The sequence below is a fragment of the Tasmannia lanceolata genome, unplaced genomic scaffold (genome assembly GCF_043159265.1).
Source record: "Tasmannia lanceolata isolate RefF3 unplaced genomic scaffold, GAP_Taslan_0.1 ptg000019l, whole genome shotgun sequence".
Taxonomy (NCBI): Eukaryota; Viridiplantae; Streptophyta; class Magnoliopsida; order Canellales; family Winteraceae; genus Tasmannia; species Tasmannia lanceolata.
In genome coordinates, this window is record NW_027518696.1 from 6771209 (window position 1) to 6907078 (window position 135870).

General features: G+C 38.3%; 7 protein-coding genes and 1 non-coding gene across 10 annotated transcripts; 3 read left to right on the forward strand and 5 right to left on the reverse strand.

Moving 5' to 3' along the window:
* Window positions 1-3243: 3243 nt before the first annotated feature.
* LOC143853262 (protein SRC2-like) lies at window positions 3244-4450 on the forward strand. The gene has a single exon (XM_077362987.1). It carries the CDS (start codon window positions 3424-3426, stop codon window positions 4264-4266), a length of 843 nt encoding a protein of 280 aa, XP_077219102.1. The 5' UTR covers window positions 3244-3423; the 3' UTR covers window positions 4267-4450.
* A 5937-nt stretch (window positions 4451-10387) lies between these two features.
* On the reverse strand, window positions 10388-25644 carry LOC143852532 (PWWP domain-containing protein 1-like). The gene is made up of 2 exons (XM_077361944.1): window positions 23645-25644; window positions 10388-13358 (listed from the first exon to the last, which is right to left on the reverse strand). The coding sequence occupies exons 1-2, from the start codon at window positions 25350-25352 to the stop codon at window positions 10702-10704; spliced, it is 4365 nt and encodes a 1454-aa protein (XP_077218059.1). The 5' UTR covers window positions 25353-25644; the 3' UTR covers window positions 10388-10701.
* A 10656-nt stretch (window positions 25645-36300) lies between these two features.
* On the forward strand, window positions 36301-53763 carry LOC143853429 (mitochondrial thiamine diphosphate carrier 2-like). 2 transcript variants are annotated; one of them, XM_077363188.1, is made up of 7 exons: window positions 36301-36545; window positions 37051-37167; window positions 39755-39866; window positions 45330-45457; window positions 46733-46885; window positions 53032-53181; window positions 53413-53763. In XM_077363188.1, the coding sequence occupies exons 1-7, from the start codon at window positions 36429-36431 to the stop codon at window positions 53635-53637; spliced, it is 1002 nt and encodes a 333-aa protein (XP_077219303.1). In that variant the 5' UTR covers window positions 36301-36428; the 3' UTR covers window positions 53638-53763. The 2 variants fall into 2 exon arrangements, with proteins under 2 accessions (XP_077219303.1, XP_077219304.1); XM_077363189.1 differs by lacking the exon at window positions 37051-37167.
* Window positions 53764-54672: 909 nt separating this feature from the next.
* Window positions 54673-83936, reverse strand: ACBP4 (acyl-CoA binding protein 4). Of its 2 annotated transcripts, XR_013236788.1 has the most exons (19): window positions 83624-83936; window positions 83031-83101; window positions 76140-76203; window positions 75988-76059; window positions 68011-68202; window positions 67829-67906; window positions 66190-66300; window positions 65968-66034; window positions 65807-65868; window positions 64206-64345; window positions 63575-63701; window positions 63366-63480; window positions 61231-61319; window positions 60270-60353; window positions 59999-60184; window positions 58832-58987; window positions 56789-56848; window positions 55022-55262; window positions 54673-54926 (listed from the first exon to the last, which is right to left on the reverse strand). XR_013236788.1 is itself a non-coding variant. In XM_077361940.1 (18 exons), the coding sequence occupies exons 1-18, from the start codon at window positions 83783-83785 to the stop codon at window positions 55077-55079; spliced, it is 2022 nt and encodes a 673-aa protein (XP_077218055.1). In that variant the 5' UTR covers window positions 83786-83936; the 3' UTR covers window positions 54673-55076. The 2 variants fall into 2 exon arrangements, 1 of the variants encoding a protein (XP_077218055.1); XM_077361940.1 differs by having other exon boundaries at window positions 54673-55262.
* A 1729-nt stretch (window positions 83937-85665) lies between these two features.
* Window positions 85666-95244, reverse strand: LOC143852713 (uncharacterized). The gene is made up of 8 exons (XM_077362275.1): window positions 95125-95244; window positions 93444-93522; window positions 87194-87247; window positions 86971-87062; window positions 86771-86884; window positions 86301-86368; window positions 86113-86224; window positions 85666-86022 (listed from the first exon to the last, which is right to left on the reverse strand). Exons 1-8 carry the CDS (start codon window positions 95179-95181, stop codon window positions 85927-85929), a joined length of 672 nt encoding a protein of 223 aa, XP_077218390.1. The 5' UTR covers window positions 95182-95244; the 3' UTR covers window positions 85666-85926.
* Window positions 95245-97240: 1996 nt separating this feature from the next.
* Window positions 97241-100500, reverse strand: LOC143853250 (Photosystem II reaction center PsbP family protein). The gene is made up of 3 exons (XM_077362977.1): window positions 100173-100500; window positions 98293-98515; window positions 97241-97637 (listed from the first exon to the last, which is right to left on the reverse strand). The coding sequence occupies exons 1-3, from the start codon at window positions 100498-100500 to the stop codon at window positions 97322-97324; spliced, it is 867 nt and encodes a 288-aa protein (XP_077219092.1). The 3' UTR covers window positions 97241-97321.
* Window positions 100501-102964: 2464 nt separating this feature from the next.
* On the reverse strand, window positions 102965-108326 carry LOC143853339 (protein indeterminate-domain 7-like). Its single transcript, XM_077363076.1, has 3 exons — window positions 107978-108326; window positions 106456-106852; window positions 102965-104349 (listed from the first exon to the last, which is right to left on the reverse strand). Exons 1-3 carry the CDS (start codon window positions 108156-108158, stop codon window positions 103245-103247), a joined length of 1683 nt encoding a protein of 560 aa, XP_077219191.1. The 5' UTR covers window positions 108159-108326; the 3' UTR covers window positions 102965-103244.
* On the forward strand, window positions 104873-104945 carry TRNAA-AGC (transfer RNA alanine (anticodon AGC)). The gene has a single exon. It is a non-coding gene; the product is annotated as a tRNA-Ala (tRNA).
* Window positions 108327-135870: the final 27544 nt, after the last annotated feature.

Below are 135870 nucleotides of genomic sequence, written 5' to 3' on the forward strand. Positions count from 1 at the left end.
TGATGCATGCATAATGCAAACGATGCGACGGTGATCAACAAGAATCCGATCAAATTCTAAACAGAAGTATACAAACATGCACCAATACGAAGGATATAGAACTGAAATTTAAAAGTAATGCAAACCAGAGATGATGAATCCATTGTTTCAAGTCTTCAATTCTTAGAGTAAACTACAACTAAAGAAAAGTAAAAATAAATTATGACATGTTTTGAATTGGTTCTGAGACTTCTTCTTCGGACGCAATTGCTCCTTTATATAGATTTCTATTGAAACTATTCCCAATTGCTGATCTTTGGGAGGGAACCTGTAGTTTTATAACTGTTAACTTGCATTTTGAATTTTAAAACTTAAATAAGTTTGAGAATCATTGTCATCTCCAATCTTTTGGAAAATGACTGTTAGGGAATAACTACTCTGATTCTAACGGATAAATATCATCTCCCTAAAATTAACTTCAACCAACCTTGTTCAATTAGACTGACCTTCCATTTATGATAATATCCCTCTGAATTAACCATAATTATATCAGAAAGATAAAATAAAACCCATCTGAAATGTTTTTCTTCCAATCCAAACATTTCTTCCAATCCAAACATGGCCTTATGGATGAGTCGATCAACATGCTCAGTCCTTCAATCCTCCATTGTGATGGTCCAAGCCATTTGAGTATAAAGCGACTTGTTGAATGATCCAAACCACATCAATCATCTATTGTGCCGTACTTAGAAGATCCTAACCCTCCAATCTGTGCCCTAACAAAACCATGAAGAAAGGTTTTAAGATAATACACTTCTCTAGACTTATTTAAAGAAACATATTTTTCAACCTTTTTTGTAAGAAACTTCACTCCTTTTGTTCTACTTTTCCTAAAAGTAATTTCATTTCTAGACAGACTGGGAAAGGGATGAAATATTATTTTCCTTCTTATAAATCATAAATGAATTGGAAAAGCCAATGCTTTGAACACAAGGGGCTTGAAAAATGCTTTTCAAGGGATCCATTTGTCTGCATATCCGCTTCAGATCTGATACACATATCCTCTTCGTAATCCACGGTTGGGATCCTATTGTCAAAGTTTGGGTCATGATCTATGTCATATCAGACCGTCCATTGGGGTGCTCTGGATATTTTTTTTTGTGTAGTACACCATTTGGGCTAACAAAGAGGAATTACCAAAAAAACCAGAGACGAAAACGGAATGTCATTTGTCATAAATGAATGAAAATATGAAGGATATTTTCATATATTGGCTTTAGTAGAGAATGAAATCAATCAAGATCAAATACTCTGAGATTAGAAGATTTGATTTGATTAGGCTATATTGGTTGGTTGGTTGGTTGGGTTAGATTAAGCAAGTGAATTAGATTAAGATAGTGTCTTTCCATAATTATCTTATTCTCTTGCTATGATTATCATTTGAGTGTTCTATAAAAATACTCCTTGTGCTTAATGTAAATTATCTAAGATTAATATAATTTTCTATTATTTTACAGGCTTCCCCCCATTGGGATCTAGGATGATCTATTGTATTTATTGCCTAGGTATTGGTCATTATTCGAAATAAATTTGGACATTAGGATATGAATCTAATGGACACGGTTCAAATCCAGTTGTTGAGCCCGAATCCTATCAATCAATGTTCGGATCCTTTCGATCCATCAGACCGTCTGGGTCCATTGACACCTATACCTAGGAGGATACAACTGTACGTGTGAGAAAAAAAGAAAATAAATGAACCATGACAATTAATTAGAAAATAAGAGGAAGAGATTTTATACGGCCGTGAAGTGAGTGTGGGCGGTACCACCCTTGATATTTGATCCAACATCAAACCACTTTTCAAAGAGTCTGCTGTTGGATCGAATATCAAGGGTGGTAATTTTATCCCTCCATCTCCATTTCAATCTTTTTAAATTCACTTAGTAGTGCCCTGTAGATCAAGCAGCTAAGATAATCCGATCAACATGGGACCAAAAAAAATTGTAGCTTTTTTCAATTAAGTGATATATTCATCCCTTTTTTTTTTTAAAGAGGGCAGCCCCTTATAGTAATTTAGGACTACTCTTTTACACTAAAAGGGGAATATATCATGTGAGCGGTTTTTTTTTTTTTTTTTTTTTTTTTTCAGGCAAGCTGGGGTTAGGCATACCCCTACCGGATATATTCATAAAAATAGAGATACAGCATGAAAGCCAAAAGGCAAACCCCCAAAGGCCAAAAATTATCCTAATTTTAGAGGGGATCTTGAAATGGAGGGAAGCACACATGTAGGAGATGGTCGGATGAACGGAACTGGGGATTTCCCTTTCCTATCCTTCTTTTTCTGAACTGTTTGCCATGAACCATCTGTGAAGTGAGAGTCCGAAGATGAAGGAGCTACTGAATTTGAAGTTTCCGTTGGAGTAATAGAACCAAGGCCTTCAAGGACTGAGAATTTATTTCCAAATTAAATAGCATTCCTATGATGAGGCACGGGGGGACTAAAGCTGGTCCGAAGAGGGGAATTCCTTTCCAAGTTCTGATTTGGAACTTCATATTGATGGATGACTGAACTCAAAATCTCAGTGACAATTTCAGAATGGATTATGCTGACGGGTCTCCATTCTTTCTTTGGTTGAGCTTGAACATGATTTGAGTGAGCTTGGCAAGCTTTGGTACTGTGACTAAAGTCCTTGCAAAATGAACAGGAACTCGGTTTCCAATCATAATTAATTTGCTGAATAATCTCACCTGAGTAGGTACGAACCTTTAGAATCTGGGAGGGATTGTTCAGCACTTACTAGCTCAATAGCCTTGCATAATTCAGCCTAGATGACTCAGTTGTTTGAGTGTCAATGTAGAGGGGCTTGCCAATCAAGCTAGCAATTCTGCCTAGAAAATGATGGTTCCAAAACTTTAGATGGAGCCCATGAAGCTTGATCCAAACCGGAATCTCCGTGAATTTTTTTTCTTTTCCATGGTGGTATTTGGATCCCATCTCTGAAGAATCAATGGCCTTCCCCCATAATTTTGACCATTCTCCTCAGTAAGTCAGTATCATGGGTTTCCTTATCATCACTTAAAACGGTCACTAAAATTAGGTGCTGTTAGGAACCTGCGTGAAACGAACGCGTCTTCTACAGAGTAAAAACAAACTTCGAGGAGAAGATAACAAAACCGACCCTAGGGGCATTCTAGTAAATTCAAGGAATACCGACGACTTTTCTTATATGTAGATTATGATTCTTCTCCAAATAGATAACGCGTTGGGTGCCGTTACCAAGGAGTTTCTCAAAAAACACCCAGAATAGAAACTTCCTACCTCCTCCTCCCTTGTTCTTATCTCAAACCACTATAAATAAAGCCCCCATCCCTAGCGTTCTCTTTCTCATCTCTCTCCTCCGCCCCTCTCTCTCTCGATTTTCTCAATCTCCTTCTACGATGGAATACCTGCCGTTAGATCTTACAATAATCTCCGCCAAAGATCTGAACGACGTTAATCTCTTCAGCAAGATGGACGTATACACGGTAGTCTCAATCGGAGGCGACCCCCGTTCAAAGCAACGGACTCCCGTTGATAAACAAGGGGGAAAAAACCCAACCTGGAATTTCCCCATGAAATTCTCCGTAGACTTAACGGCCGTTAACCAAAACCGTCTCCTTCTCAATTTCCTCCTCAGGTGCGAACGAGCCCTAGGCGATCGTGACATCGGCGAGGTCTCCGTCCCCGTCAAAGAGCTTCTCGACACCTCCTCCGGCAAGGCTAAATCGGCTCAATTTGTCAGTTACCAGGTCGGAAAACCGTCTGGAAAACGTAAAGGTGTGTTGAATTTCTCCTTCATATTCGGTGATCCGGTCACTGCTCCATCCCTTAAATCGGCCGAGCCGGTCACCGCCTATCCGGTCGCAGGACCCAGTGCCCCATACCCTCCTCCGGCTGCCGCTTACCCTCCGGCAGGGGCTTACCCTCCGGCAGGGGGCTACCCTCCGGCAGGGTACCCTCCAGCACAGCCGTATCAGGCACAGGCGGGATATGGGTATGGTGCGCCGCCTCCGCCGGGATATGGGTATGGATACCCGCCGCCGCCGCCGCCGGGGAATTATGGGTACCCGCCGGTGGTGCAGGCGCAGCAGAATCAGCGGAAGAAGAATAAATTTGGGATGGGAATGGGTGCGGGGTTGTTGGGAGGAGCTCTTGGTGGGCTTTTGATTGGAGATATGATTTCTGATTCGAATGATGGTTATGATGGTGGGTTTGATGATGGTGGTGGCTTTGATTTCTGATCTTTTCTTCTGGGTTCTTTCTTTTTCTTTTGGGGTTTTTTTTTTTTTTTCTTATGTGAAGGTTGGTGGGTGATGAGAGTTGGATTTTGTTGGTCGGATGATGGTTATGATTTTAAGATGGATGTAATTTGACATACTGGGTTTAATCTCTCTGATTGTACAGTCTTTTGATCTTGTTTCTTGAGATCTTTTTTTTAGATATTTTCTTGATAGCATGCTTTAATTTTTAGGGTCTCAGCTATCAGAAATTCAGAATCGATTGATATCGGAGCTGAGTTTGTGATTTAATTTTGGAATTAGTTTCAAAATTTCTTAATACATGGATTTGCAAATTTGATACTTTCATCTCTTTTCCAGCTTTTCCAAATCTAAGCTGGAAAGAAAGGGGTGGAAATATCAATCCCACGAATATCAATAAAATTGACAAAAATGTTCTATTTTTTGGCCCCCTCGTAGGATAATGCGCCCACTGGTGGGTGACTTTAACGCTTTTTGACGTCAAATCACGTTACAGGGGGCGCATTTTCCTAGATACCGCTGCCTTTCTACATGATATTTTCACCCTCTTTCCCCACTTGTCGCTTTCACGTATAAAGATAACTAGATAATAATGCACGAAGGTGGAAAATTAAAGGTGGGATGTTTGATCACCAAACCATAGGACCCACCTACCAGTACAATTTGGATCGTTGTGAATGGATGGTCCACATTGAATGGATCTTGGCAACAGGTTTAAGCTTTTATTTAATGATTACAACAATTTTTAGGATAAAATAACGCTTTTAGTTGATCTGAACCGTTCATCTAATAATTCGTATGTTAGATCTCTAATCAGGACATGCCAATCGGACATTCTAACATTCAATTCTATGCATTTTTGTTCAATGAATGTGAAGGACAGGGAATAGTCTACATTCAACTGCCAAAAGCACACATTATCGGGTGTGTGTGTTAGATGTTTTCCAACTTTAGGGCTTCTAAAGATGTATTTTTCATGTTTTAGACTTCCTAAAACACTGATTTTCATGTTTAGAGTTATTAAGCGTGTATCGCCTTGCATTTTAGCAACCTTTCATTAAAAAAATATTAATCCCGACTTTTGTAAAGGTTTTGGAAGGCAAGTGGGCTCAATTAACTATTGCCAATTTGTGCCTAAAGATCCAAACGTATCTGGGCATAATGGCATGATTATAAGTTTTATGGGAGCCGAAATTTGGTAATTTGGTTCCAAATTCCGGACCCAAATTTTGAAATTTTGTAACACTTTTTTTTTTTAATAAATAATGTCATTAAGCTGAAATTTCGGTAAATTACCGAAATTTTGGACCGAAATTACCGAAATTTCGGACTGAAATTACCAAATCCGAAATTTGGTAAATGCGAAAAATTGAATTTCGGAATTTTTCGGTTTCGGTCTCGACCGGTATCCGAAATTTCGGATTTCGGTCGAAATTTTAAACCATGGTCATACCATCGAGATATTTTGTGAGGAGGAGAAGGAATGGAGGGTGGGCGGCTTCTGGTCAAAATCATCATTCACGTGGAAAGTTCTAATTGGAATTGGGGTCATTCTAACAATGGACACACTATGGTGATCGAGTGCTCAACCACTTTCTACTTGTCAAAGTCAATCTCAAAAAGTCAAGAACAACTTATCCAATGATTCCCATTGGGTATCAGAATTGTCCAATCAACTTGATTTTGTGAAATCCAATTTAGGGCATGTTAGATGTGTAAAACAACCCGTTACTCTAAAAGCTTAAGCTGTTAGAGTTGGTGTTATTTAATCTCAACACTCCTCTTCATGTGTGACCCCTCAGATTTTTAACGTCAAGGAGTTGTTGGGTTTAGAATTCAAGATCTCTGTTGTGGCAATAACTTTGATACCATGTGAAAGAATCGATTACTCCAAACTAAGAGTTGGTGTTATTTAATCCTTTATACAAGATGCCATGTTCGATTATTAGATGAAAATTACATTAATTTTGAGTCCAATAATTGGTTTGGGGGCTCACCATCGGTTATCATAATCTCAAACGAACAAGGTTAGTCTCGAACTCTCGGTCAATAAAAGTGGACCCCTCTATGCTATAGTGCCGTGTCTGTGTGCCACAAATTCTATAGGGAAGTGATATATCCGCCCCTTTTGATCACCAAGAACACCCCTGTCAGTGTATCAATGACTAAAGAGGGGTTGTTGTACTTATGTTAGAAAAATTCAATGCCCTTGATTGCCACAGACACTGACAGGGGGTGTTCCTAGTGATCAAAAGGGGTGGATACATCACTTCCCATTCTATAAGCATGTGTCTGGGCTCTAAAGAAGTAAGGAAAAATCCTCCCTGTAATAGAATAAAATATGTAAAATTACCAAAATTCACCATCATTAAAGCTTAGTTACCACGAAATCTTTTGAATTTTGGATATTTACAAAAATCAAGCCTTCACTCATGGATGGGTCACACCATCGAGGTGTCATATCCGAATGTTTTCTCACTAAAAGTAATATTTGATGCTTAATAAAGGTAATGATATTTGAACAACCATGTTTTGATAGTGGGGCGAGCTCTCCATGTCTTTTGTTATTAAATCAGCTCTCAAACGCAATTCCAATTGGGGTTGGGCCTATCAATGGATGAGGCTTTGTATCTCAACCTTGAGGTCACAGGTTCGGTCCCAGCTTACCTATCAAAAAAAAAAGGTTATTCCAATTCCGAAAAAGATCTCAACAGCTAATTGAAAAGTAAAAGGCAAGGTGAGTTCGGCCCATTATCAAAAGATGGTAGTGGTAGTGAGAATATCAATACCCTTAATAAAAAGAGAGAAAAAAAAAAAAACATTTTAGGGTACTTTATGCAAATGGGAGATGATTTTAGTAGTTACTTAAATTTATGTCATTTTCTCGGTGAAAAACTATGGTCGAGGGACTATATAATTTAATCCAATATATCTGTGTGACAATTAAGGGGTAGTTTCGTAATTAAATTCAAAGTTAATGCTCTTTCTAAGACACGTGTACAAAACCTGGCGGTTGTTCGTTTCTCTTACTTCCGTCAACGCCGTAACTGGCCTTTATAGTTAGTCATAAGTCATAACCATGGTTAACGCTCCAAGATTCTGCCATTATTTTATTACCCGCTTTACAAATAAAGAAAGAAAAAAAAATATTAACCATGGTTAAGGCTCCAAGATTCTGCCTTTATTTATTCCTCGCTTTATTACAAATAAAGAGAATAAAAAGGCTAAAAAGCCTCTTTTAATCTTTTTTTTTTTCCGCACTCGCAAGATTTCGTCGAAATACTAGTCTTTTTATCGCAGCAGCATACGTGTACTGCGATGCATATCGTGGGCCACCCTCGGATTTTGTGGGCCCCTCTGAGAGTGCAGTTCCTACTTGAATAAAACCTCTAACAAATGAAATAGAGTCAAAAATGGAAAATTAACAAAAAAACACCATGATTAAAATTTAATTGCTAAGAAACCATGGTTTTAAATTTCGGATTTCGGTCCGAAATTTAGGTAATTTCGGTCCGAAATTTCTTTTAAATGCCATTGTTTATTTTTTTAAAAAGTGTTACAAAATTTCAGCCGAAATTTGGAATTTTCGAATTCAGAATTTCAGTCCGGAATTTCGAACCAAATTTCGGACTTCGCTGAAATTTCGGTTTTCGGTGGGGTCCGAAATAGTTACCAAAACCGAAATTTTAAACCATGCCGTCAACTACTCAACTCCAAAAGGCAGATTTGGCTAATCATGGTTAGGCATTAACCATGGTTAAGGCAGAATTGATTCCAAAGATTTAAAAACACAATGAACCATGGTTAAGGCTCCAAGATTCTTCCTTCCGAGTTTTTATACGGTGCTCGCTTTACAAATAAGCGAAAAAAAATCCCTTTTATTCTCTTTCTTTTCCGCACATAAGATAACGTCGAAATGAAATACTCGCAGCCGCATACGTGTACGGTGATGCCTATGGTGGGCCACCGTCGGATTTTGCGGGCCCCACGTAAGGTCTATGTATGTCCGGAATTTTATTTTACATTTTTCTTCATCTCTGGCAAAAGCAATTCCCTCATCTTGAGATCTGATCTCCACCGTACAAACCCATCAGATTAACTGCCAAGGGAAATCGCTCCAAATTTGACAAAAGTGAGGTTGGTCCTTTATATCCAAATTTGAATGGACTTGGATTCAAACATTAGTGAGATAGGATCTACAAAATTCTCAAATTTAGGATCCGTTACAACGAAGATCCAAAAAAATTGTGATCTAGGCACGGGCGGATTTGATCTTCTTAGAGGGAAGATCGGCCTCTTAATCCACTTCGAGGGAAGGATGAATCCTCATTTGTGCACAACACAAGTTTTGAAACATTTTTCTTCATTAATTCCCTTCAATGCTTTTTACAAGTTTTGAATAAATGTTTACAAAAATAAGCACAATCCATACGCCCAACCCTTGCATCTAGGTCATGACGTGGGCCGTGGCCATGCCTATGTGGGACCATACAAGCACAGAATAAAATGATCAAACATTTGATGGTAAAATGCACGTACATAGGCCGTGTTAGGCGGCAAGTGTTGTGCTAGACATTAATAGCCATTTTTATGAGAAGAAACACCTCATCATTTTAAGAAATGACAGATACACCACTATACTGCTAAGTATGGTATGGCAGCATTAAGTGAGAAATTATATGGTATAAGGCAACTTGGGTAGAAGCAGTGAGGAAAGACTTGATAGTTAGGAACATAACAGAGAACATGACCTTGGATAGGATAGAATGGAAGAAAATGATCCACGTAGAAGAACCCAACTAGAGCAAGTATTACAGCCGGATAGATTCCTTCACCTTCTTCATAAAAATTTTCTACAGGATTCATTAAGCCTACCCCAGCTAGTTTGGGACAAAGGCTTTGTTGAGTTGAGTTGAGAAGGCCTTAGAACAATAGCCTTTGTAGGGTGGAGACAACCACCCTTGATATTTTGATCCAACAGCAGCTCACTCTTTGAGAAGCTGTTGTTGGATCAAATATCAAGGGTGGTAGGTACCCGTAAGGCCGTACACCATATAAAAACTCGCATCAAGGATTGGAGGGCATTTAAAAGGGTGAGAATGTTATTCCATGAGGCTCCTTAATTTTTAACGACACTCCTTTCTCCATTTTACACTTTTCTCATGAAACTGCTTATGGAAGCAAGGACTACCATTATCAAAACAAGGGAGTACGGTGTCATTCGCCCCAATAGGTGTGTTCATTGCTTGCCATAGTAATAGGAATCCTTGGATAAGGGGTTTTGAGGATTGGCTATCCAGCTTGAATTAGTTTACCTTGAAATTATAAGGAGGGATTTGCTTAGGACCATCACAGAATGCATTTTGCAGACGGGCTTTTGCGTGAGAGGGCAGCCACATCAGATAAATTAAATGAATAAAACAAAATCTGTTGAAAAGTCAGCGACATTGGCAGCTCTCTCATGCAACAGCTGACCCGCGAAATTCCTTCTACAATGGCCCCCAGCAAATCCCTTATTATGAATGTTCACCAATTTTTGTTTTGGTAAATAATTTATCCAAGAACAGAAGTCAAATTGAATAGAGAATTGCAAGTCTTAGGATAAAGTAAGCCCCTTGGAGGTAAAAATCCTAGGATAAGCAGTCCTAGGACTATCCTGCTTGGATAAATTTATCTTGAAATTATTTTGTCCCCTGTTCACAAATTTTATTTGGCTAATATTTTATTTCTCGAATAAAGGTCGATGTGGTTCGTGTGAACATAAGATAGAAAGTCTATCCAGGGATTAAATCAAGCATGAATTCGTTATCCCCAGGGTGAACAGCCCCAATGGAATCACTTATTCACACAACACGTGTACGGTGATGATTCAATGTTGCATTATCCCGTCCGTACATCATGGTGAGGGCTATTTTATCCGGTAGATGAGCCATGATTCAAAAACCATGAAAATTGGACCATCTTGACCCTCCGATCAATTGCCTCCCCAATGGACGGTCAGAAACAGCTGACCAAAAAAGCAAATAGAATGACAAGAATCCGAATGTAGGCCCATGTTTTTTCCCACTAGAAACAAAGAAATAAAAATCTCTTTGCAAGGAGGTTGCCATTAGGAAACCCCAAAAGAAAACCCATTAAAAAAAGAAGAGAAAGGGTAAAGAATAGAGTAAAGAAAAGGTAAGATCAATATCCTTACATATTTTTCTTCTTTAATCATACATGTTTCTCATCAATCCATGACATTAAATCTGTGTTGCAACCACTCTCTCTCTCTCTCTCTCTCGCATGCACTCCGCGTGCCATCGCGGTATAGGTACTGTTGTGACCCCATATTAAGGGGATGTCCGGAATTCATAGTCAATTGCCCACCCGTCCGGCGACATTGCCGGATTCCGGCCTGCCAGAAAAAGTGAGTCCTTAAAGAGGATGGTAAGGTACATAGCCTAAATTGGACTTGACATCGGTTACTATATCGTTGCACCTCATCAAAAGGCTCAGCATCTGATGGGATATGTCAACACTGTTGATGTTGTTGTTGTTCCTTCTCTCTACTTCACTAAAATGTGGATTGCTTTGTACATTGCTAAATTGACTGATTCCACGATTCTCATGCACATCAAGTGGAATGCGAGGAGGAAAAGGAAGAGGAAGAAGAGGAGGAGGAAGTACCATTGTTGTTTTCATCATGTTCTTACTATTAAAACCCAATGTAAGAGAAGAAGATACTCCATCTGCATTACTACTACTCCCATTGTTATTACCACCCATCAATGCCTCTCCCTTATTACTTTCTTCACCACCCAATAAGAATTTTACACGTGGGCTCTCTTTCACAACAGACAACCCTCCCTCGTCAACTGACGGCTTCTTCAGAATAGACTTCAGCTGGACACCTGTTTGTCGTTGTTGATGGATGGTGGGCCGCTCGCCGGAAAAATCACCGGCACCTGGTCTGAACTGAGGGCCATCTCCAGAGCTTTCTTCAGCCCTTCTCTTGATGTTTGAAGGTAACTCCGGCGAAGCAGGGACTTCGAGATCTCGTAGATGGTAATTCACCTTCAAATGGCCAAAAAAGTTGTTGTTTTGAACATAGTCGTAGGCAACCTGAGCATCTGACTTGTGCCTGAACACCACCCGGCACGTGAATAACTTATAATTGACACGGGTGCCAGAGACATCAAGAGGCCCAAATCGGCACAACATCGCCTTAAGTTGATTAGCTCTTGGAAGGTTTGAATGAGGTGGGAATTTCATTACCAGTGAAGTGGGTTGTGCTGCCCTGGGAGGTGGATCAGGTTTCTTGACGAAGTCCGGCTTGAGTGGCTTACTAGGAGTGGTCCTACTTGTCTCTTTTCGTTCTCCCCTCTGCCCATCCAATGTCTTCTGCCCACCAGCCTTCTTCTCTGAAGCCAACGCCTTTACTTGGTTAAGTTTCTTGAACCTCTTTGCCGACATCTCTTCCTGTCGATCGGAGGGAGCTCGTTTCCTGCCCATTTTGGTGGGATCGTCCGGTCTTGACGAATGTTTCAATGACTTTGAAGCAGAAGGTTTCTCTTTCGCTTCTCCACTAGAAGTTATACCATCATTCCCAATACCGGACTCCTGTAATGATTTACTAGTGACATATTTACCTGCGGGTGTATCTGCTTCACTAGGTGATTGTGAAACCAAGCTTTTCTGATAAACTAGTGATCGAAAATTGAGGAAACCCTGACGAACTATTGCTAGGCTATTGCATTCAATAGCGTAGAAAGGGTCTAGAGCTAGGCCTAACAGGTCATTCAATAGCTGCGTAAGTTCAAGCTTGACACTTCCAGTATCCCATTCCGGCAGTGGAACAGCAGAATCAGAGGAGCTCAAACTAGTACCCACACTATCCTCTTTGCTCTGGGACACTATTTGTGGATGCTCCAAGCTAATCGTAGTGATCCCAACAGATTTCCCCACTGATGTTCTTGATGAATTGCTGCCTGTCGCGATTTTCAGATGCTTCTGAGCATGTTCAAGGTTTGTTTCCAGGCCTGAATCACTCTTCTTTTTCTTTTTCTTTTTCTTTTTCTCCCCCATGAAAGATTTCTCGGAAATCAAATCCTCCCGCGGACGTTTAAGGGCATTTGTTTTCATATGCACCCCATCTGTGCTCATTGTTCCAACCTTAACAGGTAGGTGGACATGGACAGGTGGCGGAGCTATACCAACTGATTCCAAAGCGGTTCTGCTAGCACCACCTTCCATCACTTTATCCTGGTCAATGCGAGCTTCAACCGGCACTGGAACACTCAACTTGGGCTCCACGCTGTTTGAGATGCTGGTAACCTTCACCTTATCCCCCCCATCTTTCCAATCAATTACAGTTTTGCCCTCCTGCCGCTGGAGTGTTCTGTCATAACCACCCACATTGTCAGACGGTTCTGATTGTCCTGCAATGTTCAAAATAGCCGTGCTTGTGCCTATGGATCCAACATTTTGATCCACCTTAATTTGTCCAGTCACATCCTTGAGAATCGCCTTCTCCTGATGGACCAAATCCGGCTTCACCTTCCGGTCTTCAGAGACTTTTGATATTACAGGAACACCACTATAAAATAGTGGCTGACTTGTCTGTGAACCAACAATCACAGATGGAAAACCAAGCCCACTGGCATTCTCTGGTGCCTTAGCCAAAGTGGAAGTATTAGCCACCAGTTTATTGTTAACAGACTCCACTTTTTCACCAGTTCCTTTTAGAATAGATGCACTAACTTCTGGGCTGATGGTCCGGGTTTGTTCTTCTTTTGCAGGAAGTGAGTGCTTCTCCGTAACAGCTGGAGGTCTCTTCTGCAATACATAACCACCAACTTGGACAGGAAAATTGACACCAGCAAGGTTGAAAGTGGACAGGGGCGCATAATTTACATGAACTTGGCTAACAGAATGAAAATCTGGCTTCGGAACAACTCTCTGTTCATTTGGTTCGTCCCTCCGCTTGAGAAGATACTTGTCTTTCTTAGATTGATCCTTAGCTTTTACGAGCTTTGTGGTGTTCTTCCTCTCACCCAGGGCTTCGGCTATCACCATAGGACCACTCAAAGGGGCTGAAAAAAACAGTATCATATGTATTATGAGGAAAGCATGAAAATTCCTAATATTTGCACACACTTATACACATCCATCAGAACAAGGAGATGCAGATATCAGATTCCTTAAAAGAAAATAAGCAGATTCAATTTACCGAACTGCCCCTTTAGTATACATAAAGAACAAAATAGCCCAAGGGCATACCACAAATAACAGAGACCTTTCCTATGTTGTGTCATTTGGATCATCTGAAATGCATCGTTTCAATGCGTTGTAAACTTTCAAAGATCATTTCTTTGTTTGTACAAGGGTTCGTATTCATATAAATATCAAAGAGAAATATATTGGGAAAACTGTTTTTGCGCTCAAGTGGAGATAGCTTATCTGCGCTGCCCTGTTAAAAATCATGTGGCCCACTCCATTTTAACCTCCACAAATGGAAGGGTTAGGATGATCCTATGCAGCTGATTTTTTGTGCACACCCTATCTATGTAAGGGCCTATCAAATGAATGCTTTGGATCATAAAAAAAAATGTGGGCCCACATGATTTTTTGAAGGGTAGCGCAGATAAGCAATCTGCGCTTGAGCGCAGAAACATTTTTCCATAAAATTAGACTGGTTAGTGCACGTGATAGGTGTGTGGCTGGTTAAAACAAAGCATTCCTGTGTTAGGCAGCTAAAATTTGACTGGGAAAAGGGGGTGTGGCTGGTTAGTGCAGATAGGTGTGTGGCTGGTTAAAACAAAGCATTCCTGTGATACGCAGCTAAAATTAGACTGGGAAAAGGGGGTGTGGCTGGTTAGTGCTCGTGACTTTTGTGGGTGATTAGTGCTCATGACTTTTGGCACAAAGCACAAGATGCCAGCAACCCAACACCACATAGGCATAAAACAAAGCATTCCTGTGAAAGGTATGACAGAACATAATGCCTTTGCATGCCAAGCAGCATGGTGCACAGGGGTCCGTATAAGACACGGGGCATGCCCCGGCAGTACTCAATAAGCAACCAAATGCCCTCCCATTCTTCGGACTTTATATAGGCGGACTATTTCTTTATGAAATAAAAATTGAGACCAGTAACCAATAACGTTCATAAAAATACCAATTCCTGGGTACACTGATATTGATGCTGCCATCCCCACCCTAAACATAACCCCGCTAGATAGATCACTCCTAATTTGACAGACTGAGCGCCATGCCCCAAACCCAACACCACTACCTACGTCTATATGTTCCCACCCACCTACATACTTTCCAGAAATTACTCTCCTCCACAAAGTGATGGGGAGTTGGGGACCATCCCTCGTTACCAACCAAAAAGGAGAAAAAAAGGGCCCACATCCATTGATGGGTCCACTTATTTACATTCAGCAATGAATGAGCTATCCATGTCTTATTTGTTTTTATAGGAATTCTAGGAGTCGACCATGATTAGTAGGACTTTGATTATTAGTTTGCTTTGAATTATTTGTTTGATTTGATGTTATTCAATTCCTGTAAGATTTTATTTCCCAGTTATAGTAAAAGTCCATTAGCTGCCATACTCAACTCAACTCAACTCAACTAAGCCTTTGTCCCAAACTAGTTGGGGTCGGCTAATGAATCCTTTAGAAAATTTTCATGAAGAAGGTGAAAGGATTACCCAGATCAAATTGACCAAGTCTAATCCTGACACTAGTTGGGTTCGTCTACATGGATCATTTTCTTCCATTCTCTCCTATCCAAGGTCATGTTCTCAGTTATGCTCCTAGCCCTCAAGTCTTTCCTCACTGTTTTTACCCAAGTTGTTTTTGGTCTCCCCGACCTCTTTTTACTCCATCAACTTGGTATGAGTCATACCATTCCAAAAAAAAAAAAAAGTCCATTAGCTTCCATAAAGTTCCAATAAGAGTCGGTGCTAAAGTCAGAGTGGAAGTCTTGTTAGCTTTCTTTTATTTAAAGGGAGGGATTGTAAAACGAGAAAAAACGAAAATTTAATAAAATAAACACAGACTTGTTGTGTGCAACTGTGCATTCATAGCTTTCAATAGTGGATTCTATTGGAAAGGTTCAAACCCTTTATGTAGATTCCTAAAGTCGAGTGGATTCTTTTGATTTGTTTGAACATTCTCTAGGTGAATTCCTAGTAGAGGTGCAACTCGGGTCGGGTTCAACCTGGAAAAAAAAAAAGTCATGTCGGGTTTGGGTTGAGTTCCCAATCCGTGTTGAGTTCGGGTTCGGTTCAGGTTGAGGGCTTGGGCAACCCGATCCAAGTGAAACCCGACATTTTTTATCATTTTTTTGTTTTTGGTAAGCTTAAATATTCTGGTTGGGTCGAGTTGAACTCAGGTCAGGTCGGGTTCGGGTTGGCCTCAACCCGACCCAACCCAACCCGAGTTGCACCCCTAATTCCCAGATCCCAAGGTGGATACCTTGAAACTATTTCTTATTCTCTATATCTTCTCGTTCTCTTCTTTCTTGCTTTCTGTGTTGGATCATTAACAAGGTAGAGCTCTACAATTCACATTTTTTTTCTTAAACCCAATCTGAGTTGATCTTTTTTTCTTAGATCTAAACCCTAATTTTTTTCCTTTCATTCTTTTCTTTCGTTCTTCTATTTTTTATTCTAGCATTCTGAGCAATTCACATACATATATTTTGTTATCTATTTAGGCATTTTCATAATTGTGAATACTGTCGTTTTCTTTCTTTATATTCTGAGGTTGTGATAAGATCTCTATAGTTGCTTTCTTCAATCTCATATTTCGCGGCAGTTACAAAGTCTTATTTCTAGTCTTATCTTCTCTCTAAATTTCTACACATCAACTCAACTCAACTCAACTCAACTCAACTAAGCCTTTGTCCCAAACTGGTTGGGGTTGGCGAGTGAATCCTTTAGAATTTTCTATAGGATTCATTTCATAGAAGAGTGGCAAAATTTACGGCCGGCTGCCAACCTGATGCCAACACTGCTCCTTTATCCTGGCTTGGGACAGGCTATCAAAAACACAGGCAGCAACCAGACTCCAACCTAAATTTTTACACATATACATGTTTAATCAGCTTCTTTCTTATTTGCTGACAAAATAGAATAATTGGGTTGTCTTGGATGTCAATGTCTAGCATGAAATCCTCTGATCAAGATATAAATGGCAAGTGTAATGTGGAACAAAATGGAGCCTGATTGAACTAGGCTTAAACACATTTCAAATCTCATTTTTTACTCGAGATCTTTCCTTGTATTTTAATCTTTCTGAGGATAAATAACAAAATATATGTAGATATATATTTATGTGCATTATACTCCATTCAATCAAGATTGAAACAAGGTTGATAACGGCTCTATTTGAAATGAGAAACTAATGAGAAAAAAAAAAACCCCAAAAAATGATAGGAAGAGGGGGAGGGAGGGAGCAGATTGTTGGAATTTAGATGTAGAACTTACACCCTTTTTCTCCTTTTCCTAAAAGAAATGGTTATAGTTCTACTTCTATACACCCACCTAGTTTACCAAAGACGTGAACAACTTGGCCTTAGTGCGAATTTTAGGGGTGGGAATACCACTCCCATTAAAATAAGTACAGGAGTACCATATGTTGCGATATGAATTTTTGGTGATCATGGATAATTTTTAAAAGGTTTGCATTTATGGAATGTCCCAACTATTAAACAGCTTACTTTGCATTTACCAAAAAGTATCATTTCAATAATTAATAAATAAACTTAATCAGAAAGAGCAAGTAAAAATAATAACACAATTGGAATGTTAGTCCCACTGCAAATGGACAAGCACATGAACTCAGTCCCCTCAATTTTATATTTATATCCTTGAGCAATAAATTAAAACCAAAAAAATAAAACAAAGCGAGATGGCCACACATTGAAAATAGAAACAAACAGAAAACAACAAGGAACATGAATGAATCAACAAACAGTCCCAGAAACACTCCTCTTTGACGCTGATAAGACTAGAGAGGCTCTAACCACATCACCCACGAAGTTTTGTATTATACCACAAATCTCAGTCAGCTCTGATTTGCCAACAAAGGTATTATTGAAATTCAACATATTGTTAGACAGTGGAGGAATCCACTTAGCTTCCTTTTCTTTGCAGATAACCCTAAAACGACCAACAATCTTCCAATTCTTGTGCCCCTCCAATATGCCCCCAAACCCTTTCATACGCCGAGCCCATTGCGCTAAAGAAACCTTAACGTGCACGATAAGCCTCCCAATAGAGAAAGATTGATCATCAAAGATCTTTTTAAGTCTTTGAGTCCATACACCACAAAAAAGCAATGCAATAATCATTTTCAAAAGGATCTAATCTTTTCCACATAATCATTCAAAACTAGATATGTACGCTCATGCAATACAAAGCAAGCTCTGATTTGCCAACAAAGGTATTATTGAAATTCAACATATTGTCAGACAGCGGAGGAATCCACTTGGCTTCCTTTTCTTTGCAGATAACCATACAACAACCAACGATCTTCCAACTCTTATGCCCCTCCAATATGCCCCCAAACCCTTTCATACACCAAGCCCATTGCGCTAAAGAAACCTTAATGTGCACGAAAAGCCTCCCAATAGAGAAAGATTGATCATCAAAGACCTTTTTTTTTTTTTGAGTCCATACACCACAAAAAAGCAATGTACTGACTCATTTTCAAAAGGATCTGATCTTTTCCACATAATCATGCAACACTAGATAAGTACGCTCAAGCAATACAAAGCACATGAAAACAGTAGACCAAACGGAGTGTGCCACCTTACAATGGAAGATAAGATCTGTGACTCTTCTTTTCTACAACATCGGTTAGCAAGAAGAAATTTCTTCCTTTTTTAACATATCATAAGATATGTTCTTTGGTTGTAGTATAGATTGTCTTGGATAAAATACGTTCTAGGATAAGAGTTATCCATTGCTTGTCGCACAACTATCAATGATAAGATATATCCCAAAAAAGCACTTCATCTTCAAAAAAACAAGATTAGAGTAATTCCTACCAAAGGTCAATTTGCACTTTATTCCTATTTATTGAAAATAGTGTCGCTCATGGATAAAAATCATATAAAACGAAGTTATCTAGAACAACCTATCTTGGAATACAAGGCAAACCAAGATAAGGTCTTATCAAGCCTAACCTATCATGAGCTAAAGTACTGTTGACGGTCCTTGGCCAAAACTTTTCTACTCCTAATACACATTCTCCCCACGTCATATTTGAACTTGGGGTGCAGCAAGTCGGGTCGGGTTGGGTCCCAACTGGAAGTCGCTTCACTTCAACCCGAACCCGGCCCAACCCGAGTCCCAACTCAAGGTGTGTCAACTCGACCCGACCCAAGCCCCAACCCGAGCCCGATTATTGGTTTTGATCTATAAAAAATGAAAGGTTTCAATCTAGATTCCAAGGGAGATCAAAATTGTTGCATTCATGAACTGGAGTCCTATAACAATCCTACTACCTATATAACCCAGAAGCTTAAATAAACCGGAAAAGATTTGACAGAACCGGATTCTGAAAACCTAAAAGGAAATAAATGAGAAGGGAATAGTGATACAAGATTACAAGATTACCTCAATAACACCAGCTTTTCCTTCTAAAAATCATGATCGTATGTCTTCCTGCAAGTGTATCACAGATCATTCTCTCAAATATAATGCTTCAAAGACTCGGTTCTTAATGTAGATCAAAGATCCCAAAAGTGTTTCTTCTTGAAAGATTGTTAATCCTGCAAAAGTTTGTTGATCTGCATGTCTTCATGTTGTCTCGTCGTTCTCCTCGCGGGACTACCCTAACGACAAAGGCCATAAGAAGTTCTGTATAGGGCAAAGCCAAAGAGGAGAAATGAAAGGGTTTTAGGGTTTTTAGGTTTATATAGGAATTAGGAATTTTACATTTAGGAAAGGGATGCGTTAGGTATTTTCAGATTTAAGAAGGATTGAAATAAGAATCAGGAGATTTAACTTTAGCGCCTTACACTAAAAAACGTGAAAAGGCAAGGGAGATTTCATTTTTTCACAGAATTAGCGGGTTAGCTTTAAAAAACGTAAAAAAAGCAAGCAAAAAGTAGGGTTTTTTTCTTGGGTCAGGTTGCCGATGCCTCAACCCTAACCCGACCCGACCCGACCCGATGAAAATGCAATCCGACCCACTGAAAAATCATGTTGAACCCGACCAAAGTTGCACTCCTAATTTGAACACAAGCCTGCAAGAACGGTCAAGGGAAACGACCTTCCCAAGTGTGCTACCGATCACCATGAAGCGTTCTGCCATCCACACAGAGGGAGCCCTTACCTCCCACGACAAATCCCTGCAAACAACTCTGCATCTATTATTCCACAGTGAAAGCTTTGTGAAGGGGCTTCCCGATTTTAGCGTCCAAATACAAATCAGATCATCGATGGAGACATCTTTATGAAGAGAGGTAATAACCTCCTTGGGCCCAACCTAATGCAGACATAATCTACCTCTCACCCCGTTGGTAGGGGCCAACCATACTTCTAACATTGCAGTAGTAGGAACTCCATCTACTAGCCAAGTCACCCCACACTCCGTTAGGAGAACTTGGTTCTTCTTTCTAGACAGTATTTTCTTCGATTTTAAGAAAAACAAATAAATCTTGAAGAGAATATTCATTTATGTCATGTAGACGTGTTTCTTGATATTTTTTCCCATGATGGCTGATATTTGAATTTCTTCTTCTACATTGACATCGTCAGCAAGTATATCAAATATTAACATTTGAATCTCGTTGAATTGATCCATTACATATTTTCCATTAATCATCGGATAAAGGAAATACTTTTTCGATCAGATGCTTGTTTGATCCAATCGCTTCAGCTAGGCATTTGTTTGATCCAGTCGCTTCAACTTCGTATTGGGTGTCACTATTCTAAAGAGATAATCAAATAACTGAAAAGGAGCACTCAATATATGTTTACATGGAAAGTCATCTAGTTCATCTTTTCAGTTAGATGAGTCTTGACAGATTCTTCCTCTATTCTATTGAGCTTCGATCAAGCAATATGTGCTCGAGGTTTAAAAAGGTTAAGAATTGCATCTTCTGATGCCATCTTCTCTAAATGCATGAAACTATTTCTCAGTGCATATATGCATACTGTATACACAGTGCTAGACAAAAAGAGATCTCAGTGCATGCATGTATATTGTATTTTTATTTATTTTTGAATGGTATGCAAGTATATTGTATACACAGTGCTAAGTACAAAAAAAAAAAAAAAAAAAAGATTTCACCCAGTGCATACATGTATATTTGTACACACAATGCTCTCTCACAGGTTAAATGTTTTTCTGTATATTCATACATGTCTACAAAGTGTACTCTCACGGTTTAAATGTACTTTTGTATAGTGTTCTTCAGAATTTTTAATAAACAAACTGAATTTTGTATACTATTTCTCCCATGGTCATGCGCCATTCCCTTAATCATCTTCATATGCATATACACTATAAATTAATGTATAAATGATAATCTATTCCATATACATGATTCAAGAAGTCAAAGGCAAAATAAGGTGACTTCGTCAGGGTTGGTGGGTTCATGTGTGCATACTCCCAAAAAATTGTGAGTTGAGATATCATGGAAGCAGTAATTAGTAAACCATTTGCATCGTCAATTCGTCGTAACGGGGGAGACATCCCAAATGCAATTGCGTTAATTGACATCAACAATGCATGGGCACATAATTAAAGGCATAGATAATCAATCTTTTGAAGGAACATCATTTCTACAATACTGATCTTGAAAACACATACCAATAAAACCTCAGTAAAGACCATTGCAAAAAAAATTTAAATGATCTACCTGAATCTTTCAAGAGTAGGAACCTTTCAAGTCTACACAAAACTAAAACAACTTGATTATTTGTCCAAGCGAATTGTAGCGTCTCTAGCTTAAGACCAACTAGATTGTTACTTTGTTCCCACTAATAAAATCAAAAGATCTTCCCACACTAGCCACTATGATCCCATTTATTCCTCTCTTCACACTCACTTATAAAATCCAAAGATCTCCCCACACTGGCCACTATGATCCCATTTATCCCTCTCTTCCCACTAAAGAATCGAAGGTATTGAAATCACCTCCAGAGCACCATGGAATCATCCACTAATGCATAGTCCCATCAATTGTTTTGAAAATCTTACGATTTATGATTCAATCAAATCTTATGGATTTCGATTTGAATCCCGTGATTGAATCTTAATACTATTGAATCTTAAGATCCGATCGCCAATTGTATGTTTCATTTAATTTATCCTAATTAAGTTTTGTATGAAAGAAAATAGGACTTTCTTTCGAAAATTCTTTCGAAAAACCATATTTCGCTTTTGTATTAGAAGAAACCTTCAAAAAACCGCACATGAGAAGAAAGAAGATAGAGAATGATGAGATGTTCGAATGAATTAAACACATCGAAGACGTAGTAGATTTTTTATAATTGATATTTATCATTTGATGTTTGAGTAATTCCATCAACCCTCATATGGTGAAAAGCTAACTCCGTCCCTTCTCTCCTTTGTTAATTCCCACTACACTCACATAAGTTCCCAACAAGATTTGAATGTATTATCCCTCACTCCAACTCTCACCTTCTTTAAGCGAGGTCAGAGTCAGAAGTTGCCCCATCTCTCTCTACATAGATATTTCTTTATGCATCCATCTATGTATCTTTCTTTTTCTCTCTTTTTTTTGAAAGGTTCCATCTACGTATCTATCAATTTATCTATATGTATAAATATGCATTATATGGAAGACATAGTAATAGATGAAAGTGAAACAATACTAAACAGTGTGGTGAGGTTAGGAAACAAGTTTATCAGCTAACAACCTTAATCTATTAGGACTTGGGTCATGGGAGACATGGCACTAAAGTGGCTAAACAAGCAAGCCTAAAGATGATTGAAGCTAAGTCCAGTCACTAGGCATTGGTTGAGCTACCAAGCATTTAACACAAGGAAAATGCTAAAAAGGAGCTATTACGCTCACTTATCGGGCCCCAGTTGTGCCTTGCATGCAGGATCAACGGCAACCATTAGTCCAGTAAAATGCAGCTGAGAAGATCATAATCAAATGATCCTAGGCCCTTGATCAATCAAGTCTCGTTTAGGGTCCTGTCAAGATAATCTAAAACATTGATTTTTGTCATCTTTAGGTTACACACATGATGCCTTTTGGGGATGTGGTCAAGATCATTTGGGTCATTTAATGATGCTCTACATTATCAGTGGTCTTGATTTTACATATATGATCCCCTGTGGGGTTCAAAGTTACATTTTACCATCAATCGTAATAGTGGCTTTTTGCATATCCGTTCCTGTTGCAGTATGTCTATTTTTCCTTTGGTGTTGTCTGAATACGTTGATGTCGAGAAATGTTGCATAGAAACAACACTACTTCAAAAGAAACGTAATAAAAATGGACCACAGTAATCAATATAAATCATTCTAATAGCTTGTTTAAAAGGACTTAAATACCACACTAGCATACTTCAAATTGATTCATGTTTGCGCAAGTAAAGAAAGATAAAACAAGTAAAAATGAAAAACTATAAAGCTAATTGACTTATAAAGAACCTTCTAAAAATTTAAATAAAAAATACAAAAAAAAACAATATGTAATGGAAAAAATTACAAAATTACAAATGCAAAGCAATGAAAATAATACAAAAACAATTTTAAAATCTGAATATAAATTCTAAAAATGTTTCAAAATATAAAAATGTTATAATTAGAGAAGATAAAAGCCTTAAGCTAGTGGTTGAAAATAGAAAAAAATCCCAAAATTATTAGAAAATGTACAATAAAAAATATAAAAATATAATATAAAATATAAAAGTAAATTAAAACTATGCCCAAAAATATAAAATATGTACTTCAGACTTCAATGAAATTTTGGACTTTGGCATTTTGATATAGGAATGAACTAGAAAATAATGGCTTCCACTCAATTTTAGAATATTTTCTATCATCTAGCATGCCAGTAAACATATGAATGATCATGGAGTGTACAAAATGGTAAGAAGCGCAATCGAGCTAACGAATACATGATCCAAGAATCACCCGAACTAAAATTGTTTCAGAGACCTACATTAGATAAGCTGATACTTTTAACAGTAACAATTTAAAATGGCAAAGGTGCAAGTTTTTTGACAAAGACCCCCACCATCTTCATCTTATCACTCACTCTACTCACAAGAAAAAATAAGGATCTAAAGCAGCATCACATCTGAGAATAAGGCATACATATAGTTTGTTCAAGAAAAATTTGAAAGGATAAGGCACACAATGATCAATACCTCTAGTTGGAGCTTTGTTGGGCTGTTCTAATGCCCCAGATGAGTTACGAGTAGGCCGTACTGGCTGCACCCCGAATGCCTGCGCGTATGTCTCATCAAACTCCTCGAATACGGCTTTCCGATAAGAAAAGATTGTAGCTAGATTCTTAGTCCGATCGATACTTCTATTCTCGCCATTTCGAGGTATCAAAGCCAACTGCCGTACAAAAGAAAGCATCTCAACAGGTTGAAAACTATCTCTAGCCTTCTTAATTTGCTTCACAGAATAAAGTCCTCCAGGTTCATAGCCATCCACGTCAACTGCGAAGAACCCCTGAATAGAAATGGGCCGAAAATTGTCAATATTTCGACAAAAACAAGCAAAGCCCATAGCACGTCTCCTTCTCAACTCATCAACAGCCTCTTCCACTGCCTTCACAAAATTCCGGGAGTTTGTCTGCCGTGATTTTTCCGCGTAATGAGGCTCAAAAGGGATAAGCTCTGCAGGATCGAACCACCCGTAACTGCTATCACCAAAAAAAGCAACCAAGACATGACCCTCTCGCTTTGTATGCCGCACGGAAGTAGTCGCAAAGGCTTCATTAAATATGTGTCCAGGCCACCATGGGTGAGATTTCACCTTTCCCCAAACCATGTCGCCCGGTTCAAACCCATAATTCAAGTGATTTGCTGTATCTAATGCCACAGTACCTTCATCAAGCATCGAATGTGAAGAACTCAAACCACAAACGCTCAGTTCCTCTGCAACTTCTGCATTACTCTTCATTTCTCCAAAAGACATCCTAGTCTCCTCCGGCTTCCGCGTCGAATACTCCATTCCAGCATTTCTAACAGCGAAGTCGCTATTCCTGCCATCAAGAGGCTGCTCCACAGAATTAATTTCCGAAACCGTAACTCCCATTTTTCTCTTAATTTCTCTGGAATCAAGCTCCAAAGAATCTTTGGGTTGTTCAGTCCCGGGTGTCGCCACACGCTTCTTTGCAGAGCTCCCAACTCTAAAAACATCGTGACTTCCAATCGAATGTGAGCCCAAAGCCTCAGTATTCAATTCCTTAATCTCTCCAGCACCAACCTCCGAAGAAACCCTACCTTCCTCCAACCCCATCTTCGTCAACCACTCGGCTCCAGCTTGTCCAGCAGCAGAATCCCCATTTCCCCCAGCAATTAACGGCTCTGCAAGCGTGCCTTCCGAAACCCTAGTTTCTCCAGGACTCTTCATTTCTCCAAAAGAAACCCTAGTCTCCTCCATCTTCAGCATCGAATACTCCATTCCAGCATTTCCATCAGCGAATTCACCAGTCCTGTCATCGAGAGGCTGCTCCCCAGAACTAATTTCTGAAACCCTAGACTCCAATTTTCTCTCAATTTCTCTTGAATCAAGCTCCAAAGAAACCTTGCATTTCTCAGTTGCAGAGCTCCCAATGCTGAAAACATCATTAATTCCAGTCGAATGCAAGCCTAAAGCATCAGTTTTCGAATCCCTAATTTCTCCAGCACCAACCTCCGAAGAAACCCTACCTTCCATTTTCCTCTCAATTTCTCTTGAATCAACCTCCATAGACTCCTTTGCAGAGCTCTCAAACCTAAAAAAATCATCACTTCCAATCGAATTCAACCCTAAAGCGTCGTTTTTCAAAACCCTAATTTCTCCAGCACTGACCTCCGAAGAAACCCTATCTACTTCACACTCGTTCATTACAGATGTCATGGAGAGAACGCAGATAGAAACAAAACCCTAGAAAAGATATGCAGAGAGAAAACCTAGAGGATCGAAATTGAAAAACATACCTCTTCATGGGAAAATCAGGGAGAAAAAGACGCGCATTTCTCCCGTACGTAGCTGAAAATCGCCCAGTAGAAAAGCAAATTTGAGATGGGTTTGATGATTTGATTTGGGGTTTGAAGATAGATAGGAGAGATAATGAAGAATCTGGAATTAAATTTTAATTTATCCTTTCACTCGAGGGTTTCAGAGGGTTCGTTTTGAGGGATAAGTATATAACAACGGGGTAATGAACCCCAGATTATATACGAGAGGGAGATTAGTCGGCCGCTGTAAATAGTCGTGGGGCCCACTTCTTAGGATGATCCAAACAGTTCATTAGATGGGCCACCACGTAGATAGGTGGTATCATCATCTCCGTAGGATCATCTAACCCTACAATCTGAAAGTGCAGATTGGACTCAGAAGGAATCCAATAGTAAAAAAGGACTGCACTTTCAGATTGGAGGGTTAGGATTATCCCCCGGAGAGGATTTATGTAAAGCACTCCGAAGGAATCCAACTAATTGTGGCTAGAGATATCTGTGTACCTATTTACATGGATTTAAATTTCGGTTTCGGGGATAATTTCGGTGTTTACAGAAACTGAAATTTCGGCCGAAACCCTGAAATTTCAGTCGAAATTCGGTAGAAGCTCACGAAATGTTGACTTTTTGTCCCGAAATTTTGGTCGAAATTCTGTAAGGGCCAGTTTGGATACCTCATATTTTGTATTTGGATTTGGAATTGAGTTTTGAATACAAAATGACTAGATCCACCAGCTCATGTTGAGGGAGACTGAGAGGGAATGAGGTGGTTTCTATTGGAGGGGAGAGGTTGAGGAGCAAAGAAGGTGAGGGAAACTGCCAGATCTGTGGATTTCCAATTACTTATTTTCACAGCATATTTGGAAATCTGATTTTTTTCACTGTCAGTCGCTAAATTGGAAATCAGAAAATTTGATCGGGATCCAATTCACAATGCAAAAAGGGCTGCAAATGTGAGAAATACAAATCAAAATCTTCTCGGCATCCAAACAGGCCCTGAAGATATAAAAAATTAGTATTTTATTGAAATTTCCGGAATTTCAATTGAAAATTTTCCAAAATTTGGTACATTGCGGTGATTTTGGGTTCGTGGACGTTTCAGTTTCGGTGTTCACTGAAATTCAAAATTTCTGACAGCAATTTCGGATTTCAGTCAAAATTTAAAACCATGCCTATTTAGGGGCTAAGTGTTCTACAATATCTTGTCATCTTATAACGCCATTTGGATAGATGGATTTTATTATCCAAGATTGTAGTTAGAACCTGGATTTTACAAACCTAAAAGTGTACAGTCTAAGTTCTGGCTTATAAAATCCAGGTTTTAGCTTATAAAATTTAGGTTTTAACTTGTAAAATTCAGGATTTTACAATTCTGGATTATAAAATCCAGGTTTTAGCTTATAAAATCTAGGTTTTAACTTGTAGAATTCAGGATTTTAGAAATCTGGATTATAAAATCCTTGTATCCAAAGTGCAAGCATAGATCTGTGCATGACATACCGAAAGTAAAATCCTGGAAGCAACAACAACCATCCTGGTGTCCTTCCTGTAAGAGTAGGCTGTTTAAAGGGAAGTGATAAATCCGCCCCTTTTGATTACTTGGGACACCCAGCAGCAGTGTAGGTGACAATCAACCCCATTGAATGTATGTGGCAATCAGCTCCATTGAATCATCAGCCCCCTCTGCAGTCATTGATACACTGCTGGTGTGTGTCCCAAGTAATCAAAAGGGGCGGATTTATCACTTCGCTTTTGAAAGAGTTATTTTTAACAGTGTCCAATGTAGATATTGTTAGTATTTTAAATACTAAAAATGAAAGAAACATTTGCTTTTGAAAAAGATTCTTTTTTGCTTTTGAATTTCCCACCCAAAATTTGAAATTTTCAAATTGATTCTATTCTCTTGTACTTTCCCACCATTATCATTTAAACTTTTGAAGGTAGCTCTCTTACCTCTTAAAAGTTTAGTCCAAGATGGGAAGTTGAGAAAAATTCTCCCATCCATATAAGAGGGAGTGTTGAGCAAAGGCTTGAGCCTTTCAAGGGCATTCAATTTGTTTGCCTTTGGTGTTTTACAAAGAACAAGATCAAATAAATAAAAAACACACACACACGCGCGCGCGCGCGAGCCGAGCCGAGCCGTGCCGTGTCGGGGCGGGGCGGGGCGCGGGTGTGTTGGGTTGGGTTTTCTAAACGGATTTTTTATTTATAAATCCAACGGTCATGTCTCTTTAGTTTTAACTTAATCCAACCGTTACAACCCTCTTAAGTAACGGCAATTTTTTAAATGACGTTTTTAAAAAAGGTGTCTCTACTGTTTTAAAGAGGTGTCTTCAACAGACACGTTTTCTCTATAAAAAGAGATTGTTTCCAACGTCTTGAGATACAGTTCTTACATCTGTTTTAGAATCTCTCTTTAAACAAATAGACGAGCCTTTCATCTCTGCTGATTCGTTTTTCCATCTCTATTGAGTCGTTTGCAAAAACAGAACAGTTTCCTTTCTGTTATTTTTGTTTTCTTTTCTCTGTTCTGTTTTATTTGTTGGGCATTCGGAGTGTTCGCTGCTTGGTTCGGATCTATCTGATTGTGCACTTCAGATAGATAGCGACGGTGCGTCGGGCTGTTGTATCCTGGGGGTGATTGCGTTCGGATCTGTTGCACCGGAGGGTTTTCCGCAGAGGCGCAAAATCACCTTAAAGAGAGCGACCTAGTTCGTGCCTCAACTCGCCGCATCGAAAAGGTTATACTAATCATCTATTCTTTCTGTTTTTCACAGAAATCAGTAAACAGGTACGCCATATTATTTATATTAAGAGGAAAATATCATAACAATTTTAAGGTGTTTTTCGTTTCTGTTTTCCTCTTTCTAAAATATGGCATCCCATGACGAGATTATATCGGATTCCTCAAATCCGAATAAGCCTTTTCGATTTAGTGGTGCTAATTTTAAGAGATGGAAGAAGAAAATGTTTTTCTATTTATCCACCAAGAAAGTAGCCCATGTTTTGGAAGACCCAAAGCCTTGGCGATCAGAACTTGAACCAGTTAGATCTACTTTGAAAAAGAACTGGACAGATTCTGATTTCCTATGCCAAAACTTTATTCTCAATTGCCTATCCGACGAATTATACGATTTTTATAGTTACTGTAAGGATTCCATGACACTTTGGGAAGCCTTACAGAAGAAGTATGATACGGAAGAGGCTGGGTCTAAAAAATATGCGGTTAGCAAGTATTTTAGATATTACATGGTGGATGAGAAGACGGTGATTTCTCAAACCCACGAGTTGCAAAAACTTGTTCACGACATTCTTGCGGAAGGAATGACTATTAGTGAACAATTTCAAGTTGCAGCCGTGATTGACAAATTACCTCCTTCTTGGAAAGAATTCAGAAATTCCCTTCTTCATAAAACTAAGGAATTATCTATGGAAGGTCTTCTTGTTCGTCTTCGGATCGAAGAAGAAAACCGTAACCAAGATAAGAAAGAAGGGAATACTGAAATTGTAACTAATGTGAATGCCATTTCTGAAGTTAAGAACCAAAATCAGAAACCGCAAGTGAATCTGAAGCCCAAAAAGAAGTTGAAGAAAAAGCAACAGAACCAAAACCGAGGTACCTTCAAGCGTCCGAACCAAAACACAACTTCTGGAAAGAATGACTATTCCAAAATTGTGTGCTATATTTGTGGGCTCAAGGGTCATATTGCACGGATGTGTCGACGTAAGAAGACTGCACCAATCCCTCAAGCCAACGTGATAGAAGAGCCACTTGTGGCTATGATCACTGAAGTGAATATCGTTGGAGGATCTGAAGGGTGGTGGGTCGACACTGGTGCGTCCCGTCATGTGTGTTTTGACAGGAAGTGGTTCAAGACGTATGCTCATGCAGATAATGAGAAGAAGGTGCTTCTAGGGGACTCGCATACAATAAAGGTACTCGGTGTTGGGGACGTTGAATTTTGCTTCACTTCAGGGCGGAAAGTGATACTGAAGGATGTTCTTCATACTCCAGACATGAGGAAGAACTTAGTTTCTGGTTTTCTTCTTAACAAGGCTGGTTTTAAACAAACCATAGAGTCTGACCAGTATGTTGTAACCAAGTTTGGATCCTTTGTTGGTAAAGGATATGCATGTGATGGAATGTTCAAACTGAATGTTGAAATAATGAATGAAAGTGATTCTTCTGTTTACATGCTTTCTTCTGTTAATTCATGGCATGCTAGGTTGTGTCATATAAATAGGAAATATGTACATAACATTAGTGTATTAGGTATGATTCCTAAAGTAGTCTTAGAAGAATTTAACAAATGTGAAATATGTAGTAAGGCTAAAATTTCTAGAAAGCCTTTCAAAAGTGTTGAAAGGAATTCAGAACTTTTAGACTTAATTCATAGTGACATTTGTGAGTTAGACGGTATCTTGACCCGTAGTGGTAAAAGATACTTTATAACCTTTATAGATGATTTTTCTAAGTATACAATCATTTATTTAATTAGACATAAGAGTGAAGCCTTAAAAATGTTTAAGGAATACCTATTAGAAGTAGAGAACCAATTCAATAGGAAGATTAAGAGACTAAGAAGTGATAGAGGAGGTGAATATGAATCATTAGAATTCACTGACTTTGTTAAGTCATTAGGAATTATACATGAAACAACCGCTCCTTACTCTCCCGCTTCAAATGGGGTTGCAGAAAGGAAAAATAGAACACTAGTGGAACTTACGAATGCTTTACTCCTAAGTTCAGGAGCCCCTTCTAACTTATGGGGAGAAGCAATTCTAACTTCCTGCTATGTTCTTAATAGAATTCCTAATTACAAAACTAAAGTCTCACCTTTTGAATTTTGGAAAAATAGGAAACCCAATGTGAGTTACTTTAGAGTTTGGGGATGTTTAGCTTATGTAAGACTTTCTAATATTAAGAGACCCAAAATAGGAAGTAGAGCCATAGAGTGTGCCTTTATGGGTTACTCTCTTACAAGCAAAACATATAGGTTTTTAGACCTAAATAACAGTGTAATAATAGAGTCAGTGGATGCTGAATTCTTTGAAGATAAATTTCCTTTTAAATTTAGACTTAGTGGGGGTACCGTGACTATTGGAGATAGTGGGGGCACCGAGCCTAGGATTGAGGTAAACCCTGAAGTAGAAATTGAACCTAGGAGAAGTAAAAGATCCAAAATAGCCAAGGGTTTTGGCTCTGATTTCTATGTCTTTAGTTTGGAGGGAGATCCTTCTTCTTTAGAGGAAGCTTTGTCCTCATCAGATGCTGACTTTTGGAGAGAAGCTGTCAATGATGAGATGAAGTCTCTGATGTCAAACCAGACTTGGAAATTAGTAGATTTACCACAAGGATTTAAGACCATAGGGTGTAAATGGATTCTTAGAAGAAAATTGAAACCAGATGGAACCATAGACAAATATAAAGCTAGGCTTGTTGCTAAAGGCTTTAGGCAAAAAGAAAATATAGATTTCTTTGATACATACTCTCCGGTTACTAGGATTACATCCATTAGAGTTTTGATTGCAGTGGCTGCAATCCATAATCTGGTAATTCATCAAATGGATGTAAAGACTGCTTTCTTAAATGGTAGTCTAGAAGAGGAGATATATATGGACCAACCTAGTGGTTTCATATCTCCAGGTCAAGAAAATAAAGTATGTAAGTTGGTGAAGTCACTGTATGGACTTAAACAAGCACCAAAACAGTGGCATGAAAAATTTGATAATATCATTATATCAAATGGTTTTAAAATCAATGAAAGTGATAAGTGTATATATTATAAGTATATTAATACTTATTGTATTATTATTTGCTTGTATGTTGATGATCTTTTAATTTTTGGTTCTAACTTGAAAATAGTTAAACAAACCAAAAATCTATTAAAACAAAACTTTGATATGAAAGATCTAGGAGAAGCAAATGTAATTTTAGGGATTAAAATTACAAGATCTGATAGTGGTATATCTTTAGACCAGTCCCATTATATAGAAAAGATACTTAAAAAGTATAAGTACTTTGATTGTAATCCAGTATGTACTCCTTTTGATCCTAGTATTAGATTGTATTCTAATGAAGGTGATAGTGTTAATCAAAAAGAGTATGCTAGTATTATTGGTAGTTTAAGGTATGCTACAGACTGTACCAGACCTGATATAGCATATGCGGTAGGCATATTATGTAGATATACTAGTAATCCAAGTATAGAACATTGGAATGTTATATCACGAGTCATGAGATACCTCAAACGAACCATTAATAATGGGATTCACTACCATAGGTTTCCTGCTGTTCTAGAGGGTTTCAGTGATGCCGATTGGAATACTTTGTCAGAAGATTCCAAGGCTACCACTGGGTATGTATTTACTATTGGTAGTGGTGCAGTTTCTTGGAGATCCAAGAAACAGACTATTATTGCTCAGTCCACTATGGAATCTGAGTTGATTGCACTAACCTCTGCATGTGAAGAGGCTAGTTGGTTGAGAAATATTTTATCTGATATACCTATTTGGGAAAGACCTGTTCCCGCTATTTTGATTCACTGTGACAGCACAGCTGCTATTGGAAGAGTACATAATAAGTACTATAATGGAAAGTCGCGACAGATACGCCGGAAACATAGTACTGTGAGAGAATTGATTTCTAATGGATCAATCACCATTGACTTTGTGAGATCTGGTGATAATTTGGCAGATCCCTTAACTAAGGCCTTGTCAAGGGAGAAAATCTGCAATACATCGAGGGGGATGGGACTAAAGCTCATTTGTAAATAGTTACTTATGATGGACACCCAACCTAGAGACCGGAGATCCCAAGAACTAGGTTTTCAATGGGAAAAACGAGTCGTAGTGTAACTTGTGGACGATCATGCTATTTTCAAGTTTATCTCAAAGTCCATCCCTATGGTGTAACTCAAGCATGATATCCTGAAGCGTTTGGAAGGTTGAGTTATTACTCTTAATGAGATCTATAGCTCGTATGAGTGGGATGTATAGGCTACAGGAGCATCCTTGATAGACTCACCTACATGTTAGCGCGGAAGTGGGCCGCTTCCAAAAGAGACGAGAGCTTATTCTCTTATGCTTACATGGAAACTGGGATGTAGCACATGGCCGTAATGTGCGAGCTTTTTGGAACCAATTGAACACTTTAGTATCATGTGTGTGGTGCACGTCTCTCTGTACCCAAGGATTGTAGTTCAAGACATAGTCACTATCAATTCCTTACAGTTAGAATGCACTTACACTAAGTAAAGGTTCAAGACATAGTCACCTTTATTATACGTGATACTCTGCTGATTGCCCAGCATTAAGTTTTACTAATATTTTTTTCTATTAAAATAAGTGGGGGATTGTTAGTATTTTAAATACTAAAAATGAAAGAAACATTTGCTTTTGAAAAAGATTCTTTTTTGCTTTTGAATTTCCCACCCAAAATTTGAAATTTTCAAATTGATTCTATTCTCTTGTACTTTCCCACCATTATCATTTAAACTTTTGAAGGTAGCTCTCTTACCTCTTAAAAGTTTAGTCCAAGATGGGAAGTTGAGAAAAATTCTCCCATCCATATAAGAGGGAGTGTTGAGCAAAGGCTTGAGCCTTTCAAGGGCATTCAATTTGTTTGCCTTTGGTGTTTTACAAAGAACAAGATCAAATAAATAAAAAACACACACACACACGCGCCGAGCCGAGCCGAGCCGAGCCGAGCCGTGCCGTGTCGGGGCGGGTGTGTGTTGGGTTTTCTAAACGGATTTTTTATTTATAAATCCAACGGTCATGTCTCTTTAGTTTTAACTTAATCCAACCGTTACAACCCTCTTAAGTAACGGCAATTTTTTAAATGACGTTTTTAAAAAAGGTGTCTCTACTGTTTAAAGAGATGTCTTCAACAGACACATTTTCTCTATAAAAAGATATTGTTTCCAACGTCTTGAGATACAGTTCATACATCTGTTTTAGAATCTCTCTTTAAACAAATAGACGAGCCTTTCATCTCTGCTGATTCGTTTTTCCATCTCTATTGAGTCGTTTGCAAAAACAGAACAGTTTCCTTTCTGTTATTTTTGTTTTCTTTTCTCTGTTCTGTTTTATTTGTTGGGCATTCGGAGTGTTCGCTGTTTGGTTCGGATCTATCTGATTGTGCACTTCAGATAGATAGCGACGGTGCGTCGGGCTGTTGTATCCTGGGGGTGATTGCGTTCGGATCTGTTGCACCGGAGGGTTTTCCGCAGAGGCGCAAAATCACCTTAAAGAGAGCGACCTAGTCCGTGCCTCAACTCGCCGCATCGAAAAGGTTATACTAATCATCTATTCTTTCTGTTTTTCCCAGAAATCAGTAAACAGGTACGCCATATTATTTATATTAAGAGGAAAATATCATAACAGATATGAGCATAGCTTGCTTATATAACATATAATGCTTCAACTTCTTAGTAGCAAAAACTAGAGCTGGACAAGTTATCTGAGGAGGAATATACTATTGCTCGTAATCTGGGATTTTCTTATATGGTAAATCATACATCCAATAAAAGTAAGGAGGAACTGAAATAAGCAGAATTGTTAGATATTCATTCACTTTTGTCGACGGCTTCTATTTGGGGTTCCACAACAAAGCAAAGGCCCCATCCCGGAAAAGTGAATGGATGGGGATTTAAGGGCATATCAGGATTGAGCACCCTCCCTAACGGCTAGGTTTCAAGGATGAGCTCTAGACGGGTCCCAACAACTTCCATAAATGGATGATTTTTTTCTTTACGAGCTTAAATATCGGTTTACAAGTCATGGTCAGTTGTGCAGTCGTGCAATGAATTGAATAGTGTATTAGATTCTTCCCAAGAAACCTTGAATCTGCTTATCAGTCCTTGGGGGAAAAAAAATTCTTGAAAATTCGGTTTTGTAAATAAGTTTGGCTACAAATTCTTATTCGCAAATAGGACCAAATTTGGTGACATCAATAGAGGTATCATTGGCAAGATTTAGTTGTGCGGAAATCATCGCCTACAGGGCATCGTTAGGATGACTTTTTCATCGTGCTCAATGGGTCCACGTCTAATGGCCAACAAAGATTTCATTCACCGGATTGAAACGTGCAAATATCAAGACCTTAAGGCATCTCCATGATGTCTTTTTTCTACAGGCTTAATCAAGGTGTAGGGAATTTAACCGGGTAGAACTCACCCCTAAAAGATAGCTGTTCGAGGGAGAGTGCCCATTCCCTTATAACCCATCCCCATCCCCATCCAATCCACTCTACCGATGTGGGACTATTTGCTTTTGGGTGGAACTCCAACAATCTCCCATTCTCCCCTTCCACACAGAAGCAGCGTGGACCATCTCGCCCCTCCACACGACGGCAACATGGGAACTACGAGATCTTCTCCGAGGGAATTCCACCTTCCTCGGAGGCACACACCGGGATTACCGAGATCTTCTCAGGAGTTACCACACCCCAGCTCTGATACCATTTGTAGGGAACTTTACTAGGTAGAACTCACCCCTAAAAGCTAGCTTTTAAGGGTGAGTTCTACCCGGTTAGATTCGCTTTTGCATGGAACCCCAACACAAGGAAAGTGATGCAGGCCCCTTTTCTTCCAAGGGCCACCCATCTAATGTATTTATGACTCCCCTTTTACAGGAGGTGGGCCAATGATGAAAAAGGAGCGAATATATCACTTCCCTCAATCGAAGATCTATTATCGCGAATATCACTTCCCTCAATCGAAGATCTATTATCATCATGTGAGGATGGATTTTGATGCACGACTCGGCCGTAGTAAAACCATAGTAAGGCTTAATAGATAAATTTGTTTGACTTATTAAACAGGTAAGCCTAGTTGGACTTCTACCACACATTTTTATAGAAAACCATGCATGTTGGAAAAGAGATGAACTACATGTGCACGGTAGCAAACGGTCATACGACCTACTCGGAGTTTGTACTCTGGCCCTTTGATGCTTAAGTCAGTGACTAACAACAGATAAAGAATTCCTCAATATGAATAATAAACTTTGAAAAAAATTGAACCTCTACCTATTTACAGTTGAAGGCTAAGGAAGCATTAGGGATAGGATTACCCTAATACCTTGGACAAGTGTTAGCTTGCAACTGGGCACGGGTTCACTCTAGAACTTTCTGAATTGGGTAAGATGTCTTGATTATCACCGGACACGAACCAGTCTCTGATTAGGCCGTTATTTTTACCCCCACCCATGCACATTCATGATACAAGAACCTACTAAAGTGACCTAATTAAACCAATTTATTTAGTAAAATCCAAAAAAGTTCCAACACATTTGTTGCATGCCTTATGCGATTCATATTAGAAGATTGTCATTTGTCAAACTTAAGGGCGCTCCAATGCTCCATTAGTCCCAACCAATTGATAAATGCAATTCTAGACCTCAGCCACCTATGATTAGACCCCCTTTTGGACGTTCCAAAATGGTACACGTGGTCTTCATTTTCGGTGGACCCCAGACATTCGTAAAGCTGGTGCAGCCGTGGACCTTGTTTTGGTAATTTTCAACCCTTCTTTGCCATTTAAGATTGCAAAATAAAAAAAAACATATAAAAATTACGACGTGGCAGCTCGTGGGGGTTTTACGACTAGTTGACTCTTGACCATAGTATAAAAATTAAAAAGAGAAAATGATAAAATTCCCCCCCCCCTTTACTTCCCTGTCCACCCCTATAGTGTAAAAGTGCATTCATAAATGCACTACCAGGGGGTGATAGGGAAGAAAAAGGGAGCGAATAATTCACTTCCCGTATGAAAATAGAAACAGCGGCGAATATTCCCATATAAAAATAGAAACAGACGTCTTTTAACGGTACAGAAAAAAGATCTCTCTCTCTCTCCCTCTCTCTCTCTCTCTCTCTAAATTTCTGAAGGGTGCTGAAGCCTTTAATTTGGGGATTTTGTTTAAATTCACAAAGTGGGGTTTTAGAATAATTGGGTGTGGATTTGTGGTAATGGAAGAGCCAGGTCAGCCGAAACGTGCATTCATAGATGCTACGGCGGGGGCGATTTCTGGTGGGATTTCTCGGATTGTTACATCACCGCTCGATGTTATCAAGATCAGATTCCAGGTTGGTTTAGTCTCTTTTATTTATTTATTTTCTGTTTAGATAGATGATTTGTAAGGAGGAATTTGTTTTTCTTTTGAATACATCTTTTCAGTTCTTATTGGATTATATTAATTTGATAATGCTTATGGGTGATCTTGTGGGAATTCAAGTGTTACAACATTTTGGATTTTTCTGATTCTGGGTTTTTTCCACCCTCCCTGATTTTGTGTGTGTGTGTGTGTTTTGAATGGTAGCAATTTTCATTAGAAATCAATAGAGAAATCGAGATGGTCTAATCGAAACAATACAAGAAGAAAAAGGGAAAATTAAGCGAAACGATATAAGGATGAAGAGAATAAATGAACAAAACAAAAAGGATATTGTACTCAAAAGCTCCAACCCATGGTTCAGGAGAACTTCTGAGGATTTATACAACTAATTTACATGCATATGGTTCACTGGAAATCTGCATCTTGCTTACAATGTATTCTAGACTTGAGAAATTATGTTTTGTAACTATTGACAGGTTCAATTGGAGCCCACTTCTTCATTGGGTTTACCTCGCGGACAATTGTATAAAACATCAAAATATACTGGAATGTTGCAAGCAGCTAGAGACATATTTAGAGAAGAAGCATTATCGGTATTGGTCTTTCCATTTCATTTATCAAATTCTCTATCAATTGGTGGTCTTCTCATGGCAGCTTATGATTGACTAGAAATGATGCCTCTATGCTAGTCTGGTTTCTTCTCCTTATTGTATGATGTTAAAATTTAAATTTTACATGATGTATTTTTTTTTTGCATGTTTGATCAGAGATTAGGTGGGAACTGTTTTGATGTTTTAATTTTCCATGCACATGTGTAAGTTGTGAATATTTGCCAGAACAGTTGATGATGGGTCTATTGCACGAATTTTCTATAGGTTACACATGAAACATACTTATAGTCTTCCTATTTAGAAGAGTTTTTGACATTTTTGCTTTATTTTTACTTTCTATTCTTCCTGGTTTACTCATCCCTTATATATGCTGGTTAAAAGTCAATGTATCTAGTTCTTTTTCTTCTCCTTCTTTAAATTATGTATTCATTTATTACTTTCATGGATAATCTGGCTTTGGCTGGCCTCCTACAGTCCTACTAGTCCTTCAATCATTTACAAGCTTGCAACCAGTATTAGATGGCCCACTTATATTTTCCTCTATAATGTTTAGGAGGGTGTGAGCAAACTTACTTGGGAGGGATTTGCAAACAATTTATCTTCTCATCAATTTAAGAAAGGAAATTGGCTTGCTGGGTTTGCTTCTTGCCAATTGTGACTTAGCATCAAATTAACAGGTTCACGGATAAAGGAAATTGGTTTGCTTCTTGTCAAGTGTGAGTTACCATCAAATTAACAGGTTCACAGATAATGAATTTTGTTGGAACAAGCTTTGGCTATCCACGGGCTTGCAATTTTTGCCTTTGACAATTTGAAGTGCATTTAGCGATTTGGTTCTAATTATGAGACTTCGAGTATGTTTATTGTTTGCAATTTTTACAACATAGAGAGTTGGCCTAGTGTTGGGTGAGATAAATCAGTTTTGGTTTGGGAAGTAAAGAGAAAGCAAAAATGGTTGCCTATTGAAATCCCTTAGAATGCCTACATATTCTAGTAGTTCTGAATCCAGCCACTACCAACTTTCATTCAACTCTTCATTTTTTGGTTTCCTATATCAGTCGATTGAGCTTGCATCCATTTTTTTTGAGAATTGTCTCTTTTGCAAACCTTTCGAGAGAGGTTTAGGGATTTAGAAGCTGAGATTTATGAAGTTCGTGCTACTGGGAAAGTGGCTATGGAGATTTGGAGAAGAAAGAGAGTACCTTTGGAAACTAGTGTTGGAAGCTAAATACAGATCCAGCTTCGATGGTTGGGTTTCCTTCGGATATATATCTAATGGGGTAATGTTTTGGAGAGATGTTCTGAAACTAATACCTGCCTTCCGAAAAGTAATATGCTTCTAAGCGGGAGAAGGGGACAAAGTAAGATTTTGGCTTGACACCTGGTGTGTCAATACTCAATAGAACTCTCACAAATGATTTCCCAATGCTCTATAGTGTTGCCTCCCAAAGAGAAAGCACCGTAGCAAACTATCTACATAGAATCAGCGGAAATGAGACCTGGAACATAGAGTTCCATAGGAACTTTTTTATTATTAATTTCTGTGTGTCAGTAGAACTCTCACAAACGATTTCCCAATGCTCTATAGTGTTGCCTCCCAAAGAGAGAGCACCGTAGCAAACTATCTACAAAGAATCGACGGAAAGGGGACCTGGAACATAGAGTTCTGTAGGAACTTTTTTATATTGTGAAATTAATCTTTTGTTGGACGTCATGGCTTCTGTTCTTTAATTTGAACTCTCAAGTACGATTTCCCAATGCCCTTTGGTCACAGAGTCATTTAATATACCCCCCTTTCCCTCCCCTCCGATTTCCTTTGTGTGTCTACATCCAAAATCTTTCTTATCACCCATGTTTATACCCAATAGATCACCCAACAGATCAAAAGAATTCCAATAGCCCCAAATATTTGTGAAAATAAATTTGAGTGGATGTATAAAGAAAAATACGCAATTAAAATTAGCGATTATTATTCACCAAGTGAAACATTGCACAATTACAAACTAATCCACCACCATTAGCCTCCTTATACCACTTGGAACTCCGGCATTTTTATTCTGTTGAACGTTTGGGGAGAAATCACAAAAATAATACGTAGGAAAAAAATCTCTAAAATCCCAAAACTCTCAAAAAACAAATATTTGATCTTTAAATGGGTCTTATTAGACCACGCCTACTTTAAACATTAGTTGGTGTTAAGGGCAGGAAAAGACCAAAACAAAGGTGAAAATTCAAAATTTTGCCAAGTTCGGGTGGCAAAAATGACACCTTTTTCTCGCAGCCTTGAAAGGTGTACGGCTTTCGTAGTATGCCTTTCACGACCTTTCCTCCGATGGCTTTCGCCTTTATGGCATAATGCCATTTTCTTCATGCCTTGTGGCATTTTTTTTAACGCTTTGCCTTGAAGCACGCCTTGAGGCATACGTATCTTTCAAAACACCATGCCATACTAAGAAAGGTTATTAGTCATGCCCTACACTGTGATCCAAAAGAAAAAATGATTGAATAAAATTTCAGAATACCTTGTACTTATTCTTGCCTTTTTTTTCAATATAATTTCTTACAACAGGGTTTTTGGAGAGGTAATGTCCCAGCACTGCTAATGGTCATGCCCTTCAATGCAATACAATTCACGGTGTTACACAAGTTGAAAACTCTTGCTGCACGTTCATCCAAGACAGGTTTGTTCCTTCTTGAATGTTCACGTAAATACTGTACAAGTGTAATTTCTCCTCATGCCCAACATGAATATCATAGTTGTTTCTTTTGTCTCAATGTTAGTACAGTAATATCCATGGTATTGATGCTCTCGTGTTTCTTGTAATGTCGTATGCTTGTCAAAAACTTTTGCTGTTGATATTTGGGCATACCTTTTTTTTAAATGGTTATATATGGGCATTTTATTTCTGTGTATCCATTTGTTGGAAAAAAAATGCAATGATGACATGTCACTTGATGCTATTTTGAGCGTTTTGTGTGTGTGTGTGTGTGTGTGCGCGCGCACGCGCCCGTTTGTGTTCTTTTTTATTTATTTTTAATCTCCATATTTTGACTGTTCTTAAGCACTGGGTCCGTGAGTGGGTTGTCTTTGGAAGTGATCATTATTGAATACGAAGGAATAAAAGAAGGTGAGAAGTGAACATGTGGTTAGTAGAATCTAATGAATAAAAAGTAGTTGTGGGAGTCAAAAATTAGGATGAGTAAGTAAATACTGGTCTGTCGTTTTATCTTAAAGCCATGTTTGGGTTCTTATATTTCTGAAAATCATGTTCAAATATTTCCTTATTGATTTATCAAGAACTGAATTATAGTAAACTAAACATAATCCGAAAGGAATTGAGAAGATTTGATGAGAAGAAAAAACCTTGGTTTGCATTACATATGTGATTAATTCATGTTCTACCATTTCCATATTGCCATTCAACATATTTAGTATTTGATATGAAGTGTTCATGACTTTTGAATGTAAAAGTTCCAATAATCTGATAGGTTTTTTTTGGCAATGGCAAAGCTTTATTGAGAGAAGATGAAAGATAGATAGCCGAGGACCGAGATGGTCGATACACGACGATAAGAAATACATAATAAGAAACAAAAGGGGAAATATAAGCCAGGAATGTCAAAAAAGGAGATAGTCAAACATGTCTAAGGAATCTCTAGCTACGCCCCCCTAGCCAGCATCACGATTAGCCAAATTCCTCACGCGCCCGAATGAAATCTGAGCACCATCCGCAAGGTCTTGAATCTAATCAAACCATGGCGTGAACCTCCAAGGGGGAGGGCGGCTCCCCTGCAGCCACCTAATGACGAGTCGCCTTCTACGATGAGGCCATTCATAGCTGACCTCTCTAGAAATCTCATGCTCTAAAGCGCTGCTCTCACCTCAGCTTCATTTGAATCAGGAACTCCAATAGGGTCTGAAAATGCCCACCCAATGGCTCCTTTATCGTCCCTAAAAAGACCTATTTTAGCCGGCCACAGGTCTATGTTCGCAACAAATTTCACATGCATGGAAAAGAGAATCACATGCATAAAAAGTATTGAGATCAAATTTCCCTCTTGCGAGAAGAGGTTTTATTAATTTTGGTAGGGATCGTACACTTCCGGCTCTATTGGCGGTTGATTATATTTCTTGATGGAGAAAACACCTCTGATTATCCATCAATAAGTTTCCCATCTAAGTACAAGTTTTGATTATCATCCCAAAAGAGAAGCTTTATGGAAACTCTTGGTGAATGCGAGTTTCCTTTAGTCCTGGACAGAGTGAATTTGACTCTTTTGTAAAAGATTCTCCCGGAAGAGAGAAACCTTTGAGTCATCTCAGATGATTTTATATAAACTCTTTTGTAAGAGAGTTCTCCGAAAGAAGAACTCTCTTGAGTTATTTCATCTTTCTCCCCGATCCCCGCAGAGAAAGGTCTTCTTTTCCTTTTTAGCCTTTGGAAGAGACTTAAAAGGTTTTCTTTATCATCTTTCTCCCGTACACCGGAAGAGAAAATTCTTATGGTATCTTTCTCCCGTACACCAGAAGAGAAAAGGTCTTCTGGCATCTTTCTTCCGTACATCGGAAGAGGAAGGTCTTCTTTCTTTTGAGTCTTTTGAAAGAGACTCAAAAGAACTTCTCTCCTTTTTGGATGAAGTCTGTAAAAAATGGAAAGAGAATTGTTAGTTCTAGAAATATTTACCTTTCCTCTCTTTCTTTCCTTGCTTCTTTTGCTCTTTCTTTACGTAATCTTTCTTCTTCTCTTTCCGATTGGGAACCCTTTTTCTAAAGGATCGAATCTCTATTTATAGAACTCTCTTGAAGTGGTTGGTAACTGCCACCTCACCCCTTATCCTTCAACTTCACGATCTCCACTTCCCCTTTTGTGCGGAGTTACGTAACTTCTTTTTTTTGAAAAGTGGATGACTCACTTCTTCCTTTGCGAAAGTTACTTTATTCCCTAACATTTAGGGATTTCTCTTTTCTTAGTCATAGGCTCCTTTTTCTTCTCTTTATTAAAGTACTTTGACTTTATATTTATCTTTTTGCACTTTAAGGAATAACGTAAAGAGATTTCACTATTATACCCTATTTTATAAAATTTCGAGTCCAGCAGTTTCCAAGGCTACATCTGTCAAAATTCAAATTTACTTTCCCTGGACTTGGGGTTCCCCATTCTGATGCTGGAACCTGCCTCTACGATGAGGCCATTCATAGCTGACCTCTCTAGAAATCTCATGCTCTGAAGCGCTGCTCTTACCTCAGCTTCATTTGAATCCGAAACTCCAATAGGGTCTGAAAAAGCCCACCTAGTGGCTCCTCTATCGTCCCTAAAAAGACCTATCCAGCCGGCCCCGGGTTTCCAAGGCTACATCCGTCAAAATTCAAATTTCCTTTCCCTGACTTGGGGGTTCCCATTCTGATATTGGAACCTGCCTCTCCTTAGAGCTAAAGAAAATATCTCTCCACCCTTGCCACAAATCATAGGCGGAGACAAACCGAAAGCTTGGGAGGACCTTAACCCATGAAATGGTTAGACCGTTAGAGCAAGCACCTTTATGTAAATATATTGAGGTGAAGTGACTACCCTTAAAAATCCGAGCATTCCTCTCTTTCCAAAGCATCCATAAAGTGGCTAGTAGAACCACTTTCCACTACGTTTTCCCTGTTAATGGCCATGAAACACAAGACCACTCCTCCAATAGGTCACATAATCTTTCCAGAAAGGCCCAACATATGCTGAACCTTCTCAAGATCTTGGCCCAAACTTCTTTAGCTGTCTGGCAGTGGAGAAACATACGATTAACCGTTTCACCTGCTTCAACACAATGGCCCACACTCAACATGTGTTGATTACGGAGGTCTAAGTATCTTATCTTGGAATGCCGACCACACTAGTGTTAAATCTGTCTTGAGAGGTGTTGGAATGCTCCACACCCTAGCTAATCGCAAGGGGCCAGGGCTCATGGCCAACTGAGAGTAGAAAGATATGACACTAAATATCCCAAACAAGCACCATATCCAAACTCTTTTATCCTCTCATGTCTTCTTGATATAGCATTTCTCCAGAATCTGTAAAAGACTTGCCACCCGATCTACTTCCCTATCGAAGAATTTCCTCCTGAAATTTAGCTTCCATGATATTCTTCCTTCCTCCCATCCAAAACACCCCTTCGGAAAGACTTCCCTAACCACCACCATCGAAAATAGATCTAGGAAATGCTAGAGTAAGCACAAGTACACACTTAGAAACCATCACATAAGCAAAACAATCATTCATAATGGTTTAATAACATCAAATACCTCATTTAAAAAAAATAAAATCAAATGCCTAGTGACATGTGTTGTCACACACGTCTGATAATTTAGTACATAGTACATACCAAATCTCACATGTAATTCATATAAATATTTATACATAATATATACACCACATTTCACATACAATTCATATAAATATAAATTATATAATTATGTAACACATACCGATATAGTATGCCATTAATGCACTTACGATTTAGAACACACCACCATTGCACTTACGATTTCGGTATCGTTGCAGTGGGGATGGATACAGAAACATTTCGGTCGTTTCGCGTCGGTTTCAGTGGAAATTTAAAATCATGGAAATCAGCCATGATATGATGAGTTGATCTTTGTATAGCCATTCTTCACATTGCTGGATTCTTCTCCCAGAAGGATGCTTTTTCATCTCCAATGGTGGAATCTCTCCCCCCCCCCCCCAAAAAAAAAAAAAAAAAAAAAAACGGTCTTTTTACTAATTCAAAAGGAGGTGTTGCAACAATGCCTTCGACACACTTTTTTTGGGGGAAAAGTTTACAGATTTGCCCCCCAACGGCTCTTTTTTGTTCTTTGACTGTTTACCCGCATTTTATGTCCGTTTCTGTTGTTTTATAGCCATTTGAAAGGTATTTTCATCTTTTTGCCTCCCAAACAAAAAACCCTGTAATAATGGTTTTTATTATTTTTCTAACTATTTCTCAATTTTTGAATTTTTTTTAAATTATTAACTATTATTATTTTTTCTCTAGTTGTATTGTCCCGAAACATCGAAATGGCCCATTCTACTGACCAAAACAAAATGCTGAACGAAACAGATGGACAACTATGCCCTTGTCTTATAGAAAGTGACCAAAATACTCATATTTCATCAAAAATAACCAAAACACTCTTATTTCATAAAGCGTGTCCAAATGCCCTTGTCTCATAAAAATTAGCCAAAATACCCGTCATGGAAATTTGGCCAACAGACCCTTTCCTCATAGAAAATGACCAAAGTACCCTTATAGAAAGTATGTGTATCCACGATAAATTTGAGAAAAAAGAAAGAAAATTGGAATAAAATTACAAAATCTTAAAAAATGAAATGTATCCTAGAATACCCTTATTTCATAGGAAATGACAGAAGAACCCATATCTCATAGAAAATGACTAAAGTACCCATATCTAATAGTAAATGACCAAAATGACCTCATTAAAATGACCAAAATACTCCTACCTCAATGAAAATGACCAAAATACCATTATCTCATGGAATCCGACCTCATTTCATGTCATACTCTTATAAGGCATGTATTTTGTGGCATAGCTTTTGTTGGACAACTATAAAATTTTTGTTAGGTCCTATCAAGTCCTATCAAGTATGATTTGTAGGACTAACACAGATTTTTAGTCCTGGTATAACCTGCAGGATTAATAAAGATTTCTAGCCCTGGTATAAATAATCATATGAGTTGAAATTTTATCGGTTGTTTCAATATTGAATTTCCTTCCTGTTGCTGGGTGCCATTTGGTCATGATTCTTTCAGCTCCCATAATTTCAGTTAAATAGACTATCACTTCTGACTCTTGTTTCTAGGTGCTCTGACTTGATATCCGACTTGTTGCCAAGTCAATAAGGCTAAGTTATGTCTATATAATTTTTTAATTGATGAAAAATTTATTCATGGAAACAAATGGATCCTAAACCAATACAACCAATAGGGCTTAGTTGTCTTTCAATTGTAAAACTCATTCATATCATCATATGTATTGAATGTCACTGGAAATAAAGATGTCCATAATTTCATAAAGTCCATTTGTTTGTATTGTTTTACTCATTCTTTTCATTTCAGCTGCCTGTTGTGTTGTTACTGTGCAGAGGATCATATTCAGTTGAGTCCTTACCTGTCTTTCATAAGTGGGGCATTAGCAGGATGTGCTGCGACCGTTGGATCATACCCATTTGATCTTGTACGAACCATCTTAGCATCACAGGGTGAGCCAAAGGTAAATCTGTTTAGCTTTCTGGTTGCTTCATCATTTCTGATCAACTATATCTATGGTTTTCCAACCTTTCTTTAATGCTGCTCTATCAGTGATTTTGATTGAAGAAACTAGATTGGCATGGTTCACACTTTGATATTAGAATCATTTTATTTGTCAAAAAATTCAAAATAATTACCCATAAAAAAACTCAAAATAATTCGTATAGCTAATGTGCTTATGTTGCAGCTTTCAACAGTCGTACTGGCTCATAGATATGAGTCTGTTGAATGTCTCATGAAGGTGCAGGAAGTATTGTTCTTATTTGTGGGGTTACTGTTACTTGCGTACTGTTTATGAATGATCCTCAATCAGCATTTTTTTGCCACAAAGGGAAAAGAAAAGTCATGTGCTTGAGTTGCTAGTTTGCATCTCACTTAAGTAGGCTTATTTTAGCAAATGGAAAAGAAAAGAAGAGAGCAACTTCTGTGGGAGTACAATGAAAACCCTAGAGAATTCATGAATAGGGGTTTTGAAGATCAAAGTGAGGGGGCTGAAAAATGAAAAGAGACTGGAAGAAAAACTTAAAGATGAAAATCTTGGTTAGAAGGGAAGAAGTAGAAGATGGGAGAAAATGAATGAGGAGAAGAAAATGATAGAGATGTAGTGTTCGAATATTAATGTAGATAAATACCTTATTGAGATGGAGGGATGAAGATCCTTTCAAATCTTGATCGTCTTGCTCTGATACCATGTAAAAAATACCTATAATCCAATATGAATTTGAGGTACAGAAGAAGATAGAGAGAAAGGTTTAGATTCTTTACTCTATTCATTCAACTTAATGAAAACTACAACTCAGATTTAACTTTATTTATGGTCAAATGACCAAAATACCGCAAAGTAGTCGACCGACTTCTAACAGTTAAAATGCTTAATAAAACCAATGAACTAGAAAGGTTTGGATCAGTTTTCCAACCGGGTTTCAGGGTATTCCCCTTCCAAACAAACTCCTTGCAATTATGAGAATATTCCAGTGATGTTGTAACACTTTTTCCTTCTTGGATTTGTGAACTTTCATCGTTTAACTCCTGGTGATTAATCATGCTATCTTCACTTTATGTTTTTTTTTTTGGGTTTGTTACCCTTGTAACTTTATAGTTCTTGTACCCAACTGCTCACATATCAATAGACTTGCAAATTTCTTAATGGTAAAAAAAAGAAGAAATTTCCAAATCTCAAAATGAGAAACTAATTTTGAACACAATGGAATAATTTAGATTCCTTATTTGTATGCAGATTTATCCGACCATGAGATCTGCTTTTGTTGATATAGTCAGAACCCGTGGCTTTCGAGGGTTCTATGCTGGATTGTCGCCAACGCTAGTTGAAATTATTCCATATGCTGGCCTGCAGTTTGGCACATATGACACATTCAAGAGATGGACCATGGTAGTGTTCTATATCTTTATTGTTTGGGCTATTTTTCATATATTAGTGGACTTTTCTCTGGTATATAATCCTTCTGGGGATCTTCTAGACACTGACAAGAAAACATCAGTATTCAATACGTTTTTTTTTAAAAAAAATCTCCTGTTATTTTGTGGAGTCTGCCAAACTATAACCCGTTATTTAGTGGACTTTTTCTTATCTGATGACTGAATATTTTCTTGAGTAAATAAGCAGAACAGGTTCATTTTACATGAGACGCATAGATTGCATAAATCTAGTTTATTTACACCTCATCTTGCAGCTGAACCTGTTATTTCATTGGCCTTACAAAACACATGATTAAAGAAAAGCTTATGCAATGCGCTGGATCCACGATTTTCTAGACAATAAAGCTAGCCTCCCCTCCATGAGCCAAGTTTGTAATATTTTTCCTTTGGTTTTCTTTTTCTTGTTGGCTTCAGCTAGTTTGGCTTTCTCTTGATTAATAAAATACAATTGCTTAGGAAAAAAAAGAGGGGGGGGGGGGGGGGGGGGGGGGGGGCTTCATCAATTGGAAGAAGCATCTTTGATATCACTTAGAACCCCTGTGGTTTCTGACGCATTCAACTTAACCCTAATGTTTAAAAAGTTACAAGTAGACCCCCTGTGGTTTCAATTTGTGTAAGGTAGACCCCCTCAGTTGACGGTTCGTCCACAGATTGAAGGGTTAGGATGATCCGATGGAGCTGATTTTTTAGGCACACCCTATCTATGTCGGGGGGGGGGGGGGGGGGCTTCATCAATTGGAAGAAGCATCTTTGATATCACTTAGAACCCCTGTGGTTTCTGACGCATTCAACTTAACCCTAATGTTTAAAAAGTTACAAGTAGACCCCCTGTGGTTTCAATTTGTGTAAGGTAGACCCCCTCAGTTGACGGTTCGTCCACAGATTGAAGGGTTAGGATGATCCGATGGAGCTGATTTTTTAGGCACACCCTATCTATGTCAGGGCCCATCAAATGAACGCTTTGGATCATCCAAACAATGTGGGCCCACTGTGTTTTTGGTAGTGTTTGGATTCGGGTATGGGCCCACATTGTTTGGATGATCCAAAGCGTTCATTTGATGGGCCCTGACATAGATGGGGTGTGCCCAAAAAATCAGCTCCGTCGGATCGTCCTAACCCTTCAATCTGTGGACGAACCGTCAACTGAGGGGGCCTACCTTATACAAATTGAAACCACAGGGGGTCTACTTGTAACTTTTTAAACATTAGAGGTTAAGTTGAATGTGTCAGAAACCATAGGGGGTCTAAGTGTATTTTTCCCTTGATATTAAGAGCTTAATTTTTAGTTGGTTGCTTGTGAGCAAAGATTTTTGGGGACCATCGCTCAAATATCTCTTTAGGAAATACAATGAGATCATTGAGGGAAGCTGTGTCAGAGGAGGAGAAATGTTCAAGGTTGATCTGCCCAACCTCTACTCACTAAGTTTACGTTTGACGGGTGTTCATTAGGAAATCCAATGTGTGTGGGATTTGCAGTGTTTAGAAATGATAAATGCGTGATTGTAAAGGCTTCTTCATGCCATTTGGATATAGGTATCCAAATGGATTCGAGGGGGGCAAGCACCGTACAAGTTTTCAATTGTTTCAAGAAGAATTAGAGGGTGGTCGTGGGGCATAGGAGACTCAGATAACATCATTTTTGGGTACTTTGTCGTAGCTTAAAGCCTCGGTGATTAGTCAATGTAGTAGAAAATCTTCTTGATGTGTATAGAGGAAATGCTATTTCCTTCAGCTCAAGTTTTTAGAGAGACCAATGATGTAGCGAACTCTTTGGCTAAAGAGGGTATATCCTTTTTTATATTTTTGTTTCCTTTTAATCTACTTTGTATCTTTCAAAAGAGTAAAAGAAATGAAACTCAACTTTAGTGGTGGCTTCTTCGGTAACCCAGGTCCTATGATTTGTGGACACGGACATGAGTGTCGCGTGTTAGACATCGACACGGAGTGTCGGACACAGCAACCCTCCAAAATTTAGAAACGGTCGCACAGCTAAAACAGAGTATATATATATGATTTTTAGACACAATAGAATACAATGAATATAATATTGGAATAAGAGTTTGTTTAGGATTTTAGATTTAAGGTAGGGGATATAACAAGAGATATTAGTTAGAGAAGAGCTAAAAGAAGAGTTAAGCGCAATAATCAATAATAGAACTAATGTCACCTAACATGGTACAAAAATGTGTTGAAACACCTGTAACGACCCGATTTCCGACGAGTCGATACGAGCAAAAGAAAGCAAAAATCATGTAACTATTTTTTTTTATTTTTTATACAAGCATCAACCACGATAGAATCTTATTACAACTGAAAGATGTCTTATCATAACAAAGTATTGATAGACATGGTAAATGACGCAAGGCGTCAAAATGTAAAAACTCAGGAACAAACTCTCTGATCACACAGTCCCTTATCCCATGGTTCCTTCATTTGCAAATGCTCCGCCATCTAATGCCTCAACCCCTGTGGTGGAGGAATCAACGTCAGAGCAGGGTCATCCAGAGACCGAGCAAAGTAAAAGAGACAATAATAACAGTGCATACAATATAATCCACATCCTCAATAATGTCTAGAAACAATATAATAAAGATTACAATGCCCATGGCAATATAAATAAAAGGAATGACAATAATTTCAATGTATGCTATGCATGCAATAATTATGAGACAGCACATTCCCCAGGTACATCCGGCTTTTCCCCCATTTATTTTTCTGTCAGTTCTTTTCTGAATTTTTCATTTTATTTTATTTTTTTCTGCCGGTGTCCTTGCCGCACGGCTACCCACTACCCCTGTCTGAAGGTAGTGACGTTATGGACTTGGATTACGGTCTCGCATTTGCCGAGCCGGGGATACTATCCCTCGGGGATACTTTCCCTTTTTGGTTGGTTTGCCAACGAAAGGCAGTACACGCTTCTCGCGTTGGCCTTTGGACCTTAGGTCCCAGGATGATTCCACCACACCCTTAAGTTCCCCTTCACTTTCCCCATGTATGCAACATGTATGCAATTACTTACCTTTGCCTTTCTTCCTGCATTCATTTCAATTCATTTGATTCCAGGCAAGCGAGTATAAATTCACTAAGCAGGTATTTATCAGGCAATTTATAAGCAGAGCTACATTGCATAGACAATTATATTGAATACCATTACAAGACAAGGTCTAGCTGTCACCTGCCTTTTTAATTTCTGAGTGAAGATAGTAACCGAAAAGTCCCAACAAGAATAGGAATGATTAACCTGTAAATAATTCTAAGTTTTATCAAATTCATGTCCTTTCTGTCCAGTATGCACTATTTATGTGGGCCCCGCATATTACTATGCATGTGGGCCTCGCATGTTACTATTCATGTGGGCCCCGCATGTTACTATTCATGTGGGCCCCGTATGTTACTATTCATGTGGGCCCCGCATGTTACTCCTTCATGTGGGCCCGCATATTACTTCATGTGGGCCCCGCATGTTACTATTCATGTGGGCCCCGCATGTTACTATTCATGTGGGCCACCATTCTTTGGCTACTATGCTCAGCAGTTCGCCTTTTTTCGCCTTTCTTTCCTTACAGTTTACTTTACGGTTACTATGCGAGCATTTCACCGTTCAAATATGATGATAAAGTTTGCATAATCGATAGCGAGTTATCGCCTCATATGCAAGCTTTATCCATAGGTGGTAGAACCAACCATATCACCGATATTTCACTGTTTAAATAAATAACTATTGACCTTCGCCTTTCTTTCTTTACAGTTTACTTTACGGTTACTATGCGAGCATTTCACCGTTCAAATATGATGATAAAGTTTGCATAATCGATAGCGAGTTATCGCCTCATATGCACGCTTTATCCATAGGTGGTAGAACCAACCATATCACCGATATTTCACTGTGTAAATACATAACTATTGACAGACTTACCTTCTCCTCTCTCAGATTTCCTTTTCCTTCTCCTCTCTCAGATTTCCTTTTCCTTCTTCTCTCTGATTTCCTTTTCCTTCTTCTCTCTCAGATTTCCTTTTTCTTTTTCTTCTTCTTCTCTTCCTCTCTCTTTCTCTTTTTTTTTTTTTTTTTTCCTCGTCTGCGAGCCTCTATTTATAGCCTTAACCTGAATTATTATATTATTATTTTATTTATTATTTTATTTGCATGAATAGTAACTTGAATTATTATATTATTAGTTTATTTGCTTGAATAGTAACTTGAATTATTATATTATTAGTTTATTTGCTTGAATAGTAACTTGAATTATTATGTGGGACTTACTTGTTGTGGGACCTACTGTTGGTAGGACCCGCTGATGTGGGACCCGCTTGTGTGGGACCTACTTGTGTGGGGCCCGCTGATGTGGGGCCCGCTGATGTGGGACCTACTGATGGTGGGACCCGTTTGTAAATAGTACTCGGTGGGTCCTACTGTGAATAATACTTTTAAATAGTGTATCTCAATAGTGAACTTGCATAGTATTTCTGCATAGTAATCTTGCATAGTGACTATTGTGAATAGTAATTGTGAATAGTGACTATTGGAAATTTTTAACATATATATATATTTATTCCGTTTTTGTTGACATCTGAGGTGGTGGCTTAGTGGTAGGAAGCCGTTCAATCTTAGCTTAGACTTGGGTTCGAATCGTGTACGCCCCATTATGCCAGATGTCCTCATGCCCGATTAACTTGGGGAAAATGAGTAATGGCCGATGATTACCTACCTATGAGGCCATTTTTATATTTATATATATATATATATTTTACCGGTTCTTACAACACCCATAACTTCTAGCATTACATTTACAAGCATCGAAAGGAGTGTCGACATGTGTCAACATGCATGTCAATGTCAACATGACAAGTGTGTTAGCAATAAATTCAAAGTGTTGGCTAAATCATAGCCCAGGTCCCACATGGATGGGTGGTGTTCTAGAAATGACCAAAGAGAGATCTTGAAAACCTTTTTTGGTCCATTAGGCATGAAAGAATCTAATGTAGCTGTGGCATCTTTCTTAGGAGTTTTACGAGAAAGTTATACGTTCAAGCTGACTTCTTGAATCTGATTGCCTCGGCTCTTTGTTGTAGTTCTGCCCATGGAGACTTGCTGATACTGTGAACGAGAATTTAGATATCTATAGGATCAATATCTCATCTACATGTATTTGAGAGAGGGTAATGAGGTGGCTGATTCGTTAGCTAAAGAGGATGGAAGTATGGCCTTTTTGAGAGCGGGACATTGTGTGCCCCTTTCGTAATTTTTCTTCCTTTTTTTCAATTTTTTTTCAAAAAAGAATTGCCCTCAACATATAATCTGTTTCATGGCGAAGAAATGCCTAACAGTAGTGTGGACTATGGACAGATTCAAAATCGACTTTGAAGGTGATCAAAGCTTGATGCTCGAGGAAGAATGATTGCCAAGCAGTTTGCATTCAAAAGCCATATGTTCGTGATTGAACGAAGGGAATAAAGGGGAAAAGAAAGATTCTATGGACAGAGACATTGTTTCTTTTTACTAAAATGGAAAGGGCACCCATTTGGTAGCTCTGGTGCCTGAAAATATCTATTTTTCAGTCTCCAGATATGAGAAGGTAGAGTTTTTTTTCTTTTCATACGAGGGCCATGTACACTACTAATAATAACAGTAAACAAACATGAACCTGACAACTTGAGGGTGTATATATAACAAGAAAGGAAAGAATATTAATAGAAACAACCAAGTCTTTTATTTTAGTGAGGGAACATAACAGCCAAAATAATCATCACTATATTTTGGTAGGCAAAATAATCATCTCTTATCAACTAATTAAAGAAAAATCATCTCTCATCATCAATATTGTGATGCTTTTTCTACATGGTCAAGATGAGTGTCACTGATCTGCTTGTTAAGCCAGAGAAATGGCCTCTGTGCCTTTTGAGTGGTGTTTATTTTCACTGTGCCTAAATTGGAACTAAAATTATGAAAATGATGAGCGCTACGGTATTTTAATCTGGCTAAATGCAATTGGTGTTGACCAACAAATATTATTTTGTGGATATTTAGGTTTTGTGCTCAAATAAAGCAGCAATTGAGACTTCTACTGTTATTTTGATACCAACATTTTTGTCTCATTGTAGGGATGGAACAGATCAAGATCATCTAGTCTAAGTTTAACCTCGCCAGATGACAGCCTCTCGAGCTTCCAGCACCTTCTGTGCGGTTTAGCAGCTGGTACATGTGCCAAAGCTGTATGTCATCCTCTTGATGTGGTCAAGAAGAGGTTCCAGGTAAGCTTTCCATCATCCAAAAAAAAAGTAAAAATCTAGTGCTGGGTAATGTAATATTGTTTTTCTTTTCAATAATTTGGTTAGTTTCGCGTAGTGGATGTCGCAAATTTTCTTCTAATCTTTTTTACTACTAATGATAATGTATGACGTGGGTATTTCTTATCGTCGTCTTTTAAACTAATGTGGTTCTCTAAGTACATGGATCTGAATTTTCCTTTAACATGATTGCAGGTTGAAGGACTGCAAAGGCACCCAAAGTATGGGGCACGAATAGGAATAGAGCAAAAGGCCTACAAAAACATGTATGATGCCCTACATAGGATCTTACAAATGGAGGGCTGGAATGGCCTTTACAAGGGCATCGTCCCCTCTATAATCAAAGCTGCCCCAGCAGCCGCTGTTACATTTGTGGTTTACGAATACAGTTCAGATCGGTTAGAGTCTGTATTGACTTGAAGAAATACATTCTGATTCATTCTTCTTCTGCTCAGTCCATTCTTTTCTGTTGTAATTCTAAGCGCATTATAAAAGTGAATAATGTCATTATCCATTCCATTAGAGATAAATTCTGTTTTGCCCATCCCTGCAACATGTTATTGGCTGTTGTACTTGAGCTTATTTCTTTTGGTTGCGAACATCAATAGAGGCAACCCAAGCCTTGGTTAAAAATGAACTCTTTGCAGTTTCACTTCAGGATTAAGATCAGCTAGGAACTCAAATACTCTCTGTCGTTCTATCTGTCTTTTCGATATCCTTGGGGAGTGATAAAAATACAAGGGATTATGGCAATCTAGTTCTAAGGCCAAATAAATCTTAAACAGAGAGATTGCTATCTTCCTATGTATGACAGCAAAATTTCTTGTTGGGAGTCTGTTCGAGCTGTTGCCTTCCATATTTCCAGCCAGGAGTTTTGATTAATATCAGGTTCTATCTAATGAAGCATCCTTGATGTTATATTGAGATTCTGAGTCTCCATGGGATCGTTAAATCACCTTTGGATCCATGATTTACGTATTATAGGGATTTGCTAGGGACCATCACATTAGGCATTTTGCGGACCAGCTGTTGCATGAGAGAGCAGCCACACAGGCTCATTTAATTCGTCTGAGGCGGATGCCCTCTCATGCAACACCCAGCCCGCAAAATGCCTTCTGCGATAGTCCCTAGCAAGTCAGTTTTCATAATTTATATAATTTTTTGGTTACTCCTATCTATTAAGATTCAGATCACATATAATAATCACACTTTATTAGGAGAAATCCCATTTGGGTGGGACATCCTGATTGAGCCAAATAACATGAAGCCTGCCTCTAGAAGGAGCATCTTTACCACTACCAGCCACGGAAATTTTCTTTTCTTTTTTGAAGGGGAGAATGCAGAGGCAGCTTGATGCATCTCTGATATATCTTTGGTAGATATGGCTTGAAATGAAAAGAACAGGAAAAATGCTAAAATGATTACTGACCGTAAGATCGTTTTTATGGCCCCACATGTGCAATGTTGTCTTGATTAGATCAATGGTCCCAATTACATACAAATGTCCCCATGTGGGACCAGATGTGGCCCACAAAACCTTTCCTTTGCAACTTTATGTTTTAGTCTCATCAAAATGATAATAATCTGGATTCCTCACAAATATTCGTCGATTACAGTTTCTATGGAAAAACTTAGTAAAGAATGCAGAAGCACTTGTACCACTGTCCAACATTACAAAATATGTAATCAGGGCAGAAGCTCCATGGTTTCTGCCAACAGAAACATGATCTCTTATTACCATTAATAGAATGAAGACAAAAAAATTGAGAAAAGAAACAAAACCAAAAAAAAAGAAGAGAACTACATGTGATTTGAAACAACAGCAACAGATATGGTTACGAAACTGAGCTCGAGAAAGTTCAGGAGTCAGTCTTCTGGTCAGGGGGAGTTCCGGCAAGCCAACCCCACACACCAGCGGAGCTCTGCCTCTGCTTTGCGCTTAAGGCAGCTTGTTCTGAAGCAGCTTTTTGCCGTTGAAGTAACTCAACTTCCTTCTGTAATGTTTCCATTGTTTGAAGCTTCTGTCGTAACTCTGCAACATCAACCTGATCAAGAGAGATTTTAGCAAACAGTCTCATTTCTCTTCTTCCAATTCTTCTGAACAAGTAAAAAAATAAAAAGAAATGATCCTCTGAAATATTACCAGGAGCATTTCTGTTAATTAATATAACTATTACCATGGAGAGTTTCAACAACAACAACAAAAAAAATCCCCAACAATGCAGCAGGCACTAGTGTATTATTTGTGGGGTTCACAAATATAGCAAGCTGTTATTGGGATACCATCTACTTCACACATAGAATTTTATCACTGTGTCTCTGCATGTGAGGCAAATGAGGCAAATTTGGCAGTCCAATCTGATACCCAAAACCAGTGTTCCAAAACACAGGCCCTCGACCGACGCAGTCAAAACTCAGGTGACTCAAAGGAGTTTTGATTGACTTTATAGGGCAAAACACGGACTTAGACGAGAATGCAGCCAAGGTAAAAAGGGAGTATACTTCGAGGAGACCATGATGACAAGGGGGAGTATTGAAATTATGCCCAAAGCCTTATTATTGATACCTCAAAATGGGTGCTACACTTGTGTCTGACTCTACCAAACACTATAATCAGAATAAACAGAGTATTAGAACTTGTAATATTAACCAGTATCTTCATTGTTAACTTACCAACTTCTCCAAAAGCTTAAGCTGATGGAGAAAGGCGTTATTTATCTTTTATACTTTAACACTCCCCCGCACGTGTGGCCCACTTGGCAAAAGCGTGGCACATGTGATCCCACTTTGGGCCGACCATCGCATGTGGATTTTTTGCTATCCGGGAGGTTTGAATTCGAGACCTTTGGCTCTGATACCATGTTAACTTACCAACTTCTCCAAAAGCTTAAGCTGATGGAGAAAGGCGTTATTTATCTTTTATACTTTAACATTCATAATTATAAAATTTTAAGTTTTAATATTAATCCGTATCTAATTATAAATTTTAAATTCTTGGCTAATGATTTAGTCCACTTCAACAAATTTATAACCATCAACAACCTTTTAACACATAATTAAAATCAAACATTTTAAGCTTATTTAACACGAGAAAAAATAAAGAATTACAAAAACCTAGAAAAGTAAAGGATAAATACAAAACCTACATGGTTCAACATGGCATATTAACTTTGATCAATGGCCTTGTGCTCACTTCTAAGAAATCAAATCCCATTGTGATCTTTCAATATGTTATCAAAATTCTTCTATTATTTTTACACAAACCCAAACTAATAAACAATAACTAAATGAAGCTGAACTTAGCCCACCGCGATCATATGAATGGCTGGTTCCCGTACATGTTTAGTATCAATAATATTCCGACAATTCAAGGAAAACATTAGCCAGGAGGTAAACCACTTAACAAGAAGCCAAAACTCCTTCTACTAGTAATCAATACCAATAGTAATCCTGAAAAAAGTTGGGTTTTGACAATAGGGAGTACTTTCTGATTTACGTAACTCGTATAAAGAACAGTCAGAAAAGCTGCCATTGATCAATGAACAGTAAACCTGGGATTAAGAACGCAAACCTCAAGTTTGAAACACCTCGATTGCTCCGCCGCAAGCTGACCTCTCACGGATTGAAGCTCCTGTCAAGTCCACCAGATAACGACGTTAGGATATTTGATAGATAAATAGTGACCATTTTGTCATGTATTTGCCTTTGATTGAAAATGGAAATCACATGACTCATGGTCGAAATATGATGATTGTCCCTAAAACTGGAACGTGATTAGCCCCAGTGATAAGTTTAACTTTTTGCATCATAGGGGTAGCCCCAGGGATAAGTTTAGCCCCAGGGGTCATGTATTTGCCTTTGATTGAAAATGGAAATCACATGACTCATATTCGAAATATGATGATTGTCCCTAAAACTGGAACGTGATTAGCCCCAGGGATAGGACAAGTCAGACACTGGCTTCTGGATTAATTAACTGCAGTGTTTATAGCCTCTTCAATCCAAACTCCAAAGCCTCAACTTCAAGTCCCACATCTAGAAGATGCAGAAGTTAAGACCCAGCACAATAACTAACGGAACTAATTTTATGGTAGTTAATATAAGGAAAAAGGGCAGATATATGCATTACTGAGTACTGACATAATAATCTCAAAATCTCTTCAAAAAAGAATATCCTTGAGAGTTAACAAAGGAAACAATTTATCTTGAGTAAATAATTAGGTACACAAAAATAATAGGTATCCAAGAAATGCCTGATTTATATACTAAAGAATTTAACTTATCAGATGCTTTAAATTTAGTAATTTATTTAGCAATGAAAAAAATTTAGTTAGCAACAGAAATATAAACTTGGCTTGAGTTACAATAAAAGGTTTTCATGAAAAACAAAAATTTACTTGTCATGGAATTTTTGCAATTTTTTTACTGGAGAGTAATGCTCTAGAAACTTGTCAAGGGAATTTCAAAAAAAAAAAAAAAAGAAGAAGAAAGACTTCCACAAAAAAGGAACATAAAATTTGCAAGAGAACATATCGAAACTTCACATGGGAAAAGAAACTGTATCTCAGTGTGAATTGCAAAAAAAAAGGAGTACGAAAAGAAAGTTACGACTTTACAAATAAAGCCTGATGATTGGTTATCAATTGCTGTCAGTACATGTGTATATGGTAAAAATTATCTATTTTCCCAGTGTGCTTATGGATGCAGCAACAGGCGGGGCATTAGAAATCATCAAGAACTCTTTTTTTTTTTTTAAATATTGATGCTACAGGGTATTTTCTATGGGAAATTTCAAAAGCAAAAAATTTGAAACTTTGCTCAAAAGAGTTGTTCTTGAAAAAAGAAATAAATATTAATAAGACAGTCTCCCTAATTAAAAATTAGAAAGAAAAATGAAAGTCTAAAGAAAATATTTCAACAAAAACACCGAGAACTTGCCCAGAAATTTATTGCAGAATATTTGCACGGAAAAGAAAAATGATAATGAATTCCCCAATTGATTGCCGTTAGATGGGAAGCGCAAAGATGAAGCACTTGGCCAAGAATTTCCATGGCGAATTTTCTAAGGAAAATGTAACTCATCTCAAGATCTGCACTTCAGAAATTTCAGTCTCGTAAACATGTTAATGAAAAATCTTTTTTATAAGATGAGAACTTAGCTGGTGGTAACGCCTTACAACAATAAGGCCCTTGTGGTGGAGGTACCATCCTTGATATTTGATCCAACAGCAGCTTCTCAAAAAGTGAGCTGCTGTTGGATCAAATATCAAGGGTGGCACCTCTACCGTATTGTTGTAAGGCCTTACACCATATAAAAACTCTGATAAGATAATACTGCAGGGATAATTTCTTGGTCAGAGAATTGACACAAATTTCTGGGATGGTTAATGACTTGTTAAGTTCCATTTTTAGAATTTTTTTTACACAAAAATGGACTATTGATGTGATTTTGAGATCCATTTAGTGAAAATAATGTATTTAGCTATTCATAAAGTCTCATTTGTTTGTATTTAGTTAACAAAGAGATTCCTTATCTGTAGGTACCTTGGCTATAACTATTTTACATAACACTTTCCTGCTCTTCAAATAACCCAAAAATACTTAGGACACTTGCCTTCGTAAGATCTGTATTTCGTGTCTCAGCCTCAGATAATTCTTGCTTCAGCTGGAGGGACTGCAACTGCTCCTTGGTGAGTGCTGCTTCCAATTCTTCTTTTTCTGCTTTTAGGGTTGCTATATGCCGTTCACCAGTTTCCTCGCTTTTGATGTTCTGCAAAAGAGATTCCTTAGATTTGAGTATAGAAGTAGCAAATCTGAATTCAAAATAAAAAAAATGATTCACTCAAATCCAATCAAACCTGATCCACCAGAGATTTGCATTTAACAACATTAATTCTAGTATATTCATAAATTTGAAAATGACAAGAGAGCAGAAGGCTTCCTCTACATGTACGCTTGTTAATTGTGTTTGTATTTATGCATTTACAAAGGTATGGATGTGTGGATACGTTTGTGTATTGTGTATTTGTGTGCACATGAAAGTTTACATACTTGTAGGCCAGTTCTTTGCTTATCTGATTTAAACATACACTTAATCCATAACTTATATCTGTATCTGTTTGGATGTATCTGTCATGCATTCATATTTAATGTAGGTGTTCATGCATTCGAATTTAATGCAGGTGTTCCTGCATGTATCTGAATATATAACCATGTTTTTCCCACAGTACCCGGAAACTCCTTGGGCAGGTGTGAAACTTGTTTCCCCTTAAACGCATCTCGGAAAGGTGGGAAACTTATATGAAACACATGAGAAACAAATGGAAAGCCTGTAGAAAATGTATGTGAAACGTGTGGGAAATATGTGTGAAACTTATAAAAATCATTTTAGAAAAAAACACAAAAAAATTGTGGAATAGATATCAAAAAGGAAAGTAACAACGTATACCATAATAAAAACAAAAAGTAAGAAATATCCAAATAGAAATTTGAACTTTAACAAAATTTAAATCTATAAAACCATATATTTCATGTTTTCCTTGTGTTTCACATGCGTTTTCTATGGTGTTTCCTAAGATGTTTCTCGTACGATTTTTTATTGTTTTCCCTTTCCTCGTTTCCCCTCTATTTTTTTTCTTGCGTTTCCAGTTTCTGTTTCCCATTCGCTTCCCGGCAACTAGTTTTTCCTCATTTTCTTCCAGTATTTCTTGCACATGATTTCGTAATCAACAATTATCATTAGTCAAGAAGCTGAAAATACATTTTGTCACGTCAACATTACCACGGCCTCTGAGTCATTGTCCACAACAATTTCCCTTATTTTTCCATCTTGAACTGTATCAAACTCAGACTCCATATCTCTCATTGCATTTGTTGTGGGGTGAAAGTCAGCAACACTAGTGGGCACAGGTCTCTCCATCATCTTTGATTGTAAGGTTGATTTGTGGCTCGGTTTGAGAACATGAACCTGGTCACCAAAGAACAAAATTTAAGGTGAAGTATTTGCTGTTATAAGATATGATCAAGAAAAGAAGCACAATTTAGCCACTAACCTCATTGCTGTAGCGCCCATTATATCCCCCGAAAGATACAAGAATATCTTCACCATTATAGGAGCTCACAACCAAACTCAAGCCCTGCAATAAGAAAAGTTCTTAACATTAGCAGCCAATAACAAATAACTGTTTCACTACTAATTGCATCGACAAAATAAAATCTGGGAATTCTGGAAAACCTTATTGCAAAAGCAAGGGAAGTTTATCATCGGAGAATGCAAGGGTAGTATTGGATTTTATCACAAAATCAAGAATTTGAGTCCATGTTATTTTAAGTCAAAAGAAACAGTGACATTTTGGGAAAATGGAAGATGCTCCAGCTCATCAAGAATAATGGATAGTGGCCAGAAGTTGGGTTGCAATAAGTAAGAAAGACAACTGAGTAATTGTGCAGTCAAAACATTTTCTAAAGCAAAATTTCCCATATAGTGGACCACTGAAATCATAGAATATACTATGTATTTGTGCTTCATTTAATCCATCCCATGCTTATCATTTTTTGATTTCTTTCTATTAGGTAAGCTATGGTAAAGGGAATTCAAACCAGAAACTTTCAGGTCTTAAACCTGAAGAGTAGCCTTAGAACTTAACAAGCACATTAAAACCCCCAACTGTAAAGAGTTGGTTGGCTAGTTTGCAGTATGGTTACAAAAAATGCATGCATAAGCTTTTTCTTCTGCAGAAAATTGATTAAAAATGCATCTGAAGCTTGTTAAAGATTGTTATCACCACCATCTTCCTGTTTCTCGCTTACATAAATATGAATACGAGCATTACCATAAATAATGTTTATGCACTTTTAAGTTACAACAAACTGCAATTCAGCTTGCTAGTTTTGCTATGTAATTTCTAATTAACTCAAAACAACATGCCAATAAAATATCTAAGGGACATAGTTGTGTGATTCTATGAATCCAGCTCTTGCAATAACTAGCGAATTTCTAGAAATAGAATATACCTCACTAGCAACAGGCACTCGTCCTTGGACAGTGGTTACCACCGACCATACCAGAGTGGACATGTTGAGAACAACAGTTTCAGAGACCCCTGCAAAGATGAATGAAATACACCAATGAAACGGATGAAAAGTAACACAGTATTTCCAGAAGAAACCTCATGTTATCTGGTGAAGGGATTTAAAAATCCTGTACTTCTATATACTGCAGGACAACCGTAAGGAAATATATACACGGAATTCACATTAAGGGGAGGAGATCCTCCATCAAGATCCTCGTGCCCAAAAATATCATTTGTTTCTCTACCCTTGATATTCAAAATATGACATAAATACCATTAATATATTAAGCATTAAAAAACATTAAATGGGACTATTTGAAACTGACGAAAACATATAAATGGATCTCTTACTGGGTACAAAAGGCAGTGGCACCATTCATATTGTGGTGTGATGATTCCCGTGTAGAAAAACACTTTGTTCTATAACTGCCCTTCACCTTTAAATGGTTCTATCAACAGAGAGAACATGCAGTTGGTATCTCCTAAGGACGAGTTTTGCATGACATTTCAATCATGAGGAATCAGGGCATTTATTTTGGTTTAATAAAGTTGAAGAACTTATTTAAAGGTCATTAGGAAAATCAAATGTATATTTTGTATTTATTCCAATAAAAAACATAAGTGCATCAGGGTACTAAAGTGTGTATTTGTGTTTATTCCATGAAGACCGAAGTCAAAGCTGAAAACGAAACCGAAATTCAAAACCTTACCCAGAAGAAATTTGAATTTCATAAAAGAAACATCAACTTTTCAATAAAAAATAAAAAAAAACAATCGTAACAGACATGCACACCAGGTTTTCATATAATTATGGATGGTTGCTGCACTTAATGAGAAACAAGTTCACCGGAGGCAAAGATTTGTGTTATCTATAGATGAGACACAAGACTTGCAACAATCTTCTTGTCCATAGAGAGTGGTCGCTCATAAAAAAAATCTCCTACAGATGTTTGTGTCCGATGAGTATGTTGTTAGTAAGTATGTCAAACATGAGGTTATCCAGGAAATTATTTTGACACTATTGGATACTTCTCTTGGGTCCAATTTTTATTGGATACTTCTCTTGGGTCCAATTATAGAATGATTCTGAGTATCAATGAGCCTTTGGCGAGAGTGCCTATAAGGTCATGCATAAGGCCAAGCTTCATAGTCCCATTTATCTGGCGGGTTACTTCTTTAACCAATCATCATTTTTTGGCCCCGCCTTCTCTAAGCGTAGAGAGATTACCAAAGGATTTTAATGTCGTTGCTAGATTGGAATCAGACAACAACACACTATGTAATCAATGGTAAAGTTGAGTATCAATAACCAGACAATGACACAATATCAGATCAGTGCTCAAGTTGAGGAGTATCGATCAACATCAGGTGACTTTGGTATCACTATGGCAATTCGCAACTGGAAAAAGCTAAGTTCAGAAACAGTAATTTGTATTCTTTACACTTTGATTTGATTTGAAATTTAAATGAGGCATTGCCAACTAAGTCAATGTTATATTTGTAGTTGCATGGTCAAGGTTTGATAATGATTGTCTCAAAGTGCAAATCATTGCAGTTCTAATCTTACTCAATACTGTAGTGCAACAGGATGCGAAAGTAACTAGAGTAATTTCAAACACCTGCTTCGAGAAGAGGGATTCTGATCGTAATTATGCTAATCAAGAGCCAATTTGGTAGATGTTTTATCCCGTAAAATGTGTCTATTTGTTGAATTTATTTGATGTAAAGGATATTTCTAAATGTTTTTAACTTTTTTAAAAAAAATCCAAATTTTGTAGCATATATTGATCGATGGAGCACTGAAATGGCACCAAAACGTTCGAATCCAGGAGAAAAACAGAACGGTCACTGGAACAGAATTGATAACTAAGATGTGTAGATTTCATTATTTAACTTGGACCTCTGGAAAATAACAAAGCATGAATTAACACAAGAATCTTTGACAACTTATAAGTAGCTAATAAACACTGAACAAAGATGTAAGCACATTTTACAAGTTGCGAGTATTGAGAAGTTGATGTATTAGGCTAGCAAATTGTGAACATATTTGGAAAACTAAAGCTTCAAAAAACATACCGCTCTTGTTGTCACCTCCTCCCACAATAAACCAATTTTCTCCTACTGTTACACTGGCATGCCCAGCTCGTGAGGATGGAATATCCCCCTGTTGTGTAGGTCTTGACCATTCCATCTGCAACAAAAGTCATATCCACTAAAAGAGTTAAAGATTATATCTCCTTAGTTACAATTAAACAAATATTTGGAGAGGAAAGTTGCAATCTTACACTCTGTAAGTCAAGAACATGCAGATCATTAAAGCATGTCGCATGTGACCCCCCACCAAAGATCAAAAGGTAACGCTCTGCATGCACTGCAGCAGCATGGTCAGACCTCGGAGACGGAGGAACCCCCCTACAAAATAATTGAGGAACAAAAGACTCAAATGCTGGCCACAATAAAATCTTGAGAGAAAAACTACTAAGGTTTTCTTATTTTTACAAAGGGTGATGATATTTTCACCCCCCTGCATTACGCTTGCGCCCCCCTTGTAATGTGATTTGACGTAAAAAAGCGTTAAAGTTGCCCACTTTTCAGGTCAAATCACATTATAAGGGGAGCGCATGCGTAATGCAAGGGTAGTGAAAATATCATCTCCCTATACAAATTATCTTATGCGAGAAAAATCAATAAAGCCAGCTAAATTTTGATATTCTACACTAGAAATAAAAAACCAGCAAAGAGGACAATAGACTAGGGTTTTGGAACCACTGTTAAAAAGAAACTTTCCAATTATCAGAAATATGTATAAACAATTGTTCACAAACCAGGTAGGAGAATTTTCATCAAGAAGACAAGAGAGAGAGAGAGAGAGAGAGAGAGAGAGAGAGAGAGAGAGAGAGAGAGAGAGCCACTTACACAGCATCAATTTCATCCCAGGTCATGGTTTCCAGGTCGAGAATGTGCAAATCATTCAGAAGAGATCTTTTCGCATCTTCACCAGCAAATATTACTAAACTCGTTCCAACGAGCGTCACCGATTGACCTCCACGTGAGACCTACAAGCCAAAATCAAATTTAATAACAAATAACATCCTTAACCAAGAGAATGCTTGGAGGAAAAACAACAGATGATCCAAACAGGGCTCTTGTATGGCCAAGATACATGTAGTGCATTGAGCCAGTAGAGTAAATTTTAAAATAATAAGCTCAACCTTCAAAGAAAGTAAAAAAAAAGTATCTATTGCATTTTGAAAATGTTTGGTATCAGAAATAAAAGGAATTTAATGAAATTTAAGAACACGGACTATCTCACAATTTAAAAATACAAGGACACTGGAATATAATAATATATTTAAATTTCCAATTGTAGTCTGTCCACAATCTCTAGCGAAATGATGTTTTCATTGTATGCACCATCAATAATGAGGTTACATAGTTTTCCTCTCAAGGTACACCGTATTTGGAAGATGTTAGATTTTTGTGATTTTTGAAGGTGATAAGAGTGTAATTTGAATCAATAAACACTCTTCACTTCGATCTTTGGTAAAGAATCATCTCGCCTACGATCCATGTGTAGGGAATAATCTACATGCAATTTATCAGGGAATTCAGGCATTCTTACATTTATTTGAGAGTCAATTTTGTTCTTGCACTCAAACAAATCGATTCTTACCATAATTTCATTCTTGATCTCGATCATCACGATCTCAACCTCAAACTACTCATGTCATCCATCATTCAGCTCCATGTTAATGTTATCTTCATTCCTCAGTTTCCTTCAACATGGTAAATCCGGTGAGCCTATCTCAACTATGAGACACCCTTTGGAGAATTTGCTCCAATCGATCAATCCTTTCATGTGATCATGATTTAAATTTCCACCAAAACCGACACAAACAACTGAAATGTTTTTGTTTCCATCTCCACCAAAATGTATACCGAAATCGAAATGCATGCCGAAACCGAAATTGTAAGTGTATCAGTGGAATAGAGACAAATTTGACCATAACAAGATCAACGAAGGCTAAAATACAAAACCCAAAAAGGATACTCGTAAGTCGTAATCATTCATTAACCTCCTGAAAACTACACAAAACTTAATACTTGTAGGCCGAAAACACCTTAAAACCTTAATTTAATCTTAACCATTGGTATATGATAAATAAAAATCATTATAAGTTATCATAACTAAGTTCGCCGATTTTCATGATAAACGGACCTTTGTAGGGCCAACTATTGGCGCTAGCATGATTTCACTCCCCTTCGACTACTTTTGGATCTCAATCGACACACTTCTTCTCTCGAATCATTTACTGAATAATGGGCTTGTTCATGAACTTAGTTTACACCATATAGTAACTTCAAAGTTGTTGATTTCCTTAGTACCTGAATGCTTACTCATCATAAGTCTTCCAATCCTGATAAACTACGGGTATAACTAAGGGGGATGTTTGATATTTTTAGGGAGAAACAATATAACTATCTGGATGATTTCCTTAACAAGAAATGAATATTACCGGTGCCTTCCCATATGTCTTCATGTTTGACCAGGTACAAGTTTGCAGATCAAATTCCTTCACTGTCAAGAGAAATTAACAAATCAGCACAAGTAAAAAGATTAATTGGGATGATAATAAATGAAAAGAAAGTAGGAACAAATAAGTAAAAAGATTTAAACCTATGACACTCTCAGAAGGATCTTTTGTATGGCCAGCAATAGAAAGAAGCTTGTTTCCCCATGATACCTGCAAAAGAAGAGCTTATCAAATAACCTCATATGAAAATAGAGACGGATGTAATACAAACATGGATACTCAACTTATTTAATGTGTCAGCAGCATAACTAACATTGTTCCAAAAATTCCATACCAAAAGAAGAAAAGATTATTTGCATGCATACCAAAGAATGACCGGCACAAGGAGCCAAAGGCACTGGGGATGATGATTCCAAAGACTCCGTGGCTGCCTTCAACTCTACCTTGGACCAAGTCAAACTTTTCAAATCCAGAACCTACAACATTTCAAAAGGATAAATGATTTCTGATTAGCCACTTATGCTCAAAAAATCTGATTAGCCAGTTAGGGTAAAAAAAAGTGAAGGAACAAAAATGGAAATCAGGAATCTTATTATGAATTTAAAATAATGCATTTACTCAAAAAAAAAAAAAAAAAACTGATCTTTTTCATATGGTATATGAAATTTTTGAAAAGGATTGGAGACAGAGACTACACTTCCAGTTTATCATATACTTTCTAGATTCTCATAAACCGATGTGATTTAGCCTAGGATTAATATTTATCTAGGAAAAGTCTATTTGATTTCATTTAAACACTTAATTTTAGAATTATTTTATATTTGATTGGGCCTAGATGGGAGAAGTCCACATCACCGCCCACAGCCCACTAACTTTGCCCCTCTACCCATGGCCCACTACCTATTATCCTAAACCCACTTAAAATCGTATGGACCACATAGCCCCTAACTCAAGCTCAAAACTCACTTGAAAACCTTAAAACCCAATTGGCTCTCCCCATGGCCCACCACTTACACTCCACAACGCAACCCTTCATAAAACCCAGTACCCATCTCCTTTACCCTAATCTTTTACACAAATAGAACCCCCCTTGTCTCTCCATAGGAGAGCTGCCCCCATCTCCCCTTCTTTCCCCATTTCTTTGCCCCCCCCACCCACTTACACTCCACAACGCAACCCTTTATAAAACCCAGTACCCATCTCCTTCACCCAATCTTTTACACAAATAGAACCCCCCTTGTCTCTCCCATAGGAGAGCTGCCCCCATCTCCCCTTCTTTCCCCATTTCTTTGCCCCCCCGCGGCCTCCCTCCCTCAGCCACGGCTGTGAGCTGCCACCTCCCTTTCCCTCTCTTCCATCTTGACTACCACCTATTGATTGGACGACCAAGGCAAGAGGCCCGGCAAACCACTCTCAGATATGGTTCCCCTCTTTTCTATTCTCCTTCTACCCCTCTATATTTCCCCCTCCTTTGATCCCCTTTCACTTTCTTTTCCTCCCTGAATTTCTATAACATTTCCCCCCATTTTTTATACGTTCTTTCCCTAACCGATCCCATAACCCTTGCTATCATTACCACGCTGCCCCACTCTAGGTGACATCTCCTTACCCACCTTTAGGTATTGATTTGAGACATTTATTTAGATTTTATTTTTAGATCTGTTATTTATGTTACATATTTTTGAGATCTGAATTCTTTTCTTAGTTTGATTTTCTTTCATGGATTTGATGTATGGAGCAATGCTAAGGTTGATTAAATTCTTATTGATGAATGAAATCCATAAATTCTGTACTTCTGAAAGACTATATTCTGATATTTAGTTTGATTGGGAATGTTTGCTGCCTTATTGGATTAGTAACCTGCTAAGTCATTGTTTGGTGATCGATCATAGATCACTTCAGTCACTAAAAACGGGCCACGCAGCCCATATGAATCAATAACTTTTTCTCCAGCAAGCAAGAATCATGAGGAAAATGCCTACCCTAGCCTCTAAGTCAGCATACCTGAAGATCACTAAGGTAACGGCCATTGTGGTTTCCGCCAAAAATATACATTTTATCTTGAACTAATGCGGCTCCATGCTGCAGATATTGAGAAGATCCAACATAAAAGTATGTTAGAAATAATTAAGTATTCTCAATTGACGAATATATCAACCCAACTGGTAGAAGTCATAGGATGGTACCGAATATCGAGCTTTAGGACGTTGGCCAGATACTGAAGGTGCAACCCATTGATCATAGACTCCCACTGAACCAAGGCCGTCCAGGACAACATCTTTATCCTGGGTTTCTAGTAGACTGTCAATTTCTGTAGAAATAGTTTTAGGCTCTGGGAAAGAGTTTCCATTTGGAATGACTGACTCCGGTTTTGGATTCTGCAACAAACCAAAAACAGTGACAGGAAATCCTTGGATATACAGAATAAAAATGAAAAATGTTAAAGTCATGCAATAAAATCTGTAGAATCAAAGAAATTATCTTCAGCATTAACAAGGTTACATCGCAGCTAACTTAAAAAAGAACGCTTGAGTAAGTTGGGATTTACATTTCTTGGCAATAATATTCACATAGATGGGATGGGTATAACAATGTGCATGCATGGGGATGTGTGTGTATACAAATATGAGTGCATGAATACTAGGGCTCTCAGAATAAATAACATGTCTGCAAAACACAGCTAAAAAAATGTACATGAAAACCTCCAACACCACCACCCTCACATGTTCACACTAATGTACAAACGATGCAGTTGGACGGAAACAAGCGTATTGATGCAGTTGCATCAAATATACATATGTACACTCAAAGAAAGAAGGAAAAGAAAGCAGAATATACAAATGCCATTTAATTCATTATTAGGTAACTTGTACATGCAAGGCCCCTATGGACTCAAATTTAACCAACCCAATGAGGATCGTAAGTCTTTTTCCAGCTGCATAGCATTAATACCTGTATCAAAGCCAAAGAAACCAAGTAACGTCTGAGCCCACGAGCCTCTAACTCATATTGGAGAGGCTGCCTAGATTTCCAGCACCAAAAGCTACGAAATCGCAAGCATGTCTCTGAAAATACCTAACTGCACACCCTGGCTGACCCATCTACACAATGTTTAACCTTTCCTACGAGGGACTGTTGTGATGACCGATTGGCCTAAGAGCTGATTTAAGGTGGCTGATTGGATGAGCGAGTTTAGACGGTGGAGCAAGGTTATGTGACGATCCATGAGTTTTTAGAACTATTCTTAAAACTGTGGACAGATCAAGAAAGGGGCCTGGTATATGGGTTTTCCTGAATTTTATAGGACACTATTGGATGGTCAGCTGAATAGGGATTTGATTTATGGTTTTTGGTAGCGAACTCAGGGATAGAACTGCGGGTAGGTGTGTGAGGCTGAGGGAAAAGGATTTAGAACTGTTTCTTGGATTTGTGGACAGATAAGAACAGGTTCAAGAAAGGAATCTAGGTGGGGCTGTCGGTTGTGCAAAAATTAGGAAATGGGTTGGGAACAAATGCGTGAACAATGGTGGTGTGGTGGTCAGTTGGGTTGCAGGAGATGGTGGGCTGTTTTCTGAGCAGCAAACACAGGCTAAAGTTTAGGAAATCAAGAACTGAAATAAAGAAATTAAAGAAGATAGGGAGGAAGAGAACCTAGAATCGCTCTAGGGTTCCTAGGAATCGCTCTTGGGGCTGAAGTATCAAGCTCGAAGAGCAAGCAAGGATATCATAACTATCAAAAGGGGGCAGCTTTACACATATAGAACCTTGGACCAAGACCAAATTGGAATTTTGACAACTTTAACATGAACTCTTATTTACTCGAGACATGGACTCTTAATCACCTAAGGCTCGAACTCTTAAACTAAATTCCACAGAGCAATAGGACTCTAATAAGAATAAGAACAGTTCAAAGATAGGCTCTGCTTTTATGATGAATTCACTCAAGTAACTTGATTTTATAACAAAAAGACTAAAGTACCCACATTAGTTGAAAGGACTCAAATAACATTGCAACACTAAATAATGGGCCTTATCTTCCTAGTTAAGCCATCCATGATTCTCGTGAAGGACGGTTGTCATCAAGTGGTTTTCAATTGTACCTAGAAGCTCTGCTCCCAAGGTAGTCGTGTTCTCATCTCATGGATAGGAGCTCTTTTCTTGGGGTTGTTGTTCCATATCCAACCAGATGGTCTCTGTGGAAAAAAAGAAACCACTGCATCTTCAACGAGGCTTACTGCTAATTTAGCAGGTCGAATCCTATGGAAATCAAGTGTTTGTTGGTGAGTTGGGCTCTTGTGAAGGTAGTCCTTTGTAATCATTAGCTTTAGAAGCAGAGTATGCTGCTCATCATATACCCTTTTATCTATGTGTTCTTCTTGGTCTTTCTAGAAGATAGGCGGGAGCATGAACTCTCTCTCTCTCTCTCTCTCTCTCTCTCTCTCTCTCTCTCTGTGTCTCTCTCTTTCTCTCTCTCTCTCTCCCTTTTTACTAGTATCATTAATGAGTAGGGTTTTAAATTTCGGCCGAAATGAAAAATTTTCAGTTTCAGCCAATGCCGAAACAAAATTTACATAAAATCAGGTTTTTACAAGATTTCAGCAAAATTTCCTATGATTTGTGGACACGGCAGTTTTTGGCAATTGACCCGTGTCGACACGGACACGTGTACGGACACATGTCGACACGGGTTTCAACATGCCCAAATTTCCTATTTCGATAAGCAACACATCCAATAAAATAAAGACTGTGTTATGATGGGTTTTTTTTTAATCTTGCAAGAGTGTATTTATTACCTGCACATTATCAGACACAGACAGAGGTGACTGCAGAAAGGTTGAGCTGGCTGCCTTACAGTGTAAGCTTTTACTTTTAGCCTCTTATTCTTATCTTTCATTTATTATTACTTGGAAGCTACTCCATTGTTTGTCTAACAATCTCTTATTTTTTCCAGCTGCAGGTCATCTGTCAAGTTGTCAACATCAAATCCTGTAAAAGTAATTTTTATATTTTAAGCACATAAAATAGGGGAAACTTGAAATTACAACCCACTTTTCAACCGTACCCTTAGAAGCACGAAGCGGGTGCGGGGGCGGAGAAGCGTGGGGTCTAGAAGAGTCTAAGTTTGGGAGTGCCATGGGAGCTTGTATGTAATATTTTCTTTATATATCTTTCAAAATTCAAGTACATAAAAAAATAATAGTTTTTAACCATTTTCATATGTATCTTTCAAAATTTAAGTAATCTAAAAGCTAATTTCTAATCGTCTTCACCGTCTTCATTTGTGTGCACTCGTTCCTCGTGCCTTCTGAAGATGCACAAGCCTTTGTGCTTGCTCTAATGAAGTACTTTGAAGAGTTTGAGGAGTTTGATGCAAGGAAGTTGTTGATGGTGGGACTTATAAAGTAATAGAAGCAAGCTGAGAGCGTCATTAGAGCGATTCCTGTCTCTCTGGGGTCGCGCTCCCTGGAAGCTCCTTCCTAAGGAGTGCCGAATCGAGGTTCCGAGATGAGAGCGGCACCCCGAGAGAAGATTCCTGCTTCTAAGACCGTACCTTTAGGAAATTTGAACAAAGGTAAGTGAGTGCCTACTTTAAATACACGTGTTCTGTCTACTGATTTTGGCACTACCTTATTGTACTAATTGCACAAAGCCTGCTTGTCTTCTCCTTTTTAATTGACACTACAACTGATATGCTTGTTTTAATTGCACAAAATCTGCCTGTTTTAAATGTTTAAATTCACAATTTTTATATTGCCATCGATTTTTACTGTGTGTATATATGTATCCGTGTCCCCATTTCTAGCCGTGTCCCCGTGTCTACTTTTTGGGAGGTTGCAGTGTCCGTGTCTACACGTGACACCCGTGTCCGTGTCCGCAGATCATAGGAAATTTCGTTTTTACTTTCTTTACAAAATTTACCCCGAAATTTTAGGATTTCCACAGAAATCGCTGAAATTTCCACCGTAATTTTAGACATTTCGGTGAAAATTTACGAAAAACAAAATAATTATCAATTTTTTTATGAGTTCGACCGAAATTTCCACCGAAGTGGCTGAAACCGAAATTTAAAATCTTGTTAATAAGATTAGCAACCTAATCATAGGTAGAAACATTCATTGCTTAGCTAACTGGTGACATTAAGCGAGTCTCCTTCCACAATGATATTTTAGAGGTCCCTATGATCTACCAACCTGATCCCTTGAAGTATAGCAGCTACTTCCGCTTCTATAGCGTCTTTAATCCCAATGAGACCCGAGAAAGCCCATGTGACAACGCCTTTGTCATCCTAAGGAGACCCTCCACTCCTGTTAGACCTGAGTTTCCAAAAATAGAGTCATCAAAATTTAGATTGACCTGACCAGGACTAGGGGGTCTACCTTGGAGCTGGAGTGTTCTTCGGAACTCTATCTTCCAGTCCACCCTTCCATTAGACCTCACAAAAGAGTCTTTTGACACTATGATCACTTCTGTATGTGACGGCAAATAAGTCATGGAACAGCACTTTCAAAGGCACCTTGTCACACCAAGGATCATGCCAAAATTAAACCTGATCTCCTTTTGAAACCCAATACCCAATTCCCCATTAAAATATTTCTTCTAATTTCATTATGTCCCTCCTAATAGTAACCCCTCTGTGCTTATAAGAATCCAAGGAACACCATCCAATGAAACTCGCCCCGCATTTCCCTTCTATCACCTAGTGCCACATAGAGTTTCTTTCTTCCTCCCCAAATCACCACAACCACTCTCCCAATAGATCATTGTCATGTATTTGAGATTGTGCAGACATATGCCCCCAGCAGTCTTATACGTTTGTAAACATCTTCCCACTTGATCAAATGGAATTTCCTCATCTCTCTTCCGAGTCAGCCCACAGGAAATTGCACTGGAGTGTTCAATGTGGCTGTTATCCCAATAGAGCAATGAAATAATGATAAATAATAAATGGAAAGATTAAAGAGAACCACTATCCTCCCTCCAAGAGACAAAAGACCTCTCTTCCATGAAGATAATCTTTCTTGCACTTTTTCAATTATTGAATCCCAAATGCTCTTCTTAGGCCTTCCATTGCAAAGAGGGTAAGGACTCTAGCTTACCTTGCACCCGTGAACTGCAGCAAAAGAATTCAATTCTTCTTCATTTACGTTTACCCCCATCAACGACAAGTTGGTTCTCCGGCCCGTTACTATCTCATAGCACTGGAGAATAGCATTTCAATTCCTGATTTTATCACTCTATGTGCCGCTAAATAGCAGGTTATCATCGGCGTATTGGAGGTGGGTGAGCTCCACTACCGGACTCCCTAAATTGAAACCCGCTATTCTCCTACTCTTAACCAACAATTTGCTAACAGAATCAACCACAATGGCGAACAAGAACGGAGATAAAGGATAGCCCTGACAGAGACCCCTCGAATAAGCAAAAAAATAAACATGAGAGTTATCAATCAAAATAGAGAACCAGGCTGAAGTTAAGCACCTTCTGATCCACCCTTTCCGTCTATCACCAAAACCCATTCTCCTCAAAACATAATCTGCATAAGCTTATTCCACTCTGTCGTATGCTTTCTTCATGTCCAGCTTACAGATAACTCCTTTGCCCCGACATATATTCAACAGCCTCATTTGCGATCAAAACGCTGTCCAAGATTTGTCTCCCCTATATGAACATGCTTTGGCTCCATTCATATGTCTGATGTTTGGGTTCGACCGAAATGTGTCGGTTTCTGTGTGGGCCGACACCGAAAATACATCAATTCGGTGTCGGTCCAGATTTCGACCGAAATTTCTGAAATATCAGCCAAAATTTCATCCAAAATAATTTTATTTTACAAAAATTCCATTTTTTTTCCAAAATTTAGCCAGAAATTTATTTGCAAAATGCCGAAATTGGTTTTTTTACTGAAACCAAAATTTCAATCCTTGTGGTGCCCTTGATGTTGGGTGGACTAAGATGAACATCGATGGTAGCGGCAAGCTCCTTAACAATAGCGCTAGTGCGATCCATTCAGCTACTATTGAGGGAGTCCTTTTTTTACTCTAATTCTCAAGTTGTTATATCCTTTACAAACCCTTGCGAAAACTGTGATGTTGCGGAGGCAAAAGTTTGCATGAAATAGAAAGAAGTCAGACGGATTCTTCAAATCAGTATTTCTAAGCTATGAATTGAAGGAAATTCACTCAATACAAGGTGGCTTTGATCCCCTGTGGAGAATCAGACATTTTTTTAGAGAGAATATTGACAATTGTTTTTAAATGGTGTGATTTTATTGATTAGAAAAATAAAAATTTGAGGGAGATGGAGTGTTTATTCGCCTGTATTCATTAGATTAGGCAACGTTGCCGCTCATCGTCTAGTGAATTACAGTGTTTCCATTTCTTGCTTTTTGGTGACCCAGTGCGGTATGCTTCAACTCAACTCAACTCAACTAAGCCTTTGTCCCAAACTAGTTGGGGTCGGCTAATGAATCCTTTAGAAAAATTTCATGAAGAAGGAGAAAGGATCTACCTTGCTCAAATTAACTAAGTCTAATCCTGACACTAATTGGGTTTGTCTACATCGATCATTTTTTTCCATTCTATCCTATCAAAGGTCATGTTCTCTGTTATATTCCTAGCCCTCAAGTCTTTCCTCAATGTTCCTACCTAAGTTGTTTTCAGTCTGCCCCGACCTCTTTTTACTCCATCAACTTGGCACGAATCACTTCTTCTCACTGGAGCATCCAAAGGCCTACGTTGGATATGCCCAAACCATCTTAAGCGGTGCTCTCTCATCTTCTCCTCAATTGGTGTCACCCCCACCTTTTTACAGATGTCTTCATTTTTAATTCGATCTAACCTTGTGTGGCCGCAGATCCATCTAAGCATTCACATCTTTGCTACACTCATCTTATGCACATGCTGGTTCTTGGTGGCCCAACATTCTGAGCCGTACAACATGGCCGGCCTCACAACTGTCTTATAAAACTTTCCCTTCAACTTGGTAGGTATTTTACGATAACACAGAACTCCTAAAGCATGCTTCCACTTCAACTTCAACTAACCTGCTCTTATTCAGTGGTCAACATCCCCTTCAATCTCTCTGTCCTTATGTAGGATTGAACCAAGATAGCAAATTATAACCCTCTTAGGTACCTCCTGTCCATTCATTTTTACTACATCCTCACCCTGCCTCCTTACATTACTAAAGTTGCACTCCATATACTCTGTTTTGGTCCTGCTCAGTCTAAAACCTTAGGATTCCAAAGTAGTTCTCCATAACTCTTAACTTATCATTAACTCCTGCTTTAGTTTCGTCAATAAATACTATCATCTGCAAATAACATAAACCACGACACCTCGTCCTGGAAATCCTCCGTAGTTCTGACACTAGTTACTGCTCCATCGTACATATCCTTAATCATATCAACATATTTAGTAAGCACTTTTTTCCTTTCAAATACCCACCACATAGCACTCTTGGGAACCCTATCATATGCTTTCTCCAAGTCAATGAAAACCATGTGAAGGTCCTTTTTATTTTCTCTAAATCTCTCAATTAACCGCCTAATCAAGAAGACAGCTTCCATAGTTGATCGTTCGGGCATGAAGCCAAACTGATTCTCTGACACCTTAGTCTCTCTTCTTAGTCTATACTCAATTACCCTCTCCCAAAGCTTCATGGTGTGACTCATTAGCTTAATTCCTCAGTAATTTGTGCAACTCTGGATACCCCCTTTATTCTTATAAATAGGTACTAATATACTCTTCCTCCACTCATCAGGCATCTTTTTAGTCTTCAAAATATTGTTAAATAATCTAGTTAACCAAACCAAACCCACATCACCAGTGCGGTATGCTTGAATTGTAGTTTTTTTTTTTCCTTTGGTTCCTTTTTCTTATTTTTGGTCCTCTTGTCATTTGATGGGGTAGCGTCATTGGTCCCCATTTTGTAGTTTGGGTTTCTACTCTCTTGTGTTATCTTTTTAATTCACACATCTGAAAAATCCCACAATTTATAGTACATATCATACAATTTGGATAAATTACTTTGGGCTAGCAAAGAGTCACAAGAATTGCAATAGCACCATAACATTTTGTGATAAGACATTATACTAATACATGGAAAAAATCTTGAATGAGGTGAGAAACGAAGTCCAAGTTTAATTAACTTTTATAACTCACATTCATTTCCACATCTACAACGGGCTCCACAATAAATTCGGGTACCCTTGAATACCAAGCTGGATCTTCTTCCTATTGGAAAAAATGAAACAGACATAACTGATTAAAGTTAACAACATAAGCTGAACCATTCAGATTGTAAGTAGGTGCACCTCCAAGATTTTCACAAAGAGACGCATTGCTTCAGTAGAAGCCATGTTTCCAAGTCCATTCCAACTGCAGGAACACGAAACATCCTTTAGAGAAAGTGGGCCCAGAGAACAAACTAATAATATTGAATGTTAGAAGCAAGTGAAAATAATTGGTGAAATCTTTGATGGCAAGTTAGAGACAAAGTTTCAGAACAAAAGATATAGAATTCAGCTTAATGAAGGAAAAGAAAATCATACATAGAAAGGAAACAAAATTATGAAGCTTAAACAGGTTGGAGTGGTAAGTAAGCAAATATGTTGTTTACGGCTACTTGGAGAAGTAGCCAAAATTCCACAAAAGAATTTACATTGGAGAAAAAAGTAATAGAATAAAACCTCATGTTATTTTCAAATTCTCCCACAGTTACTTTAGTTTCATGTGATATTAATTGTCTAAAACTATACCGATTTGAATTAAAAAAAAAAAATTACAAAAGAAATCATCGGGCAGAGGTTGCCCAATGACCGGATTAAATATATTTACACCTTTTTGCAAGCCTATTTGTGAGATCATTTTCACTTCGAGGAATGTGCTTGAAGGAAAATTATTTATCTCTGCATTTGTCCCCACTTTCATCAATGAAAGAAGCCAGTCTCCATGGGCCTTGACTTTCTTTTTTCACCCAAGCGATAACATGATCAGAATCCCTTTCCACTTCAAACTTCCCATTTGCTCATCTCCTAACAAATTCTCTCACTTCAACTTCATTAGAGCCAGTTTCGCCTATAAGACCCGAGTAGGATCTTAAAATATCACTATTTTGAATTGCAGATAGTACCTCCAATCAATGCCAGTCCAAGATTGTCAAGTGAACAACCGAAAAAGTTTAATTTCAAACTATCCACAACAGGAGACTTCCATCTAGTGTGAATGGTTTGTCTTGAGCCGAAAGTTCACAAATATTCCTTCCAGCCTCCAATCAGCTCAGTAAAAGATATGCCCCAACATTCTTTTTTGGAAATGGCCCACCCGACAATTATATGGTTGATTTTCAAAACAATCATGGGGTTAGGAGATTTTTTTCGTGAAAAAATCTGCCATTCCTCTCATTTCAGCTTTTCCAAATTATGGCGAAAGTAACAGAATTCCAAATGACAGATTCCAACTTGCAATAATTCCTTTAGCGATCTAGGAAGGACCCAATAACCCATCTGAATATTCTTTGTCATATCCAGTTGCTGATCTTGAAATGAATAAGGCGATCTCAACATGGCATATCGGACACCTGTTTGTGAGTTTGAATCTCTTCTTCTTGAGACAGAAGAGTGTTTAACATCGAAAGGCATGCAGACCAAACAAAAGCAATGATAAGAGGCAGAGCAGGTGGACTCCATAGCTTTCCCAAAAAGGCTGTGAAGATCGAGTGGCATTGTTGTTATATTGTACAAGTACTTAACCGAGTAGATATCCTTAGGATCCGGGGCCCAAACAAATTTACCTTCTTCCACGTGTGATACAACGGATCGTTCCAAAGAAAAAATAGGTTGGTGATACAATTTCCTTCAAGTTCCTACAGAAATCCCAACCCCACAACTTCTCTCATGACACTGTGACACATTCACTTTTTTTTCCCTAATCTTTTGAGTGTCAAAAACTTGAACACCCAACCTTTTTCCCACTCTAAACCAAACCCATCCCAAAACTTCTCCCAAATTTGACTCACAGATCTCCATCCTCCCGAGCCTCAACCTCTGCCTAATTTCTTAGCTTCCCCCATCCCCACTCTCTCTCATCCCCATATTTGCCAACAAACGATTTTCTTCAAAAACCTTCTTTCTCATTATTGAACTTCTACAACCATTTACCAAGTGTGTGCATTTTCCCTTATAACTTTCTTATCTTTGCAAACTACATCCCACTAGGCTAGATAATTGATGTTTTCCCTGACCCTGAAGTTCCTTTGAATTCTTTCAATTCTTTTTGCCACCTTACGAATTTTAAAGAGGAACACAAAGTAAGTTGGAAGGCAATAGCCACTTATCTCATCCCTCATATTAATGAAGTAAAAAAATTACATGATCATGGATTCATGAGATAGCGGGCGAACCTTGGCGCAACGGTAAGGTTGCTCCATTGTGACCTGGTGGTCACGGGTTCGAGTCACGGAAACAGCCTCTCTGCGAAGCAGGGGGTTGAGGCTGCGTACATCTAGCCCTCCCCAGACCCCACAATGGAGGGAGCCTCATGCACTGGGCCGCCCCCCTTTTTTATGGATTCATGAGATGTTGTCATGATTATACGGCTGTTTAGTAGGGTTGAAAGATAAACCAATAGATTTTCTAGTTTTAACAAACTAAAAAATTAAAATAAATTCTCCTACGTATTTAGGCATGTGTGCACCGCATCAAGCAATCAGAGGCTACTGCACATCATGCGTGCCTAACAATGATGAGTGGCAGATCTTTCAAAAAAAAAAAAACAGCAACAACGATGATGATGAGAGGCAGACGCTGGTGTCCTAATTGGAGAAGGGTCAATTGGAGTATGGTGAGCAGGGATATATGAATGGAAGCGAACACTGCAGTGGAGATGAATCGATCAAACTTTTGATATTATCTCATGAAAAGCACATCCTAACTGATTTTGTGTCAACCGGGATTGCAAGATGGATAATATTATACATACATATATATGGGAATATCTTAATGCTTTTGTTGATAGAACAGCCATAGTATAAGAATATCTGAATGCTTTTGTTAGTATAGAACAGCCATTGCTGTTCTGATAACAAAACCATTCAGATTTTCCTAGAAATAACTGTTCTTGCGCATTTCAGAATGTTTGCAGTAACAACAAATGTTCTATATTGACAAAAGCATTCAGATATTCTTAGGCTATGGCTGTCTATTACCAAAAGCATTCAGATTTTCCTAGAAATAACTATTCTTGCACATTTCAGAATGTTTGCAGTGACAACAATTGAAATACAAAGCAGTCCATTTATGTGGCAGCTAAATCAAGGTGACCATTTTTTTTTTTTGATAATGTAAATCAAGGTAACCATTAATGAATAAAAGCATAAAAGAGCAACAAAGTGATACTTTGACCTTTTATCTTGGGAACTCACTGACACGGGATCAAGTGATATATACCTGAATTCTTACATCCATATTGTTTTATTTCAAATCTGAAATGAAATATCAAGACCTTGATGCAAGGAATGGAACTAAAGGGGGGGAATGGTCAACTTTGAGGATTTAGGGCTGGAGAGAAGATTTTTATGGGGATGATCTGAAAATAGAAAAAGGCATTCCGTTAGTGAAATGGGAAGAAGCAGGAAAACCGAGGCAGGGGGCTGGGGATCAGAAAGATTAAAGTGGTTAACCAATCACTATAGCGTAAGTGGCTTTAGAGATTTGGTGAGGAAGTGCAGTCGCTTTGGGCTAAAATTATAGACAGCAAATATGTATCACTAGCGGGTCACTAGGAATTGGACGATCGATTCAGTAAGCTGGGACGTTCAGTGTGTGGAGAGATATTTTAGTGTGAGGAAGTGCAGTCGCTTTGGGCTAAAATTATAGATTGCAAATATGTATCACTAGCGGGTCACTGGGAATCGGACGATCGATTCAACAAGCTGGGACGTTCAGAGTGTGGAGAGATATTTTAATGTTTTCGGAAATGTTTCGCAAGAGTACTAGATTTAGTGCCCATGTGGGGGACCGTGTGAGCTTTTGGCATGATAAGTGGTGTTCGGATAGTCTTTCGAAAGTCTTATTCCTGGAATTGTTTGTGGTTTCCTCTTCAAAGTTGGCTTTGGTCAAAGATTGTTTTGAGAGGAGGGAGGATTGGGTGGTGTTGATCCCGGCCTTCAAACGTAATTTCTTCGATAGAGAAGCTCAAGAGGTAGCCAGGTTATTTGATCTATCAGAGAGGTCTTATCTAAAGCGTGATGGCTCTGATATAAGGGTATGGATCTGGAATTCCTCGAGAGTTTTCTCTGCTAAATCTTTCTACTCACACCTCATGGCTTGTCCTGTGGCTCCTAATATTGCTAGGGTGTGGTCGATCCATGCCCCTCCTCGTGCTACTATGTTTGGGTGGGCGGCCATTCGAGATCACATTCAAATGATGGACTTCCTGCGGAAGCGGAAGATGGGGTGTGTCGATCATTGTTGTTTGTGCATTCAAGATGGAGAATCTGTGAATCATATTTTCATCCATTGCAAGTTGGATCGAGAGATTTAGAGTGGTCTCTTGGAAAGATTCAGTATTTCTTAGGTTTTCTCTAAGAATCTCATGGAAGTTTTGGAAGGTTGGTTTTTGGTTCCTTAGTGCAGCAAAGACAAGATTTTGGTGGAATATTTCTTTTCTCGCGGTTATTTGGGTGGTGTGGAAAGAGAGAAATGACAGTATCTTCAGGGGAAGAGCCAAGCATGTTTCTTATTTACTTACTAGGGTGTTGGCATTGACGATCTTTTGGGCCAAGTCTCTTCCTAGTTTTCAGTTCGTTTATGCCTATGATCTATGGCAAGGTTGGCGCAAGGTTGTTTCAGCACAGAGAGAAGAAATCAGATTGTCTAGGCTTGGGTTGGGAGCCTCCGGCTAGCGGTTTCATGAAGCTCAACTTCGACGGGTCTAGCTTCGGTAATCCGGGTTTGGCAGGTATTGGGGGAGTACCTAGGGACGATGATGGAGTCGTGAGATGGGCCTTTGCAGGCCCTATTGGGTTGGCTGATTCTAATGAGGGAGAAGTTTGTGCGGCACATACAAGGATCAAGCTCCTGGTGGATGAGGATTTAATAAAGCATTTGTCGAAGGGGACGCCTTAAATGTCATACGGCGGTTATCCAGATCTCATCCTCCCCCTTGGAGATTCGCGGCTTTCTTTAATGAGATAATCAATATTGTTGGCTCTTCGAGCATATCCTTTCGCCATATAAGGAGAACAACAAACGGGGATGCGGATAGGATGGCTAGGGCAAGGGCCCAGAAAGAGGATTTTGAGATTTTCAATTTTCTCCCTCCTTGATGTGGCCACGTTGTCCCTCTTAGTTGTCTTATTGTATATTCTGGCTCTCTTTCATTGTATTGGACTATTTCGGTCTCTTTTAATGAAATCTAATCATTTTACCATTAAAAAAAAAAAGCAATGTAGGCAGCATCCCCCGCCCCGCCCCCAACCCCCAAGACACACACATATGTACATGTACATACATACACATACACTATAATTACAAAATTAGAAATTCCAACTCCTCTTGGCTTACCTACCAAAAAAAAACTTGCCTTGCTTAAGAAGGTGAGAATTGGAGTACAGATAGAAACATGACTCGGGAAGAGTACAGATAGAAACATAGAAATTGGTACTTCCCATTCAATCCACTCTAGTACAACATAGAATACTAAAAAAACATAAATATGGATCATATGATTAAATTATCACTCATAATTCCATATCATATACTAATTTTTTTTTTGAGAAAACACTTCGTACTCTTAATTATCTAACAAACTATACATTTTACACATGTGATTAGATATTCAAATTATAAATTCGGATGTCCGATTATGCTTTAGAGGTTAAGAAATATTATTGCCTAATATGGTGCATAAACTATAGTATTGAATAAAGCATGACCATCTGAGTATAAAATATACATAACAATTTGTACAAAATTGAGCAGTGTTCCTTACATTAATTCACTCTCAATATGTACGCCCCCAGTTCTAGAGCAAGTTCATCCACTGTAATGGATGGCTACTATGATCAAGACAACATAGCTCATTAAGACAATAGTGAATCACCATAGAGAACAAGATTAGTTCTAGATTCCTAATCATTCGAAACTCATATGTTAGTCAAGAAACATCTTGGAGAAACATCGACCATGTACAAATACCTCTTTGTAATTGTTCCAAGGATCAATAACTCTAACACTAACTAGATGCCCAATCGAGTTTTCCAAAGGGAAAAAATAAAACATCCCTAAAGCTCAGCCTTGAGGTTTCCACAGCATAAAGTAAACCCTAAGAGTCCAACAAAAAACCTACCTTGCCTTGGATTTGTGTAGCCATTCAATGGTACGGATCCCTTGCTGATGGGGCTTACGGAAAAGACAACAAAGACAAAATTCGTAGGGGGTACAAAGATGCTGGAAAGAGGGGTCAAGGTCTGATGTTGACATTTCTATTTGAAAAAAGGATGCATCTGGTAACTGAACAATATGATCTTTCTACAACAGCTAAGTGTGGTAGGTGGTCAAGAACCTAAAGCCCATTGTTAGGATGCCACTAATGCTCTAAGACGTATAAAATAACACGATTAAGAACAGTCATTTCTTCTTCTTGTTCAACTTAAATACAGTTACTGTTGCGTGAGGTTAATGAGCAAACTACTGGTGGGGTGTTTGAATAAGCGTATAGAGCATCTTCCTTTCACCTTTTTTATTTTAATATTTTATTATGACAAGTCATATCTTCTTCCACAGAAAATCCCAAGGTATACTGTCACAGACCCATGATTCAATTCCAATAACATAACTAATTGTTTCCTTGTGCATTTCAATTTAAGAACATGAATCAAAAATCAAAGTTAATCAAGCAGAGTTTCTAGTCCAGATAGCACATTTCATGGAGTAAATGAGCAAAATGCATGGAAGAAACAAAAATAAATAAAAATAGATCAACTACAACTAAACTAGTGTGGAATCATGCATGAGTCGCCGTGAAATGTTTCGTATGTTTCAAGGCAAGCAAGGTGAATGTATCAATCAGCTGTCAATTTCTAAATGCATTTTAAACTAGTAGACCCATAAACTTTCACCTCATTAAAACAAAACATTAAAAAACCCAATTCTGATTATATGCATAGAGATAGTATTTATATGTAAATTTACATCCAAACATACCTCTGCCATTTGCTATGCTCCACGGGATTCCACGCACGCGGTTTTGCGACAGTACAAGGTCCTACAGTTGCCTGCAATCAAATACAAACACAATACAAGCAATTTCAAGAAAATTGATGTTTTCAAAAGCTCCTCATAAGCCAAATCTCTCAAACCATCCTCTGAAGCCCATTCTAACAAAAAAAATCCGCACACTCCCTAAATTTCACTTTAAAAAGAATCAAAATCAAAGCCTTAATTCCTCGCCTCCAACAAATCAACCCAAATTAATGTTAATTCCAAAATCTCAGCAGATTTTCGACCGAATCTCAATCTGAAATCCGACAATTTGCCAATCTACATTCACCTACGCAAGATCTAACTCTAATCATGATCCCTAAACCCCAGATCTACCTCAATTTCAACAGGCACAACCCTAGCGAACAAAAAACTCTTAAAAAACGCATCCCTACCCCATGATTTACGCAAATAAAATCAGATCTCGAACGAAATCAACAAAAATAAGAAGTAAAAACATGAAAAACATGACGAATTCGTAAAAGGAGAACAGATCTGAGGGAAATTGAAAGAACTCGTATAGATTACATGCTTACTTGCTGATACAATCCAAATAACAAGAGAGCAACATCGTTTTCGAATCTGGAGATAGCGCCTTTGTTGGAGGAATTTGGAGATCCACCGAATCCTGCATAAGATGCGGCCGCGTAGAATCTCTCGGGGTAAGCGAGGCCAGAGCTTGCCCTCGCCATCGCCATTTTTTGCAGAGAGATGACAAATAAAAGGAGATGCAGAGGAAGAAGAAAAAATGTCAGAAGAGAGAGAGAGAGAGAGAGAGAGAGGTAATATGGTGGCGAGGGATGCGTACGGACACGTTCTGCTGGGAAAAAGTTCTACTCTTGCTTAGCGATGTGTGCTATTTTATGTTTTTTTTTTCTTGGCCAAATTTAAGGGAAATGTTATAAGCACTACTGTATTATGATTTTGATGAGGGCACTCCGATCTGAATGTTAGAGGCTTGATCTAACCCTTTATAGATCGGAAGGTTAGGATCAACCTATGGAAATTGTTTTTTGGGGCACAACCTATTTAGGCTGTGGCCCATCTAATGGACGGTTTGGATCATCCTATGGTCTTGGCCATACCGTACTTTTAATAAAGTGAGGAGTGCCTTCATTAAAATACAGTAGTGCTGATAACATTTCCCTTAATTAAATGAGAGTGAGATATTAAAATGCGGGGAGTGCGTAATGCGCCAGGGCGTACGGTAGAACTCAGTCGAGATTTTTCATTCTACTACTATCAACGGCAAATGATAAATTCGCACCACCCCCTAGGATAATTCGCACCCCTTAAAAGAGGGAATGTTGTAGACTTCAACACTTTTTTGACGCCAATTCACGTTAGAGGGTTGCGAATTTATCATCGCATTGGCAATTGATATCTGCATCCCCATGTTTGATAACGGCACTCTCCTCTCTTCATTTTGTACTTTTCTAATTAGTGGTAAAGGGTGCTACAGTTCCAAAAGAGGTGTGGTTGCTTTCCATACTGTTAGGAAGAGAGACTGGTTTTGCTGAGGTAAGTAAGATCTTTCCCCAACAACCCATACTTTCAATCTTTCATCAACACATGAATAACTCTCAGTCTCTTTCCATGTAAAATTGGACGTAAAATTTGTTTTACGTCCATTTTTTACGTCAAAAGAAACCGAGCCTACACAAATAACCCTGTTTTATTGCGAACAGCCACTTTTATAATCAATGGTAAAAGGTGGGCACGGGTGGCATGTATGTGAAATTGGGCAAAGAAAGGTACCAAGAAGCCTCTAGGCTGTAGTTGCAAGGAATGTGTAGGAATTTAGGGGCATGTTTGGCTAGGCTGAAAATATTTTTATGGGAACTTTTTTCTCTAAAAAGTTTTTAGCTTCTTTCCATGTAAATTGGGCCAATTTAAAGAACTAAGTCCTAAAGATTTTCCAAATCTGGGCTCTATTTATTTCCATCTCTTAGTTAGAACCTTTTGAAGTAATTGTGTAGAACACATGCCTGAGCTGAATAGACTGAATGACCATGTTTGGCAACCATGAAAAATTATTTCATATAATATAAAATGGGGTTTGCTAGAGACAATCGCAGAAGGCATTTCGCAGACCGGCTGTTGCATGAGAGAGCAGCCATGTAGGCTCACAATTTGTCTTATTCATTTAATTCATCTGAGGTGGATTCTCTCTCATGCAACAGCCGGTCTGCAAAATGCCTTCTGCGATGGTCCCTAGAAAATCCGATATAAAATATTCATGGGCACTAGTGGAGAGTGCATGGAGAGAGCATGAAAAATCCCTAAAAATAGCGGGAAAAAATACGATACTTCAAAATGAGTTATTTTTTTTCCTGTTTTCGGGGGCATTTCATGCTCCCCTCAGGCACCCTCTCAACTCCCTCCCCCTCTCAGCCCATCTATCACAACAGGCCCTACTAATATTCTATGGAATGTTTTTTCATGGTTGCCAAATATGCCCAAAGTACGCGACTGTCAATGGTTGACAATTGGGCTCACTTGAGCTCCCCATTTGCCAAACACCTTTTAAACCTTAGAAATTATAAGAACTAGATAAAAGCAATACAAACCTTATGCGAACAGAGTAAAATACCTTCACCTTCTTCCACAGAGTAAAATACTTTGAGATACCACAATGTAGAATACATCAATCTAATAGTGACAACCTTCATAGCTTTCCAGGTGTTAACAGAAATTTTTGGAAATGAAAGAGGGCATGCCTGAAACATCAATGTACTTGGAATAAAAGCAATTTAGAAAATTTTGAAGCGCCTAAACAGTTCTCTTATTTTGTGTACTTGAGACCAAAATGGAAGTTCAAAACCAAGCATCATAGAGATCAGCGATACAGGCTCTCTGATCTGAGATTTTCCGCAATCTCAGTCTCCCATCGGTCCCCATTTTCAAGTAGTTTTTCCTTGTCATACAACAGCTCCTGCAATGATGAGAACAAATTTTCATTTGTGTTTCTCAAAAACAGGAAGAAAGAACCTTAAAACTCTTAACCAAGAAGATGGGACTTCACCTCATGAGTTTCTGTAGCGAATTCAAAGTTTGGACCTTCAACAATGGCATCAACAGGGCATGCCTCTTGGCAGAATCCACAGTAAATGCATTTTGTCATGTCGATGTCGTACCTGGATACCCAACAAAAAAAAAGATGATGTCTATTTAGAACTGAACTACGAACCAAAACAAATAAATACCCATTACCTCGTAGTTCGCCGGCTACCATCTTCTCGTTCCTCTGCTTCAATGGTAATTGCTTGCGCTGGACATATCTGATATGAAAAAATGCAGACGTCTTTGGATAACATGTCCTTGACCCCATTCTTAATAAGTCGAGGCAATGGCAAGCTTTTCAAGTACTCATTCAAATTCCTTAAAATAACAGGGATGCCAAGCCAGGTGTGCACCAACCCACATGAACATGGCTTCTAGGACAAAATGTTAGCTCGTTTTCATATATTAGTTACGTAGATCTAATGTACTCCTACTAGTGTGGATAAACTTTCCTGTGTTTCTATTTATATGAACTACACACCACAATATTTTCAAGACAATTATTGATTTGTGGGCGTGTCAGATTTTCTGTAACGTGTGCATCTGAGAATCAATTTACATACGCATCCCAACAAAGAAATATTTCCAAATTATACTAGCAATGACATACAAACACTTACGGCTTCACATAGTTTACATGCAATGCAACGCTCCTCGCCAGTTGGATAACGTCGGAGAGCATGCTCTCCGCGAAAGCGAGGGCTCAAAGGACCCTTTTCAAATGGATAGTTAATCTGTAACATGCACAATGAAACCTTGAGAACTAAAACTATCAGTAAAAGATGCGTTCAGACTAAAATCAAATAAAAGATGAACTTACAGTAACTTTTGGCTCAAAGAAGTATTTAAGTGTCAACATCAAACCTCGAACCATTTCAGTGAGAAATAATGTGTTAATACTTCGTTCAAAAACTGCAATCGACAACAAAAGCATCAGAGTCCCCATCGCAGTTCTGAAAAATGCACTGAAGCAGAAATTGGGAATGGCAAACTCTCTTATAGTAACCTAGTGCTGTCGCAAATAAATCCTAGGATGACATTACCAGAACTCCAATCCTTAGAAATCTCCTTGGTAAGTTTCTCCCTTTCCTCATCCTCTGCAAGTTCGTAGATAAGAGACAAATAAATAAGATTTAGAGCAATACCGATCACTTCATTTAGAGTAAAGAAAATATGATAAAAACATTCAGTTCAGAAGCCTGGGATGGGTAGGTTATATACAATGGGTAGGTCAAATACAATCCATACACTGCCCAAAGCATCTGCAAACAGGAGCTCACACTCTTTTGGCAACAACCCGTACCTCAAAAACTATTGATGTGAGTCAATCATCTCTATACAATGGGTAGGTCATATACAATCCATACACTACCCAAAGCATCTGCAAACAGGAGCTCACACTCTTTTGGCAACAACCCGTACCTCAAAAACTATTGATGTAAGTCAATCATCTTAGCATCCGTTAGATTTATGTTTTTTTTCCTATTGGACAATTAGACATGTGTTATTTTCTTTTATTAGTATTTTATTGGGATTACTAGTATTTTTATTTAGCCTAGATGTAGCGATGTCCACATGACATATGGCCCATCATACCCTTTTTTCCCAGTGGCCCACCTTCCCCACCTTTTCCCTAAGCCTACCATCAATTAAGCCTTAACCCATACATCATCCATTAAAAAAATACGGATTTACTATTTATAGTAGCTGCGAACTTACTATTTATAGTAATCACGTACTTACTATTTATAGTAATCACTGATTTACTATTTATAATAAGCGTGGAATTATTATTTTTAGAAAATCCACAAAATACGCCTCACCCCTATAAAAGCCCTAAAGTAGGAAGCCCTAGAAGGTTTTTAGAAATCTTGTAAAAGATGTGAGAAGAAGTCTCTCTTGTCTCGATGTACGCCATCCTCTCTCCTTTTCTTTCTTGGTTGTGTTTATAAACCCTTTCCTCTTTTCCCTCTTTTCACCCGTCCTAGTTGGGTTTATAAATTGTTTTCTCTCTTTTCCCTCTTTTCACCCTTCCCGGTTGGGTTTAAAAACCGTTTCTCCTTTTCCCCTCATCTTTTCTTCACCTCGATCTTCATTCCTTTTCTTGCCCGTGGAGTTTTTAAGATCTTGATCGTTTCTTAATCTTGATCTTGATTGTTCTTGTCTTCATCTTCCTAATATTGGCTAAGATCAGCACATCCTTATCCATATCTTTATCTATATTTATTTCTTGTCTTGGAGGTTACCCTATACCCTACACATATCCCTCACATATCCCTACCCTTATTCCATTAGCCCTTCTAGATTTCTTTGGGCCATAGTTAGGGAGTTTATTTTATATCTTTTTTCACATCGTGAACATACTTGCACAACGTTATTCCATCTTAGTTACACATCTGATTTCTTTGGCATACTAATTGGTGTTTATTCTGTTATGAGAATGTATGGTTCATGTTCTCATAAATCAACCTACGAACCCTAGATTCACGTTAACTATCTACAAAAAAAAATTGGTTCAAAAATTCATTGCACTTAAAAGTAGATCACCAGTAGCTATATTGTAATGTTCTGACCATCGATATTAATTGAACAACAGCTTCATGCATATGAAAGCTCTGGCCTTGAGTATCTTTAGGCGTGGGTATTCGGTTAAAACCGAACCGAAAAAACCAAAAATATCAAACCGAAACCGAAACCGAATTTAGTTAGAACCGAACCGAACCGAAACCGAAAAACGAAATCGGTTTTTCGGTTTTAACCTAAAAAACCAAATTCACGGTTTTTTTCCAACAGACGCTTTGGCACTCACAATCAGTGATCAAAATCATGAGTTAGAAGTGAAAAATAAGGTAAAATGTAAACATTAAAAAGGGAAAAAAAAGATCTGGAAGGGAAGCGAAAGTGTAAAAAAAAAGAAGCTAAAATTCCAAAAACAGTGAAAAGCTGAGGAAGAAAGGCAAAAGGAAAAAGAATAAAAAGGGAAGGAGAAAAGAGAGAAGAAAAACTCATATAAGGAGAAGATGCAAAGCTCTACTCTGAAGAGAATAGTGAAAAGCTGAGGAAGAAAGAAATGCAAAAGGAAAAAGGATAAGATGAAAAGGAAAAGATGAAGAACCTTGACTGCAGTTTCAATGTTTGACCCTAGAAATGGAAAGAGAAAGATGAGATGAAAGGGGAGGAAAAGGGGAAATGAGATTTGGGACAAAAAAAAAAAAAACACCCTACCTGCGGGTCGGAGACGACAACCGGTCAGAGATGGGGTCGGAGACGGCGGGTGGTCAGAGATGGGGTCGCCACTCGCCGAGTTGCAGAGGCGGCGGATGAGTAGAGAATAGAAAAAGAAAACCCTAGCTTTGCCTTTTGCTGTCTTTCACTCTTTTGCAAACGAAAAAAAAAAAACGAAAGTTAAAACTTAAAAGGGGGGTTGGATATATCAACTTACTACCTTATTTTTGGTTTGTAAGACCAAAACCAAACCCAAAAAATGTAAATCGATATTTTAACACAAATTCAGCTAATTCGGTGCAACCGAATTTTTTTCCTTGCCAACCGAAACCGAACCTGACCAACCGAAATTGTAGCTCTTGTAAACCGAAACCGAACCGATCCACCCCGGAACCGAACCGAATTGACCGACCGAATTCGGTTTTAACCGATTAATGCTCACCCCTAAGTAACTTAGCGTTCATCGATATGAATCAGAAACAATCACCAGTAACAAGACAAGTGAATAAGCAAAAGAAGATGAACTACAAATACCAATATACTCCTTTTTGGTAAGTGTAACAATATACTCCTCACACCTCCAAACAGAAAACTACTACCGAGTTCCATGATCAATACATGTAAAACTTTGGCCCAATAGCAGTACCAGTACCAGTAGACTTGGTGTCCAAGTCGATTTGAAACACGGTTGAATACCTAATCAAATTTTTTTAAAAATTAAAAACAAATTCTACTATAGAGATTTGATTTTTCAATTGTTCATCAAGCATTTTCAGTTCTCAGAAAGCTTGAGTAACCCTTTGCTTGCGCGAGCAAAGTTTTGAGTGAATTGATTTGACTAGGTGAATATTGAGTGCTAGCTAAAGTTTTTAAGCATTGGGTCCTTGATGAGGATCTAGACACCCATGGAGCCCAATAAGTAGCATAATTGCGCATTAAGACTTTTAGGTATTTATTTCGATGTTATTTAGTTTTTAGATTTTTATTTCCGTGGTAATCAGTTTTAGGGATTTTATTTTCCATGTTATTTAGAGTTAGGATTTTTATTTATTTCCATTGCCTAAATATAGGCCTCATGTAGTGGACTTTGATAGCTTTTTGGAATAAAATTGATTTACATATTTTTCTCCCCTCTAATTTCTTTCTTCCTATTTCTTCTCTCTCTTTCCCTTCTTCTTCCTTTCCTCCCTTCTTCTTCTTCTCTTCCCTTTCTTCTTCTTTTTCCTCTTTCTCCTCTTTCTCTTCCCCATTAGTCCTGCAACACATAATGGAGGCACCCTAAAATGGAGCGCTTTGGAGAATGTTATAGTCAAATGTGATGTTGAGAAATTGTGGTATATTCTGGGGTTTCTTCTGCGAAATAGCTCAGGTGCATGATAGTCTATATGAAAAGCTGTGAATAACTTAGGAACGAAATTGGGGAGAGTGGGCATAAGGGTTTGGATTATGTATCGATGACCTTTGGTGGGGGATGAAGCCTTCTGCAATGTCTACCCCAAGCCTTTACAGTATATAACCAGGAATGAGAGCACCATCAAACAGTGGCATAAGGCATTGGGTTGTGTGGAATTTAAGGTTTTGTAGGAACATAAACGATTAGGAGATTAATGGTCCAATGGACTTTTGGGGTAAGTTGATGATGACTGTATTCCAAGTTATGGAGTAGACATGAGAGAGGCTGTGAGATAATCAAAGAATATATTAAATCTGTTTTTGTTTAGGGTCCTGACTTCAGTATGGGGGCAGCCTGTGGTGTTGATCAAAGTGCAAGCCTCCCTTCCCTCCTAGAGTTGAGGATTTTTTTAGCAGGAATAGGGACAAGATTCTTACAATCTTCCACAGCAGGAAGATACTGATTACAAATATATGCATCATATAATGGATAATGGACACGGGTTCGAGTCACGGAAACAGCCTCTCTGCAAAGCAGTGGTAAGGATGCGTACATCTAGCCCTCCCCAGACCCAGCAATGGCAGGAACCTTGTCCACTGGGCCGACCTTTCTTTATGTAATGGATAATGGAAGAGATGATCAACCGCATTGGTTCATTAATTGAGTGATGGAGATGTCGGGACTGATATTTCTCCTTATCTATTTGGGATGTGTTGAATTTCAAAGCAAAATTATTGGAATTGTTTAGGGGTTCGTCAGGTGGGGCCTTCAGTGTTAAAGAGGTTTTGCAGAATCAACCCTTATGATGTGCTATGGGGAATATAAAAGGAGAAGAACAATAAGATGTTTAGGGATGATATCGCATCTATCTATAAGCAAGTGAAGAGAATTAAGATGATTGGTTTAATGGGCCATGGTGAACAAGAAGGGGCACCAAGTCAGGATTTGAAACGATTGCAAATGGGTGGTATAAGGAAGATATAATTTACCATAAGACAATATTTATTTTTCCCTTGTAGGGGGGCATCAAGTTCATTAGAGTTCTGAGGTTTCTGCCAACACGGTTCAAGCTTATTTATTCCAAAAAAGTTATTTTGTAGTGGTTATCTTTCTTAAAAGAGCATTTGGTGATATTACTATGTGAATCTTAAAGGCTCCGTTCAGTTGCGTTACTTTAGGAGGAAAGGAAATGGAAAACATGCTATTTTCCGTGCCAAGACTGAAATTCGTGCTTTATGTTGCCTTACTTCGGAGATGAAGGAATCTTACGTGGATTCCACCGATGCTGACATGTCGTATCAAAATCCATGGTTGTTTTTCCTTCTCTCGACTACAGGAAAAGCCCAAATTCTCTCGGAATCTCAACATCGAGACTCAAAAAAAAAAAAAAAAAATCGAACAAAAAATGAGCGAGCACTGCAGCATCTCCATTCATGCGCTCGTCCATCTTCTTCCTGCTCAGGCTCATCCTCACTCTCCTCCATCTGCTTCCTGAACCCTAAACCAGGTAACCCCCCCTTTTTCTCTCTGAAACAATCCAGCACCGAATTTATGCTTTGTCAACGATCCAGCACAGTTTCTGAAGCCAGCCCCATTTCGAGGGTTTGAGTTGGGGTTTTCGGATGCAGCAGCAACCAGGGTGATTTGTGATATTTCAAAACTTGTTGAACAATCCGAGCTATACCAGCAACAGCCATGGTGGACATGGTAAAGTAGCATCCCGATTTATGTGTCTATCTAGGATTGGGAAGCTCTTGGATCTGATGCAGATTAATGGGTGTGCGTCTGATTTGAGGATGTATTCGGTGGTCCTTTTGTTGCTGTAAATATGGGACTCGGTTGATGTTTTGAATTTCGTGGAGGAAATAGGCAAGGTGAGTTTGCACCCAATGGGTTGGTGTATAGGCTTGTGATTTATGTTTTTGTTAGTGAAGTGAAGGCAACGGAAGGCATTTAAAATCGGATGGAATTGGAAGCTGTGAAGCATGATATTGTGCTAGATGGGTTGCTGTCGTTTGGAAGGGAAATGAAGTTTTCGATGAAATGACAGATTGACAGTTACACATTATGAAATACCAGTCACACTAGTGTTTTTCCTAATTTTTTTTTTTACTTGTATCATTTTTGTATTGTAAGTGGAGTGATTTCAATGGTGTAATTTGAATTCTTGTTTATATGGAAGAAGTTGCAAGCCTGACGTGGTTAGACATAATGCATATAGGGCTGCAATCTGTAATGTTTGGGACATGGGGAGAGCAAGAGTGCTCATGAGCATGATGGTTGAAGAGCATTGGGGGAGCTTACAAACATATAGAATTTACATTTATGACTTTCTTTTTTCTACAACTTACAAGCATATAGAATTTTCAGTTTATTTTCTTTATAGTTACCTAACAACTGAATGCCCATATGACAGGTTTTCTTTTTCTTTTCTTTTCATTTCCTTTCCATTCGCCACGTCATTTCCTTTTCCTTTCCCACTTAGGTAATGCAACTGACCGGAGCCAAAATGATTTGAGAACTTAAATTCAGTTAATAGTTATATAAATTAAATCATACACATTGAGCCAAATCATAAAATATTTGATTCCTAACAATAACCACATCCAGTAATCCAATATTGAGACTATTAGTTTTCAAATAAACGATGGCAGATTGATGACTACAAAACAAACCTTTCAAAGTAGAAAATTGGCGTGAACTGAATCGTTGTCCATATGTAAGTGAAGCTTGTATAGATTGTCCACCTCCAACCTACAACCAAGTTAAGGCCCTGATCAAAATCCCATGGTCTAAATTGAAGACCTTAATATAGAAGTCTCAGTAAATGATCTATAGGGAAATGATGAAAAGTTCCTTCAACAAAATTACAGCAGAGAGAAAAAGCAAAAAAAAAAGAAAAAAGGAAAGAAAAGGAAAATAGTGTAAACAGAAATGTTGATTTTCAATCAGAAGCATAGTAAAGAGAGTAATAGCCATGATTTGAAATGATAAAACCAGTATAAATCTAGGCTACAAGATTCAAAAATAAATAAATAAATCTAGGCTACAAAATGGAGGGTAAGCCGTATGAGATATTCACATTTCTAGACATTTCTTTCTACTTAAGAAGCAGAGACAAAATGTAAACGGAAAGGTTGATTTTCAATCAGAAACACATTTCCAGACATTTCTTTCTACTTAATAAGCAGAAAAAAAATTAACAGAAGGGTGCAATAACTGTCATAATATTGTCTGCCTGATAGACCTCATTAACAACTATGTTTTAACCAACCCTTAACAAGGCTTTCATTACTTCTTGCAGACAGAGAAATACCTCTTGTTCCATTTTTTTTTTTAATTCTATATGCCCACCTGAACATGTTAAGTAAATCATCGTAAAAGTTCACCCACTCATAAAAAACATACACGCTCTTCTTAAACAAGTGAATCCAACTATTTGTTAAAGCTACAGAAAACCGAAAACACAAATATCCACATGACCTTTATACATCATGCCTAAAAGGCCATGTTCTAAGCAAGTTACAGCTAACTCCATATTTTGTCATTTTATAAACTAGAGCACTAAACTGTCTGCCTCTCTCCATGAATAAGGGCAATCTGACCAATGCGGGTTCTCCAAGCCATGAAATGTTCTTTTTCTGTTTATTTCTTCTTTTTATCAACTTGAAAGTGAGCTTTTTGAATTAATCAAAACTACAGAATAATTTTTATAACACTAAAGCCCATGAACTATCATCAAGTACATAAGTGATTAAATAACACCAATTCTAACAGCTTAACCTGTTAAAGTAATTGGTTGTTTCACATGGTATCAGAACTATTACCTCGTGGCATGTCGTGGGTCTGAACCCAACAATTCCTTGATATTAAACAACACCAATCCTAACAGCTTAAGATTTTGGGGTAATTGGTTGTTTCACAGTCATCAGGCAGCTGAATAAGCTATAAATAGTACAAAATCCCTAAAATTTACTGAGCAGCAGCCCTGAATTCGCTTCGAAATAAGGAAAGCTAAAATCCAAATTTCATCTGTAGATTTTCCATACAAGATTACAAAAACCCAATTTCGTATAAACAAAAACAAGCTGTCGAGATTGAACGGATGCATGCAATAAATAGAAGTTTTTCAGATCGGTAGTGAATAAAATTCACGGTCTAGCAGATTCAAACAATAGAATCAAATGGAGGGAAATCGAAAAAAGAAAAAAATCTAAAAATTGCAAGCTAGGGTTTCAAAGATATACACAGGGCATGAATGAAAAAACAAAAAACAAAATCTAGGGTTCGACTAAATCCTATCTGAGATAACGGTATGAAATCAGGAAACATGGAATAGAATGGGTGGAATGTTACCAAATGCTGAGCGCGAAAAGCGAGGAGAGATTTCCGGGCGAGGATCGCTGCAGCCATTGTGATTTGGGGGCGAGAGGTAGCTCAGGGTAAATCCTGTTAAAATGATTAAATGAATATGTGTTACGAGAGAATTAAAAAAGGCAATGATAAATTCGCACCCACTATAGGATAATTCCCACCACTTGTAACGGGAATTGGGGCGGACTTTGACGCTTTTTTTACGTCAATTCATGTCAAAAGTGGTGCGCATTTATCATTGCCCATTAAAAATCTGTAAACACAGGCCGTAGTGACGCGGAGGTCACGGCGCCCTGTCAAGATGCTAACGGTTAATAAAAAAGCCATATCGTTAATGATATCCACACTTGCCATATTTTCATGAGAAATTAGAGGAATGCTAGGGTGAAGGGTGCCCTTGTAAAAATCAGATGAAAGAGCACTCCCATTGGTTGCCATCACCAAAGTGCATTTATTGCTTCTTGACTTTTACATTTTTCTTTTATTAGTCTGGCATTTTATGGAAGTTGTAACATCCTTTAAAAATAAATTAAAAGTATAAAGTGTGAAAAAAAAAGCGGGCAATAATTGGAATGCTAAACTGAAGGAAGCCTTTGTAAAATGAGATGAAAGGGCTCCTCCATTGGCTGCACATCACTCTAGGGCTTTTGGGCGTGTTCGGCAACTATTATTTTACGGGATTTTTCCTTTTTTTAGGAGTGGAGAATGACGAAAGCCAAACAAATCTAAAAAATCTTGTTTGGCTGCGTGACCCGCTAAGGTCCGTTTCCAAAATTTCTACTACTTTTTTAACTAAAAAATAGGATTCCTTGAAGCGATAAATAACCGTTTCTAAATTTTCTCATCACTCCGCTTCTGCCCGATTCTTTAGGCTAGAATGAGAGGTGTTGCCGAACATGCCCTTAACATTTGTTGATTTTTACATTTTAGAGTGAAGATGCAGAAAATGGGGGAGCCCTTTCATCTCATGTTTGCATGGGCTCCCTTCACTTGTAGCATTCCTCCCAATTAAACATATGTTTGAAAAGATGAGGAGCCCCATCATAAGAAGAGAAATTATATGATGCCGGACCGTCAAAATGTAAAGGGCGGAAGGAGACAAAAACTGCTGCCTTCGTTTTTTAACCAAGGAAAAGTAAAAAACGGTGCTTTCCCTTGGATTAAAAATCAAGGGAGAGAGATTTTGTCTCTCTCTGCTCTTTATTTTGACGGTTGGGCATCATATAATTTCTCTTATAAGAATATGGAAGTGTGGATAGAATCCCCCAAAAGAATCAAGGGGGGTGATGATCAGAGTCATAAGTCATAACTGATCGCAAGGGCCTTGTATTTGGTCTTTACATTAGAATGAGAGACATTGGGTTGATTCTTTGAACCCCATGATAACTGATTTAGGTTTTTTTTTTCTCTGGGCAAGCTGGGGAAGGCCAAAGGGACGGTTGACTGTGCAATCTGTTCTTGTGCTTCATGCTAAGAGGTTTGATTTGCTGCATCTATGTGGATTACATGTTTGCTTGATGGCTTACTTTTTTTCTAAGTGATTCCTGCCCTGGTAACGGATTCTAGTCACTGCCTAGATGCATTGTTAAGGTTTTGGTGCCTCTTTTTTCGCCCGTGAAAAGAAAAATGAAAGAGATGAACGAATGTTTGGGATGTAAGGATTGCTTCAGATGAAGCCATTTCTCACTCTTTTAGGAATTCTGTTTGATTTTGTCCTATGCTTGGAGTTGTTTTGCTGATTAAGAAATACATGGTTACATTTCAATGAAGTGAATTAAAACCCACTTTAATAACCCTCCATAATTTTAACCAACATAGCAAGTTAGCAACAATGCCCTGTGATTACGAGCAATGTCAAATGTACAGAGAATTTCCTCATAAAGAGAATTTCAAATGTACAGACAGAAAGTAGTTTCATGGTACTCTGAAACTCTACCTGCAACCAGAGTACATGACAGTTGACAGCTGGTTAAAATATATAAAACAAAGAGAGTTCTCATTATCATAACAAGTCCCGGCCAGTATCAATGCCCTGTATTTGGACATGTTAGACAATAATGTAATTTATGAGGACACCCTTTACTATTATAGATACTGGGCATTTGCTTACCAAGAAATGGAGGTATCATAGGCTACAAAAACATTGCATATGTAGAGAGAGAGAGAAGGTAGTTTTCTTTTAAGATGAAGTTAGATTGAAAGAATCAGCAATTTTATAGAATACCACCTTAACCTCTGGCCAAGCAGATTCTGGTGCCTGAGCATTTAGAGTAAATAACTGGCCGCCGTGTGCAGTACAAATGGCGACATTGTGTCGCCGAAATGAAGGGCTTTCAACTCTAAATTCCAACTTATAGTAATTGAAATTCCTCAAAGAATCCTCTCTCACTGTGGAGTCTATCAAAGTTGCTTTAATATCTGGCCGCCGCCCAGAACCTGCAATTGTCTTGATCACAGCCTCTCCGACCTCCTTTGGGCCGCCGAAAGCTTCAATTCTGTTAAGAAAAACAGCTCAATTGCCTGTAAGAAAATAAACTCAGTGGGACAAAAGAAACCCATGATTTTGAGAAATTATCTCCTTAAATGAGCTCCATTATTGATTCAAAATTTATCAACTTAGAGCTCATGCAACTCCATTGGAATAATTCTACCATTTTAACATGTCTATTTAGACGTTCATATGCTAGAGATAGGGTGCAACTTGGGTTGGGCTCAACCCGAATCCAACATGTTCAACCCGATTTCGGCTTGGGTTGGGTTAGGTTGGTGTTGGGAAAAACCAACCTGATTTAATTTCAAGTTGAGACAGGGTTGAAACCTTGGGCACCCCAACCCAACCCAACCCAAGCCCGACTTTGTCCCATAATTGTATTGTGATTTTCAAAATCTTTGGGTTATAATTTTTTGTATTTTTTATGTTCTGGCCCAGGCCAACCCGATTCAATCCAACCTGACTTGGAAAAGACGGGTTGGGGTTGAGTGATTTAAAGGTGGGTTGGGTTAGGACTTAGGCTTGATCCTCCTCGAGTTGGGTTGGGTTAGCGTTGTGGGAATGCTAACTCCGGTTGGGCTAGGATTGGTCTCAACCCGACATCAGTTGCAACCCTAGCTAGATAAATGGCTTGATCAGAAGGGAAAGGCTTGACTTACGAGAAATCGATAGGAACTGAAGATACAATGACACTGACATTAAGCTCTCCATTGGATCCTGGCGGGCCAAATGCAACCATGGGCTCATTAAAATTTTGCGATCGACGAATGGATCTGTTATCGTTCAACGGTGGAAGGTCGAGCGATCTCTCAGACTCTGCCTTTCTTGCTTCTCTATACAATAATCTCTGATCTCCAACCCAATTTGCCGGATAAAGGAATTCTGCTCAACGAATTTAAAACCATTATTAGCAAAATTCTTGATTTTGATGTTATGCTACAAACACTACTATTAATCTCCAGCAGTAATTGATAGTTTTCAATAGTTAAACAAGATGTTAGATGGGTAGTTTGGAAACAAGGCATGATCTTGAGTATGTCTATATACCAAACCTCCGTATAAAGACTATCTTGATCCGAATATCTTGTGTATGATCTTTGACATTACAAAAAGTGGCGTGTCAATTGGAAGAGCTAGATAAATGGGGCAATGCTCATTTGGTTTAAACCGAGGTTCAGAGTACACTCTATAGGCATCAACCTTCACTCAAATGTGTTAGAGAACAAGATGTAACACTACCATTAATCTCAATCAGTATTTGGTAATTTTCAATGGTTAAATAAGATGTTATATGGATAAGTTGGAAAGAAGGCATGATCGTTTTTTTTTATGGGTAGACTGGGGTTTGGCGGGGAACCCTATTGGTTTGGTTTATTTGATAAAGAGAAAGATGATACAATAATAAGCAGAAAACCATCCCTCACTCGGAACATGCGAGAGAGGGAGAACGAAGGATTAGCACATATAAGCGACAAACACTAAGCCTAAGAGATCTAAATGCTCAACACTTGTGAATTACATAATCAGCTAATTTGGTAAGGGTATGCTGGATTTAGTATATAGTTATCTTGATTCGACTATTGAATCAAATGTGACACTTCTTGGATGTGTTGTAGGCTGTAGCCTAAAATGCTCATGGATCAGATTTTGGGGATTTGACTTTACCATATGTGAAAACAACGAATTACTCCAAAAGCTTAAGCCATTGGAGATAGCGTTATTTCATCTTTTATACTTCAACACTCCCCCTTATGTGTGGCCCCTCTTTTGAGGGTTGGCCTACCCGTGGGACATGTGGCCTCTCTTTTTGTGTTAGCCATTACATGTGGATTTTTAATATCAAAGAGTTTTAAACCAAGACCTCTGCTCTTAGTTTCACATGATATCAAAGTTTTTGCCTCATGGGTTCAAAACCTAACAATTCCTTGATATTAAAAAAAAATCTAGGCGTACGGTAGACCAAAAAGAGGGCCTGCATGTGCTACGGGTATGGCCAACCCAGAAAGAGGGGCCACAAGTGAGGGGGAGTGTTGAAGTGTAAATGATTAAATGACACCAACTCTTGGGGTGTAGATTTTAGAATCAAGGTTTTTTGTTGGTTTTGTCCTGACAACGTTCCGTGGATTTTAAGTGAGAAATTCAAGTTTTAAAAATCTCTCAAACATCCTGAGATTTGAAAAACCTGGAAATATGGGAGGATCTGCTACTCTCTTGCTTACGGAAAGAAAGGCAAGAAGGGCCGAAGAAGGGCCGATGGTCCACTTCTTCTCTTGTCTCTTAGCTACAATTTTGATGAAATCCGGATTTCTAAAATCTGCGTATCCAAACGGCCTGAGAGTCTTGGATTTCCACAAAATCATAGATGGGAGACGATAGAAGGAGACCGTCCGTCGCTTTCTTCTCGCCCTTCTTTCTGTCGAGCAAGAGATTAAGAGATTGTCCCATGTTTTAAATAGCCAATGCCCATTTGGTATACAAGCTTTAGTGTATAATCTCTACTCATCAACCTTCACTCAAATTTATTTGTTAGAGAACTCACCGAAGCCTTGGTTCGTCTCTAGGCAACGACTATAACCTCCGACCGGATAAAGGACGTCCAATTTCAAACCCCGTCCAATTTCCGGCGAGAATCCCAGAAGGAAGCTCGTGATTCCTGCAAAATTGGCACCGACGGCAACTAGAGAAGCGGAGCCGATACCAATGAGTAGCCTTCTCTGGAAAACTCCGGCGAGTGGAGCGAAATCTTCCGCTGGAGATTTCCCCCGCCGGGGAGAAAATTCCACCGGCCCTTCTTTTGGGTCGCCAGAAAATTGGGTGAGAGATAGTGGGTGGAAGGACAGGGTTTTAGTGGCAAAGGAATAGGCCATCTCACTTTGGGAGATTGAAAGAGGAATAAGAATTTTATCTAGCCATGGCTTTTTTTTTTTACCATCTTTCCGCAAACGAAAGGGAGTGAAGGTACTAGGAGAAGTGTAGATTGGATACATATCCTAAGGTCTGAAATTATTTCGGATCGTGGCTTCACAAAATCTAACACCTGGGTCTGAATATCTGTTCATGAGAGATGTCTTTTTGTAACATTAAGACCCCTACTCAAAACAACAAACAACATTTCATTCCCCCCCCCCCCCCCACTCTTTGCTTACATGGTGATACTGTATTCTTTGAAGTTTCTTCCTTCTTCCATCCCCTAACACGGTCATGACTTTGTACAAAGTAAGAGGTGGGATATACTAAGATGGGCCAAATGGATTGACCAAGACATAGGTGGGTTTGAACCAAAATGTATCCGTTGCATACATCCATTAGGGCCCTCGAGCAATTGGGCCATTGAGCTCAGTTCAACTGCACGTAGGGGTCAGGTCCGGTTGAGCTTTTCCTAAAAAAATGAATAGGAATCAGCCTGAACCCGACCCAATTTTAAGGTAAAAGCTCTACCCGAATTCTGAAAAATTAAAGCGCTTTTGTTCAAAAGATTTGAATGAGTTTGTCACCATCGATCCACCACCCAATATTTATACTACCCCTCTTTAATTTTACTTGAGTATTTGTTCCTTTCGATCTAAAATAGTTTTCCACTAAAAATGAGCCTAGAACAAATTTTAGGCCCATTTTGCACCTTCAATTTGAGCCTACAATTTGTTTTACACCCTTTTTACGTCTAAAGCAAAGCCTGAAAATCTTTGCCCTTCCATCAAACAAGGGAGACATACATAGATACAAGGATCATTATATATGATTCCACAAGCTTCCAACTAACTTTAAAATCGACACTTTTGTATGCCAACTAATTAAGAGATAGACGATATTTAGGCGGAAAATGAATTCTGTCTTTGTTAGGGGAAATCGATTAGGGACCGTTTGGATACCTCCATGTTTGTATTTGGATTTGGAATTGAGTTTTGAATACAAAATGAATAGATCCTGCAGCTCGTAGAGGGAGACAGAGAGGGAAGGGGTTACTTCCTAGTGGAGGGGAGATGTTGAGGAGCGAAGAGGGTAAAGGAAACTGCCAGATCTGTGGATTTCCAATTTCTTATTTCCACAGCATATTTAGAAATCTGATTTTTTTCACTGTCAGCTGCTGCAATAGAAATCCAAGAATTTGATCAGATCCAAATTACAATGCAAAAAGGGCTACAAATGTGAGAATTCCAAATCAAAATCTTCTCGGCATCCAAACGGGCCTTTATATTAGTTTATGAGATAATCAAGTTGTCCAAAAAAACAAGAAATAGACGATTTTAATTAGAGAAGATAAAAAGTTCTTCTGGAAAAGAAAAACAAACAAGGGATGAGAAGGAAAAAGCTAAGAATTAAGGATCCATTTCTACAAAGGGAATAGTCTCTACTTTGGCAAAAGAGAAATTGGGGTTAGGGTTTTATAATAGATGGAGGGTTAGGGTTTCGAAATAGTGTTTTGGGTATGTAATTATGAAAATACCCTAGAGTTCGGGATTGAGCTTATCCTTGAATGGGCTTTGCTATTCTCCATTCACATCAACCATAGATCCAATGTGCCTATTTGGTTGCCAAAATGCTGGAAGAATGGTGGGGATTCGGTGGGATTTGAAGCCCCAGACATTGTTTGGTTGCATTTTTTTAAAAGCCTCCTTTTTTACCACTCGGCTTGTCTGGTGCTGGTCGTGTTCTTCTTCTCAAATTCATCAAGCCAAACACAAACGACTTTTTATTTTCGAGCAAACTCCCTGACAGTTCCATGATAACCAAACGACACTTACACATTCCACTACTCTCCCCCTTGACTGATATTCCTTGCTTCTCCTGTTTGACTTCTCATTCCACTACTCTCCCATGCACAATTGAGTAAGGTATTCTATAGAAGCAAGGTTACCGGTATCAGGGGTTTATTTAGGATAAAATTATCTAAGAACGGCTTATACAAGGATTACTATTCCCTCGAAGAACGGCCCAAATAGTTACAAATGGGACTCCACCTCAGATCAAGTTCCTCTTTTAAGGCCATATTAGGCCCCGTGTGGGACCCATTGTTGATTTTTAGGATTGATTTCACACTTAGTTGGACTCCTATTTGAAATGATGCCACAAAAATGTGTTAGGCAACTAGTAAGAAGGTAATAGAGAAATGAAAAAGCTAAGTATTTAATAAAAATATGAATGTCATTATCAAAGCAAGGAGTGGAGATATCATTTCCCAACTTAAAATGACCAAAATTTCCACTATCATTAGCGGCGCCTACTTTTAAGGACGGTTTCTAAAACTGTGACCTAGAATGTAAAAGGAAGGGTTATGAAGTCAAGATCCCAATCTTTTAGTCTGAATTTTTGTTCAAACATGTGGTAAAAAAATTGAACTTGAAGCTTCCCTTTCTTGGGCTAAATTCCATGTTGACTGAAAATGTCATCATTCTCACCAACTTCTTATAATACAAGGTTTCTCTTTTCATTCTCTTTTTGCCACCTTAACATCATCATCATTCATTGATAAAGAGTTCAACTGAACCAAAAGCCAAAAAAACTAAAGACACTGATTTTTCTATATATGGCTTTAAATCAGTGACGAAATCATCATCATAAAGAAAAAGAAAGGTACAGGTGATGTTCCTCAAAGATAGATAACTGATATTCCTCAAACATCCCACATGGGTTTATCCATTCCAGCTTGGCCATGTGAGAGCTGTTGTTGAAACTGATGAAGACCTTGTAATCTCTGCTGACTAACTGCATCAAACTCCATACCTTGCTGTTGTTGCTCATGTAAGCTCACTGACCTTGTTCCTCCAACGCCCAAGAAATCCACAGTCATCATATCCCCACCACCACTGCCTCCAAACCTCGACATTGCCGGATTGCGTCCACTCGCCGGAATCCCCATCCCTGAATTTGGGCTCCTTCCCTGTAACAAACTACTAGTTGCACTACTCTCATGCTCCATATTCTTCAAAAACCCCTGGTGTTGAATTTGCTCCCCACCACCCATAAACAGTCCCCCCGCCGGCGAAAACATACCCATATCATTCATCACCGGATTATCACTTCCGGCCGCCGGATCGAAAAATTGCGCTGACATGTCTTGTGGGTTTTTTTGTAAGAATTGGTTACTAAATCCTCCTCCATCAATACCTACCAACTGAGATTGATCTGCTTGAGATTGAATCTGATCATATGGGTTGTTCTGATGAATCCCACCATATGATCTCATGTTAGGAATTTGATCTGATCCTCCCATGCTGAAGCTCCTTTGCATCATGGGAGGGCTGATATTATTACTAGCAGTTGCACCCATCTGAGCTGCCTTTTGTAACAATGCGGTGGCCGACATGTGGGCTGATCCGACCATCGGGCGTCCATTTTTACCGTCATTGAGGACATCGAAGCTCGATGAACTATTGTTACCGCTTAGTTGGAGGCACGAAGAGGCCGAAGATATGGTTCTAGGACCAAATAGGGCTCCAGAGCTGCTAGAAAACATTCCTCCGGCCATGTTTAGGGACTTCAAAGGCATCGGCATGAGGTCGTGTGAGAGCGATTTTAGTGGGTTTTTTGTATCGTGATTGAAATCGGAGATTCCCATTGAAGAATTGGCCGAATTGTTTATGGGCAATGATGACATGAGTTCAGAAACCTGACCTTGTATGTTTCCTCCCATGGTGGCCATGAGTCCTTGATTTACTTTGTTGTTTTCTTCAGCTAATGCATCACAGAAAGCTCTATGGGTGATGAAGCTATCTCTCCTGTACAACGCAATGAAATTGTTTGATCGATGTTTAGTATCAAATTTAATTTAGTAAGTGTAGAACAAATTATTATGAGCGATAATCTGATGCAATTCTACAATGCATAAGCTACCTTCTACGTGGGCCACCTTGATCAATCTGATAACTCACATGGTGTGACCCACCTTGGATTGCTTATTCTCTAAGAACCACATTGATCAGACTTTTCCAAACCATAGTTACAAAATTCTCCACATAATTGATAAATCCTGAAGTTTAAAAGAAATCCCGAATAATTCAAAACTACCTGTTTTTTTGGAATTGATCAGACGTTCCAAACCATAGTTACAACATAAGTAGATGTATATTCGTTGTAAATAGGAGAAAAACATGCATCTTTCTCGAACTCTTCCCAATCATCTACACTAGCATTATACTGAAGATGATATTATTTTAAAGATAGGACAGCAAGAGGAAGGTAAGAAGGAGTAACGTATAATCAAATAGTGTTTTAACAATTAGTTTTATCAAGCAATAAGAAGGGGATGTAGCTCAGATGGTAGAGCGCTCGCTTAGCATGCGAGAGGTACGGGGATCGATACCCCGCATCTCCATTTTCTATATACTTGAATCTTCTTTCCATGGAATTTTAGCTTACCAAATATTGAGAGAGGGGAAGGGATAGAATTGAGAGGGCATCTCCATTTTCTATATACTTGAATTTTTTTCCATGGAATTTTAGCTTACCAAATATTGAGAGAGGGGAAGGGATAGAATTGAGAGGGCATCTCCATTTTCTATATACTTGAATTTTTTTTCCATGGAATTTTAGCTTACCAAATATTGAGAGAAGGGAAGGGAAGGGATAGGATTGAGAGGGCATGAGGGAGGAGATAATGACAAGTTACAGAAAATAAGAAAAAATAAAACTCTATTTTGACTAGAGTTTTTATTTTCCCTTTTTTCAGTGACATATCACTCTCTCCTCACTCGTCCAATCCTTATCCCTCTTTCACCACTTGATAAACCAATATTCCATGGAAAAAAATTTCATGGTTGCCAAACATGGCCTAAGTATCTTCGAGTTCATCTCATTGTTATCAGTGATTTTTATCTTGAAAACAACCACCAAAGCCTTGATTGATTTTAGTCAATTTTTTAGAATTTTTCGACTGCTCAACCTAATTTTTAAAACACTCTGTTGATTATTTTAAATTTGGAATGTAAGCAAAGTCTTTAGGGGTGTTGGGTTGAGTCTTTGTATTAAAAGAATTCCAAATTCCTGACTCCTGTCTTCTTTATGTCGACTCACAAGAAAAAGGGGTGAATGTATCATTTCCCCGGGAAACCCCTCTGGTGTATTCAGGACTACTCTTTTTTACACGGGGTGGCCAGGGGAAGAAGGGGGGGGGGGGGGGGGGTGAACATATCATTTCCCTAAATTTTTTTATTTTTTTTTTGGGTACTATGAGAAGCACTCTATGTAAGAAGCAATAGTGAAGTGGAGCCAATTTCTTAGGATGATCCAAACCACCCATTTGATGGGCCATTAGGCCATACCCAGTAAATCATCTCTAAAGGATGATCCAAACCCACGTTATAGAAACCTCTACAGATCGGAGGGTTGGGATCATCTTATGGAGATGATTTACAGTGTTACAGCCTATTTACGTGGTGCCCCATCAAATGAACGGTTTGGATCATCCTAAGAAATTGGCCCGACTGTACTTATTCCTCTTATAGCTAAAAGAAAAATCACATCAATCATCCAATCCTCACAACTAACCACGTGAATTATTTTCTCACTGAAGATGAATTGCCAAAATCTACATAAAGGCAATGGTTTACAATTCAACGACAAACTAATACACATTATTTGATCTTAATTAGGAATTGATTGACATGATTTTTGGGCCCTAAGAGAAATTCAACGGGCGGCTATCAAATAGACAAATCGTACCAATCAAAGCCCACTACACATTGTATTAAAGGGAAATGATATATTCGCCTCATTTTCTTCCTCAGGCCACCCATTGTAGTCAAGGAGGTGTAGCCCTGGGAACAAAAGGGGGGTAAATATATTACTTTCTTATTAAAATGAAGGAATTCTCATTGTAAATGTACCTTGAGAAGATGGTTCCACAGTCACATTTGTATTCTCTAGTCCCACATGTCTTGGAATGAGCCTTCCAATCCGATTGCACCGCGTATTTCTTCGAACACTTGTCGCATTTCCACTTCTTCTCGCCATGTTTCCGGCAGAAATGCTTCTTGATTCCGGTGAGATCGCCCAATGCGCGACTCGGGTTATGGTGCACACATGTTGTCTCAGGGCATATATAGACCCTCTTCCTAATCTCCGCGCTCGTCCTTTGCCTAAGCTTCCATGGAAGATTATGACCTCTCCGATGTAATTGGAGGTTTTGGTCCCTTTGGAATCCTTTGTTACAAATCTCACATATGAATCTGTTCGTCGCCATTAGTGTTGTCGGCGAAAGGGCAATCACTTCAGCAGTTGGGTCTGCAAATTGAAATATATGATAATTATTTTAGTTTGTATCATAAATTTATCCCACAAATAAATCATGGTTTCAGTCATGTTGAGAGCTTTTTGGCTAGTAATTTAGTATGAAATGTTGATAAATATTATTATCCGATGTAATTTATCATGAAATATCAGACAACATTCCCATCACATGAAAAAGGAAACAAAGTTACCCCGAGAAATTACAACTATATAATGAATAAACAACATACCAGTAGCTGATAATCTATAACAAGCAAACCCTAATCACCTTTATGTAAATATGAATCACTAATCACTAATCAATAACAGTGGAAATTTTATAATAAAACTGTAAATGCAAAACCCGTAATCAGAAGCTCAAAACAGTAAAAGGAGAGAGAGAGGGAGAGAGAGAGAGAGAGGTTCTTATCACTGTTAATTCAAAGATCAATAAAAAAAAAAACTGAAAACAGCAGGAAGAAGAAGAGAGATAGATAGATAGATATAAAGGGAGAATCAAGTTCATATCAGTGTTAATTCAAAGATCAATTTAAAAAAAAAAAATGAAAACAGTAGGAAAACAAGAAAAGTAAATCAAGTTTAACAGTTTTCTGCAATTATTGTATTCACCATCCAATAATTGGAACCTCCAACCACCAAAAATACCCCAATAATTCTTCATTTCAAAAACCACTTTTAACTTAAAAATATCCTTAAAAACCATCAAAACCCTGCCTCTTCCCATCACAAAACCCACAAAACAAAAAAAACAAAAAACCCTTTATTTGACCTCAATCAAACCCATACTCCCAACTAACAACTATCAAACTTATTACAATAAAATCAAACAAAAACAGACTAGAAACAATAATGATAACAAAAACAGACTAGAAACACTAATGGAATAAAGCAAAATCCAACTCTAAAAAGTAATTAAGGGCTTATGTAAACATTCTCAGGATGCTCCTGCATCAAACTCCCCTTCTTGAAAACTCGTCATCGAGTTCCCCACCAGCCTCACCAGAATTCGCCCGTTAATATTCAGCCCTTAATCGATTCACATCATAAGATACTCAATAGAAATCTAAGCTGATTATAAAAAATTAAGTAATAAAGACTAATGGGAAACTGAATAATTACCTGGAGTTCCTGGAAGATTTCTTTTCTTCTTGGTGGGTTGCTGTTGGGAGGTAGAACTATTACTGTTAGTAGTAGTGGCAGTGGAATTGGAGGCATGGAAAGGATTTTGATGAATCTGTTGTACTTCTTCACCTGTATTACCAGAAGAAAAGCTTCCACCTTCACCAGTGAGATTTGACATGGTTGCTTAGTTATTCAGATCACCTTCTTTTTCTTCTAATGGACTTTTCTTTCTCATGTGCATGAAACCCGGGATTTGTTTCTGCTAGAGGAAGACAAAAACCAGAGAATTCTCCTTCATTTCTGCTGAGGAAGAAACCTGTTGGCACAAGAACAACATCGGAACCGGGTCTTCTTCGGCTCATATAGTATATACCACTAAAGGTTGAGAGATTACCCTTACTCTCCTTCTATATTACGATGTTACCCCTTGCCCTAGTTAGGGTTTTGGGGCTAAAAATTACCTAGACCCCCCTTAATGCCATCTAATCAGCAGCGTTTCTCATTATTTTTAGGGAGTGACATCCACACTACAACATTTTGATAATGGCACTACCCAATTTGGTTGACGCTTTTTTAATTAGCTTTTTAGGGTTGTTACAATAGTAAAGATGTGAGAAAATTACTTCGAGGCCCCTTTATATATATATATATATATATATATATATATATATATATATATATATATATATATATAGCTAGAGAAAAAAGGAATTTCTTTTCTTTTTCGGTGAGATTTACACATCAGCATTACACTTTTACTATTAACCCCTTTGCTGATATCTAACATCTATCTCTATGAGAAATTATTTTAAGGGTAAAATCGTAATCTACATACGAAAAGTACCGACCCAGGGTACCTGTCTATGACAATTACAAAAAAAAACTACCAAGAAGAGGTAAAGACATATGACAATAACGAAAGAACTACTTTATATTACTCATACAGGACACTTGCAAAATATTGATGGATTCCAGACACCCGAAGAGGAACAACAATTATGGAAACCTCTATCGATTGGAGGGCTAGGATCAACCTATGGAAATGATTTTACGGGTACAACCGATTGATGTTGTGTTCCATCACATGGACGGTTTGGATCAACCTATAACCCACTATAGATCGGAGGGTTCGAATCAACCTATGAAAAATTATTTTTGGGGCACAACCTATGTAGGTAGTGGCCCATCTAATGGACGGTTTAGATCATCCTATGGTACGAGCCATACCGTGCATTTTAATAAAGTGAGGAGTGCGATCATCAAAATACGGTGAGTAGTGCCATTATAAAATATGGTAGTTAGGACATTAGCACTATATATAATTTGAAACCATCGTTGTTATTTGGATGTTCCCACGCGGGTCGGGTTCAACTCGAATTTGGGTTGGGTCGGGTTAAGCTTTTTCGCAAATCGAGTTGGATTGGGTTGGGTTGGGAAAAATCAACCCAAATTGGAAATCGGGTCGGGTTGGGCTGTCGGGCAACCCGACCCTACCCGAAACTCGAATTTGGGTTCCATCTGAAGAAGTTCTGTATATGTGTTTTTCTTTTTCAACATTGAAATAGTTTCCACAGCCCACAATGGACAGTTTGGATAATCTTATGGTGCGAGCCATACCGTACTTTAATAAAGTGAGGAGTGTGATCATCAAAATATAGTAGTGCGGATAACATTCCCTTTGTTAATTGTTAGTCCCTGTTTGGTTTGGATTTTGAGAACCGATTTTGAGTTAAAAACTGATTATTGGTGACTCACTATTGGTTCTCAAAATCCAAAAAAACCCGGCTTGAGTTGAGGTGGTCAACAATTGGTACCATATCAAATCAAGTCAACCCGACCCGACCCGACCCAACCCGAATTGGAAATCGGGTTGGGTCAGGTTGAGGAAATTGCAAATCGAGTTGGGTCGGGTTGAACCCAGTCGTGTTGGAAATCGGGAACTACTTTTCCTTATTCACTATGTGAGAATCAAATTACGAAAAGTTTGATATTACGAATGCAGGACACCTGTAAAAATATTGACGAATTATGGGCAACTTAAGAGGAACAACAATTATCGAAACCTCTATAGATTGGAGGGCTAGGATCAGCCTATGGAAATAATTTTACGGGCACAACCTATTTATGTTGTCTTCCATCACATGGACGGTTTAGATCAACCTATGATGTGGTCTGTACAATTCTTTGTTGACCCGTGCGATTTGCTAGTATCTATCTATCTACTATAATAAGCTGGGATGAAAAGAGGAGGGTTTTTTCAATTTTTTTGAAAATCACCTGAGAATTACACGTCACATTTTTTGACTTTTTTGAACAAATGCCCCCATTCAACTCATATAATTTCAATCCTACCCCCCTCCTTTATGCTTTTAACAAAGGCACCCATTGAATCATATAATTTCAATCCTACCTCCCCTTTATGCTTTTAACAAAGGCACCCATTAAAGCCGTATAATTTCGATCTTACCCCCCTCCTTTATGGTTTTTTAATTAAAAAACTATAGGGTGATCTTGACCATCCGATTTAAGATAAGAGGAATTATGGAAACATCTGTAGATTGGAGGGCTAGAATCAGCCTATGGAAATGATTTTTGGGGCACAACCTATTTATGTTGTGTTCCATCACATGGACGGTTTGGATCAACCTATCACGTGGTCCATACCGTTCTTTGTCGGCCCGTGCATCGCACGGGTTTTTTACTAGTATACTATATAGCAGAAGAGAAAAGGAGAGAATTATTTGAATTTCTCTCAAAATTCTATGAGAACTACACATCACTTTGTTTGACTTTTTTTAACAAAGGCACCCATTCAACCCACATATTTTCAATCTTACCCCCTCCTTTATGCTTTTTAACAAAGGCACCCATTAAAGCCACATAATTTCAATCGTACTCTCCTCCTTTATGCTTTTTAATTATGAAAACCTTTATAGATTGGAGGGCTAGGATCAGCCTATGGAAATGATTTTACGGGCACAACTATTGATGTTGTGTTCCATCACATCTACGGTTTGGATCAACCTATGATGTGGTCTGTACAGTTCTTTGTCGGCCCGTGCATCGCACGAGGTTTTTTACTAGTGTGTGTGTGTGTGTGTGTGTGTGTGTGTGTGTGTGTGTGTGTATATATATATATATATATATATATATATATATATATATATATATATATATATTGGAGGAGGATCCCACCTCAGCTGGCTTTTGCATGTGAGAACAACCACACGAATTGATTTTTTGGCAGACTTTAGTCGGCCCCGTGTGATGCACGGGTCGACAAAGAATTGTACGGACCACATCATAGGTTGATCCAAACCGTCCATATGATGGAACACAACATCAATAGGTTGTGCTAGTAAAATCATTTCGATAGGCTGATCCTAGCCCTCCAATCTATAGAGGTGTCAATAATTTCTCTTAAATCGGATGGTTAAGATCACCCTATAGATTTTTTATTAAAAAAGCATAAATGAGGGGGGTAAGATTGAAATTATGTGGCTTTAATGGGTGCCTTTGTTAAAAAGCATAAAGGAGGGGGTAGGATTGAAAATATGTGGGTTGAATGGGTGCCTTTGTTAAAAAAGTCAAAAAAGTGATGTGTAATTCAAATAGAATTTTCAAAAAATTCTCTTATTTTCTCTTCTGCTATATATATATAGCAGAAGAGAAAATGAGAGAATTATTTGAATTTCTCCCAAAATTCTATGAGAATTACACATCACTTTTTTTTTACTTTTTAAACAAAGGCACCCATTTAACCCACATATTTTCAATCCTACCCACTCCTATTATGCTTTTTAACAAAGTCACCCATTAAAGCCACATAATTTCAATCCTACCCTCTCCTTTATGCTTTTGTAATAAAAAAAGTCGACAAAGTCAACATAGTGACTTTTTTCTTTGCAAAATTACGGATTGGGTACATATGTTACATAATACTACGGATTTTTGTGAACATATTACATAATACTACGGATTCAGGACGCCTTTCAAAATATTGACGAATTCCGGGCACCCTAAGAGGAACAACATATTATGAAAACCTCTATAGATTGGAGGGCTAGGATCAGCCTATGGAAATGATTTTACGGGCACAACCTATTGATGTTGTGTTCCATCACATGGACGGTTTCGATCAACCTATGATGTGGTCCGTTGATGCACGGGGTTTTTTACTAGTGTATATATATATATATACCCTGTGCGATGCACGAGCCGACAAAGAACTGTACAGACCATATCATAGGTTGAACCAAACCGTCCATGTGATGTAACACAACAGAAATAGGTTGTGCCCGTAAAATTATTTTCATAGGCTGATCCTAGCCCTCCAATCAATAGAGGTTTTGTAAGCCCAAGGGTTCCCATGGGTTCAATCATTCACCTTACCTTCTTGTTCTGATGCTAGCAAACCAAATTGATTAGCATTTATGGACTAATGTGTTGCCTTGAGGTGTTGTATTGTATAAAGGAATTCCATGTCATAATCGTCATTACACAGCTCCACTCAACACATGTCTTGTGGATCAAGGATCAAAGGAACCAAGAGCTTGCACCTACATTGGAGACATCATCATTTGAAGATGTTCAAGTCAAAAAGATTAACATGAAGATTCCACAAATTCCTAGGAAGTGTCAAGAAGGAGCTTGGAGTTGAACATGCCATGGTGACACCTCATGAGGAATGGGCAGTTGTACCATGGAGGAAGAAAGGTAAAATTCTTTGGAACATATCCTTCTTAGCCACAATTTGAGTTTTATGGAAAGAAAGAAATGCAAGAATTTTTAAAAAGACCTCCAGAAGCTCCTCTTTACTCTTCACCAAGGCAATTGCCATGTCAATCTTATGGGCCAAGTCTCTTCCAAGCTTTAAATTTGTTTCCACCTATGACTTGTTGGAAGGATGGAGAGAAATTTATTATAATGTGGAGCCAAAGCAAACAGTAGTTCAAGATTCCCCCCCCCCCCTTTCATTGGCCTTGTTAAGTTTAACTTTGATGGCTCAAGTTTAGGGAATCTTGGGCTTGCTGGGATTAGTGGAGTGCTGAGAAATGAGATTGGGGAGGTGGTATGGGTCTTCCCGGGTCCATTAGGGGTAGTGGATTCAACGGAGGCAGAAGTGCATGCGTTATAATCTAGATAACATCACATGGCTTAATGGTTCGCAAAAACCCCCTTGGAGGTTTGATAGGCTTTTTGACGAGATGCAAGATTGGGTTGGATCTTCTCCTGTTGTGTTTTAGCACGTTCGCCGCTCTGCCAACTCGATGGCGGATCGTCTAGTAAGAGGAGTGTCCAAAGAAGCTTTGGTATTTTTGAATCTCTCCCGCCTTGATTTTTTTGTATATGTTTGAGGCTTTTGCCTCTCTTATATAGGCTTTTGATCTCATGTTCCTCGACCACCTTGGTCCTTTCTCTTTTTAATACAATTGGATACCATTAAAAAAAATCTCTTCACCAGTCAAGCAGTAGAAAAACGGAGGTAGACCTCTTCTCCTTCAAAGATGGGTTCATGATGCCCCCCCTTGAGAAGAAATATCTTTTTGAAATCCCTGTTTGGATTAAGTTTCCAGGGCTTCATCTCTGGTCAACTCATTGTTTGAGTCATGTTGCCATCATGATTGGAAAACCCTTGTGCATGGATTCCCAAACTGCCGAAGCCTCCAGGTTAAATTTTGTCCGCTTATGTGTTCTAATTAATGCCGAACAGAATCTCCGAGATTCTATAACTCTCAAAACTTCTAAGTGAGAAATCTCGCAAAAGATTGTCTATGGTTGGAAACCCTGAGCATGTAGAGATTGCCATGATTTTAGTCACTCAACTGAAGATTGCACCCACATCAATCGTATTCTGGCAGCTCCCATCAGGAAAGTTTGGAAACCAGTCCAGAAAAGTAGTAGAGGAGAAGATCCAAACCCTGTCCCTAGTGTCCCAAAACCAGCAATCAAAGTCAATAGAAACCTTATTGGAAAAGGCTAAGTGCATCCTAGCATTCAACAATCAAATAGATTTGCGGCTCTAAATGATCCAGAAAATTCGAATCCTAGAAATAGTCATTCTCCAGATCTTCCCACTTTGACAGCCCCATCTGAAGATTAATTGATGGCACAAGGTTCACACAGGAAAGGAAAGCTTCCATCCCACCTCTTTCGGGCTTCCCTCCTTTTTGGAGGTTGAGGTTTCTTGCTTGTGGTGGGGTTTGTGGCTCTTTTTTTGGTGCCCTACTTCTGTGTTCTCTGCACTGGTTTAGCTTTTGGAGTAATTTTTTGATGTCTTTAGTTTGTGTTTGCTTGTTTCCCCTTTGTTTGGGGTTGTTCTAATTCCTATTGTAATCCTTTTCTTTATTAATACAATCTGGTAGGGGTCTGCCTAATCCCAGCTTACCCATAAAAAAAAAGTAGAAAAAAAAGATTGATTTATGTGCTACCCTACTTTGATAATAGCCTTTGAAAGTTAGTTTAAAAAATGTAAAATTAGTAGTGCCATTACCAAAATATGGTAGGGTGGATATCATCCCGTAGAAAAAGTAAAGGACAACTTTATTTAAATATTGGAGGTATCGTACTGAAATTACTGAGGATGCCAAAAGACTAGGGTCATATGTTTTCCGTAGGGAAACGATATATAATATTTTCTCTCCCTTTTCCTCCCCTTGAAAGAAAGACCACATCAAATGCTCAAATGCAGAATTTACCGCTAAACGCCTCACCAAATTCCTCAGTCACGAGGGGTTGGACCTCTAGCTCGCTCCCTTTTCCTTCCCTTGAAAGAAAGACCACGTCAAATGCTAAAATGCAGACTTTACCCCTAAACTCCTCACCAAATTCCTTAGTCACGAGGGGTTAGACCTCTAGCTCAAATTGGCAACCACGATCACTTTCAACCCTGAGGTAAGCATCTGGGGTCTAAGCTAAAAAGGGAAATTGATATGGCCAGCCCTTGTTCTTTATGAAAACACGCTTCTTACCTTAGAAATCTTCATTATCAAAGGTGTAAAATAGCTTAGTGTGCAACTCGGACCGGGGTGGGTCGGGTTGATGCTAAACCCAGCCTAACCTGAGATGCCATTCCCTCAACCCTAGCTTGACCCAACCTGAGCCTTCGTCCGAGGAGGTCCAACCCATCTAACCTGTCTTTTCCAAATTGGATCTGGTTGAGTCGGGTTGGGTTCTAGCTTGGGGCAAAAATAGAAAAAAAATACAAAAACAAATAAATAATATGCCTAAGATTTCAAAAATCGGGATAAAATTAGAAGACACATCTGATTCGGGTCTGATCAGATTGCACAAGACCTCAACCCTAACCCAATCCCAAATCAAGTTGGATTGGCTTTTTCTAGTCTAACTCATTTCAACCCGAGGAAATTCCAATCCAATCCGAGCAGTAATTGGGTCTAACCAGTCGAATTTGAGTTAAGCCCGGCCCAAGTTGCACCCTTGAGAGTATAGGGTTATGCAAAATACATTAGTGGGCAAAATTAAAAGTTGGCACTCTCGTTTGGGTGATTGACTAAATCCACATTCCCTCATTTTGGTGATGGTAACCCTTATTTTATTGAACCCTTTTTTTTATTGGATGTCCACAGCTTATGATAAATTGTAACAGCTTTTAAGAGCTAAATATCATTTCCGAAGCTTCGTATTGAAAATGAGAACGGCAAGGGTGCTTTGGAAATTCGGTGGAAAATGAAAGGCATATTTGTGGGCGGTGAGGGGCTTTCACATACCTTCTGATTTATTTATTTTTTTATGTTAAAAGGCGGTGACAGTGATATAAAGATGACGTGTCATGCATTGTCGACAACGTCGGCATGTGAATTATTTTAATCAACAAACAAACAAAAGATTGATATAGAGACAGACCTAATTGTGGTACAACTTTTGAATGATCTGAGCCGTCCATTTGATAGGCCTCGCTTTGGATATCCTGCAAACTGAAAATTACGCCAAGATAGTTCCAATGGACCGCTCAGATCACTCAGAGGTGGAACCCACGATTGAATGATTTATCTTATGTCTCTCTCTGCTTGCATGTTTATTTACCAATCCATTAATTCCGCTTTCATTTTAAAGTTAAACTTCTCTAGTTGTCTGGTGAGAATTTCCAAAAGGGAAATGATTAGGGGTGTAAATGGATATTCGGAAATTCGATTACCGTCCGCATCTGAATCCGTTTATGAGATATCCGGCTCTTAGCGGATGCGAATCTGGTAAATGGTATATCCGATCCCGTTTAACATCCGAATCCGAGAAGTAAATCCTTTTTATTTATTATTAATAATATCATTAATATTTATTTTTAGTAATGACACATTATCTTTTGTTTCTATAAGAAAAGTGAATATTCTTTTTAGAAAAAAAATATAAAAACAAAAATAGCCCAAACCCATTCCATCAAAATAGCCCAAACTATTCCATCATATACACACACAAAAAAGGAAAAACCCAAAGACCACTACCAACACTATCATCCATCCTCATCGCCTCCCTCTCTCTCTCTGCCTTTGTTTTAAAAGGAAGAAGAGGATCTCATATATTTTAGGGTTTGAGAGTTAATTTTGTGAAGAGAATGTAGAGGTCTAGTTTTAAGGTTTGGAAAATTCATTCGAGTAAGTATGAGAAAAAAGATAAAGTGCTGCAATAAAATGTTCGAATTTACTGGATAAACGGATACGGATAATATCCGAATTCGAACAATATCCGACTAATTCGGTAATAGATATTAAATATCCGTCGAATCCGAATTCGGATAGTGTATACTGTAATCGAATTCGGATATAGCCATATCCGCTCCGAATTCGATCCGTTTACACCCCTAGAAATGATATCATCACAACCATGTTTTGATAATTGAACTAACTCATCTTGTCTTTTATTATTATTTAAAGAGCTGTCAAAGGTCATTGCAGTTCCCAAAAAGCTCTCCAAGTCAATTTAAAAACAAAAGACAAAAGTGCGTTTGTTCAGTTAATAAAACATGGTAGTGCCAATATCATTAGCCTTTACAAAAGTCTTCAACGTGTGCAGCATGTTTGCATATTTTCCACATGAAAAAACGTATGAGCAGACAAAAGTACACTGTGAGGTCATTTGCTTAATGAGGTTCTTATATAATGGATGCCCATTTCTTTCATGAAAAATTATTTTTAGGATTTGCTATGAATGGACCAAAATACAAAATCCATCTCCATTAGTAGTCCATTGCACGAGTCTAACCTAGGGGTGCAAGTTTGGCCCTGTCAGCTCTGACCCGTCCTGAGCCCTAATTCAAACCATTTATTTGGTAGTCCTTGACTCCTTGCTATAGATTGTCAATTTGTCATGCACTTGAATTCTCCCAATGGGACAATTTTAAGCTTTTGATTTGTTAAATGCTTTTATTGGAGGCCCAGATTTGTCCAAAAGAGTTGCCTTTTTAATGCATGGTCCATCCATTGCAAGTTCTGAATGGAAAATGGTTCAACAAGTAGCCCCGATGTTATATTCAAGGATTTAAATTTCGATTTCGGTCGTTAATGAAACTAAACATTTTGGTTTAGGTATGACATTTCAGCCAAAATTTTGAAAAATCAAGAAAATATTTCGGTACAAAATTACGGTCAAAATATCCAGGTAATATAATTTTTCTTTTTCCTTTTTTTGTCATTTTTTTAATTGTTCTTATCCTTTTTGCGAGCGGAGTTATTTTTGTTAGGGTTTCAGTCGAAATGTTTACATTTTGATAGAAACTTTACTTGTCTTTTTTAATTTGAAAAGCTGTTTGTTTCACATATTTTGACCAAAACATGAAAGAAATCCCAAAATTTCAGACGAAATCTGGTATTTTTTCGAAACCAATGAAATGTCGTTTTTGACAGCAGCCGAAACAAAATATTTCGCCCGAAACAAAATGTTTTGTTTCGTCCGAAATTTAAAACGATGGTTATATTTATATTTTGAGTTCTATCACTTGTATATGTATATTCCTATGACCCCTATGAATTTAATATGGGCCCCACGTCAATAAAGGTTGGTGGGGCAAAGGATTGGGTACAATGCATCTGAATCACATAAAATATATTTGTAATAAAAATATCACATAGTTTTCGTGTTTGAGTGAAATATCTATACATTGAGAATAGGGTCAGAGTATTATATAAGGCTTTGCTAATAGACCTTCGTATTTTGGAAGCTGTTTGATTGATCGATTTTTTACCTTCACGTAGGCAATAAATTTAGAGATTTTATATGGTATAAGCCTGTATAGTCCTGTATTTTCCAAGAAGTAGTATAGTCCTGTACTTACACCATAGGATGATCCAATTCCAAACCGCACACACCATAGGATGATCCAATTCCAAGCCGTCCGTTCAAATAAGCACTACATGTTTGATTTAAACCAAGTAAAATATATTGGGCTCTTTTTTGGGTGCTTATTTGATTTCATCTGTTTTATTTTGTGGTTGCATGAACACCATAGCATCATTTTTACAACACTAAACTTGTCTTTCTACCCACGCTCTTTTTCATTTTTTTTGTTAAATGGTGAATCTTTTAATAAAGAAATAGAAAGCCCATGACCAAGGCGGTCAAAGGGCCAAGAGTACAGAAACCATAAATCAAAGGAACAAATATAAGAATCCTCACGGGGGAGGAAAAAAAAAAACTCAAAGCCCCGCTCTAGACACTCCTGCACGAGCAAGACGATTCGCCTCACTATTCACCGACCACTTGACATGGAAAAGGCAAACTCCATGACCCTCAACCTGATCCGAATCTCATCCAAGAACTCAGAAAATCTCCAAGGGTGAAAATATCGGCCATCCAACCATTTGATGACATTTAGGAAATTACCCTCTGCAATAAGAATATTCATATCGCTTTCCGACATCAATCTAATACCTCGAAGAACGGCCCTCACTTCCGTTTCACTAGAATCCGCAATTCCTATCGGGCCTGAGAAAGTTATATTTGTCTACCCACGCATTTTTTTCATAGGAATATGTGGGAATCTATCATTAGCAAATCGTCACCTAGAAATTAATTGTTTCAACGCAGACTAGATAGACTATAATGGCTGGCAGCATTTGGGGGATGAATGATAGAAGGGAAATTTTATCCGGACGCCCTTGCTTTTGTTATTGAAAATTTGAGGGTCACTGTTGGTGATGAGAGAACAGAAATGTGTTGCTTCAAGGCGTGATATCACTTTCCTTAAGACAATATTCGCCCTCACCAGTAGTGTGCAAAGGGGATCCGCGAATTGCCTCCAAGAAATGGCCTTCAGAAATTTCAAGCCTTAGAGAAATTTTCAGATACTGTTTCTGCAGAAGAACAATATCTAGAACAGTAAACAAAAGAAAAATAGTATGTAGAAATACTTGGGGATTTTGAAAGAATGTAGAAGAGAATTTAAAGTCTGTCAAAATTGCCAATTCGTTTCTGTACTTAAATGATAGAAATCTGCTCTTTTTATAGAGTCTCTGGTGTCTTTTCAGTGTAAAGAACACATCTACAGGGCACATTTCCAGAATGTTTGAAATATGACCGTTAGATCGCACCCATTTATTATTGAACGGTTGTGATCGATCCTAGAAGTGACTGTTGGGTTGTGCAAAACCTTCCTCCAACCCCGTAACTGTTAGATCAACCATCTACGGTGCGGGACGCACCCCCTGGGCTCTCGACCGTTGGGGGAAGAGACACAACCTAATGGATCACATCTGCTGACCGTTGGTGTACTAGGCCGACCATTAGGCCCAACTCAACCGAACCATTCGGGTCACCCATCAGATCAATCCACTTTTATCTTGATAAAACGGTCCAGATCAAATCTGAAAAAATTAAAGGCTCAAATCGCTCTTCGCAACCGTGCGAAGTGCAAAGTGCGCCTAAAAAAGCGTCACTATTTGCCCTATAGCCCATTGTGCGCCTAAAAAAGCGCCAATAAAGCGTCACTATGCTCCCTATAGCCAAAGTGCGCCTAAAAAACATCAATAAAGCGTCACTATGCACCCTATAGCCCATTGTGCGCCTAAAAAAGCGCCACTATGCGCCCTATAGCTCATTTCCCATAAAAAAACGCCAATAAAGTGAGCCTAAAAAAATGCCAAAAAAGCGCCACTATGCTCCCTATAGCCCATTGTGGCCTAAAAAAGCGTCCTATAGCCAAAGTGCGCCTAAAAAAAACCAATAAAGCGCCACTATGCGCCCTATAGCCCATTGTCGCCCGCACGTGTGCGAACGGTGCGTTGCACCGTCCCACGGGTCCACCAACCCAATGTGCAACCAAACAAGTAGTAGAGAAGAGTAATAAGGCTTTATAAGCCCTTCTCTTTCTTTTCTCATTCGGTACGAGACTATCTTGTCAACTACACTTCTACGTCCTTTTGTAAAAAGCAAATCTTTCCAAGAAAATATTTTCTTTTTCCCAAACGCTTTTGATAAAAACATTTTTCAAAAAAACACTAAAACATGCAAAATACATGATTTTGAAAATCCAAAATCACTAACAGCTTTTATAATAGCACTCCTCATTTCATATTGTAATTACCTGAGGCTGTTAAAATGAAAGAAGGCATTAGTAGCAACTAGGCAATAAAACAAATGCTTAATAAGGTGAAGAGTGCCATTGCCAAAGTCTACAATATAAAGGGAGGGGGCAGTTTTGGAATAAATGATACAAACATAAAGAAATGAACTACGTACTACATATAAAATGCTACATCTAATTAATACTTAAGTTTAGGCGCATGGCATGCCGTAGCTAAGAAGGAAGATGTTGTCCACACTCTCTTGCTTTGATAATGACACTACTCCACCATAACTTCCTTCATATGGTACAAGTATAGAGATAGAATTAAAAACAGGAAACATTTAAGGAAAATCATTTTTTCCCTATGGATTGCACAAATCTAGCATAAGAGAATATCTTCTATAGATGATGGCCCTACTTTTTCTATCTTCATTTATCATCTGCATGCATCTGTTTCTCAACTCAAAAAATCATTTCAACAACCATGGCAGACCTTATATAAATACATTCATTAATGAATTCCTACTTGTAATATTCTAACAAACCCATGTTTTCAATACATACAGGAGACTGATATTCCAACTGCCAAATTCTGACATTAGCACTATACACTTTGTTTTATTTTGATATTTACCCATACAGGCTAAATTCCTATCACACTCAGAAACAGGAAAAAGGCAATCTTAAGAAAGTGAGATGGTGAAACTTGGAAATAAACCCAAAAGAGGGTTTGTATTTTTCTTTAGTTTTGCTATTACGTATTGGTAGGTCAAGATTCTTATCTATCGTTCTTAGTTAGGACAATCCAAGGGTTTTAAGGTGGGGAGGTTTGGCGTGAGTATGTGGGCGACCTTGACCTACGCTTCTTCATGCGACATGTTACTAATGCAAGTTACCCCTCTAGTATAGGCATGTAAAGTAGGATAGATCTTGTTAAAATCCTAAGCTATATATTAGCTATTGGTAGTGATATGACACCAAATTTTATAATTTAATGTGGAGTTTATATATTAAGGTGTTGGTAACTCACACCCATAAATTTAGGCATTTGCACCATGTCAACCTTTTATTAAGGTGTGTTTTGAATGCTCTTTCAGCCTTAAAAAAATAATTAAGACATCTCTCTCTCTCTCTCTACAAAATTTGCATGTGCATTTATTAGTTTTGGAAAAAACTCAGAGAAATGATCTCTGCCATCCAATTGGCACGCATCGAACGATCCTTATTATCCGCTCGGTAAACTTATTAATACATCATTGCAAATAACTTTTTCTTGATCATCCAAAGGCAATGGATTGATCGGACGGTTGGAAACATCAGATGGGCTCATGGGTAATCATCAAGGTTCCCAAAAAATTCATAGAGTTCACACTTCATATCCAATATCAGTTTGATATTCCCACTCCTTATTTTTTAACTTCTTTCATTGATTGATGCAATTCCTAACGAATTTTACTAATCAGTGAAAAAAAAAAAAACCTTAAAATAAAGAGAGAGAAAGATGTCCCCCTCTTCTATATTTTAAAATTTATTGTTTCAATTCCAATGAATCGTATCAGCCCATGCAAAAACTATTACAATAAAGAGAAGTTTCTATCTAATAAAAAAAAAAGGGGGTGTAAATAACAACTATACGAAAACTACCAACCACCCAAATAACAACTATATGAAAACTACCAGCTGGTATGATCAATCAAGAGGCTGTTGGAAGGTGTTCATTCACATTTAATACAGTATATAATCTTTCCCTCCTTTGAAGTTTCCCTTAACAGCACTCAAACACCTAACAAAACAAAACAAAAAAGGGAAATAATACTTTCTCCCAACACCACCCCCTTGTAGCATTAAAAGAGCTGTCATACTGTACTCTAAAGGGGGTGGACCAGGGAAGAAAAGGGGGGGCAAATATTTTACAAGGACAAGCAAGTTCTTGGTTTGTATCGATGAAGATCGATGGATTTGAAGAAGAAAACATCAACACAACAACGTACAGACGAAAGAATCAAAACCCATATGTTTTTTTTTTTATAGTAGAAGAGAAGAAAAGACAATTGCAATGGAATTTCGGCCTCTTTGTATTTTTTTCAAGCTCTCGTATACACCATAATTGTGAGTTTCAAATGAGACAAACACTAGTGACAGGAGCAAAATAGGCCATGAATACGTCCATCACGAGAGTCGGCCACTGCTTATATTCCATTTTTCTGTGTATATTATATGACTAAACAAATAAAAATTGAAAGATACAAGGAAGAAAAATCCCATTTCAGTGATATTGACATGTTATAGAATAGGATTAAAAAAAAAAAGGAGATTAATTTGTTCAAGCTGGTCTTTGCCGCGTGAAGTTTGTCATCTTGATGTCGAACCCATGAAAGCTACCTTGTTTTATATGAATTCATGGGTCATCTTAGAACGTGATATTAGGATTAATTAATTTTAATTTTAAAATAAAAATAATGAGGGAATAGATTAGGGGGCCCACCATAGATGGGAGGATTAAAATAAAAGAAAAATAAATAGTGTTGGTACCTAATTTTTTATTAGTAAATTATTAGTTAATATTTGTTTTGAGATGGTTACTATATGGGCATCTAACATCAAGATTCAAGAATATCTTATGAGGAAGATTAGGGTTGAAGTCAAGGACTTTAATAATTATAATTAGACAATGTTTAGGGGAATGATTAGTTAATGGGAATACAGTAGCCTACAATAATTAGAATCTAATTCTCATAGGGGGGCGGTTTTGGTAGTCTAATACATTGGACTACCAATTAAGGCGGTCCCTTTAACTCGCATTGGTCGAAATAATGGGACCCACGTCAATTGAGTTGATGGGCAATGGACTATACTTTGTTTAACCATTATTTTCGCAATCAAGTCATGTGGTTTTCACCAATAGGAGCCTGAAAAACCGCCTGAATTGGTAGTCCTATGGACTAGCATTCGCTCCCACCAAAATTTATACAAAAATGAAATAATGTTTAGGGCTATACGGACTCGAACCGTAGACCTTAAGCATCTAATGAAATTCGGCCATCTGAATTTCGGTACGAGTCGACGTCACAACCATTGGATCCTAATGAAATTAGGCCATCTGAATTTCGGTACGAGTCGACATCACGACCATTGGATCCTAATTGAAAGATTAACACCCTTCTTAGTTTAGTAGCGTGAGAGGAGGCTACCCCTATTAGATTAAAGGGGCCCCTTCTCATGAAAATTATTGTAAGGGCGCTTAACTTACCATACGTCAGGACTAATAGGGGACCCATTACTTGGGGGGTTTTGAATTCCCCTAAACGCCCTATTAACACCCTTCTTACGTAAGTCTAAGTTCGCTTGATGAAACAGGATAGTCAGTCAAATGTTGAGTTCCATACGACACAAGTCTTTAGTTCTTGTTCTTGTCGTGTACAGTATAAAGGCATGCCACTTGCTTACACCTAATTAGGAGATATGACTGATTCTCAATGAATAATTATACTTAATTGAGGAAGATTTAAGGGCCACTTTGGATGCCTCCAAACTTGGTTCTTATCTGCAAAGAGATTGTTTTAATTTAATCTTACTTGCAAATGTGACAATAAGACCCCTTTGAAAGCCATTAACTATATCATTTCTAAAACTATTATAACTATTATTTGCAACTAATTATATTTAACTTCAAAGTAATTTGCGTATAAGATTATATTCAAATAAATTTTAGTGGTATTTGGATACCGGCGCCAATTTCAAACATATAGTAACTGCTCCCAATAGAGTGATTGGTAACATTTTTAAGCTTGCAAGGTTAAGGTCCCAACCATGATTTAGTGGGGAGTTTAATACCTAAGTAAGTTATAAATAAAGAAAAAGAAGAAAAAAATTCCACCCCGCATGCGTGCTTTCGTGGCATGCACCTGTAGTGTTACATAAGCACATGTGAAGAAGGAATTAGCTTGTCATTTTTTTTTTTAATGAACCCTCTGAAATTCAATGGAAAAAGGAATTTATTTGACTGCTTGGAGTCTTGCTATAGCTTGTCCAGAGTGTGTATGAAATGGTCTTATCAACCTTAATTAGAGCTCTTTGTTTGGAATGGTGTGCAGGTCAATTTCTACTAACCTTTTTTGTACTAATTAGAGACTCTTTGTCTTATTTTTCTGATTCTGAGAAACACAGAAAAGGTTAAGGGTCTCTTTGTATACCACCAAAATGGATCCTTATTTGCAAATAAGATTAATTTAGGTTTATCTTATTTGTAAATAGGACATGAAGGCCACTTTGGAGGTTATTAACTGAGATAGACAAAAAACTATCTACAACCATTATTTGAATGTCAGACCCATGAACAGACAAGATTATATGCAAATTATTTTTTTAGAGTTATCCAAAAGAGGCCTTAATACTTCAAAACAAATAGAAAAGTAACAGAAGGCACCAGAAAATAAAGAGTAGAAATGGAGTGTAGCTTCATTAAACAACTTTTAATCACCATCTCTATAATCACCATTTTCAGCTGCTCAGCCCAAATAATCGTACCGACAGATGTAGGCTTCGATCATCTAATGATTACTAGCCCCAATTCAAATCCTAACCCTTCATCCACTCTATAACTCATGGGCCTACCTTAGATGATCGGACCCGTTTTTGAATCCAGGCCGTTAATCTGTTGGGCCACCAATGACTGCATGCCAGTGCCACTATTTTTATAGAGGCAAAAATAAAGTTGTACAGAAGAACATTCAAGAATAAAGTGCTACCTTACATGATCTCCAAGGTTCCTTACTGTCAAAATGCAAGTCTCCCCACTTGAAATTTTACTGAGCAACTTGTCAAGAATTTGCTGGGAATGACTCCCAACACAAAGTTCAGCAAGAACTACACCAATGCTGTCTCTTTTTTGTTTTTGGTTTCTCCGTATATCATATATGGTTTTAGGCTTTTAGCTTTCTTCACTTCCCAACTCTGTATTCTTTTTCTCCCAAAATCCTCCCATTAGTTGAGAATGCACAATCTGTACTGAGGTAGTTCCTAACAAAATAACTTTTTTTTTAATGGTGAATATCATTAATATAAAAAGGAAGAGACCGAGAAGGTCATAACAATATATACAGAGCAAAGATGATACAAACTACACAAAAACTATCACGGCGGTAAAAAATCAAATTGCTCCATGCTTGCCCAGAGAACCCCATTCTCGGGCTAGTTTATCCTAACAAAATAACTTGATAGCACCAAAGCTTTTGTTTCTTTAAAGTCTCATGCAGATTGAAAATACCTTCTTCATTGCCATCTTCCACTTTTTTAACAGACATATAGTTGAATGATTCGTCGAGAGATTTGTCTCTAATAGCCAATTTGACACTGTTTGCGCTGTAATACATAGTTCTCCTGTACTGTAACACAGAAATATTCATTTGCTCTTCGACTCCACTTTGGATTGCTTCCCAAAGTGATTGCGGTCCCATTAAATGCCATTTTTTGCATCCACATGCTCTACAGTAATCTAACATGAGATACTTTTTGTTTCAAAACCAGAACAAAGCTTCCTTTGCTCCAGAATTCACTTGTCTCCCCCAAGCTACTCAATTTTTAATGTAAGCCTCTGCGTTCAACAATGACAATCATAAACACCCATTAGATCAATATCATCTCCAAGTGGAGATGAATTTCTCTTGAAACAAAAATCTGGAAAAGATGTCGGAAATACCCAACAGCATTTCAAAAGTTGGTGATGCTCTTCAAAATTATCCATGCAAACTGTGGGGTTCTGGACATTAAAACAGGCAATGCGAAAGGAGAATTAAAAGGAAAAACAAAATATAAACGCACATTTTGTCAACAAAACTAGCAGATTAGATTTATGAATGAATACTAAATGCAACAATTACCACACCACTGACAATGATTGGACTACCTAAAGGGTGCAAGATTGAGAATATCAGCACCACGTACAAATCTAAGAAAGTCCTGCCTAATAGCTCAACAGATAATGAACTTTAACAGCAACAGAAGACAATCTGCCTAGGCCCCAGAAAATGAGATAACCAAATAAAAAGAAATGAAAAGATTAATCCAGATTAGCATGCTATAAAACATAACAGCCAAGCTCTGTTAAGTGGTCAGTGTTTACACTATCCACACAAGATGATGAATAGCTTGTTACAAAGCTTCTAAACCTTGGTTCCTTTCTCACACTGCCTTCTTTAACCCATCATAAACTTCCTTCCCACTCCAACCATATATAGATGGAGAATTTAATATTAAATCATGAACTACAATTCTTAACAAAACAAAATGGCATAGCAAGACATGCCTTGTGCTAATATAAGCAATCTAACATCCATTTAACAAGGAGTCCAAGAGATCTTCGGAGATTCTCATCGCGCATCCTTGGATATTAAGAAGGTAAAACAAAATGTGTAACCTGAAGTTGGTGTAACTATATGCGTCGTCGACTAAAGCCATCAACAACGAGAAGCATTTCGGAATCTTTAATTTTATATTGTACCGTTTTATATTATAGGTCCAACTCATGTCAACAGTATAGGTACCTTTCCAAGTCAGTAAGTTGTACCCATCCCTATAAATTCACAATAAGTTTTTCGTCAAGTGTTCGTAGATCTACTCTGCCAAAATCCTTGTGGCTTCAAAATAAGAGAAACAAACAGGCATTTACATACGGGAAGATGTGTGGAGAAAAAAGAAGTGACAATCCAATGGTTTTCTCTTACTGTCAATATTTTACACAATCTGTGGCTCCACAATTAAATTTGAAGCTTGTTTCGTAGTTATACAAATGAACAAATTCAGAAATTAAAGTTGGTTCATGAATCTTCTGCTACAGTATGCTTAACAGGCATAAGCTCAAAGAGTATATTTAAGTAAAACAATGACCACTAACAGAATTATTTATTACAGATGAAGTAAGCTCTTATAATCACATGAATAATATACCCATTATAACACTGCAGGACCACATAAATATGGATACCCACTTGTATAATGAGCTAGGACAGCCACCGTTACTCTGAGTTTAGCATGTGATCAATTGTAACAAAAATCTGCAAATAGAAACCTTGTCGACAATAAAATTTCGACCGGCGAGTAAAAGTGGAGATCTATCATGCCACAGGATACACCACTGGACAACTGTCAAATATTCTTGTCCGAAAAATAATACTCAGATATTAGGCTTCACTTGACCTCTGATTCCCAATTACAGAACTCTGGGTGCTGTATCTGACATAAATCATGTGAACCAAAACATAAAATACAATACAATCACCTGGATGTTTGGAAGAGATCGCCTGGCATGCAGTGGTCACCAGAATGTAAAAAGGACGAAGGTATTGAGAAAATTGGCATATGTAGGGGGAGCAATTTATAGGTGTGCTCGCTGATGAACCACTGTATCCTCGTATGTTCACAATATCTGAAAAGGCTGCAGTGTTGCATCTCCTACTAAGAAAAAGGGAAATCCCTAGCCAGGCAAGTTTCCTTTTCCTGTCAAAATTTCCGGCTGATAGGCAGTTTTAGGGAGACCCCATGTATGTCATGGGTTCCTCGTCTTTCAGACCAAATCTGAGACTTGGTAACTATATCTGGGATACTAGTACAATCTTCATCCACCTTCCCAACCTTGGAATCCATGATACTATTACCGACATTGTCGCAGTTTAAAGTAGCTTGGGTACTGAAAATCCAATTCCGTCACGTGCCCACCTCATGGAAGAAAACCTGGGTATTGCATTTTCGAGTGACAATGCCTTTGACATCTGGACTACCTTTATCCGAAGAACTGGTTGGTGTATTTGCTGGGATGACCAATTTTTGTAACCATGACTTATTTGCTTCAAGTGAGTTTGACCAACAACGAGGGTCCCCCTTTTTTAACACAGGACCTCCAAAGAAAGTATTAGTGCAGTGAATGCTCTCTGCATAGTTACACTCATTTAACCTCAGCCGCTTCGGAACAGGGGATATGTAGTTTGGAATGACAGACTTGATCCTGTGACTGAATTGGCAGGTTATGTTTTTCCTGGGTACTTATTATTCAACATATCAGGGTGCTGATCCTTGTGACTATTAGTCAGGCATACACTTCATGTCATTCCCCAATTTATTCTCATTTAACATAACTGTGTCGGACTCTTGATTATTCTACAAATAATGGCTGAGTCTTGCTCATCCATTGGGGTAATTCGTTGTTTTACATGGTATCAGAGCAAAGGTTCCGGGTTCAAAACTCATTGATATTAAAAATCCACATCTAATGGCCTACCCAAAAGAGGGGCCACACGTGAGGGGGAGTGCTAAAGTATAAAAGATTAAATAACGCCTTCTCCAACAGCTTAAGCTTTTGGAGTAATTGGATGTTCCACACTGCTTAGCAAAAATATAGAAGAGCTTGAATAGAAAGCAAACCGGTGTATGTTGCAATAATAAATTCGAAGAGAAAGATGAAACTTCTAAACCTGGATGTGTAAATTTAACAGTTTATGAGTCAACTATGAAAGAAAGGACAGAAAAATCCACTTACACAGAATGCTACTCTAGCTAATGGGGCTTTTTCCTAACTTGGATGCTACTCTAGAGGCTCTCTTTGATTGATAGCACAATTTCTTTCAGTAGTCTGCACCACCAGTCTTACCCTAAACAGGACAAAAATTGGAAAAGAAAAAGTAGATAATGGGAAAAGTTTTATGGCGTTCAAGTAAAAACATATAGGAATACTACTAGCAGGATGCCAAGGGAGAGGGTCGCTGTGTCAAAGCCAGGACGGCCACTCCCCGTGAGTCATGTGTGCAATCAGCTGTATGAGCAAACATGTGACGGCGTGCAGGGAGCAGACATCCCAGCCTTGGTGCTCTCCCTGCCCATCCTCGTATCTTTTTCAAACCTTTAATGGGTCCTTAGGTTTTTGAGCATCCGATATTCGATCTTGGATTTTCTCCGAGTCTCTAAACTTGTCTCAAATATTAAATTCAGATTAGCAATGAACCCAATTCTTGAGAGTGATTAACCTTCAGAATGATATGTGTGCATATTATCTCCAAGGGCCCATGGGGGCTAAATATAAGCTTTGTGTGTGTGTGTGTGTGCGCGCGCGCGCGTGTGTGGGTGGTTGAGATGGGTGGGGATGGCGTTTGCTTAACTTCACACAAGGGCCAATGGGAGGCCCCTATGTGTCCCCATTACCCCAAAAATCAAGTTAGTGAGGTGCTTACTAGAGAAAATGGGATGGTAGGTAGTTCTAGTGTTTAAGGAGTTGTGTCAGTCATCCGCGATGATCAACAACTGTTCAGGTGCTCAATCAATGCATCAAGGCGCTCCGTTGGATACTCGGGCACATATTTGGCCCATGTGGCACTCGTTGGACACCTAGCTAGGTGTCTCGTGGCACTCACGAGATGCTTGAGTGCTTACCTAGACCTTGTGGCTCTTGTCGGATGCCTCGTGGGGCTTGATGCCTGGAGCCCGTGGCTCATAGCAGGCTCATGGCTGAAACTCATGGCACTCGGCAGCCCAGAGCCCGTGCTGCTCAGTTGGCTGAAGCATGTGCCTCTCAGTTGCTTGGAGCTTGGGGCACTAGATTGCCTGGAGCCTGTGGCGCTCGGATGATCGTAGCTTGTGGCACTTGATTTCTTGAAGCGGTGCTCGGATAGCTAGAGCGAGTGAAGCTTGGTTGCTTGGTTGCTTGGTGCTCATGGCCCTCAGCTGATTGTAGCTTGTGGCACTTGGCTATCTATAGCACGTTGTGCTCAACTAGCTAGAGCTCATGGTGCTCAGCCGGCTGGACGCTATGAAGCTTGACAAAGTGCCTGCAAAGATCATATGGATGCACGATGTACCTCTCCCATCATGTTTGGTGATAATTGATGGTTCGCTGTGAGGCAATTTGCATGCAGTAAACAGTGATGGTTTGTTGCAAAGATATCCGAACACGGTGAGTAGTGATGGTTCGCTGCGAAAAGATTTTGGCACTCCGAGGGAACTAGTTCTCCAAAAAGTTCATGCATTCTCTTGGGAAGAAGATGAACAACAAACTCTTCCTCCTTTTCCCTTACCAATAGATGCCCCTTCAAGTTCTACAAAGAAGATTCATTGAAATTTGCATCCATAACACACAAACGTTGGTGCCTTTGAGGTTCAGAGAACGTAGTAGTGTTTTGGGACATTGCCTCAGTACTTGGCGAGCTTGAGCATTGGAGATAAATTCCAACAAAATGTCAAACTCATTATTAATTGAATTATATTGCTAATTGCTTGAGATTGGTTCTTTACAATTTTTTTGAAATGTTCTTTGCTATTTATTGTTTGAAGAAGATTTCAAGCAATTGGATTGTATCAGCAATATATTCATTCTAATCTAGCAATTAGTTAAAAAAATTCACTTGTTGGCATTTATTCCAACTGTTAGCAGCTCAACAAAAACTGGCACTGATAATAAATCAAAAGAAGATTAGCATGCAATGAGATATTTCCACAGGTGATAGCCTAGACCATTCAAACGAAATGCACATAGAATTTCAACCTTAAAAGTAATTTGTATGAAACATAAATGCAGTTGCAATCTTTGACAAAAGGATATAATGAATGGATTCCTTTTTTGTCTACCGAAAATCATCAAGCATATCTGCCTGTTGGTTAGCAACTCTTTTGGAAGCAAGAGACACAAGAAGCAAGCATGATCCTACGATAGATGATAAATCTCTGTTGGAGAAGATAAATTATTATAATTCACTCTCTGATAACATTTAAGGTCAATCCTTAAAAGTACAGATATTGGATCAAGCCTTCTTCAGCATGAGTGGCCAAGATTGCTTCTTCTACTTATAAATTTCATCACATAGCTGGTTGTAGTTTGGACACAAAGGGATACGCGGTTGACTCTCATTATTCTAGCATCAAAATTCAAGCTATCCAAATTATAAACAGCATCTCATGTGCCGAATATCATCCACTCCAGTCAATTAAAATGTGCAATTGTGTGTACTGAATTGAATGTGAAACTTATAAGTAGTTAAATTTCCCACAGTTAAATTTCTCTACACCTAGGAACGGGGGTACATTTAGTCATACATATCTGTCTTATTTATTTTTAGTTAAGCTATCTAGAGATAGCTATTTATAGGTTAGACTATTTAAGTTTTTTTTTTTTCTGAGAAATATAGTTTAACACTTTAACCTACAAATAGTAAGTTAAACTATTTTGACAACAACACAATGATATGAATCATAATAAATAAAAGGCAAAAAAAACACTTGTGTGATTTGCAAGCTCACAGTAACTCTAGGACTGTGAAGTGAATCTCAATTGAACCCATTGATACATTTGTATGTTCAAACAAATAAAACAGAAATCAACAGCAATCCCACTAAAAGTAAAGAGACCCACAAAATTAACTTCACTAAGCCCATTTACTAAAGCCAGTCAGCTGTAGATTCACATAAATAGGGTAAAGGAAACTACTCTCTAGTCCTTATCCGCAGCAAGAAACAACCATGAGAGAAAGATTTTGCAAACAGTAACTTATTATTTCAGCAAGAAAATTCCCAATTCCATTCTCAGCGTGAATGCTTATCAGGGCAAATGATCGAGCTAAAAATCTCCTGCTTTGCTAGACAAGCATTTGTATGGAGATAATAGCAATAACAATGACAGCAAACCAGGTTCCTACCAAAGATAACACCACTGACAAGAATCGCATAGCACAGAGCTTATGAGTCACAACCTCATTAACATCAGCACCATTCCCAGATCCATTCCCTAAGCCCTGTTTGAATTGCAAGAATTTTCTGAAAAGTTTGGAAAATAATTTTTTTTCCAAAATTTCTTACTTGACCATTGTTGGATTACAAATGAAAAAAGAAACTTGAACCACTGCGGCTCATGTTTTATTTAGAGGAACTTCCAATTTATAATGACATCCATGTAAAGAAGCCACAACCATGTCATTTTCCTCTAAATCGTGGTGACAAAAAAAAAAACTTGGAAACATTTGTCCATGAGAAATGTTTTTCCTGCAATCCAAACAGGGTCTAAGAAAACTATTGGGTTAGACAGGGACCTTTCGAACGTTTGATGTGTCACCTAACAACCGTTCAGATCAAAATGGTTTATCGAACCAGCTGTTGTGGGATTGAATTTACGAAATTTTTACTAAAGAAGGCATATGTTCTTAAGCGAATGACTATTAGTTACCACAAGAGTAGAAAGAAGCAGTTGGAGGATGAAATAAGTGAGCTGTCTCTCTTGCGAAATGCGTCCCCACATGCCATATTGGAATTCAAGACCATTGGTCAGAGAGAAAGCTCTGATTTCTCATAATGACAATCCATTTGAAAGAACCTGTTCCATATGCCTCTATGAAATGCTAAAGTGTGATTTTTTTCTCTCTCCATAATGAGCTTGAATTTGAATTTTGCTTTGGTACATGTCTTTTCAGTGTTTTCTTTGTTCACGTAGGCTGTTAACAGCTCTGTGAATACTGTGAAGCTTTGCACCATTACGAATCATAATATACACGTGCCCATTTTGAATTGATCTTCTAATACAAATGGATTATGGTCTCTTGAATCCACCATAATCCATGATTTCTTCATTTTGTTAGGGTTTCAGAGCTCTGTTCTTCTTTCGAGCTCGTTCTTGAAGAAGTTTCAGATCGAACGGTTTCGGAACCGAAATGTTTAAATCGAGGAAGATTTGTGACCATTCTGTCTTGGAGTTGAAGATTAGAGTTTCATGAATGGTTCTTTGATCAAGGTTTTGATGGGACTGGTGGTTTTACGTGCTAGAGTTTCGAGTTAAAACAACACGTTTTTACGGCGGTGATGGTGGAGTTTCTTTCAAATGAGGTGGATCTGCGGGTTTTCTTTTATAGCTAGATTTGAGCTTATTTCAGAATTTAGTAGTTTGATTTGGGTACTTTTGGGGTGTGGAAACTTGGACTTGGGCTGTAGCCAATAGGGTTTGCTCCAGTCAGAGAGTAGTTCTTCAGTGAAGACACTGAACAAACGAGTAGAAAGCAGTTTTTAAATGTACTAATGGTGGGTTTCTTTCAAATGAGAAGAAATTAAGGTCTTAAAAGAATTGGTTTTATTTATTTTTCTTGTCCTTCTTTATTTCTTTTTGTTTGGTTTTGGATAGAGTATCAACCCGTTGTTTCTCTGAGAAGAACAGTTCTCTGATGTAGCTTCTGAAGAAACCATTTTTTATTGGATTTGGTCTAACAAACCAGTGTTTTACTGGTATTTTAGTGTGGCTTCCTTCTTTTTGGAATGATTTGATATTAGGAGGGGTTTTGCGAGAGGAATAAATTCGAAGCAAAGACGTTGAATGCCCTCCCGCCATTAAAATTTAAAAATTGGCGCCACTAAAACAGCTTATACAAAAGAAATTGGATTGTTAGAAATTGAGGAATGATAAATTCGCCCCTTTTGGACACCCATCTCCAGTGTACGTGGCAATCAGGCGAATTGAATCCTTCTCGTGACGTAAATCAGCCCCTCTTCAATAGGGAAAAGTGCCTCGTATAAGCTTGTATGAGGTGACGGCTAGAAACACAGTGGGCACACATTTTTAGGGTGATCCAAACCATTCATTTGATAGGCCGTGAAATAAATAGGGTGTGCCCAAAAGATCAGCTCCATAGGATCATCCCAACCTTCGAACTGGGGAGGTGAAGGTGGGTGTCCCGATTAAAAAATGGGGTGGATATATCACTTCCCGAAACCCTTGATTTTCTGGCAAGAGGTAAGGCTTCTGTTTGCTACCCTATTGTTTTGGTTAGGCCACCCATCTCTTAGGCCATAATTGTCTTGCTAAGCAGAGATTTTATATGGTGTAAGCAGTATAATCCAGTATTATTTTTTTAAGTACCTACGGCCCACACCACATGATGATCCAAACCGTCTAGTTGATGGGCCACAACGTAATCAGGTTGTGCCCCCAAAATCCCCACCCTCCGATCTATAGAGGTTTCCATAATATGCAATTCCTCTAAGATCGAAAGGCCAGGATCATCTTATGGAAATGATATTTTGGGCGCAACCTATTTATGGAGTGGCCAATCAAATGGATGGTTTGGATCACCTTATGGTGTGGATTGTACATTACTTTTTGAAAAATACTGTATAATAAGGGCTTACTTTTCTTTTTCTTTTTTGAATGGTTGGATTATGGCTTAGTAGCTTACCTAGCAAAAAAAAATAGTTTGGTTCAAGTTATTTCGTTTCCCATTTCACAAAAAAAAAAGAAGGGTCCGTTTGAAAAAGTGTTTCTGCGCACGTGTACAGGGTGCGCACAAGTGGCTTAAAAACCCACCGATTGGTCACTTTTTGTGGACCCTCTCAGAGATGGACCCGCCATACAAACCAATCGGTGGCTTTTTAAGCCACTTGTGCACAGGGAGCTCCCTACGCACGAGCACAGAAACACTTTTCTCTTATTTGATAGGGCATTTTTTCATGTAATCAGTGACATGCAAATAAAGCCTACCAAAATAACGACCTAGGTGCCACTATTGTTTTGTGTGCTGACACCTTGAGTTAAGCTGACGTAAAGCGCCTCCGGTACAATGTAATACAATGAGGCACTCCCACTATTACATGGTGGGCCCAGCATTTGATTGATCTAAAACAACCGTTGGATCTTCAGTTGGCCTAAAAATGACCAGTCAGTTCGGTGATTGAATATGGACAAGGGTTTTGTTAACTCCCTTAGGGCACTAAGTATGTGTAAAATCATATTCCCAATGGTCATTAAATGATGCTTAACCAGTGTCGTTAGGGCACTCATTAACAAAACCCTTTTTCTTTTTAGCTAGATAGGTCTTCGACTTTGCTTCCTCAAGTTAGTCCGAGATGACCATGAGTCAGTCCAAAGATATGATGACCCTGAATCAAATCAATATGACCTCGAGTCAACCGAGATGATCCCATGTTAGTCCGAGATGAGCGATGACCCAATGTCAAACAGGAATGACCCCAAGTGTCATACTGCTTTTGGATGAGCACTCTCTCTCTCTCTCATTCATGCTCTATGATTTGAGTTGCATGAGGTCCAAATTGTTCATTTGTTGGGCCACAACATAAATAGGCTCTACACTAGGGATAATCTCGATAAGATGATCCTAACCATTCAATTTACAGAGGTTTTTGTATTGTACAGTTTCTCTACAGATCGGAGGGCCAGGAACATTCTACGGAAATGATCTACAAGTACATCTTATTTACGTTGTGGCCCAACAAATGAATGGTTTGGATCATCTTTGAAGTGGGCCCCACTGTACTTTTCTAAAAATACCTGACTTCACGCGCGCACACCATTTAAAATCTCTCTAACAACCTTCTCGTAAAACCAAAGCATTCTACACGATGT

Bases quoted from the DNA above. Each gene is read 5' to 3' on its own strand.
- LOC143853262 (XM_077362987.1), top strand. From the start codon at position 3,424: ATGGAATACCTGCCGTTAGATCTTACAATAATCTCCGCCAAAGATCTG.
- LOC143852532 (XM_077361944.1), bottom strand. From the start codon at position 25,352: ATGACATCTGTAATGAACGAGTGTGAAGTAGATAGGGTTTCTTCGGAG. The intron at 13,359-23,644 runs GTATTGATCATT...TGTTTTTTTCAG, and splicing joins CAACAAAGCTCCAACTAGAG to CCCCTTTGAGTGGTCCTATG.
- LOC143853429 (XM_077363188.1), top strand. From the start codon at position 36,429: ATGGAAGAGCCAGGTCAGCCGAAACGTGCATTCATAGATGCTACGGCG. The intron at 45,458-46,732 runs GTAAATCTGTTT...ATTTGTATGCAG, and splicing joins CATCACAGGGTGAGCCAAAG to ATTTATCCGACCATGAGATC. The intron at 53,182-53,412 runs GTAAGCTTTCCA...ACATGATTGCAG, and splicing joins TGGTCAAGAAGAGGTTCCAG to GTTGAAGGACTGCAAAGGCA.
- ACBP4 (XM_077361940.1), bottom strand. From the start codon at position 83,785: ATGGCGATGGCGAGGGCAAGCTCTGGCCTCGCTTACCCCGAGAGATTC. The intron at 64,346-65,806 runs GTAATATTCATT...TTTGGCTTGTAG, and splicing joins AGACATATGGGAAGGCACCG to GTCTCACGTGGAGGTCAATC. The intron at 60,185-60,269 runs GTTAGTGGCTAA...TTTGGTGACCAG, and splicing joins ATGGGCGCTACAGCAATGAG to GTTCATGTTCTCAAACCGAG.
- LOC143852713 (XM_077362275.1), bottom strand. From the start codon at position 95,181: ATGGCTGCAGCGATCCTCGCCCGGAAATCTCTCCTCGCTTTTCGCGCT. The intron at 87,248-93,443 runs GTTTGTTTTGTA...ACGAACTTGCAG, and splicing joins CCAATTTTCTACTTTGAAAG to AGGATGAGGAAAGGGAGAAA. The intron at 86,369-86,770 runs GTAAGTGTTTGT...TTTTCATATCAG, and splicing joins CATGTAAACTATGTGAAGCC to ATATGTCCAGCGCAAGCAAT.
- LOC143853250 (XM_077362977.1), bottom strand. From the start codon at position 100,500: ATGGCCTATTCCTTTGCCACTAAAACCCTGTCCTTCCACCCACTATCT. The intron at 98,516-100,172 runs GTGAGTTCTCTA...TTCGTTGAGCAG, and splicing joins AGAGACGAACCAAGGCTTCG to AATTCCTTTATCCGGCAAAT. The intron at 97,638-98,292 runs GTAAGTCAAGCC...TTTTCTTAACAG, and splicing joins TCAGTTCCTATCGATTTCTC to AATTGAAGCTTTCGGCGGCC.
- LOC143853339 (XM_077363076.1), bottom strand. From the start codon at position 108,158: ATGTCAAATCTCACTGGTGAAGGTGGAAGCTTTTCTTCTGGTAATACA. The intron at 106,853-107,977 runs GTAATTATTCAG...TTCAATTTGCAG, and splicing joins AAATCTTCCAGGAACTCCAG to ACCCAACTGCTGAAGTGATT. The intron at 104,350-106,455 runs GTACATTTACAA...TGCGTTGTACAG, and splicing joins TGTGGAACCATCTTCTCAAG to GAGAGATAGCTTCATCACCC.